This window comes from Emydura macquarii, unplaced genomic scaffold (genome assembly GCF_026122565.2).
Source record: "Emydura macquarii macquarii isolate MOO-44397 ecotype Brisbane River unplaced genomic scaffold, CSIRO-AGI_Emac_v2 contig_1119, whole genome shotgun sequence".
Classification (NCBI taxonomy): Eukaryota; Metazoa; Chordata; order Testudines; family Chelidae; genus Emydura; species Emydura macquarii.
Genome location: NW_027131256.1, coordinates 5,042,480 through 5,186,658, shown reverse-complemented (window position 1 = coordinate 5,186,658; position 144,179 = coordinate 5,042,480). Strand labels below are relative to the sequence as shown.

The following is a 144,179-nucleotide window of genomic DNA, read 5'->3' as shown; positions in this document are numbered from 1 at the left end:
TGCAGACTGATAACAGGAGAGAAGACTACAGCGGAGTTTCCCTATGAAGTGTTGTTAGCTACACAAAATGGTCTTTTCAGGTAAAGATCCCCTACACATGGATTCCGATTTTTTTAAGATGATAATGATTCTTATTAACATAATGATCCCGAGTGTGATCTGTGGCTGAGGAGTGCACAGCACAACTCTGTTAGAAGAGCCCAAAAGTAGCTTTGGCATTCTTCTAATTCTGGGCTGGGGGCGGGGGGGGCATGAGGACAGGCCCCAAGTGTAATTTACAAGCTGCCAACATGGCAGCTGCAGATCATGGAGCCTTGAGATGTTCTAGCCACTTACCCTTTTCCCCAACCATATCCCCCATGCTGAAGGCTAGAGGGACAAGTGTTGATAGGAGCAAGTTTTATACTACTGAAAGATCCACATACACAAGATGATCCTCCAATGGCTGGCTAGACCAGGTTGACACACTGCAGCACAGAATCTAGCCTTTATCTCTGGACTTAAACACTTGGTTCTAGAAACAGGACACAATGTTCAACTGTGCACAAGCACAGAGTCACATTCATAGCTAGTGTAAGTGAGTGGGACTCCATGGAAGTCAAAGAAGTTGCACCTGCTGAAACAGAGGCTGAAGGGGGCTTACAGTGTTTTCAGGAAGGTAATAGTGCTTTCAAGACTGTGTTTTAATCAGTGACACAAAACCAACTCTATTTCCTTTATTGTCACCACCACTGCCCAAATTGTTAATAGTTCTCCTAGCAGTCACACAAACAGCCAGACAAAAACAGAAGTGTTCTCATATGTATCTTAAATTCAGCACTGACATAAGTATGTGAACTTCTAGCGATGTCAATGGGATTATGCTCACCATCACCAAGGCTAATTTTGGCCCCTGTATCTGTGAGCCAGAACAATTTGTGAAATTGTGTGTTAATATTTCAAGGTAAGGAAAGTATGTTTTGTTGGAAAAAATTGTCCTAAATAATTAGCAACCAGTGTTCTGTAGGCACATTTTACTCACTACATCCTGCACCAATTACCAAAAAAAAAAAGATAGTATTATCTAAATACTAGCATAGGTGGAATAGCAAAAGCCCTGCTTCAAGAATCAATTTGATTCTTGTATTTGATTTGCTTTAGTCATGACGTCTTATTGATATTTGCAGGTATTCGGACAATCACAGGATAGATAATCATGAAAAAATTCTTAATTTTAGCATTCATAACTATTTGTCCAGAAAATTTACAAGCAGAAGTTATTTGTCATTTTCCTGTTTTAAAAGTTCTTGTCATGCAGTCAGAAAGCAGAAATTCCACTCAGGAGGCCAACCACACATCACAAACAACAAACACTAAGTAGCTGACACAGTTTGCAAACAATCTACTGGTATAGCCTGAAAATCGTCAAAACTGTTTAGTGCATTCTTACGAACAGATACATTCAAAGAAATCATGACTGGGTCACAAACAATTAATGAACAGAAAACGGGGCTAATTCACAATGAATAACATTCACATTGACTAATCCATACAGCTCTGCTATGTATTAATATTACCACAAGAAGCCGTAACCTGCCGTGGATAGAAGTATGACATATGTTGTTAAAGTGCTTGAGTCTTCTTTGCCGCCTTTGTCATAGTCTGTATTCTTAAATCACAAAGACAATGTCCCAGTGGATACCAAGCGGAAGTATGGCTGCTCTTCTTGTGGAAGCATTCTTCTCCTCTCCTTGTGGAAGCATTGACTGCTGAACTGTTTTACAACAGTCTACTTGGGACTCCAGTCCGTCCGAATGGGGGTCCTGGAGTAGACAAGATGTGATCAAGTAGGTACTTCACAGAGAAGTTTTCAGCAGAGTCTAGAGGCACTTATGGATCTTTATTTTTCTTCTGAGCATGGCATTGTCACCGTCACATGAGCCAGGGCTTTCATTCCATGGCATGCTTATTATGTTAATAACTCAATCTCAGTAAAGCCGCTGCGAATCAGAGAGCTGTTTGCAAACAGCTCATGGAATTCAAGACTGAGTTCAAATCTGAGCCTTTGCTTGCCCCAGTGCGGATGAACATGGCCACGCCAGGAGCCTGGCTTAATGAACCATTTTTTTTCATTTCAGAGACAAAATCTGCAAACTGAAAAATATGGTTTTGGAACTCTGCTGGACTACCAATGACTTCCTCTCTCACAGCTGAGTGGGACATAGAGGGGTTATTGATCTCTTTGCTGAATGTCCCCCAAATGTCCCCTTTTTACCATATTCTCCTGTTAGTCCGGTTAATTTTCTTCCCATCCCTCAGGAAGTGATTCTCCCCTCAGAGCACTGATTGCAAAAGCAGCATGTTCTGACATGGTCCCAAGTGTTAGGTCATCCTTCTGCAGTTGCTTTTGGAGACTCGTGAACATGTACTGTGTGTGTCTGGTGCAATATGCATTAGCTGAAGTTTAGAGACACAAGATTTCCATTTGACTGCTGCTCAGAGGAGGATTCAAAGTGTGTGACAAAAGCATGCCCTGAGAGGAGAACGCTGTTCAGAAGATCGAAAGAAAATTCCAACCACCACACTTCAATCATCTGGGGGAAGTGAAATGCAGCAGATTCCTGAGGTATGGAAGCAGCACACCAAGCTGATCAAGTCCTGAAATAGATGAGACAGCATTCTGCCATGGAACTGCTGACTGCGAAGGGAGCTGTGATCTATGTGCCACATACCAAAACCTGCTCTGTGCCTTCTTCAAGGTTGGTTGCATTCTTGGACATTGCTTCCTCTAGGGTTTGTTAAAGTTCCTTTGGTTGCCCCTGATGTGATTCACAGCACCCATCCACATTTACACCCCCCCGGCTGGTGTAACACGTAGCTGTTGTGACAGGGGTTGACTCACCAAGCAAGGGGAATTCACACAAACAAACAGTCTATAGGAAATAGAGGCGCACGATTCCCTCTAAAGGCATGTCAGAATCTGGCCCTCTCTTCCCTCAGGGAGGGGCCAGGAGGCAGTGGTGGCTTGGAACGCTCCGACCATCATTCAGCCCTTTTGTCAGGAGCTGAGGATTGAGGGTCTGTTCTCTCCCCTGCCCTGCCAACAAGAGAGCTGCGCTGCTCCCCTTTTAAAACTCCTCCTCCAGCCTGTGCGTGCCTTGCACACGTTGCAGATGGGAGCCGCCTGAGCCCAGAGAAGCTCCTCAACCCCTTGTTGTCCAGTGTGGGGTTTGTGTACCCCGCAACACTGTGTCACTTGAGAGATATTCTGTCTTCTGTGTGCTGTACCTTTAAATATAGACCTGTCTCCACGTCTACATGCAGGTGCTGTTGGAGGTTTGGGTTCCAGTCTGGTTGCAGAATGGCGGGTGTTGAATCATTGTGCGTGCTCCCTCTCATGTTATTTTGTTTGCTAGTCTCTTTAGTCTGAGATTAAAATAATCTAGATGGAATGGAGCATAGTTTGTTGCCCCCTGTACACGGGATGACATAACAGGTGCCTTTATATAATACAACATTCCATTTTCACAATATTCTTAAGGCTCAGGTGTTCCCAAGAAAAGCAACACCTGGCCACCTCGCTTCAGAATTAAAGTTGGCAGAAACACAGATCTTGGGTAAAGTTTCTACTAATGCCCATGTGCCATTTTCAGAGGTGATTTAGGCACTTAGGAGCCCAAGTCTCATTGAATGTCCATGCGATTTAGGCTCCTAAATGAATTTTGAAAATAGTAGCGAGGTGTAAGTAAAATTTTTACCCCTGGTCAATTTGTATGCAATCTGTTGGACCACCAGCTCATATAGGGATGGTGATAGGCTGACAGGTCCCTCTGGAAGGCAGCAACACTACCCCACCGGTGCCAGGGAGAGATGGGTGTCACAACTCATTTTCTAAGTGTTGATTTCATGTCTGATGTTGAATTGTGTCAGCAGCATTCACCCGTCCCCATGTGACATTATCAGCTTGGAGGTGACTGAGTTACTTTCCATAAATAATTAATACATTAGACACTGTTCTGTGGGCTAATTTCTCATGAGCTTTGCGAACGGTGAGGTCCACTGGTGAAGGCTTCTCATTTGGAACAGAAGGCTTTGATGTAAGCTGTTTTGGCATCAGTTTGATCACTCCAGGATCAGATAACTGTTCGTGCGACACAGAGCACATTCTGTAGCAGCAATTAGAAGAGACTTATTTTGATTTCAGTAGTGTTACACAGGATCAGGATAGTCATGCCCTTTGCAGCACACAAAATGGATGAGAGCAGCCCAAGCCCTCACTTGTGCTGCTGGTCATAACCATTTCTGTGACATTATTTGTGGGAATCATAGAAGCTGGGGTGGCTTCCTGTAAGCGAACTTCTTGAAGGCCAAAGAGTAATATGCTAGGCTTCTGCATCTCACATCCTCAGGTTAAGGTTGCTTTGTCTGGGGAGACAAGAAGAATCTTTATGCAACAGCTTATGGTTGCATTGTTCAATTCTTGGTAGTAAAGCCTCTGACAAAGCTAGATTTTCCTAGGGGAAAGGTATGTGTGCGGGGTGGAAATCAAGACGGTCTTCTCTTGCTATTTGACATTCAGATGCTGCAATACTAGAACTGGTCACCTATTCTCTGTCTTAATTCCAATTTATTCTGAACTGACAAATACACAGAGTGTTTGCTTGTTTTAAGTTTCTTTCCTCTATTCTTGCTTGTCAGCCATTCTAGGCCAGATTCTCAGTAGTGTAAATTGGTGTAACACCACTAAGGATCTGGAATTTTATTTTTAAAGAGGGTCCAAGCCCCAAATATTCCCGGTAAATAATATTAACACACACTCCGTATATCTGCCTCAAGAAATGTGCGGTCCGTTGCAAGATCGCACCTGCAATCACATGATTTATACAAAGACTGGCAGGTGAATGTCATGGAGATTATTTTTCTTTGCATGTTGTTGGAAAGTGGAAAAATATGCTACCATTATTTAATATCTATACGATAATTGCAACCAGAGGCCCCAGTCAGGATTGGAGCCCCATTGTGCTAAGCACTAACAACACAAGACTGGATCGGGGACGCAACACTGCACAGCCAACCGGTGAACGCCAGAGCCTGGTTCTGCATTCCTAATGCACCCAGTGGGAGTTTTGGGGGTGCAGGATTAGGTTCTTGGAATTCATACACTAAGAAAATCTTAAAACCTCAGTGGAAAGAGAGCTCCATCCCATTTTTGTATTGCAAAAATCCTTAATGCTCAGTTCTGATACTTGATTCAATTAACCCTGTTAGTCACAGCAGAATTATACCTGGTAACTTTGATGTTACCAATATCTCCCCTGTAATCTCCCCTGCATTGTCAAGGAGTTGCTTCTTATTTATGGACACCTCTTGGTTTCTACCCATGAAGGAAGCACTGTAAACAGCCCTTTCTTAAATGCACAATCACCTTTAAATAACATTTATAATAATCATTTTCTTTCTCCACTCATTAATCCCCACCCTGCCTCTACCCAAATATCAACAGGATTACAATCCCGGGAAGCAATACCAGTGCATGAGTCCCTTGAGCAAGTGCTGTGCTTTGGGATGCTGTTACCCCACTATTTCTCCCTAGTCACAAGACCTATGATGACAGTAGCATTACATTCATCTTATGCCAAGGGCTGAACAGCTGGAATTGCACCTGCCCATATGGAAGTGGATCGTGAATGGAGTTTCTTGGTGCTGCCTGTGACATTCCCTTGTCCCTCTCACATCTGTCACAGCCAGTTGTCAACTCCTTGACATAATGGAAGGCGCAAGGAATCACCAGACAGGGCCTGGGAAGTTCGCTACAGATGCCACACCAGCTGTGGTCAAGTTTATTTAATGGGGAAAAGGGGGGTGCAGAGGAACCACACAGAAAGAAAGATACGGGAGGAGAAAAAGGGTCATTCAGTCCTCTATGCTGTTGGGAGAGTCCAGAAATTAGAGATGGGGTCAAGTTGACAAATTTGGATTCAGATGTTTAATCACAGTTTTGACCCATTCCTAACAAAAATGGGCTTGACCTGGTCAAACAGTGCAGCTAGCAACCTCATCGACAGTGCACAGGTTTTTGAGCAAGGAGCCATCCATTACTACTGAAAAGTCTACGTTTTCTGAAGTCATAAGAGTGCAATACCTCTCTGAGGAGTTAAAAAAAGAGAGAACGAGGGCAACCCGGGCTCCTAGGCACTATGATAATACAAATAATAAATAATGAACAATAGTTATCTATTTGTGACGCCAACACCTACAGTATCTGAACCAAAAAGTTATCCCTTCACACGTCCACCCAATTTCTCTTGGGGGAACGAGCTGCTATTACCAACTCTAGTTTGAATCATTTGGCGTCTCCCTGAGCAGCTGTAAAATGAGTTCAAAGAAATGGAGTGGTGTTTAGCTCAGAAGCTCAGAGTAACTGTGGCTTCTCCCGGCTGTCCAACATGGCAGTTCTAAGACATCCAGCCTCTCTTGCTGCTCAGGTTCTTAGCAGCACACAGCAGGTTAGGATGGGCAGTGAAGAAGACAGCATCTGGCAGGTTGTCTGGTATGTTAGAGTTTGTCCTTTCATCTCATTACCATCTTCTCCCTCAGCCCTCAGGAGTCTCTGAAAAAAAAAAAACCCTGAAGTTTCTCCCTAGAATGACACCACAAGCAAATGTCATGTGGATTAGACTATACAAGAGATGTTTGCTCAGAAATGCAGGCAGAGGTGACAGTCAAACTCCAGGCCCACCCAACCCAACATAATGAGTATCCAGAACCTCAGCCATTGCCGCTGGAGTGCCACATGCAGAATAATTCTGAGTATCCTCCTTCTGCTTCCCCAGTCACCTTGTCCAGCCACTCTGAAGACAGTAGGTTAGTAGTCATGCATGCATTAGTGCTACAGCATACCCATGGAGACCCCCCCTCCTCGCCTGCACTGTGACTCTGCATTGCCCATCAATCCATTGAGCACCTGTGTGTAATCTCAGACCTGCAGAAAGTGAGGGGTCTAGTTTGCCGTTGCCAAGACTACAGAACTACGAAAGTGAAAGTGTTCCTCCTGATAAAGTGAGGAATGCTGACAAGTAACACCTCTTTAATTGGTGACAAATATGCTGCTTCTCCAACCTCCCCCCCCCTCCCCACTGCTCAGTCCATCTTTACCATAGCATAGGGCAGGTGACTATGGGACCAAGAGCATTTTTCAGAGGACATTCATCTTATCAGTAATATAAAACTGAACACATCAGATCAGACCATTGCTCCTTCCTCAACACCTGATACCTCAGAGGAAAGCAAGGGGAGAGGCGGGGGTGGGGGGGAATCATCCCATTATGCAATACTGTGCATATCTGAGTCCCAATGCTCACTTACAGTGGAGTTACTCTGGATTTATACTATTGTGATTTGAACCCTTGTAATAAAAGGGTCTGAAAGTGAAGAATGCTGCAATACTCAAACCTACAGACATAGCAGCCTAGCAGAGGTGAAATATCTGCTGGTTGGAAGTAGAATTTCAGTCCATCAAACTTTTCCGGCTTGGCACATTTGTTTTGTTTTCTTTCCAGATATAAGGCCATTTTCCTTAATATTTACTATTTTTGGCTCTTCCCTTCCAACCCACATACTACTGTTGTCTAGCCCCAACCTGCCCTCCTATTCCTACACCCACTCTTCTCCTAATTGGAGTCCTAGAAGACTAAACACTTGTCTACACCAGAAAGTTACACCAGCTCATAAAAGCTACGGTGTGGATTTAAACCATTCTAGTTATACCAATATAACTCCCTGCATGGACACTTTTATTCTGGTATGAGAGTGTCTTTTTCCAGTTGGAAAGTGATATAAACCAAAAGAATCCATGCCAAAATAATGTCCACACAGGGAGTCATACCATTATAACTATATCAGTATGGTAAAACTTTCCCATGTAAACAAGCCCTAAGAACAATCTGGCTCATTCAGAAAAGCTGGAGTGTAGGATGTGGGTGATCCAGGTTGATCCTGCACCCTCAATAATAACTTGTTTTTACCATTCTGAAAATAAATCAAGCTCGTCAGCATCCTTTGTCATTATTGCTTGCTTCTTCTTCATCGACACTAAGGTGTAACATTTTGCATGACAAAGCTTTGGTGTTTCTAGTTTTAGATATAACCAGTTTGGGGAGCAAAAGTTTTATGTGCACGCCAGTTACCCAAAGGAAATCTTTAGCCATGAGCATTTTTGACTTCTTGGGAAGTCGGATGTGACACTTGATCCATCTTCAATGTGCATGTGGCAGGATGATAGAGCCTCTAGATTTTTAAAGAGTGTGTATAAACTTTAAGGATGGTCCCGTCTTTCTGTACATTACCTTAACTGATATATTCTGTACCTTAATATTTATTTTTTATCAACCACAACATCTTTGCTATGAAGTTTTGGTAATGGGCTATAGGACCTAAGAATGTTCCTTCTCTAGAAAATAAGACTAGAGATAGGAACATAAGAACCGCCATTCTGGATCAGACCAGGAATCTAGCTAGTTGAATATCCCATCTGCAGTAATGACCAGTATCAGCTGCTTCAGAAGAAAGTATAAGAAATTGTAGAGGACACATATGGAACAATCGTCCTATGGGAGATGTTTCTTTTTAATGCCAATAAGTTAGTGTATGACTTATGGTCTCAAGCATGAGGGTTCAGCTCCCTTACAAGACATTATATTAACAAAATAATATACCATAATTTATGTGTTAACATGTAATAAACACCTATATCATAGCTAATGTAATTATACAGTTGTAGTCAGAGCCATGTCAGTCCCAGGATATTAGAGAGACAAAGCAGGTGAGGTAATATCTTTCATTGGACCAATTTCTGTGGGTCCAAAAGACTCTCTCACCAACAGAAGTTGATCCAATGCAAGCGATCATCTCACACACCGTCTCTCTATAGAGATCCTGTTAGCCATATAAATGTCTAATTTTTAAAAAATGTTAAGCTCTTGACCTCTGTGCTATATTGTGGCAATGAATTCTACAGTTTAACAGGGAGAGAAAAGCTTTTACTACTGTTCTTTCTCATAGAAGCAGAGAGAAACCCAAAAAAATTCAGTGGAAATGGGCTATTCCAAGGGCCACCAGCATCCAGAGATAATTTACCCACTCCTAATTTAATAACTAAAACTGATGTTTTGCAAGTGAATGCAGCCTCAGTTAGTTGATACAAGAACTCCTGTTACATGTTTTTAAAAGACTGAAGATTTTGCTTCCCTAATCTTTCCCTTTACCCTCCTTGACAGAATGCACACTTGTATTCACACCCTACATGCTATTGTAATAATCTTTGTACAAAGTATGCCTTGTAAAATATCATTTGAAAACTTATAATTTGCTGATCAGTATCATCCTGATAAAATACATGTGGCAACATTGTGTGTGAAGTTATGATTCCATTATATGGTGTTACTAATACATGTTCCAAACTGAGGTTGGCAAACAGGTCTGTCCTAAACAAAGGAATGTGTGCTCTGCTTAATTTGCATTTAAGCAATAAACAGAGTCATCAGGCAGGAAGGGAAGACAAAAGGACACTCAAATAGGTGAGAAAAAACAGCAGGGAACATCCTTCCCATAGCCTTTTTGTCTCCTGAATCTCAACTGGAAATGTTTTACAAGATGGGGACTGAAACTATTGAAAAAAAGGAACAAACATCCCAAAACACCCTTCTCTCTCTCCCTGCCCATAGCATTCGCTGCACCTGAAGCAACAATGGAAGCCTTTGTTGGACTCTGGAATAAGAGGTTCTGACCCAAGAAGTTTGGTGAGTAAGACTGTTGAAAGCACGTGATGAAAAAAACTTTGCTTTGAATTTAACATAGTTTGTTAAGTTAGGCACCAGTAGCATTTTATCTTTATTTTTCTTGTAACCATTTCTGACTTGCATGCCTCATTACTTGTACTCACTTCAAAGCTCTCTCTTTGTAGTTAATAAACTTGTTTTCTTGTTTTATCTATTCCACTGTATCTAAATTGAAGAGTCTGGGAAATTCCATGTGGGGTGGCAAGTTGTGTACATATTATTTCTATGAAAGAAATAACAGACTTAATATAGCTTGTATTATCCAGAAGAGGGCTAGGCAGTACAGGACATACATTTTTGGGTGGGAAATGTAAGACTGTGGGTTCTTGGGGTCACCCTGCAGTATAAGCCAGGCTGGTGAGAGCCAGCGTGTAACCCAACGGTGGCTTGCAGGCTGCAGTTACACACAGACACTCAGAGTGTGGCTTGCATGCTGGAACGCTGCTTGTGAGTGGCCCAGATGGGAGCTCCTTCAGCAAGGCATTGTAAGGCACCCAACACTGCAGGGCAGGGGTGACACAGCTGCTCATTAGTCTGGATTATACCCTGGTATGTGACACCCTCCCTCTCCAGTTTACCAATGACCCTAAAATCCCTCTGGAGGGCTAGCATAGGCAGTAGAATGACAGCTAATGCCTCATGGCAGAGGGCCACCGCTTCCCTGACATCTGATTTTTATGAAGCAAGTTTATTACCTGTACAGTAAATCCCAGAAGGCATTCCTGCATTAACCCTCCAGTTCTGCATCCATTCCCCCACCCAAAATTGGGACTATTACAACCAAATACAAAATTTGATTTGTAATACACATAACTCTTATGGTTAAGGTTATGATTTGGGCATGGAAATTTTTAGCAACTTCAACAGCAGAGGTGCCGGGGGAAAAGATAGGTCATAGAAAGGGCGGGGAAGGGTTGGAGAATGAGTCCACTCCACATTCACGCTGCAGTGGCAGCTCCAGTGCCCTGGGGTTGGACCCAGCTCCCCGCTCCAGGTGATGGAACCTGGTGACCAGGTCACAAAGCCCTTCAGAAGGTTGGCACATCCACCCCTCCATAGATAGAGACAGGCCAACCTGCAACCCTGTGTGCCAGGTCCCAATGCCACTTAGGTTGTGGGCTTAATCAAATGTGTTTTACAGCCATTTCTAATATTTCATGGACTTTATTTGAAATTAACAATTTCCATGATCTCCATGACAAAATCATAGTCTTAGCCCTGGTCTACACTACCAACTTAGGCCAGTATAACTACGTCACTCAGGGCCGTGGAAATTCCATACCCCTGAGTAACACAGTGATACCAACTGAACTCCCGATGTAGACAGTGCTATGTCTGTGGGAGGGCTTCTCCTATCAACATAGCTACCACCTCTCAGGGAGGTATCCACGCCAACCAGGAGAAGCTCTGCTGTCAGCATAGGTAGCATCTCACTACTGCTGTAGCGCTGTAAGTGCAGACAAACCCTTCATTATGGTAATTTGGGCTGTAGGTGTAACAAAGGTCTCCCGGTACAGGCCCAGCTTAGTAACAGTATAATTTAGGTAATTTGTGTAACCAGCATAAGTTACAGTTACATATATTAGTTAAAAGAGTGACAGGACAAGTAGTTGTTTGCATATTTAACTGTGACATTCACAGTTCAAACAACCTACAGACCAAGAATTAGTCATGGAGCACATCTGTGAATAATTTTGAACAAAATTGAGAATTTTACAAATTTGTTCATGGCCAGTTTGTACACAAGAATATTTCCTGGTAAGCCCAGATGAACTGACCATCACAGACATGAGGAAAGGAGGAGGAGAGAAGAAAAGAAGCCTGATAATGTAGTAGTTCTTACAACAAAAGGGTAAAACTATTTTAACAAAGTTTTACATCCATTTTACTTTTAGATCCAAATGCTATACATTCTGAATGCTCCATGTTTCTCATGGGCAAATACCGTCTTTTTTTTCTCTTTCAAGAACCCAAAGTTCAAATCTCCAAAGAAGGAAGGCCTCATCCAAACTCTCCTTGACTCAATACCTTCCTTTCCAAGGGTCTGTCCTGGTCTCCAGTGCTCCATTCTTCCCTGCTCCTGGGCTCCACGCTAGCCTTCCTGGGTTATTTGTCACTCTCCACACTCCCAACTTTCATCCGCCCTTCCCTGCAGGAGCACGCCTACGTCTTGAAATTGACTCTAATCCCAAAGCAAATTGGACCAAATTATATAGGCCCCTGACTCCTCCCATTCCCAGCAGCCTCTGCAAGTCTTATTTGTTTTTTAGGGTTAGATGACCCACACCCTAGTTCTAATTTCCTTCTTCTCAGAGGTTTTTTTTCCACTCTACCCATGTGACAGTCCATTCATTCATAAAGGGAAATGTGTTGAATAAACTACTTGCTGTGAATCATTCACATGGATGTTCCTGTGGCAATATTTTCCTTGTGGTTTACTATAAAGCTCATTGCTGGTTCTAACCTTCTATCTAATTAGGTACTCACGTGGTCTTCCGCTCAGCACCTCACAGTTATTAATGGATTTTATCCTTACCACCAAAGTAAGGAATTATTATCCCCATTTTACAGAGGGAACCTGGAAGACGAGGTAGATTAAATGACTTGGTCACACAGCAAGTGTGGCTGAACCAGGAATTCAACCTCTTTAGTTGGAGCCTAAGGTAGGGTCCTAGCAACAAACCTCATACATGGTCACTGAGCTTCTTCAAACCACAGCTCATGACAGCTATGGGAGAAAGAAAAATAACAGCCATCTCCACAACTCCTGCATAGCGACAATTCTTTCTGCCTTTCACTCCTTCCTTCCCTCCCTCCTCCTTTTCTGAGCAGCAGGATAACTTACCATTAAGAAAGCAAACCCATCTCATTTTGGAGAGACAAAGCCAGAGCAAGAAGGGCAGTGATGGAGGCTGAGACAATGTATTTTTAGTCATTTCAATAAATTATGGAGCCGTGAAGTTGATAATTTATTGAAGAAGGGAATCGGGGGATTCTATGTAAATGTTTTCAGATGAATAATTAATGTGGCTTTCTAACATCAGGGGGTCTTTAATTAAAGCCTCTGTTAAACAAGGCAAGGCATCAGACAGGCCCAGCCTGCAGCAGCTAATTGCATCTTTCCCATGTACAGCAGCAATTCAGAGATGAAGCATCATTTGCATCCTTAGAGGAGGACAGATCCCTCCTGGAGTGAGTGATGTGATACTTTGTAGGTTAGCCCGGTGGCCCTGGGGCTGATCTGTTGGAGATCATGTGTTAAATTAGGGTTGGCATATATGCCAGCTGCCAGGTGCTGGGTGGGGGCTACTGGTGCAGGGCTTCTAAGCAATGCAGAAAGCAAAATGTAACCTTAAAAGACAAGAGGTGTCGGGGCCTTCCCACTCTATATCTGTCTGTCCCCATGGGCCCCTCCCACTCTGTCTGCCTGGATCCATCCCACTCCATGTCTGCCTATCCCCCATGGACCCTGCCTGCTCTGTGTCTGCCTACCTTGAGATAGATCCTGGTAGGTGTGGAGCACAGGGATAAGGGAGTATTCCCAGCAGTGGGGTGGGAGGGTAGGTCAGGATTTGTCTTACCCTCCAGCTGCTGAAAACCCTTTCTTATCCCCCACACAGCGCCCCTAATGGCTCCCTCAAGGAGATTAAAGCCCACCCAAACTCCTTCTGGGCTCTTTGTTCTTCAGGGATTTCAAATTAGGTGCCTCTACCCATTTTTATTTTAATTCAAACACCAGCAACGACCGAGGATGAGTTTATGGGGGAGAGTCCACCAAAGACAACAAGGGAGAACCTAGTAAAGGCCCCCTCCTGTACCTTCTGTCGCTGTAACAAACGGACGGGAAGAGTTGTGCTGGTGACTGAGTAAATTGCCCCTTCACCACCCTCTCCATCTCACATGCATTTGGGTCTGTGGCAGTCTCATGAGGGGAAACATAAAAGCCTCGTTGCTTTGGTCTTTGAGAACAAGAGTGGAAAATATATGGCATGACAGCAGCTGCTCCATAGTTAAGGTTGCAGCTGAGTTTCCAGTAATAAAACCAGTTATGACTCCCCCTCTTAAAATCAGCAGTAAAAGTCAGATGGGCCGCAAAATTGGTAAGTTAAGTCTGAGGCCAAGGTTGAATTTTTCTAGAAAATTTGAACTGAATTAGGTCTGGGGCTCATTAGCTTTATCATCTTGGGTCGGAGGAGGGGAAGAAAGAGCTGTTAAAGTATTCTAATTCCCCACACACACACACACACACTTCATAGCAAAAACAAAAAAAAAACAAACCCAGAAAAAAAGAAGACAGGTGAAACCTACTTTTACTGGCCTCCTCTAGCCGAGATCTAGCACCAGGACCAACATTTACTCGATGAATTTCAAAACACGAAAGTTATTAACATTTTCTTTAGTAATGTTGCTAGGGAACATTGGCTCTGATTAGCTATCATGAGATCAACAGAATCTACACTCACAAGCACAGATCAGGGTATCGCAGGACTAAGGCAGAAGGGAGTCGAGGGACTGTAATGTAGGAATGATGCACGTATGTCACACAATACTGTGCCACAACAAAGACCTGTTTGTGTGGTGAGGAGATGCTCAAGAGTTGCTCAGGGGTGCAGAAGGAGAGGGCAAGGAGAACCATTAGGGCTTCCCTACCTTCTCCATTCAACAAAGTTGGTGGAATTGATTGGAAAACATTCCCAATGCTGTGGGCTGCAGGATGGAGGCACCCATTTTTGATACCCTACATGCACAGCAACTGGGAAACTGGCACTGCTACAAGATCAGAACTCAGGTAATTGGGGTGCCTCCTCTGCACATTCCTACACTTCAAAGATTGGGGTGTTTTTGTCCAGTTTAGGTCTGCATTTCCTGGCTTTTTAGCATGCGTTTCCTGCTTATTTGTTCACATCAATGTTCTTGAGAGGAACAATATGTGTTATGTGCTTGCAACCTTAGCGAAGATTTTTTTGTGGGGTAATTGCACTGTAAAAACTATGGAATACACTGGCAGACCCAACCCTGCAGTTCTGAGCCTCTGCTGCTCTCTTGTGGGAAGAGTTGGGATGGATACTGCAAGTGAACATTTTTCTACTTGATGGAAGAGTTGATTTTCTCCCCACACTCATTCCCAAGCCTCATTCGCCCTGCCAACGAATAAAGTCACACCAGTGTATGAAAACTTACAGTTCAGTGCAAGCCCCCCCCCCCAGCACAATACTGTTTTAACCATGTTCTTATCACGTTACAGCCTTTCAAACGCTCAAGGGTGCAGCATGCATTAGGAACATGGTTCAGAATCAGCCTACCAGGGGATCTCTCATGTGATAACATCCCCAATCTAAATCTTTCCTTCCTCTTTCCCTGGCTTCAGCACTTTCCTCCCTATTCTCTTCCCCCTTGAATCTCTTCCCTCTCTAACACTAGTGCAGGCTCTTTCTCCCTTCATGAGTTCAGCATTGGTATCTATCTATAGTATTTATATTGCTCTGTCACATAGCATCTAAGCACCTCAGTCTGTAACCTGTGTATACTCCCAACACCCCTGTGAGGTCAGGAAGTGCTATTCTCCCCATTGTACAGACAGAGAATTGAGGCACCGAGGAATTAAGGCCCAGATCCACAAAGGCATTTAGGCATTGAACTCCCATGGAGCTAGGTGCCCAAATGATATGTGCTTGCACCCTTGTAGTGTTTTGAGGGCGAAAGTACTACAAAGGGTACAGGAGAATACAGTGTCAGACCCAATCACACTAGTGGTCCAATGGGACATAGGCACCCAAGGACCTTTGAGAATCTGGGTCTAAGTCACACAAGAAGTCTGGGGTAGAGCAGGGACTTGAACAGAGATCTCCCAAAGCCGAAGTTAGTACTCTAATCATTGAACCATCCTTCCTTTCACTGTTCTCGCTGACCCTCTATAAACAGACTGCAAAGTCACTCATTTTTTACCAGTATGTGGGAAGGGGTGGGATCGGGGCTGGATGGGGTTTTTAATGCCATGGATTAAGAATGTTTTCAGGCTGGATCTGACTAAGATTGTATAGTACTGAAAGTGGGTATAAGTGATTTAATGTCATTTTTTAAAAATCAATATTATGAATTTTAAGTTTTGTAAAGGGTGTCTGGAGTTTGGGATGGACACGTCTGGTATTTATGTTCTATACATCGCACTAAGTCAACCAAATAGATAAGTGAACAATTTGTGAAAATTATTTGTTCAAACTCTTCAGTGAATACTTACAAGGTAAGAAATACTTTCAAAGCAACAAGGGAGTGGTTTGTTCATAATTTGCTAACCAGAAAGGGATTACATTGCTAACCAATATGATTATAATATATAGTTCAACCAACTCTTCTAAATAACAACTGTGTGATCACACAAGGACAAATGCTAGCTGTGACTTAGTACACAGATAGGACAAAACCAGCAACAGATCTATGGTGCAGCTGTTAAAGAAGTGTCCCCTGGAGACAGAGACTGAATCTATAATGGTTATCTGATTTCTTTGACAATCTATTTATGTTTCAACTTAACAGTGAGAATGATGGCCATGGCTACACCATGACTCCATAGGGACACAATAAAGGAGAGTGTTGCTGATCTGCAGCTGGTGTTTTCTTATTTATTTCAAAGTGTTTAAGTTCCAGACCTAGCATATGGCATGATATAAATAATAATATAATAATACAGATTTGCTTTCTGAGTGCCTGAGTAGAAAAGCCATATGATTTATGTAACATGACCACTGTATTTAAGACATTATTTTAGTTAGAATTTTAATGCATTTAAAATGCATCTTGTTTTCTGTAATCCGGTCTTTTGAAAGAATGAACAGAGCAGTGATGTATATTTAATGGAGTAATTTATCATGCTTCCTTGTACAAAATCCTAGCTTTCCAGATCCAGCAGCCAGATCTCTGCAGTAGACGTAATGTTGCAAACAGAGAGATATGTTATTTATCAGTGAGACAGAGTTGAAGAGACATGCTAAAAGTGTCACATGGGGCTCGGGATTTACCTGAGGCAGGGCTCTGCTTGAGGCCACCAACAGGTGGTAGTGGTCTGCTCAGGACTGTGTAACAGTGGCTGGAGGAGTCTGACATTGGAGTTGTATTTTGGAGGAAACAGTGCTGGTATACTCCACCCACAATTACCCAATCCACCCACAAATCCCATGTAGCTGCATATTTCAACTAAAACAGTAACAGTAGTAAGTGCCCTAGATACTACTGCATGACGCAGCTATTATGATCGTCAACTTTATTACAAAAATGATCATTGTCATAGAAATGGTTAACAATGAGGACATCTGTGAGTACATCTACCCCATAAAAAAAACCCTGCAGCAGTGACTGTCAGAGTCTAGGTCTACAGGGCTCAAGCTATGGTGCTATAATCAGACTGGAGCTCTGGCTTTGAAACCCACATCATTCAACAGGTATCAGAGCCTGAGCAGGCATGTCTACACTGCTATTTTCAGCACTGTAGTATGAGCCCCATGAGCCTGTAGACCTGGGCTCTGAGGGCTGGTCTACATCAGAAAGTTAGGTCGACCCAGCTATGTCTCTCATGAGTGTGGAAAAATTCAAACCTCTGAGAGATGTAGTTAAGCTGACCTAAGGTTGTGTAAACAGCACTAGGTCAACAGAAGAATTCTTCCACGGACCTGGCTACCACCTCTCAAAGAGGTGGATTTAATACAGCGACTGAAGAAGCCCTTTCATTGCTGTGGTGTCTGCACTGAAGCGCTGCAGCTTTCCTGCTGTAGCTTTTCTAGTGTAGACTTAATTTGTGAGTTGGGTCACGGTTTTGATTTTGATTTTTTTTTTAGTTTTTGGTTTTTTGGGGTTGTTGTTTTTTTTTTTTTGTTTGTTTGTTTGTTTTTTTTGTAGTACAGACATCGTCAGCTGCAGGTTTCAGGGTTAATGTCCTATAGCAACAAAGGAAACATTTCACATCTCTCACAACTTTATTGTTTCATACTCTTTCCTCCTCTGCAGACTGAAAATGTGGCAGCAAATTGCATGTCAGGTTTCCTTTGCAATCAAAAGGGTTAGAAACTTAGTGTTTTTAAAAAATAAAAACACAAAAGGATCTGTAACATCCACATAGAGCAAACTAGACCTTGGATTTTAAGATCTATCTACCTGTGTAAATTCTTATACAGTACCCTTCAGTATCTGAGGATGGGATTTTCAAAGGAGATTAAAGAAGTTAGGCACCCTAATTTAATACAAACTGGGCACCTAATTCCTTTGTCAATTCCAGCCAAAGTGTCTTACAAATGTATTAAAGCAAACTCAAGAAGCTTGTTCCCTGTCTCCTTCCCTCGTTCTGTAAGGACTTTGATTTGCTGGTTTTCTTTTTAAATAGGTGACGTTAGTGGGTTTATTGAGAGAAAGCTCGGCTGAAGAAATGGGGTTTGCTTTTGCTCTGAAAAAGTGTTTAGTTCATGCTCATCCTGATGTCTTCCAGGAGCGAGTTTCAGATTCATAGGCCAGCCATTGAAAACACTATCTCCTGGACACAGTGCCATTGTTTCAGCGGAACATGACTGTCATGATCACACAGCGTGAGAGTCCCTCGGGTAACCTAGACTATTGACATGAAGGGTTTTGGAGATGAGGACCAAAACCTGGAATTTTAACTAGTACCCCTCCCACCTGGAGCCAGGGCAGACAGTGGAGCTGCCTGGTGATAGACTCTCAGTGGTCCGCAGAGCTGAGCAGATAGACTGCAATGTTCTGAATCAATTGCAGTTTTTTTGTTTTGTTTTGTTTTGTTTTCCAAGTCCACATTATCATCTAAAAACACACACAAACAGAACTGCACAGAACTTAACTACTGTTTCTTAGTTAAACACGCTTTATAAGTTTGGGGTCTTTCCCTCTCTCCCAGCACCGACTACTTCAGCCTCTTGTATTCCAATCCTGGCTCTGTCACGCTGGAGTATGAACTGAACTACTTCAGAAGGCTGGTTACTGTGGTAACACAGCACAGCTTTTATCTCCATTCCTTTCATCTGTTCTTTGGGGGAAATTGGCAATCTGTTTATTTGTGCTGTCTGAGGAGGTTCATAGAGCAATGAGCCAACTGTCAGGACTTGTATAGAGGGGAGGAGATATATGACAGAGACTTTATTTTTCACATAAATGTGCACTATATTATACATACACCTATATATTTGTCATATTGCTTTTCATCCCTTACCCGCGCCACTCGTGATGTTAACTTCATTTGCCCTTCTCTTACAAACACCTTTGTGCTTTCTTCCACACTGCTCTACTCAGAGAACACTCCTCTATCTTGATCTGTAAGAGCCCCCACTTCTGCCCCTTCAACTCTCTCCTCAAGACCCACTGCCACTGTGAAACTTGCAACTAATGATGTTGATAGACAATTTGAAAAACACTTGCTTGTATGTTTTATACCTCTTGTTTCAGAGCAGGGACTGGGTCTGAAACAATGAAAACATCAACAATGGAGAAGGCTCATGAATGTGGGAGCTTGAACCTTCACAGAAGACTACCAAAGTTACTGCTAGATGAAATACGAAGTGTCACTAAAGTCAACACAGTCAGAGTGGAATTCAAAGCCCACCTCTTCACCCAAGCTCTTCCATAATGCATCCCGCAGTCACACCAACACACTAACTCTCCTTAGTCAAAAAGAATAATAAAAGCTAATAATGATAAAATAAAAGAATAAAGAAATCCATACTTCCTATTGCTGGCAAGGAAGAGGTGAAGAAAGAGATTGTCATGTTTTTTTTACTACCAAGTGGTGCTTAGATACTAAGATGAGGGGTGCTATTATAGGAACCTGGTTGGATGAATATATAGAGCCATCTTTTAGGATTAAATTCTACCATTTCCTTGAGGGTTGCCTAGTAAAGTATTTTGCTTTTGCCTTGCCCTCTGCTGTCCAAAACAACATTAAAAATATCTACAGAATTATTCACAGTGAAGACAGTGAGCCAAGTTGTGCTCTTGGATACAATGGTATGAATCTGGAGGCAGCAGAGTTGCTGTGGATTTATGCAGGTATATCTGATCCACTAAATCAAGGTCTTCTCCAGACAGTATTACCTTAGATGTGGCTCAGAGCAGGCCTTTCCTAGTTAATTATCCCACAGGATACAGACAGCTATCCTAACAGTTTTGCGTTATAATTATTTGGGAGGAAAATCAGTACTGAAACACTTATATGGCAGAGGTGAGAAGTCTAGATCCACCCAATTACTTGAAAGTAGTGGAGCTCCCAAAGATGTAGATAAGTTGTGCAAGCAAACAAAGGGTCATTCTGGCAGGAGCTAGGGTGACCATATGTCCCGTGTTGGCCGGCACAGTCCGCTTTGTGTGCTCTGGTCCAGACATCACGACTTTTTTTCCTGCAAAATTGGGCATTTGTCCCGTTTGCAAAAAGTGGTGATGTCGGTGATGTTAGTGGCCAGCAGGGAGGCCAGACAGCTGGAGCCCCAGGCAGCAGGGCTCAGGCCATGGGCCCCCCACGAGCAGAGAGTGGCGACACCAGGCGGCTCGGGCCAGCCCCAGTGTCTGGTTCTCACTTTGGGGAGATAGGGTCACCCTAGCAGGCACCCCCGGGCCACAATCGATATACACACAACAGCGCACACTGGTAGCTGCTCTCCCCAGGCCGGCGCCTCTCGCGCAGACAGCTGCCAGCAGCACAGGGTGCAGTACTCCTGCAGAAGCAGGGCGCCTCGGGGTTCACCGAGCAAACCACAGAGCAATTTACACCGCCACGCTCCAGTGCCTGAGCCCGCCAAGCCCTACGCCCTGCCCCAGTTCTCTCGCCAGCCCACCCACCTCCTGCGTGGACACCGGCAGGGGCAGCGGCCCCACAGCGCTGGCTCCACCGGTTTTGCATTGGGCAGGGGGCCCACGGCCAGGACCAGCCCCGCCTGAGCGCTCGCTCCAGTGGTCGGAGGCGGGAATTGCCTAGCGGCGCTGATTCCCACTCGCGAGCCCTCCGCGCGCCCCGCCACCCACTCCCCCCGTTGCATGCTGCCTGCATGCTGCTGCAGCCGGCAGCGCAGGGACTCCCCCCCCCCCGGGCCACGCGCCCCGCGACCCGCGGCGGCACGAGCTCCCTTCCTCTGCCAGCACGTAGCCGGCGCGCCCAGCCGTAGAACTCTCAGGCAGGCACCCTCCGCTTCCGCCCGATTCCAAGATGGCCGGCAGGAGGCCACCCATCAAGGCCAGGCAGCCTCGTGACCGCTCGGAGCTTCGGCCCCGCCCCAGCTCCCGGAGGACAAAGGGGGCGGCGCTTGAGGCTGCTGTTCCCATGGCGACCGCCGCTAGCGTCTCTCGCTCTCTCTCTCTGCCGCGCCCCCCCCCAATCCCCGCTTACGGAGCGCGCAGAGAGACAGAAAAGGCCGGGGAGGCTGGGCGATGAAACGCGCTTCTGCTCCGGGATGGAGGGGCCGGGGCAGGTGAGACCCGTAGAGGGGGCAGCGGGCTTTGCCTTCCCAGACCCCCCCCCGCACTATAACACCCTGCCCCAGCTCCCCATACCACCCCTGGCACTGCCCCCTCCCCCACAGAAACCCCCTGCCCCCTCCACATCCTGCCCCCAGGCCCTGTGCCCGGCTCACCCTGTGCCCCCCTGGCATTGCCCCCCAGCATTGCCCCCCAGCACCCCTCCACATGCTGCTGATCCCTCCACGTCTCATCTTCCCTCCTCACCCCCCCCCTGCACCTTCTACGCAGCCTGAGCTCGCACCCTGCACCTGGGCCGGATCAAAGGCACCTCCTTTCTCTCTGTCCATTCATGTCTCTCCCCTCCCTGCAAGGGGCAGAGGGATATTCACTGCTGGGCATAATGCCTCGCCCTTATCTGGTGCTTTTCATCCATAGGCAGCTCACCCGGCTGTGCCAGCGAGGGCAGGATCATTGCGCCCATTTTACCCGTAGGATAACTGAGGCACAGAACGGTCACGTGACTTGCCTGACGTCTCCCAGCAAACCAGAGTAGTGAGCAGAACCCAGCGCTCCTGGCTCCCACCCCAGGGCTCTGTCCACTGACGCACACTGCCATCAGAGGATGAAAAGCACTCTAGCGCTATCTCAGCTCTGTGGATGGTTCTGTTTGCTGTAGAGTTTTAAAACAGATGCCTCTTAGAGAAGGTAGAATTGCAGAGTCAGATGTTGTTTAAACCTCTTTCTCAGCTGGAAGAGAAAGGCTGAAATCCCAGCCCTATGGAAGTCAATGAGAGTTTTGTCATTGACCCTCATGGAGCTGGATCTCACCCAGAAAGTAGCAGCTCTTATATGAGGAAGAGAAAATTCATATGCCCCTTTTCAGTCAGTCTAGACAGGGAGAGATGAGGCCCAACCAGTGCCAGCCTCTCCCAGAGAGATGTGTTTTAGCAAACGGTGGAGGAGTCCTTTCTGTAGGAGCTGTAATTACAAAGGAACCCTTGTTCCCCCTTTCATATAAAAGGATGCAGTAGTGTAATATGTCTAGTGCACAATTCTATGCAATTAAAACATCTTTAAAAAACTTGTTAAATGTTTTAGCCAGAGCCTGAAGAAGCTAGAATGACGGAAGTGCAGGAGCCTGTCAAATCACCGGCACCAGTGGTTGAATCACCAGTGGACCAGTCACCTAGAGATGAATTGCCAACTGCTGTGGACCAGTCATCCATAGTTGAATTGCCAGCATCAGTGGACCAGTCAACTACAGATGAATTGCCAGAGTCTATGGCCAAATTACTCGTGGTTGAATTGCCAGAGTCTGAGGCTGAATCATCCATAACTGAACTGCCAACAACTGTGGACAGATCACCTGTGTATGAATTGTCAGCGTTTGTGGCTGATCCAGCAAAGACTGTGGTCGAATCACGTGTGCCTGAAGCAGCAGTGGTCGAATCACCCCAGGCTGATGAGCCTCTGGTGTATGAAGACCCCTTTGAAGTTTCCCTTAGGTACATGGAGAAACATAACATCCTGCACATATTTCAGGTGAACTTTCCCTTTCCTCTTCTTCTCCCAGTGACACACTCGAGAAATAGGGCCTAAAGTTAGCTTGCCAACCTTGCACTGAGTCAACTGTCTGTCCTCAGGTTCCCTCCACTCCTTGCCTCGTATTTTTTTCATGGCCAAACCATGGAAATTGGAAGGCTGATCATTTCCAGGGGTTAAAAGTAGATCTAAGTAAGGGAGGGAACTTGACCTGTCAGGTGGCTATCACCCCAGGTCATGATCCTATTTGGTGATGCAGCATTATATCATCTTGTGACAGCGTGCAGCAAGGAAAAGAGAATGGGGACAAAAGAAAAAAATGTATCTGGCAGGCATTCCCATCCCCAAGCAGTACGACCATAGCTATCCAAGCGAAGTGGTGGATAGAGGCAGGATGGAAAACAGATGCTGTGTGCAGTTAGTGGAGCTAGGGCAGCACATCCTTGGAGCTTTCCATTTCCATTCCTGCAAATGGAATGTATGCAATTGACCACAATGGAGACCCTGTATTGATGTGAAAACAGAGGTGGGAGCAAGGGAGGGTTCTGTTTCTCCCCCCTCCCTTCCCATTCCCCTCAAAATCCCTGCCCTGATGCCATTCCAAAGTACTTTTATGCAGAATCTATTGTTATTTATTACTCCAATAGGAGCTGGAGGGCCCACACAAGATCAGAACCTTATCCTGTGATTGTCTATCTAGATTTGGGGCAGGGACTGTGAAAGGGTGAGAGAAATGAAGTATTATTCAATCCATGTTACAAATGGGGAACTGAGGCACAGCAAGTCTGCATGCCATTCGCAGGGTCAGAGAGGAAGTCTAGGCCAGAAGCACAAATTGAATCCATGTCTCCTAAATCACAGTCCAGAGCCGTAGCTCCAAGTCCAGCCTTCCTTTCTTTGGTGTTCCCTTCCCCACCGCCACTCAGCCAGGAGGGAGCATCTCCTTATTTCCCCATCTCGTGGGAGGCAAGGCAAGGTAGTGAGTATTTGAGGGTGCTGGAAGGGGAGGGGGGCAGGTTCTTCATTTCCTTTCGTTACCTGCAGAGGAAGGGAAGCTGGAAGTATTTTTCTTGTCTTTATCAGCACAGGTGCTGCTTTATTGCTCATGGTCCTGTTATGCGCCAATATGTTTACAGCGAGAAAAATAGAACAAATATTAAAATCCAGGAACAGAAGTTAGACTTAGGAGATGGTAGCTGCCAGGATCATTTCTTTCCTTTTCAGCAGAGCAATACCATATTAGCTTTATTCCAGCCCTTGGTGCCTCCCCCATTTCCCTGGGTTCTGAATAATAAGAGACAGTAATTGAGTAAATGTAATATCTGATTCCCATGACATATTGCCCAGTCCATTTGTATTTGCTCACATTTTCCAAATGCTCCTGTACCTGTTTCTATTGATACCAGTATTTACAAGCTCCTCATTACTTGTTCACAACCTCTTTATTTTCCATACATATAGTATCACACCCCAAATACTCACTAATCTTATCCCAAAAGACAGGGCATTCCTGCCCTCAGCAGAACTTTCCGCATCCTTGAACCTAGTACCTGCCTTCAGCAGGTAAATTTAATAATGCTCGCTCTCTCTCTCTCAGGAGATCACTGAAAACCTGGTGTATGAGAAGCCCGATGACCCCTTGCAGTTCATGTTGCTGCAGGTATGGAGTCTTTGCGGAGTGGGAGAGGGAGGAAGAGGGAGACACAGCCTGTCTTAGGTCTACAGCATAATCCCATTGTGGCTGAGCAGGCCAGAGCCGCAGCAAAGCCATGAATATTCCTCTCACCCTGGGCCTTGGCACATGGAAGGAGGAGGATATGGCAAGGGACGAGTGCTTCAGATGCAGAGTCTGAGTATTTTAAAGGGGCAGGACATGACAGGTTGGAGAAACCAGCCTGGAGTGGTAGGGTCAGTGTGTGGAAGGGAAGGATATAGCAGGAGACAGTGGGGCAGATGGATTCGACGAGACAGTATCTGGACTTGTGAGGAGAAGATCATGGGCAGAGAATGATCTATGGGCAATGGAAGGGTTTTAAAATACAGAAAACTAAAAGCTTGTGGAATGAGAGGCAATCGGGATGGGGAGGGAATGTGGGGGCCACAACAGGAGATGGGATGGGATTACAGTAAAGACAGAAGAGAAGGAAGATCAGAGGGAGGATCCTTTTCATCATTCCCCTCCCCCAGGTAGACAGCCCCCACTGCTTTTACAGGGGACCCAAGCCTTGTCCTGTACTTCAGTTTCCAGGGCTGGCAGAAGGGGTTGTGGGGCTCTCTGGGCTCTGGTGTTATGTATTGGAAGGTCACTTGACCACTTTCTTCTCCTGCCCAGGTGCAGTCCATGATGAACAAGCAGCTGGAAATGGAGGAGGAGGAGGAAGAAGAGGAGCTGGGTGGTGACAGCTTCTACACAGCAGAGAAGTTTCCTGGTGGCCATCAGTGACCTTGGCAACATGATTGTTAGCACAGGGCTTCTGGCTAGCACTGCGCTCTCACGCTTGGTGGAAATGGTTTTGAACAGGTCTGATGGTAACTGTGCATCCTGGCTTCTCTTGTTCTGGATGCTGTGCTTCCAACTGCTTGTAAGTCATCATGGACACACACAAGATCCATATACAGCAACCCCCTGTGTGTTCCTGCCAAACCACCACACAACTATGCATGCAAACACAAGTGTACAAATCCCACAGCTTGTCCATACACAGGTTATATTTCTGTGTACAGAGACCCTACAGCTCAAATCCCACATATGTACAAACAGCACAAACCCACAGCAACCAGACTTGAAGACTTACATATATCTTTACCTTCTCTGTTCTGCTTTGGTGGGTGATCTGTCCCAAGCGGTCATATAACAATCCACTATATAACAGTTTGGGATTCCAGTGTCCACATAGGGAGAGGCTATCTCTGTACTTCTCCCCCTCACCCCAGAACCCTCTGTGCTCGAAGAGGCTGTCTCCTGCTCAGCCATCCCTGCTGAATTCAGATCACTTTCTCCTTTTGTATCATTCTCTCTGTCATGGCACGTACAATTCCTATACATACAACTAGAAGATGATGTTAAGGTTGCAGGCACATGAGTGGCTTCAGAGCATATTACCTCTCAAAAATGCTAGTTGCATAAAAAACGCAAACAAGTGCTAGAAACCCAGGACATTTAAAGTGAAGGGGCATTTCTCAAACAAGTAACTCAACTAACTCGTATTCCTCATCACCATAGTATCTGAGTGCCTATCTCCACCCCCTGACAAACAGCTGCCTACGCTGCATGCAAAAAAAGATGGTATTGAAAATGTGCACTGTATTTGTTTAATACATACCTGTCTCCAGTATTAGTGTGCTGTTTTGGCACCACACTGACCTTTGTAGGTAAGTGCTTTAATTTCATGATCTAAGTCTTTGAGATTTGTGTATGGTCACATGCTAGTTCTGTGTCTAATGATATTTGAATAGTTACCTAACGCCTGTCCTTTCCAGTCAAGGATCTCTAAGCACTCAGAAATATTAGTTAATCTACTGTATTCCATTTTAGAGGCAGGTGAGTATCTTGATCTCTCATTTACAGATAGAGCATGATCCAGCAAGGCATGGAATGCCAAATTTTTGAAGGTCTCTAGGTGCCTGAAGATGCAAATAAGCACTTAGTGGGTTTTTGAAATGTCCTTAGCAAGTTAGGTACATAAGCGATTCAATGGGAGTTAGGTGCTTTTGAAAATCTCACTAGGTGCCTCTCTGGCCCTCAGCACTTGAAAGGATTGGTCCCTTAATGAAATATGGAGAATGATTATTTGGTATTTGTCTAATCAAGAATTTGTAAGACCCTTTGATGCACACTGTAAGGAAGGCTGTAAAGCAGCAGCATTAATGTCTGATTAAGACTGAGACATTTCGCTTTTTGTGGCCACCTGTCAAAGGAAACTATTTGAAATGGGTAAGTTCGTGTAGGTTTCGGATTCTTTTTTCAGGACATTTCTGTGAAACAGAGTTAAGATGCCTTGGGTGCCTTGTTTAAAAAGTGCAACTTTAACTCTGAATTTACTGGGTCTCTAACATTTAAGCATTGTGTTTTGTTGTTTGTTTTTTCATTTCTAACGTTCCTCAAAGGCTGTATGCACTCAAACCACAGATGTGTGCCTGCAGCCTTAACTTCACATTACTGAAGGGTTTTTTTGTTTTTGTTTGTTTTTTGGGGGGGGAAGAGATGGGGAATTTCCTCAGTTTTTCTTTTAAATGGCCCTAAGGTCAGCTGGAGAAGAGCCCTGTTCCAACAAATCCTATGCGGTTTCCAAAAGAGGAAGCCCAAACTTTGGCAGGCCTTAGGAAGCCCAGAGGAAGGAATACCTCTTTAGTCTGGTGACCACATCATCGCCTGCTACTAGAGTCTCCACCCACCATTCTTGGAGGGGAGTCTTCCTATGGGTGCACATGAAGAGAGCTGAACTGCACATTTCTATAAGTCCGCTGGAACAAGACTCCTCTCCTGCAGGGATCAAGAGGTTAACAGGAATACAGGTCCATTCCTTTCAACTGCATAATGTTTGAAGGACTGGAGCTGGCTGCCCATGGCTGACAGGAGAGTTTGGAGTGGGGCAGTAGGACTAAGAAAAACCTCCCTCCTGCTCCTATGGAGCTCAGGAGGAGAAAGGACTGGACGAGAACAGGGCTTTGATGGGGGAAGCCCTTACCCCATTCCCCTCAACCTCCTGCGATCCACAGAAATGGAGAGACCCACCTGTGAACCTTCCAATGGAAAAAATTCTCTTTTCCCCCTTTGATGAGGCTCCCTAGTTGACCAGATTATACTTTTAGCTCTGTCTCTGCAAGGAAAAGGGCTGGAGGAGACAATGTAACTAAGGTGTCCAGCAATTATGTGATGTCCTGTATTCAAATTGTCAGAACTGATGTTCCTGGCAACATTATGGAATGAAGTTTAAGTAATTCTTAAAAATCAGACTTTTTGAAAACCTACATTTTGGACCCGGGTATCTCAGCTAGGGGTGTCCAATAAAGCAGATTTTATCTTTGTCCTTTCTATTAGAAGAATTATGTGGTACCCTGGACATCTGTTTAGGATGTCAGAAATCAGAACCCGCTTGTCTGATTTGCTTCAAAGTTAGAAAAACAAATAAAAATCTACCTCAGCCCCAAATATAACCAGACCATTTTGAGGGTGATATACCTTGGGGGAGGGGGAGGCAGCAGCAGGGGCGAAGTATGGATTCTGTCAAGGGGAAGAGGGAGCAAAACTGAGTTTAAAATGGAAATTCAGTTTTAGTCTTACCTTTTGGAATGACTGTCCATATTTCTCCTAAGCCATGGTTTCCTGTTGAAAAGTGGAAACAGAGGCACAACGGTCTCCAATAGCAACCAGCAAACGTCTTGTTGTTGTCAATGCTCTGAAGGAACTCACAGTTCACTGTGGGACATGGTACCATCCCTCAGACTATTCCACATAAAATCTGACTGTTCTATATAGTTTCTTAAAGTGTGCTCATCACTGTAGTAGGAGTGCTTTCCAGTGGTATGTTAAGCAACATGACTAACATCTGTCACATGTTAGTTCTCCCCTTGCGGAGAGGATGAGAGAAGTGTGTACAGTGGAGTGTCTTGTTTGGGAAGGTTTTTTTTGGTTTTGTTTTATTAACGTACACACTGCCCTGTAGTTGGAGCAGAAGGTGGTGAGGTTTGTGATGGACCTCAAATCCTGGGTGGTGTTCATGCCACTGTCTCGGACAAGCAGCTAAGAAAATGTCTATCAGCTACATAAGCTTTATCTTTGTTGCAGAGAGGTCCATTGACTGACATACACAAGCATGACACTCAACACTGGCATGATACTCGGACCCACTGGTGGGTCTCATGGTCAAAGGAGTGGCTGCTCCATAGATCCTTGCTAATGACAGAATTATGACCTCTTGGGCAGAACTTGTAGGGACTACCCACAAAGAAATTATATCAGCTTCCAAATTGATTGTTAGATCGGCGGCCAAGAACAGAGATTTCTGCAACATCTCTGCATGGAACTTAAAATGGGCCAGGCTCCCTAAACAACATGAAAGTGTTGCCCGAGTACAGCCTCTGATCATGTGTATAGAAGGGTTATATTGCCGTTGATTAAAGTTCTTTTGCAACAATCAGCCATGCCCTCTGCTGTGCTTTTTACATCAGGCTAAATAGATAGATGGGATATCTTCTCAGTGATCAGTGGCTTCTGGCATGGGGCATTACTGCTTAACAAAGACTCTTTGGGCCTGAATAACTACTGCATGACACTTTTTAAAGTGGTGTAACTCCATTGATCTCAAAGGAGTTACACAGGTATAAGACTTCAGTTAGGCAGTGATGAATCAGATCTCTAGGATTTTGGGGCCAAAGTTAGGGCCCTGTCCAGTACCCTTCCACACGTGAATAGTACTCTTGGGATCTTGTGACAGGGCACTCTACTCACCGCTGGTAGCGCCTCCTCCTGGCTGTTCTGGGGATTAGCTCTGCTAGGGCAACACTCCTTCCCACAGTCACACTCCCTCACGGTCTCTCTCTCTCTGCAACCCTTCTGTTTCCCCAGTAGCTGCAGCTTCTTTGTGACTCAGCCCTCCAGCCAGGTCACTATGTGGCTCCGCTTCCAGGGTGTCTTTAAACATCTCCACAGGCAACATCAAGCAGTCCTCACACCCACTGCACTATATCACTCCTGCAGTGAGTACAGCAGTCTTTCTAGTCACTACCCTTAGCAACACCACTCACCCTCAGCTCTGGGTTCCAGTCCAGGGCTCTGTGGCAAGCAATGAAAGGCCACAGCCACCTTACTTTTCTCATCTCCAGACTCCTTCCTAACATGCTTACCTCAGGGAGAAGGAGCATAGGCTTCTTCCACACAGCTGGTGGCCTCCAGGCTTTATAGAAGTTCCGCTTGTTCCCTCACAGGTGAGCTTTCTTCTAATTAGCTCCCTCCACACAACCTAAATCTCCCGTTTGCAGCTTAATTGGCTGATTGAGCCCATTTGGCCTGATTCAGCTCGTGCAGGGCAGGTGGGAAGGTACACCCCATCACAGGTCTGAGCGTAGGTATGAGCGGTAGGTTCAAGCCATTAAGCAGGAAAGTGTGTGTGTGTCCACAACAGTAACATAACGAAACGGTAATAGAGGTGTTTGGTAGGTTGTCATGTTCTAGGACCTTGCAGAGCCTCTTCTGTTGAGTCACCCTGATGTCAGATGCTAGAACCCTGGACACTGATTATTTATGCTGACTCTCAGGCCATGTCTACACTAGAGAGCTTACAGCAGCACAGCTACACCGATGCAGCCGGGCCGCTGTAGGATCACTCATGTAGCAGCTCTATGCCGATGGGAGAGAGCTCGCCTGTCAACATAATAAAACCACCTCCACAAGTGGCGGTAGCTATGTCGGTGGGAGAAGCTCCATCCACACCGGCACTTCTAGCACTGTAACTTAGCATGAAGTGTAGACATGGCCTAATTCTGTTGTCAGATCAGTAGAGTCCTATTCATGTCAATTCCGGAGTAGGAATGCATTTGAAACAGAAGAAACTAAAACAGGGACAGAGAAGTCTTGCAGGGAAAAACCGTGGTAACAGCCAAGACTAGGAGAATGCTTAAGCTGAGTTTTGTGTTACCTTGCTATTAAAGTTAATGTTAAAGTCAAATTCAAGTAGAGAGAGTAAGTTTGGTGTGTATTCTCTATTGGGAGTGGAGTCAGAGCGTGTTAGCTTACAATGAAAATATAGCAGGTCAAAGGGCCCATGTCCCATCCATAATGCTGCTGAGATTCTCTATGCACATTGTTGTCCCTTTTACACCTTCATTTTAACCTGGGTGCAAAGCAAGAATGGCCCTGTCTGGACCATTTTCAGAGCAAGGTGCAAGACCCATCTTTTCTCAAAAGCCTTCTGTCACAATTCAAGCCAATTGTACCTGTATTCCTCCCGTGTGGTGCAGCCAGGGCAGCCACTCTAGGCTCCTGGCCCCTCAGCCGTCATCTCTTTTGGGAAGAGACCTGCGTCTGTTTCCCTCCTAACCAGGGTTTTTCCAGGCTGCACAGTTCCCTGCCTACACTGTGAGATCCCCAGCAAGCCAGACCACCTAAGCAGGCCAGTGTCTGCCCTTTGCTTTTCTTTAGAGGCTGTAAACAGTGTAATTGCCCACAGTTAGAAGTTACCACACAACTCTTTCTAAAGTGAAAGCATTACAGAAAAAACTTATTAAAACAATAACTGAACCTACACACATGCTAATAAGTTTACCAGAGATAGCCCCAACTCCAGCAAGGACTCTGGTAAGTGAGGAGTCCTTCATTTCCCTAGAGGTTGTTCTGTAGTTAGAAGTTCATGGGAGCTGTTAGCTCAGAGCAAGCACCCCCATGATTCTGTGAGTCCCTCTTTTATATAGTTTGAGCTTTTGATCTTGGGACTCTAGAAACAGGTTATCAGCAGACAATCGACCTCTCCTGAGGCACAGCTTCAAAGGCTGGGTTTTTGCATAACTGGGGGTGGGGGGGCAGAGAAGAATTTGCATTCACCTCCCACTAGCTATTTCACAAAAAATCCACTTCACGTATATTTTCCCAAAAGTTCATTCTTGTCTGCCACATTGCTCAATATAGTCCTTTGACTATCCAGGCCCACAATAAGACATACCCTTTGCATTTAATACAATGGACTCCAAAGATACTTAAACTTAATTCAGTAAGATTTCCCCAAGATATTGCAGGAAGTTGCCATATCCATCACACATTCTCTCAGTAACGAAGGCTGAAGAACGGCTTGTGGACAGAGTAGGAGGAATAAGAAAGGGCAGCCTTTTATGAGCAGTTTCAGTGCATTCTTCATTTTGAATCTGAAACTGATTGCAGACTGTGCAATGATGGGTGCATTAGAAATATTTTAGATGGATAGATAGCTGCTCCCATCCATCCCACTAAGAACTGGTTGTGGCTATGTTCAGGGCACCTAGTACCCTGCTTCTCCAGCTGGAGGGAGCACCAGCGATGGCACTTATAGTCCTTCAGGAGCTAAGAAGGCTACCTCACTGGTACTTCCAGCCAGGGTCCAGGAGAGCCTAGGATAAGCTATGTGACTTGGCAATGAAGAACATAAAAGGGCAGAGTAATTACTGGTGTAATTTCATTAACCGCGGTGGAATGACACCAAGGAAGACTCAAACAACATTTTGTGGTTGCTTTTGCCCTGCACTACTTCTGGGGAGATGTGAATTAATTTCCTGCCCCTAGTCACTCATTCCTCAAGGCAGCAGGAGATGGGAGATGCAGAGTCAACACACTTAGTTTCTGCATCACTCTGTAGCAGCCCTTCTGGGCAATTAAAGAGTGGGGCTGAGACACTCCAAATTATTATGAATGTGTTACTGGTATTGCAGTAAGGCCCAGGGGGCCTGGTTAGGGATCAGGGCCCCATTGTGCTAGGTGCTGTACAAACACAGAACAAAAAAAAAAACTTCCCCAGAGAGCTTACAATCTAAGTATAAAACAAGCGACACAGGTGGATACCGACAGATAGGGGAGCACATGGGAATTTTTAGAACTGTTTTGGGGTGCTAGTAATGTCCACAGAGTGCTAGATGCTCTCCAGACTGTCACGGATAGTCCCAGCTCTGAGGAGGTCACAGTCTAAGGGCAGGCAGACAGAGGTTAGGGAAGAGGAATAATACAAAGGGATTTTTTAAATACAAACCAACGACGTTCCCTGGAGGCAGCACGGCAGCCAGGGTTTTTCAAAATGAGACTTAAGAGTGGAGAGGGTCTTCAATACAAAGGGAGTCCCAGACACTCTCGCTGGGTTAGACAAATGGTGTCTGCAATAGGAACAAGCAGCCTATTAGACCGATTCTACTGCTTAAGTGACACCTGTTTCTGACAATATCCTATGCTAAGTGATTCAGAGGCAGGTATAAACCGCGCCAAAGCATGAGTCATTGTGACATGCTAGCCTATTTAAAACTATTTCTTCCTGGCCCCCAGGAGATCAGTTTATGCCCTGGAGCACTGAGAATCAATAACCCATGTAATTTTAATCCTCGTTAGGGTGACTGGGTTACTTTACATGAGACAACTAGGCCAAGAGAACAGTTACACTGTGCTGATAATATATCGCTGGTGTGAATTTGGCACCATAAACCAGCGGGTTGTGATGGTGAAAGCTCAGCTTTTTCTTTACAGTGGGCTGCACTGTGTCTCAGCGGTTTTTTAAAACTGTCCGCAAATGACAACAGGTGGAACTTTAGCTTTTCCATATGTATCCACTAGGGGCCAGTATAAATTTCTGGAGATTTTTTCAGATTGTGAAAGCAAGCAGTGAGCCTGGCTGCGAACCAAGTTGCATAGTCGTGTGGTGAGCACGTTCCGGGCCTTGCGGGCTAAACTGCTGTTCCATATGCCATCCACCTGGAATCAGAACGATATCTTTGGCTCGCCTAAAACCTGGCCCCAGGCTCACTCCAAGGTTTACAGACCTCATGAAATTCCCAGGGAACCCGGCCTGAGTTTCAGATTGGTTATCAAACTCCTTAAATGAGGCAGTTTCACCTGCTCTGTTGTGTCATTAAACGTATTTTGGACTGCCCGCAAACCTCTGGCTAATGACAGTGTGGAGATGAGATTTCAACCACACCCTCACCAATGTGGAAGGAGTCACGGAGGGAACATTATAGACTTGTCCCAGTCAGACCCATTCTTCAGCTCTCAGTTTATCACAATGCTCAGAGCTCCGCTTTCTGCTCAAGCCAACGCAGGCCCCATTCATTCTCTGAGGATTCGCGTTCTGCAATTATCTGAGCTGCTCAGCTCTTGTGGGATGAGCGTGGTGTAGAGATACTGAGACAGATTAGACAGATGCTCCTTACACTTGGCTTCCAATAAGTGCATCCGAAATTGGATGGTGACAGGCAACCATATGTAGCTGGCAATGGGCCCCTTCCATTCTGGCCCGTCTTTCTGGAAAAAAAGTCAGCTAATGCTAAGAGAGGCAAACTGGAAGGGTCTGAGGGGACTTCAAATGTTTATTTGCACAGAGCTGGTCAAGTCAGTGTGCAGTAAGCCAGGGGTGTGAATTTAAAGCACACGAGCTATCTTCATTCACTCCCTGTATGGGTACTCTAACTGTGTACTAAGGATGCCATCGGGTGGTTTTAGCTTAATACACTTCCAAAGTGCATTAAGCTAATACGCACAAAGTCATTCCTAGTGTATAGCAAAAGTGTCCACACAGGAGTTAATGTGGAATAGCTAGCATGCACTGCCGTGTGCACACCAGTTACAGCAGGCTTTTTCCCCACGTAGACCACTTCTAAGATAAAAAGACTCGATTGTGATGATTCACATGAATAAGAAACCCCTTTGTTCCCTTCAGAGCCAGAGGCAGAGGTGACACAAAAAGAGTCCAGTTTTCAGTGTGATGGTTCTGGGCAACACACTAGTAATTTTTGTGAACAGATTTTTTTTTTTTTTTTTTTTGCGCTGTAGCGGGACCATCACTAGATCCAAATGTCACAGCTTGGACCTAATCTGTAACATAGATCTCAATTGGAGTATCAGAGCTGAAACACCCTCCAGCCCTGGGGACATTTGAGCTCTGGAATCGCACCCTGGCTAGCTGTCTTCATCAAGGCATCTGCAATCCTTTCAGACCCTGCAGGTCAGCAGGCCAGAGTTTCGCAGTAACTTGTAATAAAGACCATCTGTGTCAGGAGATACCTTTTAGCAGCTCTACTGTATCCACTGCCACCCTTTGACATTGACTGTCTAAGGCATGGACACAAGACTTCTGTTCCCCTATCACCTATTTTCCATGCTCTGTGGTTTTCATCATATCTGGTAATGCTTTGCCGCATCCAGATGTATGTTTGGACAGGAGAAATTCTTAATCAAAGGCATGTTAGTTATCTTTACAGGAAAACAAACATGGTGGCATGGTTGAGTTCTAACCGTGCTGTGTATAACTGAGGCACGCTTAGCCACCATCTGGCTATCCATTAACATTCCCTTTGGTCTGGCTCCCATTCACAGGAAACTAACTTGTTTCCCAGAGGATCTTCTCCTGGCCAGTCTTCTGACAAGCATGTTCTCTTAGATGCTTTGGAGAACGATGACTTGTCAAGGCTTCCATAAGGTCTTTCTTGGACTTAGAAATTGTCTGAGACCCTCTGGGGTCTTGGTCCATGTTTATCAAGGAACAATCCTTTTCTCTGTTATGCCTTTTGGAGACACCCTCATCCAGGCTCACCAGTGCACTCCTTACTGCATTCTTTCTTAGGGATACCAGAACCCTGTGAACACACGTCAGACTCACATGTATTCTGCATCCAATTCACAACACAGACCATCTCAGCTTGTCCATCCAGATCATCCCATGGCATCACACACAGAGGGAGATCAACCACTGTGTTTATCCCTGGTACCTCTTGGCTGTCTATCTGAATTACAACGGCGCCAAGGGAACCTGCACTAACAGATCCTGTCTGCCCCGTTCAATAGAGGAGAAGCGATTACTCTGGTTTCATCCAGTTGCTGTGCTCCATGGATCTCCCAGCACTTTTGAGCCATAGTCCTTGGAAGCTAATTTCTGTTAATATGCACCAGTTTTAGTCTTATAGAGTGGGTTATGAGCACTGATTAATATTAGTGCAGCTCATCCCAAATCACATTGAGATCAAAAATGAAAGTACTGTTAACTGATATTGCTCCCTTCTGCTCAAGGCACTGCAAGAGGAGAACATTGGAAACTGACATGACTCTGTAGTCCATTCAAATAATAAAATACACTTCTATTTTAATACAGTCTCCTTCATCCAGAGCAGTGATCATTAGCTACACAAAAAGGTGAGATTTAAATAGAGGAAAGTGTATTCCATTTATTTCTTCTCTTCATTTTTATCCTCTGTATGGCAGATTTGGATACTAAGTTAATAATAATACAGGAATTAGGGCTTGATCCTGCTCCTATTCAAGTCAAAGGAAAATACCCCATTGGTTTTACTGGAGCAGGATCAAGCCCTTAATTTTAATGTCTGCTGCTGAGGTGTCCCTATCAATGGTTTTTTGGTCTTTTCCCCATTTTTTAATGACACCTGAGATTCTTGTGTAGTAACATGACTCCAGGAGCTGAAGTTTTCACAAGAACACCAAATATTGTGAGAGTTGGCAACCCTGAACCCATCATATTTATGAGCACAGCTGCATTGTCCATCTGTGAAACCAAGTTCATAAAATAAGGTTTTTAATTTTTTGAGAAAAAAACAAAACCTTGCAAGTCTCCATTATTCAGCTCTGCTGAGGAATGAAGATGCAGTGCCACATCCAGGAGATATTTTGTATCTCCAAGTCCAAAATATGTGGAATCATAAAGGTGTATCTATCTAGGCTTCATAAGCCCTCCTCCCCAGGGTATCTGAGGTCTTGGAACTAATTAATTGCATTCCATATTATTCTAAATATATACATACAGTTCTGCTTTTCAGAATATATTTTTGCAAACTTAAATAGATCCAGTAGGTTATTCCAGTTCAGTATAATTAGCCTCATAGTTATTGCTAATGGTATGCCATTTGTCTCTCTGCACTCAGTTGTGTTTGGTAAACATTTTAGTGATGGAGTCATGTTCCCCTGGTCTCCCTGGGTGGTGTTCATTCATATATCATCCATGCACTCTGGTTATTTCTCTGTCTCCAGTGCTAGAAGGTACAGAAGTGGTGATCTTTCCAAAAATAGGGGCAGCTCAAGTGAAGGTGTGACTCTGCCCACTATGGATATGAGCTCAGAGGATGTCCTGGAGCCAGGCCAGGGAGAGCTTGAACTCTATTTGGTTCAGTTAGCATCTGTCTCAGAAAAATCCACATCCTCACCTTCAACACTCAGATGCAATGAGAGAGGCAAAGACAGCTGTAAGAAATTCCTCTCTTCTCTGGAAAGAACTGGCACACAGCCATGATGCTTGGCTGGCATTAGCAGGACAGGCATGAGATGTAGCCTCGAAGTAAAATTGCGTTAGAGGAGAACAAGCGAGCACTGGGCTGAAAGCAGCTGTCCTCAATCCTCCTGGGAATGTGAGCACAGAGCTAGAGCCATTTGGGGAAAAGGAATTTGAGTCTGGAGGGGTCCCTTGTAATGCTACCTTTTGAGGAAAATGATTGAAATACTTAAGACAATGTTAACTCTGCTGGTGAAGTCTGCAGCTCCCAGATCTTTCAGAACATGATTAGGTTAGATGGAGACACAAACAATTGGTCTTATTCCAGATATGCTGAAGTCCTTCACCCTGCTGGAGCGTTGTAGGAGAGCCTTACTCTAAGATGATGAGAAGGCTCAATAGAGAGAACACAGCTCAGTTCATAACCTTCCCCAGTGAAATTTAGTTGGAGCATCATGTGATCCTAACAGGTGATTTCTGTTCAGTGCCCCAGAGGAGAGGAAAGCAAAACAAGCACATACACCCAGGAAAACTCAACCCTGGTGCCCAGTTTGACCTGTGTAAATGATCAATTATCACTGCAGTTACACACCTAGGAACATAGGATTTCCTTTACCCTATCAGATCGTTTGTCCATCAAGCCTGCCTTCTGAAGCCTGCCTTCTGAATCAGCCAGTACCTAAGGCTTCAGTATTTGGAGAAAAACCTATAATGTACCGGGCCAGGTGTGTGTGGGTTTGAGGCATAGGAGGTGCTCTCTGATCCCACATGTGACCAGCTGATGCTCTAAAGCACGAGATCTGATCATCCAAGCAGAGCTGCACATGTGATCAACACTACGAAGGTGAGCTGGTGGTACATCTTCTCTTCTTAACATGGAAACGAGGCAGTCACTGAAATGACTCATGACCTCTTGTTAGTTTGGCCAGTGGCCTCCATTCTCCTGATGTAAGGTCACTTTCTCAGGATGTTAAGCCACTACATGGCATGGAAGCAAAGGCGGCAGGAGGATGGATGAGAAGGGGTCCATCTGTCCACAGCTCAGTAGAAAGGCAGACTCATTGATCTTATCCATGAGCTCTAATAGGGTTTGTTTTTAATCTTCATTCCGCTGTAGATCATCATCATCATGACAAATCCCAAAGGGACATAGTCTCCTTGCAGATCGAGTGCCATCTGGGATGTTCTCTAGCAAGATTATAAAATAGTCTGGCTGGATATTCAGTTTATGACATCCTGTGATATCCCCTCCCAGCAAATTTTAGAAAACAAGGAAATACCAAGTTATTGGCCACCTCTTAGTCGTATCCTACAAACTTCACTTTCACAAGGAACTTCCTTCTGCTTCCACCTAATAAAGAAGCATGTTATGTGCACAGCACATTAATGTCCCATACACAAAACCTTAGGTAATAGAGCTGATTGAAGTTTTTTGTACAAAAAGATTGGGGGGGGGGGGCTGTTTTGTTTGATAAATAGCTTTTTTTAATTACTTTTTTGTGAAAAATGTTTGATATTTTTAACCTTTTAATTTTTTTAGATGAAAATCAGAAATGAAAACATTTAGACTATTAGTTGTCTTTTCAGTTTTTTAGATATTTTAGTTTTTCATTTTTCCCATTGTATTTTCTCTTTTCTTGTTTTAACTTTTCCCTTCTTTTCCTTTTTTCATTTTTTTCCTTCAATTTTCCTTTCAAAAATGACTGAACTCCTATTTTCTTTTCCTGTCTTTTTTTGAAAATTTTCAAAAATGGGGGGAAATATTGGAAAAAAGAAGAAAAGAAAAGAAAAGAAAAAAAAATTGGTCCATTTCAAACCTTACAAAATGAAAACAATTTCAAAATATTTCACAATTTTTTTTCCATTTTCAACAAGCACTGTTCATTCCAACCTCATGCTTCCCCCCCATGCAACACACCCTGCACCTAATCTGTATGCATATGCCAATCTTCACAATTTGCTAATATTACTGGCATCAGAAGAAAGTTATTTTCTGGTCAATTTTCAGCTTTTTGTCCTACCCATGTGAGCACTGAGAGCGGGGTTGTTGTTGTGGGTTTTTTTTTTTTTGAAAGGTTAAAGAAGAACTTTTTTGTAGTGAGAAAAGTGTATTTTTTTTCCTCTCTCTTTTCACTCAAAACGAGTTGAACTGTTTTGTGCAAACTTTCCACAAAACAAGTCAGCTTTGGATAGAGATTGGATGTTTTTCCTAAAGAAAATGCTGTAGGAATTACTTTGGGGGAAGTTCTATTGCCTGTGTTATGCAGGCGGTCAAGACTAGATGATTACAATATCCCTTCTGGCTTTGTAATCTGTGAACCTGGAAAATTTCATCCCAAAAGATGAGCAACTGAAAACAGGGTCTTAGAATGAGAACCCTCAAGCAGCCTTAACAAGCAAGGTCACATCCGGCTCTGCCTACAATCAATGGATTTTCAAACAAAGTGTTTAGAAATACCTGTCACTGCTTCACCTTTTTCAGTATTAGATGTAAATAAAATTTGCAGTTTTACTGACATTTCCCGCTGGGAGCGTTAATCTATGGACCTCATCAGGCAAAAGACCAAGCGTAGAAGCTAAGCACCTCACAGAAGATCAGCTGCTGGGGGAGGGGAAGTGGACAGTCAGCCAAAAAAAAAAAAAAAAACATTTTAAAGGGCAAAAAAATATGATAAAAAAGAAACAGTAAAAATATGGAGAAGAAAAACAAGACGAATGTAAAAAACAGACCAAAAAAAGGAGTGTGTCAGGACATGGTGCAAGGACACAAAGCATAGGGGCCTTTCCATCAGTCCATCCCATGTACAGAAGTGGGGGGCATGTCCCACAACAAAGAATTGTAGACCACTGCTTTATATACCACCACCGTTCATCATTTCACTGCTCACCTGTATCCGGCGTGCATGCTCGTCCAGTGCGTGTGATGCCTGCCATGGGCTGACCAACCACGCACAGCTGTGGGTTTCAAGCAGGAGCAGCTGAGGCAGCGAGGTATCAAATGGACTTCAAGAATCCACCCCGCTGATAGACTGACGGGTGGCTGACAACACAGCTGGCATTACGCAGGCCTCGCAGTGGCCATCTCGGATTCAACCCCGCAGCCACTTTTGAAGCTTTAAGGGTTGCATTTGACTTTTCAGATGCTTCACCGAATGTTTCCAATGACAGAGCAGTGAAACAAAATAGTATCCGGTAGGTGTGGGAGCAGGGCAGAAAAACTGGGACACTGAGGCAGACAATAATGGCAAAGTGGCCTAACAAGAAGAGATGGTTAAAGTGGCCCCAAGGGACTGAATGGGGACATTGAGAAATCTGGGGCTCAGTCACTGGCAGCTTTTCCAGTTTTAAAGTCAGTAAGTTTCCATGCCTATGAACACACCAGTGTGTGTATCACATGGGTGACCACGGCCATTTTAGCCAGCACACCAGAGATTCAACTAGGGATCTCCCACACTGAAAACACCAGTAACACCAGCTTGAGCTAAAGACCCATTTCTACGTACCTAGCCCTGTAACAGACTCATATCCTGTGTGTGCGAGGCACCGTGGGACATATGCAACACATTCACCTGTGGGTCACACAGGTATTAGTCCATGCAGCTGTACATGTCTGTGTGTGCACCTACCTCTGTGTGTGCATGCGCATGTATGGATCTGTATCGGTGCGTGTATGCTGTGTGTGTGTGTGTGTGTGTGCAGTTGCACATGTGTGGATGCATGGATCTGAGCAGGTGTGTGGGTCTGCCTGTGTGTATGGACAAGCATGCATTTCTATGTGTACTCACCTGTCTGTATGGGTTTGTATGTGCATGCCTGTGTCCGTGCATGTGCGCACACACAAACTGAGCTTTGCTTTAAAAAAGTGTTCTGTTTATTCTGTTACTCCTCTTTCGGACACCGAAATTCTGTCTTGATCTGATCTCAAAATTGTGTCTTGATCTGATCCAACAATCTCCCTCTCAGCCTGCTAAGCCAGTTTGGCAGCAAGCTGTCACTAGACAAACAACAGTGACAGCAAAGAAGTGAATTCCATCTGCCCCCCCTTCCAATTCAAGGAAGGATTAATGTTAAAGCCTGTCTGCAACCACTTGACTGGGGATTATATCAAGGAACAAACACTCAACGACACTTTTTTGACAGCTTCTCTTCATGTTTGTGACTGGCTGGCTTCACTCAGCACAATGCTGACCTCTCCTCCTTTTTTCCTAGGCAAGCGCTTTCCTTACCTGGTTTCCAAAGCCAGACATTCTACGCTCACTGCCTCATTCTGGAAAGAGATAAGGCTTCCGTTTCCCTTCTATCCTCACCATTGTCCCTCCTGCATTCCCTCCTGGGCTGTAGCAAACTGTATTACCACTGCAATCAAAGGATGGACACCTATGTTTAGCTGCTACTGCACATATAGGCTGGCTGGGGGCTCTATGAAGCCAAGTGGCATGCCTGTCACCCAGGGATCTTTAATGTCCAATAGAACAGGGGCAGACCCAATAAACTGCACACCATTCATTTTCTCTCTAGTACTTCAGAAGAACGAGGGGATGCATCAATCCTCCTGGGCTTGGAACCTGTGCTTCCAAGGAGTGCAAATACTTTAAATCTTGCAATGAATTGTTTGGTGACAGCACAAACCCCACTGCCACTTAAAGTGTCCTCTAATCAGGGAAACTTTCTCTGATGAAATGCAGACTTTGCCTCGTTCCTCTAGGGGACTGTTATCCTAACCGAAAACTCCCATCTTCTCACACTTTCATCACCTTAACAAGCCAAATGACAGACACTCCTGCCTAACACCTTCTTTTCCCCAGCTCCCCCTTGTCCTAATCTACCCCATGTGTCACAAGAACAGTGGTTGCATGGAACAACTAGTTCCTTCTTCACTTGTCCCTGTGACCATCTAATGTGGTCCTCCTGGCAGCAGTAGGTGGGCATCCACAGAGCCCAGGTTAAACTACCAAAGCCCTGTCCAGCATGCAGGGGGGTCTGTGAAATGCCTGGCCTACATTCTTCAGGAGCTGGGCTTTTCTTTGGTCATTTACAGATCCTGCTTAGATTCCTGGAGGGGAGGCCCCCAAACTGTTAGACTACTCCTTAAGGCACTTTAAAGGTGACTTACCGAGGATTTTTTTAAATTGAGTTTGTGCCCATTTATGCTCTTTTTTGATGTATAAATTGGTCCTGAAAGAATGGGACCCCGTCCACCCCTATCCCCAAGTTTGTTTGGTTTTTTTCCTGCTTGTTTGTTTAACATAAAATATGAAGAAGGTCAATTATAGTCTTATAGGATCTCAGAAATGTGAATCGTGCATTTTTCACAGACCGTAACTGAGTAGGATGGAAGGGGGTGATGAATCTTAAATAAAGACATCCTTTGTCTCAAGTGTTCCTTAGCTCTCCCCTCTCCGTGAACCAGCTTTCACTCCCTCACTGATCCTACAAAGACTTCCACACGTATTTAACTTTATGCGCAAAGTTAAGCATGTGCAAGATCAGTGCCCGAAGTGTGATATCATAATCCTACTAGTTCTCTAGTAATCCGTGGAGTATTCTAGGGTAGGTAAAACCTGAATTTCTAATGTAAAAAAAAAAAACAAAAATCAAAGAACAAAGTGGTAAAAAAAATCTAACAACCCCTCCCCAAACACACCTACCTTTCATGCCTTCTTTATGGAACATAAAGAAACAGAGCAGGGTGCAAGCCCCATTTGGTGTTTTTTTTCCTTTCAGGACAGTGAAGGCATTTGTTAAAAAAACCCTTCTCTCTTTTCCAGGCAGACCATTTGTGTGGGGATACTGACCAGTCATTAAAATAACAGTTCATCAGTCAGTCACATTCAATTTACGTACTTCTTATTTACCCATCCTTTTTAAAGTTCAGAGAGCTCACATGAATGAGTCATTTCTCCACCCCAATAGAGTACAATGATCAAAACACTTTGGTATATGTTTTCAGTACAACATTCCAGTATAATCAGAAAATCAAAGAGACACCTTCTGCTCCCATCCCAACCAAAGAACAGGTTTGGTTAGAAACAGGTTCCTCTCATGTGTTGAGCACCCCACCAATCAAAACCATCTTTCTCAAGCACTCAGGGCCCTTTAAAGACAGGTGGGGGGGGGGGAGAGGGGGGGTTGCTCTGCTTTACAGGTGGGGTAGTGTTTCTGTGGGATAGTAGTACAGTAAAGGTGAGTAAATGGCTGTATTCCTTTTAATGAGGTATTCAAACTACTACTGTGTGATACAAAGAATAAGGAGGCTTTCAGCGTTAATGGTTTATTTAAGTACTCTAGCATTATAAGTGAGTGGGTGTTTGGTAACTGGGTGGAATTAACTGCAGGTGCTTATTAAGTATCTTTCTTTAGTTTGCTGCATGAAGGGATATTAAGATTTGGAGGAAAAGAGTTATGTATTGCCAACATATCTGAGGGGCAGGCAGTAAGGGTTACAGATAAAAATGTGACCTCTACACTTGCTCCTCTTGTGAAAGAAGAAAAGGTGGGGAGGAAAAAACCCTATTCTGGTTTGGCTCAATAAAACTAATGACGGAAGGAGGGAGGAAAACAATTGTTCCTTACAATTTTATTTCCTAGGTGATTATTCCTGATAATTTAACTATCACTCCAGTGTTCTCATACACATCCTTGCATAGCAAACAATTTCTCTTTAAAGGAGACTTAATTAGTAAGGCACTTGGTTAGTGAAGCTGTTTTTATTACAGTGATCTGAAATAACTGGTTGGGGATTGTATCCTTCCTTTGCTAAACTATCTAGTGCCTGAATGCTGTTAAACAAGCTGTTCCATCTCAGAGGTGATAACATTTCAGTGGTGAATGATGTTTTTAGAAGAGTTTGTTGTAGTTTTTTGTTCAAAGAAAGCAAAGTTACTAATGGTGAATTAACACTTGTAAAATGTTCAGTTCCTATAGCATCTTTCATTCACAAAGTCCAAAGTATTCTATATGGTGGCTAAACTTATCCATAAGATCGCACATCTCTCCCTTTGTCTTTAGTCTCCAAAATTTAAGATACTAACTAACTTTCAAGTTCCTTGAAGTGTTAATTTTCCACTAACTGTCATTTTATCTAATGAAAACCTGTCTCTGCTACTGTTAGGACTCAGTTACCCTTATGGTTAAGATTTACAAGCTGTTAAGAGTGGGAACTTAAAGAGACAAGTTGGGAGAGATAATATTTCTTATTGAATTAACTTCTGTTGGTGAGAGAGACAAGCTTACATAGAGTTCTTCTTGACCTGAAGAAGAGCTCTTGTAAGTTCAGAAGCTTGTCTCTCTCACCAACAGAAGTTGGTCTAGTAAAAGATATTATCTCACCCACCTTGTCTCACTAATATCCTGGGACCCATGTAGCTACAACAAAGCTGGATACAAGAATGGGAACTTCTGTTTTGAATGTGTGAGGGAGGCAGTATGCAGTAACCCTCCATGGTTAAGCTGAGGAACGGCTTTAAGAGACACACCTTGGTATTTGGCTGTCAGTGCTCATTATCTGAACATGAGTAAAAACATTTTTCTAAGGTTACAAGAGACATACTCAGTAATCTGGGCTGGGTTACTTAGAGAAATGGAAGGTGTGGTCCTTGCACTTCTAAAATAAATCAGGTTAAAGGCAGGTTAGTGCTGAGTGGATAAACCCAACCTTTCTGCCGCTGCAGGGTTTGGTTTTAATTCTGCATGAACGGCTCTAAATGTGACTGATGACGCATTTGGAATCAACACCTTGGATTGAATGATGGGTAAACCCTACATTAGGCTGCCCAGTAAAACTACTGGGTCCCTTGTCTCTGGCTTCTTATTGCCCTCATTAAGAATGTGATGTACGAATCCCTCCATGAAACTGGGAGGGAGGGGATGTGAGGCGAGAACCTGGTAGTGTGCATTAGCGTGGTGGCTGTTCTGAGGGGAGCACTCATGCGCTGGCCAAGTTGGGGGAGGGAGGAGAAGAGAAAATATGTGCACTCCCCTCCCACACACCCACTTAAATGGTCTTCATTATACTTGTCTTGAGCTGGAATCTCCGGAGCTGCTGCTGGGTGGGAGATGTGGTTGCTCAGTTCCTCTAAAAAATCTACCTTCGGTTGGGCACCCAAAACTCTAAAGGGCTTAGTTCTCAGTGCATCTTTTCCACTTCCCCCTCTCCCTCCACTTGCATTTCGGGTCTATCACAGCCAGTTGCCCTTTGTGTGGGGAAGGGAGTATAGGCCAAACCGGTTCCTGGTGGAGCTCGTGGGGACATGAAAAGCACAGACCTGCCCATAGTTTACTGAAGAGCAGTGATGCTGCAACTCTTGAATTTGGACTAATTTATCTAATCCCACATGCTTTAGTGAGAGAGAGGAACTGGGTTGTGGCTGGATTTTGGGAGGGGTGGGGTGGAACAGCTGAGGGAAAACAGTCTACAGTGGGTCAGGTGGAAGCAGCAAAGAGGTTTCCATTGCCACTCAGTAAGGGTTTGAAGTGGTAGCTGTACTGAACAGTTATACCTCTGCAGGTGCCTTACTGGAGCAAGTGCTATGCTAGTTGCTCTCACTTGTAATACATTCCCCCTCTGAAGTGCTTGGAATGGGCTGATGTGGGACATGTGAACTCCTAAGGCATTCATAGTTCATCTCTTTGGGAGGAGAGGTTCTCTGGTCACCCAGGAGATCCAGTCACTGTCATGGCACCTGACATGGTTTTCAGTCTCTCCTCTAGGCCCAAGCAACTCAATCACTCCTGCAGCAGTATGAAGTTCTGGTTATGTCTTTGCCAGGAGACGGTGGCAGAGCTGGGCATACAACTCAGGGCTTTTTGACTCCTATTGGTGCTTGAGGCTTATGTTGTCGCATGTTACTGTACCTTCGGCCTTCTAGTGTACGCCTATCTCATTCTACTCAGCCCTTACCCGCCTTGTAACTGCATGTTCCCTCGGCTAAGGACTCTGTCGTGTTACTAGGAATCTGTCACTAGCCCAGCTCGCACATGGATGCTGGTGTATTGGATGACTGTATCCACCTGCGCTATCCCTCCTGTCAAAAGCAAGTATTTTGAAAGCTGACCCTTCCTTCCTTTCTGTGGAAGTCCTTGCCTTTCTCTCTCGGGATTGCATGCACGCAGTAGTAGCAGACTTGGGGCAGGCAAGATCTGGCCGGTAAAGGAGGCTCTGAGAACATGCAGCGTATCCAAAGTTTGCAGAAGGAATTTCATTCATAGAGGGTCAGGGTGTGGCTGAGAGGCGACATCCTAAGCAAGATTCTTCAAATAACTGGCTGGTCTGCAGTAACCTGGGGCTAGATCCAAAAGAGGACTTAAGCACGTAAGACCCACATTTAGGCACCACTGAAATCCTCAATCCCTTTGCTCTGCTGCTGCCTAACCCTGTTGGGACTTGAGGCACCCAAGTGCCTGAATTTTCATTGATAAAGTCTCCAGGTTGCCTACGTTTCTGCTAGGGAGTGTGCAGAGAGCCACCTCAATCTAGGTGCCTGTCTCACACCTAAGCCACAGCTGGATCCCCAAAGTAATCTCTCCCCTGGAGGCCTGATGCAGTAGGTGTTCTCAGAGCACCCTTAAATTCTCACCGTGGCTGACGGGAGAAGAGGTGGCTTTGCTTATAACCTTTAGCCGAGGGTTAGAGCACTCACTGGGGTTGTGGGAGACAAATGTTTAATGGCCCCTCCCCCCCCGCCTAATGTGGAGCAGGGAATTGAACATGGGTTTCCCACCTCTCAGGGCAAGGGCAACTGCACTCCCTATCTCTATAGAGTTATTCTGACTCCCTCTCTGGCCCAATACTTATTTCATACCCAGTGCAACAGTTTCAACAGGAGAGATGGAGGCAGCCCCTACATCAGAGTATCCCATAGCTCCAGGGTTGCAGCACACACCTGAGAGGTGGAAGACCCCAGTGTGAATGCCTTCTCCTCAGGCAGGTGGGGCACTTGAACCTGTGTGTCTCCCACATCTGGGGTGAGTTCAGGTTCTAGCAGGGCTGATTTCCCTACCTTGCATGGCATCTCCTGACCGGCAGCTGGCTAAGGAGATGCTGTGTGAGGCTTTTCTCAAACTACACTGTCCTCTGAGTTTGAAGCTCCCTAACGACATCTCTTCCTCTTACCATACCCAAATGCATACACCAGACAGTGGCTGAACAACCCTAGGAACCATATCCAATTAATGCCTGGGTGTCTACACTAGCCTATACATTATGGTAGGACTACAAGTGGAGTGTCCATAGACGACACGATGGTAAAAATGCCTGAGGTTTCTCTGCATGAGCAACTCAATCACTCCTGCAGCAGTATGAAGTTCTGGTTATGTCTTTGCCACTAGTACAGGCATGGCCTTAGAACAGTTGTTAGAGAAGGAGGGAACAGAAGCTCAGGTAACTCTTCTTTCCACTGGTGTTTCCATGCTTTGTTGGCCAGTGAACCTCCAGTAGCTTGCTGGTTGTCCCACTGCAGTTTAGAGTACCTAAGGAAGTCCCCAGGATGGGGGACCGGGGCTTAGTGGGGACGAAGAGCTCATAAGATGCTCCTTTCTTCTCTGCCCACCTTTCCTGTGTGGGGTAATGTTACATCTCTTTGATATTTGACAGTATGGCTTTGTCTATACTAAGTTCACTAAAATTTCCCCCTGGGGCTAGCAACAGTAGGGAAACTTGAAAGGGAAATTGCTAGTCTAGACATTCCAGGGGTGGAGGTGTTGCCTTATCAGCTCTTAAACTTTCACCTGTCCCCTTGGTATAGAAGCTGGTACAGATGAGGCCTAGGTTAGGCTCCTGTTGACAGCTTGGGTCTTCTGCAGCTCCCCACAATCACAGCTGTTTTTTTTCAACTCTGTCCCCTTTGAAGGAGGGGTCATCATCAACTTCCCAGCAGCTCCAGAATCTAGCCTTCTCTTTTTTTGAGAGTTCTTGAGCCTGTGGAGGATACCTGTATGCAGCTCACTGGAGGAGATTGAATCCCACATGGCGTGCCTGGGACTAGAACGCAGGGTAGAGAGTTTTCAAGAATGTCGCTGGAATGCTACTCAGCTAGTATCCCATGTTCTAGCGGCTCAGCTTCCTCCCGCAGACCTCCTCTGTAACAAGTGCTTTAGGGTACCTTCAGTTCCCAACCTGGGTGTGTCTCTCACTAGGAAGACACTGAGTCAGATTTTGCTGCAGGTTATCTACTGTGAAACCAAAGGAAATAGCACTGCTTCAAAGACAGAAGCCATAGCCTGAGGTACACAGTTGGAGAAGGAGCCCATGATCTCACAGGTAGGGATGAGTTGGGAAGAAAGAAATCACCAGGATGTATATACTAGCTATAGACCAAAGCCACAGAGTAGACAGCTGTGATTTGCTGGTATGAAAATGGGCCAGATATCTCTGACCTGGACACCAACTTCTGTAGGAAGGTGGGCATGGTGGGTGTTTATGACAGAGCAGAACTGGCCACCACAAAATTGTGGCTGACATAGTGCAATTGGTGGGAGTGGAGGGGGAGAGGGAGAGAACTAGGTTACAGAGTGAATAGCTGTCTGGGCTGGAGAAGATGTCTTCAGTGAAAAAGTGTGTAGGGTACATTCAACTCTTTAACTTTTATGCCTGGTCTATCATGGTATACACAGGGACTCTCGCCACGATGTAGCTGCATCAGTATAAATAGCACTCATGTTAGAGGCTCACATTGGTGGTGACTAAAATTCCCAGTGTAGGCAAGGGCCAAACCACCTGCCGCAGCCCACACAAATATTGCTGATCTCCTTGCCCCTAGGATGACTGGAGGAGCTCAGACTGCTAACAGGATACCTTTCACCAGCACTGACTTTTCCCTTCTAAAACTGGAAGCCTGCAGAGAAGAGCACATGTGGGGGCTTGTGGAGTTCTGTTTGGTTTTCCTCAGGGAAAACTTACAAGTCATACAGCTTTGTTCTAGAAATGGATGTCCTGAAAACCCTTTTCCCCTCCTCCCCCCAGGTAGTATTAAGAGCTGAAGATGGCGAAAGGTGATGATAATGGAGTGCGCTGTTTCCAAGGCCTGCTAATTCTTGGCAATGTGATTATTGGGGTAAGTCATCTGAGGCTGTGAGGGACAGGGATGGAGTGATAGTTTCTTCAGGGGCTCTTCACTCCTCATCAGATGCCTTCTTATAAAAGGCAAGTCCCAGCAATGGGGTCATTCTTTGTGTTACCACTACAACTAAATAAAATAAATACAATGCTAGGTGAGAGGTCAGGGTCCAGGCTGACTGATGCAAGCAAATGAATTCAGTAAGGGATTAGATGGGTGAGGGGCCGTGGCCTGGTGGGTCGTAGGGGCAGCGATATTATATCTAGAAGAACAAGCGTTGTGCCATGGGTTCTGGATGGAACAGCCCCTGTTCTTGAACTCCTCTTTCCAGCCAGGCTTCTTCCCACAGTGATGGAAAAGGTTATGTTAATGCCATTCTTAAAGGAATGCTCCAAATCTTGTTTGAAGACACACCCAGTGGGTATGTGCTATGCTGGCCTGGGGGAGAGAAGGCCCAAGCTCAGTGAGTTTTATGTCTCCAATTCCTGTTTGAGGACAGAACACAGTGAATTGTGGGCTTGTGGAGAGGGGGTGGTCTCTCTGGCCAATTCCTGCCTTGTGTGGGGGGCAGAAGGAGGAATGTGATTTAATAGACGCTCTCCTTGGACATAGCTGTGGTACTGCTTTGGGCTGACCTTATGGGAGTCTGACTTCTGGTTCTCAGATGTGCGGCATTGCACTGACCGCAGAGTGCATCTTCTTCGTGTCGGATCAGCAGACTCTGTATCCTCTGCTGGAAGCCACTAATAACGATGACATCTACGGTGCTGCCTGGATTGGCATCTTCGTTGGCTTTGCTCTCTTTAATCTGTCTGTCCTCGGCATCATTGGGGTCATTAAGTCAAACAGGACGATGCTGCTGGTGGTAAGTGTAGTGATATTAGTCCACAGGTCGTTAAGAGACTGAGAGCATGTCATCCTAGTATTCTGCTCACTAGCTGTTGAACGCAGCTAACTTCAAGATTTTGGTTGTAATTTTCTAGACCTTCAATGGCAGTAGGGCCCAATGAGACCTAAAGAGGCACCCTCCTCCCCTTTGACATCTAGGACAGCCCCATTGCCCAGGAACAAAGGAAGTCTAGACCAGGAAATAGGACGAGTGTGGGAGACTAGTTCCTTGGTAACTGATCCACAACTCGAACCCATGACCACAGGTGACTAGAATGACTGATTGAACCTTGTCCCCTTCAGAACAAGTTGGCACCTGCTACTTCAGCTTCACTTCCCCCCACTGAAACAACCTACCAATGGGGAAAGGGAAGGAAATTGGCTCCTTGTTAATGGAACTGAGCCCAGTAGAGGGTTCATATCATAACAGGCTTCCCTTCTCCCATTAGCTGGGTTGGTTTGAGAGAGAGCCTGGGGGACTAGGAATCAAAATGGTGGTCGTGTAGTGGGTTGTGCTGCCTGTCCTCTGGTCTAGAGGCGGCAAATACTGCAGTGCAAGGGCTGTAGCTGTATTATAGTTGTCTGGGTTTTTAGACAATATAGTCACACATCACTCCTTGGGATACCTTAATATGGCACCATATGGATACAGGTGTGGTACAAATGCCTTGATTGGTCTCTGAGTCTCCAGCAGAATCCTGAACAACATATTTGACATGGTCATACAGTGTAAATTCCTACTGAACACTCAAGCTTGTGTCCTCATTATTCACTGGTAGGTGGCATAAAATATTGATACCTCTACATAGGCTTCTGAAATTCATCAAAGTAAGACTGAATCCCTGCTGTGAGGAAACTTTGCCTTCCATAATATCTATGTGGTTGGAAAGTGTCTTGGAGTTGTTGGACTAGCCATAGACCATGCTAAAATGATGTACAGATGCTTGGTCAATAGATCATTGTGCAGCTTCTTATCTAATTCTTCAGAAGCTCTAATAACGAAGGAGAGTGGAGAAGTCTGATCTGTGTCTATACCATAAAAAGCAAAAATTCCATGAAACAAATTTTAAGACTGATAACTTTCTATAGCATGTAATAAACCTCAGACTCTCACTCTCAAGATACCATTGGGGCAAAGAACGTAGCTGCTTCCTAAGAAGGATAAAACCGTGATATTGATAATGAAAGCAGCCACAGTTCCATCAGGCAGAATACAAATAAAATGAGAATATGAACCCTTATGATTTAGGGAATAAAACAACCACCTCACTAATGACAGGGCTTCCCTTTAAATCCAGATTATGGAATATATCTGTTAATGACAGGGTAGAACTTGGATGAATGGGACTCTCAAGGTGGAGGGGGAAGAAACTTGATTCTGAGTCTCAAGGTTGTTCAGGTAGGGTACAGGTGGAGGCTAGGGCTCACAGGGTGGTGGTGGGGGGAAGGAACCCTGCTCCAAAATACCTTGAATCTGATGTTGAGAATAGATCCAGATCTGAGAGCTAACTCTGCCTTCTGCTCCGATTCGTTCCCAGTATATCATTCTGATGTTGATCACCTATGGATTTGAAGTGGCCTCATGCATCACAGCAGCAACGCACCGAGATTTTGTGAGTAGCGGTTTCCCATGCACGTTCTTTCAAGAGTAGGATGGAGGTGGAGTGTTTGAACCTGTTCACAAAATGCCAGAGCTCTATGCATACACTGCATCTAGGGCAGAGTGGAAAACTGAGGAGAGGGCTGGCTTAGAGTCTGGACAGTAATGGATACAGCCGAATCACTGAAGAGAAGGTTTAGCCTCCTAGAGGCATACGTAATTCCATAATCTCGGGTCAAGGAAAGAAGAATTTCTTCACGCAAACAGTCTGTCCATTAACTGAGGCTACTGGACCTTGGCATGTTTTTCAGCTGCAGATTGACAGTGCCATTGTAGGTGTTAGTGATGGAAGATCACTAGTAATGCTCAAATGGTAGGACTTGAGAAGGGGAGAGGCCATGTAGGTTCTTACAGCTGTTGGAAAAAGTTGTATGTTCAGTGCTCTAGCTCCAAACAAGCCTCCAGATGCTAACAAATAGCTTCTTTCCTTGCCTCCACACAGGCAAACCCGATCCGAGGACATGTTCAGCTGTCAGACTCTGGAATCTGTAGGTTTTCTGATGCTCTCAGAGTCTGGTTCTCTAATTCCTGGCATCTCAGGTTGAAGGAGAAAGACTTCCAAACTAATTTGTTTGCACAAAACTCTTTGCTGGTTCCCTACTCCTAATGGAGCAGAAAACATGCTCGATTCAGAAAGGCATCTAGTAACATGGTAAACTGGGCACAAGCAAACAATATGTGTTTTTAATATACTAAATGTATACATCTAAGAACAAAATATGTAGGCATACTTACAGCATGGAGGCCTCTAGCCTGAGAAGCAGGGACTTTGACAAAAATTTGGAGGTAATGGTGGAAATAGCTAGACATGAACTCCAGGTGTGATTCTACGGCTAAAAAGGCTAATGCAATTCTTGGATGCATAAAGAGGGAATGGTGAGTAGGAGTAGAGAGGTTATTTTACCTTTGTATTTGGCATTGTTGTGACCACTGGAACTGTGTGCCGTTCTGGTGTCTACTATTCAAGAAAAATGTGGATGACTTGGAGGGGGTTCAGAGACGAGCCAGGAGAATGATTAAAGGATTAGAACACATTCATTTATAGTGATAGCGTAACAAAGAAAAGGTTAAAGGGTGACTTGATTACATTCTATAAATATATACATGGAGAACAAATATTTAATGGTCTCTTCAATCTAGCAGAGAAAGGTTTAACATGAGCCAATGGTGGGAAGTTGAAGGTAGACAAATTCAGACTGGAAATAAGGCATAATTTTTGAACAAGTGGAACAATTTAGCAAGGGTCATGGTGGATTCTCCATCGCTAACAATTTTAAAATCAAGATTGGATTTTTCTTCTAAAAGATCTGTTCTAGGAATTCTTTTGGGGGCAGTTCTATGGCCTGTGTTATACAGGTGGTCAGATTAGATGATCACAGTGGTTACTTCTGACCTGGGAATCGATTCATCTTGTAACATCACGTGTGCTCTCTCTATCTCATTTGTCTTGTAGTTCACACCTAATCTCTTCCTGAAGCAAATGCTGGAAAAGTATCAGAACCCAGAACCAGCCAGCAATGATGATAAGTGGATGAGTGAAGGTGTCACCAGGACATGGGACCGCCTCATGCTGCAGGTGATCATGCTCTTTTAACTAAAGATAGCATCTAAACATTGCACAGCTCTGGAATTTCTCACACCCTGGAATCTTTCAGTAATAAAAGAAGGCTAGAATCTGGCTTAGAATCTTCAGCTGAGGCCTAGCCCAACCTCCAGCATCCCACTCCTGCTGGTGTATCGAATGATACTTCAGGCCCTTCAAATATCAGTCAATATGTTATGTTCCCCATACATCTGTTTATACCTGGTGTGATGCAAGCTAGTCACATGTGTGCATGGGCATGCACCTCCAAACTGGATGTCAGATCCTGTATAATGTTTGTACGTGGAATCTCAATTCTCTCTCTCCCAAATCCAGAACCAGTGCTGTGGTGTGAATGGCCCATCTGACTGGCAGAACTACATGTCTGTGTTCAGGAGCAGGAACAGTGATTCAGAGTTCCCTTGGCCACGCCAGTGCTGTGTCATGGATGTCCAAGGAATTCCAATCAACTTAGATGGCTGCAAACTGGGTGTCTCTGGCTACTATAATAATAAGGCAAGAATCTCTCTGCTTTTACTTTTTGACTTTACATTTATGAGTGGGATTATCTCATGGGGGTGGGGGAGAAGCATGGGGATTGGAAGCTTATGACATACTAGGGGTACAGGAGAGATCTGCTAGTTCCCAATGGCTTTCTGAGGAGGAGAAACTTCTGTAGCTTCCTGTCCACATCACTGGCCTAGGATAGAGTAAGATAGGAGCATTCCTGATGTTTGGGACACAGGACACAATAGAGGGGTGCTGTTCCAGTGGAACTGGTACAAGATGCCAGCCCAGGACAGTACCGCCCAAAGAACTTGCATTCTGAGGGTGGCTGACTTCATAACCGAGAGGGTTGGCATAGTTGACCGTGTTGGCTGAGCACCAGCCATTTGAATGGTGACTGATACTACATACATAGGGACTAAATTATCTTAACCTACCCAAAGGACCCAGTTCTAGAGATGGGAAGGGACAAAGCCATGTTGATAAGGCACCATGTGGGAAGCTTTTGCTGACTTCTGTGGCATAGAAGGGACTGTTGGTTTTCTGGTACCTTTCCCAAACACTAGTAACCTGCCGTAGTGCAGTGCCTGGTAAACTGTATGTTGCTGAGTTTTTTGGGAGCAGGGCGGGCAGCCTGAACGGCAGAATCCATTCAGTGAAGCATCCTGTTCACAGGGACAAACTACTGGTTGCATCGAAGGTGCATGTTTGGAGGTGGGGGCTGTGGGGGAATTCATATGACCAGTAGCTTCTAGCAATTTAGCAGAGGGCTGTCTTCTTCAGCTATATTCCCACTGGCAAAACAGAAAAGTCATGTTCTCCAGGCGATTTGATGCAAAAAGGCATAATTAATACAGTAACTTGGCCTGAAATATTTGAGGAGGATCTGTTTCCAGAGGGAATATAAAGCCCTAATCGGGATCTATTTCTTCCTCTTGTATCGGCGCATTGGCAGAGCCGTGGGGTGGGATTCCAACTATAAGCTATCTTCTGAGACCAAGCTGAACATTCGGACAGCAATGGTTGCAGTCCAACCACCACATGTTCTAGCTTACTTGTTAATGTAGTGCAAACTAGCTAGTTGTGCGCTTGTGCTTCCTGGAGAATGAGAACGCCACCTCTCTCCAAGAGAGATCTGAGCTTGTAACGCAGTTGGTAAAAGCTCAAACTCTGTTCTTGATTTGCTGCTTGTTGGCTCTGCTCCCACAGGGTTGCTATGACATTATCTCTGGTCCGATGAACAGACATGCATGGGGTGTTGCCTGGTTTGGCTTTGCCATTCTCTGCTGGACTGTGAGTATTTAATATCTGGGTATTTTTTCCCCTCTCTACTCAACATGAGTGAAATGGGGATTGGCACCAGTGAAAGGACTGATGCCTGGAGAACTAGTAGCTCCACATCCAACCGTAGGGCCATTCTGAGTTGGAAACACATTTGGGAGGTTAAGGGAGGTGGGCTGTCTTGAAGGACTGTCTCCAGATTAAGCTGTGTGAGCTCTGTTCCATTAAGTCAGGCTGTGTTCTGAAGATCACCAGTGCTGGTCTGACCTCTACATGCTCAGACATTAATGGCAACTGCGCTCAATTCCCATAAGTGCACCCTGCTGACATTCCAAAAAAAACCCTCTGTACTGTATAGCTAACTCGCTTTCTTTTGACCCTGCAAATCAGAAGCCTCTGCCAGTGGACTGATCCCAGGGCCCATAAAGTCAAACTAGTTATGTGAGCTAACCAATATGAACTCTCCCGCCTCAGCCCAGTGCAGTGATTCTCAGCCTATTTACCATTGTGGGCAACATCCACACAAAATATATATATATATATACTACCTGTATGCCCCTGAGGATGTCACATGTCAATTACCCTTGCTAATAGACTTTTGCTGGAAATGCTTATGTGGCCACTTCAAAGCTCTTTGGGCTTGAGTCTTCAAATGAAAAAAATACACCAGGACTTAAAGTATTTGCTATTCATGATGAGCAACTGATCACCTACGAAACAGTCATGGCAAAAAGTTCAAGGGCAACCTCTAGACTGAAATCAATACATAAGCACCTACAGCACTGGTTCTACAGCCTAACTGCAGATAACTCCCAAAGGCGCTAAACTCAGGCAAATTGAGCCGGAGCCGGGCAAGCCATTTGCAGTGAACAACTCTTGTATTGAAGAGTTGGCTCCTGTGTAAAGCTGCAACCGCCTGCAGCTACCTGGGGTGGATTCAGTGATGGAAATCCCTGACTTGATCCACTGAAAGGTTGAAATATCTGGGATTGTCATTCTTTTAAAAATTGACTTTCTTCACTAACAGCCTCTTTTCCTCTTTTTTCAGTTCTGTGTTCTTATCTGCACCATGTTCTACTGGAGCAGAATTGAATATTGAAGATCCAATATCCAATATCCTCCCAACAACCCCTCCTGATCTCTTGGTGCATGAAATTGCATTTGTTCATCTGTACTATTCCTCTTGTGCGCTGGAGGATTTGAGGCTCTCCCAGTCCCCCCATTACCATTCCTCCCCACATCTCCCTGAAAACCTGACAGACTGATACACTGAGCTGATCCTTCCAGGAAAGAACATTGTTTCCCTTAACCTTACTGGAGTTCTTTAGCTTTTATGCCTATTAACTGACCCAAATCCTTCACTGTTCTGAAGACGTCTTGAGTATGAGATAGATGCTCTAATCCTTCTGGAAATGGCATTGGAATGGGAAATGGCACGTAAATGTACTTACTCCAAAAAACAATTTCTTTAACCTAGGGTTAATATAAAGGATATGAGAACAAATCTGATGCATGAAGCTTTTGGTATATAGTACGTGTGAGAGATGCTGTCACGACATTACAGAGCCGCTGCTGGCATTCCTCTCTGCAAGGAAGGGGAAACTTAGACATGTAACTGCAGGAATCACCAAGTTTATTTACCATTCAGATTTAGTTCTGGCCTCTATTCAAGACATCTGTCTCCTATAAGAAGGAGGCAGACTCTTTGGGAAGTTAGGCATAGCAGAAGGTAGAAAACAGTCTTAAAGGATAAATGTAGGTTACTAGTCAACCCGAGTCAAAGGATAATTCACTACATCATAATATGCTTCCTTTGTTCAAGACTGCCTCTGGTTTTTGTCACTGGTAAGCTATAAGACACCCACCTCTCTGAAATGGTACCAATGCATGCAATATTTTGCCTCCTAAGACTGTGACCTAACAGTTTCCACAGCTCCTTGGATATCCTGAAAAAATACAATCTTGTACTCAAATGTGTTAACAGGACAAAATATTCCTCCTTTCCCACCCCCACCAGCCTACTCCACTTTCCACCTCTGGCTAACTCAGTGCATGTGACTGAGCCCTCTTGAACAAGTAGGGTAACTTGCTATCAAGGGCAACTATTAATTCTTACTCATATGTTCTTCTATAACCTCACTGAACCCAGTTGTGTCCTAGCATAAGCAGTTAAAACTCCCACTTAGGTCAATAGTAGTTGTCTGCTTAAGAGAGGCTCAAACTGGTTCACTCTGATCTGGTGTAACTCCTAACAAATGTTTTCTCAGTTACATGCATTGTGTGACATGTGTTCCTTGTACAGAATGTTTTATCAGAAACCTGTTTAAGTGTAGTGGGTCAGCTTCTAAGAACCTGCCAGTGGCCATGATTGTTAGTGTTTCTGTATATTCTGCAAATCTTTAATAATAAAAAAAAAAAGCTGAGTTAAGTTCTTACGGTCATGGGTCTTGAGTAAATCGAGGCTCCACCGCCTGCATCCAGACACCTGAATGTTGGGCTGTGTGGATCTGGGTTCAAAAAGTGCGTGGCTCCACACCTACCCCAGGTACTGAGTTGCCACTGTCTGTGCACCTAGAACGTTGTGCTGTAAGAAAAGTCTGGAGCTGACCAGCCTTGTCAGTCGAATCATGAAGGATGGATGGCTAGAACTCTTGAATTAGAGTTGGGTCACTGACACATGGTGGCTTTTGGAGCGGGGGTGGAAGGGAATCTGTTTTGGAGGGGGGTGGACACCAGAAGGCAGGCTGCCTTGGTGATATGATGGCTGCCTCCTTCAAGAGGATGGACTCTAAAACATCACCACAAGCAGTGTTTTAGTACCAAATCCTCCCCCAGGATTGGCTTGAGCAGACAGTTAGACCTCTCGTGAAGCTACACATTTAGTTTTAGCTACTATGGTTCCCACGTGCCTTAGTGACTTGTAAGGCAGAGTAGCAATAGCAAAGAGCTGCAGCTTTTATGTCACTTTTGAGGCCAAACACCTCTGGGGAGGAGGAAGAGCAGAAGTCAGTGCATCATTTTTACATGAGCATGCACACACATGCAGCTTCTCCTCGCTCGCCAAACACACGCCTATTGTGCTGGGGTGACAGCCAGCCCATCCCCCATGTGTCATGACAACACCTGCTTCTGTCTGGCTGCCCGATAGACACATACCCACTTTCAGCATGAAATCTTGAGCTCTTACTTGGTCTTAGGCGGCACTCAGGAGTTCTGCAGAGCCCCAAGCTTTGAATGATAGTCCGCACCGCCCTGTTGACACCTCCTCTGTACTGATGTGTCTGAAGAAGTGGCTTGCAAAAATGAAAATATCAAAACCACAGGGTTAGATGGCTGGGCTGACAGAAGATTATCTCCTTCTGGGATCTTCTGCTTTACTAGCTGTGGGTGAGAGGAGGCCATCTGGAGGGAAGAATAAAACTCTGAAATTAATCTGCCTTAGGCCAGTTAGTGAAATAGAGTGAATGAAGATGCCATCTCTCTTTGATAGGCAAATGGGGAATGAGAGCGTGCGAGAAAGTGTTGTCTTGATACTGCTGCCGCCGAGCACTGAAATCATGATTGATTTCAAGGATTATTTAAAAATCTCAAGTTGGGGTGGGTTGTTTTTTTTTGTGTTTTGCCTTTTGGTTCCTGAGCCTCTGGCTCCCTTGCTGGTCGTGGTTTTTAACTCTCTACAAGCATGAGGAATAGAAACATCCTTTCATTCTTTTCAAATGAGCTTGTGAAGTAACCACTTGACTCCAGGAGCTATGGCTTTAGGAGAAACATCATATAGCAGGAGAGCTGGCAGTGCTGTTGTCTGGAGTGGCCGTTTTGAGCATCTCCACTCAGGGGGCAAGAGCAGAATGGACGCAGGGTAGAATGCTGTCAAGCAGGCTCAGAGGAATCCTGCACCGCTCTTTCTGGTTTGCCTGCGTTGAGGGTCTTCATTCCAATCGCTGCAGCTCCCCACTGGGGTTGTCAGATTCCAAGGGTGGGTGGGGAAGTTCAGAGCAGTAGAGGTAAGGTAGCACAAGAGAGAAGGAATGGAAGCAAACAGGTTCATGTGCTAATGAATAGCTGTATAGGGACCCTCCTAGTTTTCCACATTCTGGACCACTGCTTCATGGAGGGCTATACCTTATCTCTGACGTGCCCATAGTGCTGGTCTAGGTGAATAAATAATGCATAACTCAGATAAGCTGACAATAAAACTCTTGAAAGTGCATTGAATGTCTTTCCCTCCACGCACGTACTTTGTAGCTGTGCTGTGTGATCTCCCTGGCTGAAGGGCTCTGAGGCTCAAGTCTTCGTACATGCCTTTGTAACGTTCATGTCTAGCTGTGAATTGTATATGCAGATCATGCCACCGCGTGTCACTTTTATCATAAAGCTCGAGCTGTGCGAAGGTCCTAATTCCATATTGCTAATAAAGTTCCATATGCTAAGTTCCTCTGTCACGTTACTGTTTAGTGCTGCCGTCCTCTTTCCGCTACCTGCCACAGCCCCTCAGCTTGACCCACCTGCCCCCTCACATGTGCGCACTGTCAAGCTCCCGTACCCTTCCTCAGAAAAGTACCTTCACTCTCACACATGTTCTTGTCTCCTGGTGCAGGCACTTGCCAGCAGGCTCTCGGGCACTCTCCTCTGCCAGAAGCTGGGCATGGGCGACGGGATGCATCACTTGCTGATTACCGGTTCTGTTCAGTCCCGCTGAAGCAGAAAAGACTTCCTGCTAACACATGAAGGGGTCATTGCCTTGGAAGCCCCTGGCATTGGCCAGTCAGAAGACAGACTACGGGGCTAGATGGTCGGCCCCAGTATGGCCATTCTTATGTTCTTCAGCCTGTTATTGACTAGTGTGTGGCAATGACGTCAGACAATGCTTGCACACCATGACAGGGTAGCAGCAAACGCCGTCCTGCTGCTGCAGCCAGCCGCCACCTAGCACTGTGGTGCCCGGTTACCCATGCCTCTGTACAAACCAACACACTGTGCCCATACAACCAGTGTCCAACATGCCTGCCACAGAAGCCCTGACCCACACCCCCCCCGGAAGCCTACTATTATCCTGAGCCATCCTGCATCAACAGCAGGTCTGGCAAGAGAAAACTGTGAGCTAAAATGTGCCAGCCAGCTGGTACCTGAATTCCTCGCACCCATAGCAGCGAGCGAGCAAAGCCTCTGAAATGCATGGGATGCTGCTCACAGAGGCAGCGTCCCAGGGGAACTCCCCCCTGCAATCGCAGGCCTCGCCTCCAGTTAGGGAAGAGGCTTTAGTGATCAAGGAGCCGGGACAGAATGCTGAGGCCTAGTTTTCACTAGGTTTTTACCACCTATTAGCGACCAGCTGAGGTGAATGAGGTGATATGGCCAGTGCAGGTTGTAATTCTCACAGGGTAGCTAGTTGAGGTGAACACTAGGGGGCAGCCTAGTGTTCCGCTATAAGGTGTCTTGTCTACACTCGGATGTTACTACGCACTTGTTTCCCTTGTGTGGGTGTACCTTCGTTAGGGTGTTGTGGCCAGTGGAGAGCATGCAGAGGTGGTGGCAGCAGCTCCCAACAGAGTCTCTGCCACTTGCAATGCTACAGTGAATGCAAAAAGGCCTCTAGCATCCCATTCCTGCTCCCAGCAAGGGCTACGCTTTCCCCGGCGTTTGGTTCATAACGTAAACCGTTTCATGGTAGAAAAATGAACAATCCTGGTTGCTGTGCATGACTATTAGCTGATTGCAAGACCCCTTTGTTGAAGGGTTTGGTGTATTTCAGGCTGCATCTATCAGGTTTAGGTTTTTTCCCTTCTCGTTGGACCGTGCCTGGCTGGAACCTTCCTTCATCAGATGCCTTATTTCCCCCATCCCCAGCTCTGGCCACACTTGTGCTGAATCCTTGTGGCTCATTCTTAAGCAGCAACTGAACGGTCATCGCCATAGTAAAGCCTCCTCCTCTTATTAGGTTTAAATATTTCCAGGTCCTTTAAGATGAAGGATTTAAACACCAGATATATATAGACACTGCCACAGATGTTCTGTGAATAAAAAACAGCTCACTTGTAAAGACAGGTCTGGACTAAGAGCCCGGATCTGAACGTCCATGGGCTTCGTAGGTGCTCAAAATCCAAACCTGGCTCCTGAACCACGTTTGGCAAAGAACATGCAGAACGTTAGTTCCTGTTTTTTATAATGGGCTGAACCAAAAGTCCTCATTTTAACACACGTGCTCTAGCTACTTCTGGGAGCCTGAACGCCAGCCCCAGAGCTGAATGTTGCAGCTCGAGTCCGTCTGTAATCCCCTGTGCCCTGAAACATTTCATCTTTAACCCCACAGAGAACTTCAGAGGAGTTAGCCTAGTGTGTCCTGTATTTGCGGACTGGCTCCTGCCCTGGCTAAGGATGGACTCAAAGATCTAACAGCCCTTTTCCATCTCTAGCTATTATCATCCTTGTTTTCATTTTTTTCTTTCACACTCCAACCACGTCTCCTCTCCCGCTTTCGTAGCCTGCCTGTCTCTCCTTTGCTACCAGTGTGCCTCCAGTTCTATGCTGGTTGCTAGCCAGAAAGTCAGGTCAAGAACTGGCAGCAGAGGTATGAATTGTTGACAGCACTAGGCTGCTGAGCTGGGTTGTGGAGACAGGGCAGGTTTCTACAGGAGCCTTCTTTGGTGCGAGGTTTAACACCCTGGCTCCTGGACAGAAATGGACAACAGCCACTTTGGAAACATGCTGAAACATGAAGCCATCATTGTTGTAAGACAAGGGCAGGAATCGGTCATGTTGTAACCAGTTCCTCCAGCACAGACACTGCTGGTTCACTCTGTGCTGTAATTTGCATTGAGTCAGCCTTTCAAACCCACAGTGATCTGCAGTCAGGCAAAAACGACAGGATGGAAAGTGTGTCTGAGCATTTCCATGTGTTTACAGATGGTGGCTGCTGGCACAGTTTAACTGTAGTAGGGCTTCCGTGTATAATTTGCTTGAGTTCTTTAATCATGGAAATCTTGGTAGTCGGTTGAGCGGTTCCTTGGGTGTTATGGACAGGTAATAAAATACTCTTGGTGGCAAGCAAAGAATAAGATGGGTATAACGAGAGAACCCTGTGAGCAATATTAGTCATCGGCTCTTGGTGACAAGTCGAGACAGAGTGTATGATGTTTAATGGCTATGTGAATGGTGTGCTGGTTATATGCTAGTTGCCAGAGAAATTTACAGGAAGCATATTTGAGTAATTTTCCTAAAGGGAAAGCAAAGTCAAGTAAGGCTGTCAGAGTGGAGGCTTTATTTGGAGTGGAAATAAAGTCCTATGCAAAGCTGGCCAGAAATAATTTTCCCATCCCCCAAGAATTTAAAGATTTTAACAAATTTTCCCATCCCAAATTGGGACAAAAAGTCAAATCTCAAATATTTGTGAACTGAACAAAAAAAAATTAGCTTTGGGTCACTCAAAAAGATTTGTTTGGATAATTTCAAAATGTTTTGCTTTTTGATCTTCTCCCTTTTTATATTGCACTATTTTAAAAAAGCATACATTAATTTAAATTTTGAAACTCAAAGTTGTTTCAAAACAAAACATGCAACTTTTTTGTTCTGAAAATGTCAAAACGAGGCATTTTGAAAGTTTAAAAAAAAATTTTTTTTAAATGGCACATTAGTTTAAACTAACCCTTTCCCATTAATAGTCTCAATTTTGATGAATTGGCATTTTCCACCAAAAAATGTTTAGTTGAAAAATTCCCAACCAATTCTAAGTCCCAGGCTCAGCTGGTGTGTGTGGACAGTTGTTACTTTTAGGAAGCAAACAGCAGGTCAGATTGCAGGGTTGGCTGCAGAGTTTACAAAGTAAAGTCACTTAATGCACTAATGGCAGGTCTCAGATGCTATGCCAGTAAGGATGGTATACCAGAGAAACCCAGTGTATGATTTTAGTTAGGTTCATAGTTTTCCTTTATAATTCATAATTATATGCAAGAAACAAACTAACATGAAGTTCTGGTTCTCTCAGTAATTTCTTGTGTTTTTTCTAGATGGTTTAGTTTTTCCTTTACTAGTGTTAGGTTGTCAATACATTTCTATTTTTTTATTGCTCCTGTTATTTTAAACAAAGCAGATGCCAGAATGTAATATACTAAATGAGGGAACACACAGTAACATCATGGAAATATCAGATATTCAATATTACAACAGGCTTCCAGGAATATGACCTTAAATACTTATAATAAGAGTAACTTTGTGAGAGCCAAAAACCTCTGGCCTGACTTTCAGAGTTGCTGACCGTGCACAACTCTCATTGACCTCAGGAGGGGTTGTGAGTGCTCGGCACCACTGAACATCAGGCCACTAACTTATTTTGCTCCCTTAATTGGGAGAAAAGCCCCAAACAAACCCAATTCCATGGTGCTTCTAGCTGGCAAATTAGGGATTAGAGGTAATAAGAGAGGGAGAGAGAAGCATTCATTCATCACATTCACCAAGATCATACGGGAGATTAAAAATAAAAGTTTCAAAACACCACCAGGGCACAGGTCTGTTTTATAAAGACTCCAGTTTAATCTCATGGCTGAGACCTGGCAAAACTTAATTTCTTAAAGCAATAAAAGGCACAAAGGCAGGCATTCCACCCGGGCAATAATGCTTAACAAAGATATGATCCATCGGGACTAGCAGAAGAAATAATCAATAGCCTGTAAACCACCTGACATCTCATTTCCAACCCTCCCCCGACTTGCATCAAGTCAGTATTTTGAAGGGGACCAACGGATGCAGGAGTGAGCTGCAAGCTTTCTGGGGTGCCTGCACTTACCACTGGGCCCTAAACAGGACTTGGCTATTGCTTGTCTTCTCCTTCCAGGCCCAGTCCAGCTCCCATTGAAGCCAATGGCAAGCTTTCCATTCACTACACTAGTCGTTGTGTGTTAGTCAGGAACAGGTTAAGATTAAACAGGGTCGGGATCAACCATAGGCTCTCACCCATCCATGTATATTTACTTTTGGGAGGGAAGACGGCAGAGAGGCAAAAATCAGGGACCCCCAGGGAAAATGTGGAGTTGAAACTCCACTGGGTATTTAAGGGAGAAATCGGTCATGGTATTTTGGGGCTTAGTGATCTATTCAGTCCTCTTCTAGGACCCAGGCCCACTCCCACTGATTTCAGGGGGAGTTTTACCATTGACTTCAATGGTGGTAGGATTTACCGTCGATCCACGACTGACAATAACCAGATCTATTTAGCTTCACCTTCCTGTGCTGGTTATAACCTGTTCCGGCTCACACTCTCAGCGCTAGAGAAATGTTAACGGCAAACAGTATCTGTACATCAGCCTGAGTTTCCCAGACATGATGCACCTGTGTAGACAATTCCTTTGCTTTTAATTACCCTTTTTAATATATTTCTATATAATGTTCTTTTATATATATAAATTTAACACAGTATTAATCAGTACAGGCGTTTTACAACTAAAGAAAGAAAGGCCTAAAAGATTTTGATTGCACTTTTTGGACTCTGGCTGGTGGAAAAAGTCGCAGGCTTTGCTGCTGGTGTCTGTTGCCGACCTAACCTCCCCCCCAGCTCGGATGTGTTGAAGTTCTGCAGCAAGGAAGTGCTTCAGCCTTTGTAAAATGATCGAATGGGACGGACAGTCTAGTTTACAATGTAAGGTTTAGTCCTAGCGCCTGCTTATCCCCAAGGACATGACTGCACCAGCCAGTCCCACACTCATCAACACCCCTGCCATGAAGCCAAGTAAACCCTCGCACTTCCAGCCACCAATGCCCATCCCCTTCAGCCAGGTGTCCCCCTACACCCATCTCCCCTTGATCCACACGACCACCACCATCCAACACCACTCCCATCCAGTCAGGTGACCCCCACGTCCACCAACAACCTGCAATTAATGGGAGCAACATGCATTCCTTCCCTCCTTGCACTCTATAGAATGGGAAGTGACCCCTCTGGGTCTGTTTTGTCCCCTCTTCTAGACCTCATAAACCAACAGAGGTGTGATGTACAACGTCAGGATTGCTCCTTAGGTCATAAGAGGCCATCTGCAAACCCCAGAAGAGAGGCCCTCACACTCTTCACAGGATGGTGGGAACTATAGCCCAGCAATCTAACTAGGAAAAGCATTTCCATGCTAATAAGAACAGGCAATAGGTATCTGCCCCTCACATAGGAAGACCCCAAATTCTGGGATACACCCGTCTTCCATAAATCTATTCTGCCCCTCACAGATACCTTGCAGAAACTCCCACCATCCAATGCTTTGAGGAGCTGTGCTGGAAACCATGGGTTAGGTACCCACAATGCAATGCTGCTTCAATGGGTGCAGGGTATGCTGCACATGGACACAGGGCAGAAGTACACCCAGAAATGGGATGGCTAATGTGAATGTGCTACGCCATTTCAACTTACCCCGATTCAGTTGCACTGGTGCAAGTTGCAGTGGTGCAGTTCTCTAGTGTAGACACGGTTCCACCAACGGCACCATGACCCTACAGCATGGCCTAGTCTAGTAGCAACAGGGCTGAAACCAATTTCCAGTTCCAAGCCCCATGAGCTCTGGGGAAGTTTGTCTCCAGAGGTGGACTTGGTGACTGAGGCCCAGCTCGACAATCAGCTGATGAGAAACACTGAATCTTAAATCTTCCCAACTGCAGAACTTTGAATTCCTGATCCAAACTTTGTGACGTAGGGGCCATCTTTGATTATAAGCACAGAAGTGTTTCTGCTAGACTTTCCCTAGGTTGCCACAAGAGATGTCACTCCCTGGGGCCTACCGTGGTACTTTCTGCACCAACGGAAGCCAGTTAGGTTTCAAGTAGAGATGGTCTCAAGCTGCAAAATTTGGATCAGACACCACTGGATTTGGGGGTGTTCAGGTCCAAGGTTTTACCCAGATCTGGGTGTGGGCTCAAATTTTGAAGACCCTCAAAGACCGTGGTGTTTGGATCCAGGATTCAGTAGTGTTTAGTCGCAAGATTAAAATTCTATATGTCTATATGGTGGCTTTGCCTCTGTTTTAGTAACAGGTTTGATTATATGACAAATGAAAGAATTTAAGGAGTCAGATTTTCATCTTTCTTCTTTTTTGTTTGTTTGTTTGTTTGTTTTTGACGGTTCACTTTATGAAAGTAACCTGGTCTATTTCTACTTTCACCTTTCCATTCTCAGTCACTAGCACAATGCCACAATGGTTGGGTTTCTAGCAGATCGGGGGGAGAAGATGTAAATCACCACACAAAATAATTGATTTCCCTGACATTGAAAAACCTGGGAAGAGAACCCTTTCTATTCACATTACATTTTGCAGCATTGTGTAATAAACCCAGGAATATTGCAGCTAACACAAGGAGGAGCTACACAAGGGTACTTGGCATATGTGGAACTCTAGTTCCATGCTGTATCATATTCAGCAAAAGCTGGAGGACTAGCTATGCTCCTAGTTTAGTGGGGGGCTGCGGAGGGTTTTCAGTAGGCAGGGGGCAGGAAGAGATCGCTGCTATGGGGCCGCCTGTTCAGGCCCAGCTCCCACACTCCTTACTCAAGTAAAACCCCTGCTGAAGTCTATGGGAAAGCCTGCATCGGGGTGAGGATACTAGGTTCTCTCCAGACTACTAGCCCCTCTGACTGAACGAACCCTCATGGGTTTCATTCTCCACTGCCTTGCCCTGTGTGTGGGCTTTTCTGTCCAGGCAAAGCAGGGGTCAAATGCTACAGGTGGTATAAAAGGGCACAGCATTCCGATTCGGTCATTTGTCCTCGCTTTGCACAGAGCTAACTGACGAAATCGGACGCCAGGCAGTGGGGAATCATCCCTGTGGTCTTGGAGCCTACACACCTCTAGTCCCGACCAGCCCCATGACACGGCAGTTTACTCTTCATCCGGACCAAGCAGCCCATTGGTTGGGTTTGCAAACCAGCAGCCCCTCCACCTGAGACGCCGAGAGTGCAGATGCCTTCAAATAAAGAGCTAAACACAGACAATTAACATGTTAATGGATTCATAACTTTGAAGGGGAGCGTCTCCTGATTGTCACTGGCTGTGGGAGCCATTGCTATTCAAACCACAGCCCATGCCAGCTGGCAGAGGAACTAGGACTAAGACTGGCTAATAATGACCCTGATGGACACCGTTACTAGGACTTTAGCAGTACTGGTGTCTCTCTCTGCTGCAGGGGCCCTAGTGACATTTTAACTGTAGAAGGCCATGCAATTGCCTTTAGTAACACACCTGGTAACAGACGAGCCTGCAGTTAACTCTAAGTTACAGACTTTGTAGCGGAAGCCTAAATCCCATTCATAGGGCAGCTGTCCCTGTTTGGCCACATATTGGCAGTAATAATAACAACCCCTCAGGATACAGTTTAATTCCAACCGAATTCCCTCTCGGGATATCAGGCATGTTGTTCCTCCATTCTGTGCACCAACAAAGCACTTTCTCTACAATGTTCCTAATCAATCGGAAGGCACCAACGGACAGGGAGGTGAAAGTCAGCCAGGTGCTCAGTGAGTTGGCCTCAACTCTCAGGAACATGAAGTGCAAAAGCAACCAAAGGCCAGTGGCTGGGAAGGTGCAAAGCAGGAGGGGAGGGCGTGCTGAGCTGAGGATGTGCTGACTTCAGGGTTCTCGTGATCTTGTCTAGCTGCTGGGACCCCAGGTGCGGAGATTGACTGGAGGATGCTGTGGACAGGTAACTAGCCTCTAAGTGATGGTGAAAACTGTTGATCTAAGTCTTTTGTTTGGACAGAACCTCCCTTTCACTAAAATAAACCAGGGTGACTACTAGCACCCTGGAATCAGGTACAAGCCATCCCCCAACAAACGAGGGACTGCAAGACAGCCAGGCAAGTGGGAATCACTAAGTTGAAAGAGAAACTGGGCTTAGGTTTTTCAGCCACCTTCATTCCAGCTATTGCACATTCTGGGGCAGCACGTCTGTGTTGCAAGAGAACAGCTATAGGCAAGGGTAGTGCCTTCAAGACAGAGCATTTGCCATTGGAAGCTGTTTAGGTTAACACCATCCCGTGTGATCTTTACAGGTCAGCTTCACCTTCTCACCTTCAGCTATCACGATCAGCTGGACAGTTGGTCCCGCGTCATCGCTTGGGGAGGGAAAGGAGAAGAATGTACCCGGCTGGTCTTATCTCCTTCACGTACATTGTACCCATGTCCATTAGACCAGGGCAGTTTTTTTCAGCCAGAGGGTGAGACTTTCACAGGGTGTGTTAGGAATCAAAACTGAAGAAAACAAACTTCCTTGGAATTTTTTTTTCAAAGAGCAGATAATTTGGGGTTGCAAAGAAAGGAGAGAGGGAATGAGAACCTCAGTAGCAAAATGCTTTGCAGGAGGAAATAAAGGATTTGTGTCCTTCTTGCATAGAATATTTATAATCATAATAATAAAATAATAATAACAACAACAACAACAACAGCACAGTTGGTCTCAAGGTGGGCACTCCCATCTCATCCACCAGGGAAGAGGGGTGAGGTGAGCTGGCGTTATTCTATCTGCCTCCCGCTTCTCCCATCCAGAATCACTGACCTCCTCTGGGGCTGGTAAAAGCAGCTGGTGGAGGTCTCCAATCTCTGGCCATTTTTGGGGATGGTCATTTTGTTCCGCAGAGTGACCCCCTCGGGCGTTGTCCGCGGGTTCCCAGACAGATCGCCACAAATGGGGTTATGAGAGTTGGTCTGAGAGGGGCTTCTTATGGGTGATAACAACACCCTAGAGTCGGCTGAGGAAGACGGATGGTCCATGATGGGGAAGGGTGGGCTGAAGAGAATAAGGCTCTGGGGCCTTCCTGGTCTGGATCTGTAGGAAGGCTTGGAAAACCCTGATGGCCTCTCCATTTTTGAGGATTGTGGGTTGTCTCCGGCGGTCTCCCCCTCTGAAATGCGCTTTCGGCGCAGCACTGGCGCCTCCTGGGTGGAATGACGACTGGAGAGGGAGAGATCGGGCAGGGGGATGAGGCTGCCATGCCTAGAAGATGTTGAATCCATGAGAGTTGGGTCACTGTTTTCTTTCTCCTCTTTGGCTTTCTTCTCGACCCGAGGGCTCTTTGGGAGCTCCAGCTGTCCCCAAGCTGTTCGGTGGGCCTGCCTGCTGGCTGAGTGGGCTTCCGCTTCCTTCCAGCCTGGCGACGCAGGGAGGTCGCAGTCAGCGTTCTGAGTCTGTAGCGGCTGTGGGACCTGTGTGTACTGGATCTTGGGTGCTATCACCGGCACAGCTCTGGCCTGGCACATCTTAATCATGAAGGAGGTCCTCACCGCCGACACGCTCACCGGGGCAGAGTTACGCCGGCCGGTGGCAGCGTGGGCCATTGCCATGTAATCCAGGTCTAACTCCTGGGGATCGAAGCGAGATGCCCAGGGGTCGCCTTTGTTCCTGGCAGGGCAGGCAGCGGGCAGCGATGGGACGGAATCGCTGCTCTTCCTTTCTTTCTGCACACAGAGGAGGTTTCCAGGTGAAATGGGCACCGCCAGGCTTTCAAACTTGAAGAAATCGGGGGCTGGGAGGAGTGAATCCAGGTTGAGAGACGACGGCCTGGTTCTCACTTTACGGGGTGCGTCTTCACCTTTGTCGTTACTCGGCTGTGGCTCGTTGGCGGAACACAGCCCCGTGGCGACAGCCACTCCGATGGTGGCAGCGTCTTGAGGCCTGGATGGATCCTCATCTCTTTTCTTTGCCTGTAAGAAACCATCTGGGGTGTTACCGTGTGGGAAAGGCAGCGCAGGTGTCAATTCCTGAGGGTTTTCTTTGCTGCCCTCCACTTCCTTCTCCTCCGGCTCTGAAAGAGAGGCAGCGTGCAGTGCCTCACGCCTGGCTGGCAGACCTCCTCCTGCATCGCTCAATCCCTCAGGCTCAAGAGAGCATTCTTGAGGACTCAGACAGGTCTCGGCTCGCTTGACGTGGCTCGGCCTGGGTGGTGAGGTTGGACGTGTTTCTAACAGCTCCCTGGGCCCCACGCCAAGGCTGCCCCGTGGGAGCTCTTCGGCTGCACCCGTGAAAGGTGGTTGGAGAGTCCACACACTCAGCACTATGTCTTTACTATCCAGGGAAAGGCTGCGGCTGAACCGTGGCCTGGCGGAAAGGCCCCTCTCCACTCCATAACTCGGCGGCTGAAAGTCGTGCATTGCCTTTTCCAGGGCGTTCTTGAAGGTGGGGGAATGGAGTGGGCTGGTGACCCACTGGTGATCCTCCCATGGCTCTACCAGCTCAAAGCCCTGGACATTGTCTGTCCACGCGTCCTCCTCTTCATGGTCCAAAGAGTCCCGGGCTCCATTAGACATGCCCCTCTCTTTGGGCTGCTGGGCTCCAGCACCACTTGCCCTCTTTGAGGAGAGTAGGCCATCTCCATGGGGAGTCACTCTCTCAGGCTCCTCCCTCCGGATCAGGGCTCCATCTTGGCCTACAAGGCCATCCTTTTCCTTCTGCAGCAGGCCCGGGTGGCCTTTCTCCTGGGCTTGATCTGAACACATCCCTTTGGGATCTGAGACCTCTTCTTTTAAACGAATCTCAGTGAGCGGCTGCTCATCGTAAAGCTTCCGGTCTTGGTGGGGAGGCGGAAGATCATTGCTGGCGTCCTCCGCCACTAGATGGTTCTGTGGAGCAGCTGCCCCAGGCAGGATGGTGTCCAGTTCAGGTGTGGTAGGAGAACAATCCCGATGTGCTACCAGTTCAGGTTTACAACTCTGGAGGCTGCCAGACTCCTTTGATCCTTCTTTGGAGGTGGCACTAAATAAAGGCAGCAGAGATGTGACCTGTGGGGTTCCGGCCGGAGTTTCCTGTTCAGCCAGGGTCAGGGCAAGCCCAGAACCGGAAGAGAAGCTGTCTGTTTGCTGTGAAGCAGGGAACTCAGGAGTTAGTGCTGCGTGCATTATTTGCTGGTGTGGGTCTGTCTCAGGGACAGCTGCAGGCAAGAATGAGAGCTCCTCTTCCGATTCAATAATTTTGAGTTCCTGTTGAATCTCCGGCCACAGTGGTTGCAGCAGGGCATTGGCAGTGTCATCTTCAGCCTGAAAAACACCAGAAATGTCAAAACCTGGCATCGAGCTCTCCCATCTCCACATGTCCATCTGCCTTCCGCCCACAATGCTGCCCATAGCAGCCCTCCAGGAATACAGTGGAAACCTACGCACTCATACACTTGCCACCAGAAATCTGTTCAAATAAAATAATAACAATACCGTGCTCTTATATAGCATTTTTCTATCAGTAGATGTCAAAGCACTTGACAAAGAAGGTCAGTGTCACTACCCCCAGTTTACAGATAGGGAAACTGAGGCATAGGATGGTGACGTGACTTGCCCATGGTTACCTAGCAGGCCATTGGCAGAACCAGGGATAGAATCAGATCTCCTGAGTTCCAGTCCAGTGTTCTATCCACTAGGTCACACTGCCTCCCTCGCATATGCCCGTAAACAAATGGGTTTACAGGGAAGATCATCAGAGGTGGGACGAGGACTCCGGTCTGGTGGCAAGTGCCCAAAGTGAGTTAGCAGAGAAACAATAGCTACAATTCCTCAGGCTCCATCCCAAACTGCCCCATTAAATAGAGTAGGGTGACCAGATGTCCCAATTTTATAGGGACAGTCCTGATATTCAGGGTTTTTTCTTATATAGGCCCCTATTACGTCCCCCTTCCCCCATCCTGATTTTTCACACTAGCTATCTGGTCACCCTAAAAGCGACTCCCCTGCCCCAGTAGAGGGGCGCTACACACCCCATTAAAGAAATGTTGCCAAATGCAAGGGCAGGCACGTTGGAAGGAATAACTGGAACTACTCATACACGTTGCTGGCTGTGACGCTGGCTGGTTTAGGGGGACCATTTATGATATTTAACATCAATATTTCAAAGTGACAATAATTTGCATGGGATAGGCCATGTCAGGTACCGCTAGAAAGGTTATCATTTGCTAAGTATGATGATATTGTTTGTGTGCCATATTTGCATTAGAAGTTATGGATATGTTTGATGTATCTGTATTTCACCTTGTGCTGTGTTTCTGGGTGACTCCCCAGACAGGATGGCAGCAACAATAAGCTGCTTAATCGCCCATTAAGAAAAGTCACAGGCACACAGGCCTAGGGAGAGAAGCCTGGGCTACACCTGATAAGTCACCAGGACTTGCCCATGTGACCCTGGACTCCATCTTATTTCTGTAAATTTCCACAAGCAACATGGCAAAGGCCAAGGGACATAAAAGGCAGCTGCACCACATCCATATTTCTTCAGTCAGTCTTTAGTCTTCACTCTTCAGCCTTCACCTACTTCTGGATCAACTCATCTACCACTGAAGCTGTGAAACAAAGGACTGAGACCCGATCCAGGTACTGGATGTACACCAGAGGGACTCTACAAGCCTGCAAACGCCATAATTCTAGTGAACACCTGATATATATGGACTTTCAAATCATTTGTATGTATCTGATTGCTTTAATCATTTAACATTTCTCTTATGGTTTGTTTCTTTCCTTTTATAATAAACCTTTAGTTTTATTTACTAAAGGATTGGCTGGCAGCGTGGTATTTTGGGTAAGATCCAAACTTATATTGATCTGGTACTGTGGCTGACCCTTTGGGGTCAGGAGAACTTTTTTGGTAGAGAACATACAGTTTTAAATAACTTATCTCTTTACTGGACCTAGTGGGTGTTTGGGAGACAGAGACTGAAATACAGTAAAGGGGGCTGTGTATATTTCGTTTTAGCTTCTTGATAACCAGTGTGGGGAATCAGAAGCACTGTTTGTGGCTGGTTGGGAAGTCTGACTTCAGTGTCACCCACCAGTGCTGGGAGAATCTGCTCTCCTTTTACAGCCTGCCCTGACTTTGGCATTTTCAGGTGATCTACCCTAGGCCCAGATGGGTCACACTGGATTCCAACTCATCTGTAAATACTCAGAGGAAAGCTCTGGGGTGGCTGTGAGTGACAAAGAAAAGCTCTGCTCAGTGTGCAGCAGTGGCCCAACAAAATGTTTGGATGGGTCAGGAAGAGAATAGAAAACAAGACTGAGAATATCAGTCCTGATAAGGGATATGGCAGAAATAGAAGGAGGGGGTCAGAGACGGCTGGTCAAAACATTTAGACATATGGAGAGACTTTCGGATGAAGAGAGAGAGAAACAACAGGAGGGTATAGTTAAGAGAATAAGAGGGGACATGACAGCTGTGTGCTGAATAGAGAAGGGCAACCAACACCTGGCCACGCCTGTATCACATGTCAAGGTCACAGCTTGAGGTTGCTGGGATGTAGACACACATGCTACCATCTCCCTCAGGTCCTTTGAGACAATGGGTATTGTTTCCTCCTTACCGGCTCACTCAGAAACAAAGCCTCCTCTGCTTTCACTGTTGGCGTCTCCGGCTGCTCCTGGCTGGCTGTCTCTGAGGGGTTTTCCTGCATCCTGAGCTGGCCTTGTTCGACCTCACCTGCCGAGTGCAGGCCTGCCGGGCCCTCTGGTGTTGGTGTCCGTTTCAAGCCGGGGTTCTGCTCTGGGGCTTGTCTGTCACTGGGGCTGCTGCCCCCGCCTAATATCTCCTGGTTTTCTGTCACTGGCTTTGGGGTTTCCGAGGACTCTGGCTTTAGCTCCTTGGCTGCCATCAGTTCCTCAGTGGCAGAACCTGGATTAGAAACACGGATCAGCAACATAAACCACTCACCACACAGGGCGTGCAGCTGGCCCAGGGCACCGAGAGAAAGGACGTGTGTAGGTCCCACTCATCCTAACTGATAAAAAACAACGTCCTTTATACACTGCTTAGGAGTCCCCTCTGGCATGGAAGCTCACACGATTTGAGTCCCATGTCCCCGTGGAGCAACCTCACTTCTCTGCATCAACCCAGTGCATCTCACCTCAATGCCCACCCGCCCCCCAAGCACACATGGGGGCCTCTAAGCTTCTCCCTGCCCCCAGGGTGCCACTGGGGGCCCCTATTCTCTCCACTGCCTTGCTGACTGCACTGGATGGAGTAGCCAGTGGAGCTGGGTCCCTACCAGGGGTGGTTCCTGTGCCCTGCTTTGGCCCGGCATTGCTCATTGCCGGGGCAGGGCTCTGCCCACTTCTACTAGTTTTACCTGCTGCAGCCTCAGTCCTGGGCTGCTTCTCCTCCCTGTCTGGGGCCTGCTCAGGCCTGGGCTGGCCATCCCCTTCCGGTGCCGCGGGAGCAGCGCTGTCTGGCCCAAGAGCAGACGATTCCTCCAGGCTGGAGAGGCCAGCTTTGTCCTTGGCCGGCACGCGGCACGGAGTGCTGTTGGTGCTGATGACGGCAGACACCCGAAGGGGCACAGAAACGGCAAAGGGCTCGGAGATGTTCAGGGCTTTGCGCTGGTGCCGGGGGGAGGCTTCCAGAGGGAAGAGGCTGCTGGGGAAGCCCGACTTGGCGGCAGCGTCAGAGGTGTAGAACATGCGGCACGTCTTTGGGGAGGTCTGCTCGTTCTCCGGGTCCTCCATGGCTCGGAACACCTTCAACTGCTCGGGGGGCGGCCTCGCCAGCGGGGCCCTGGGGACAGCTCGATCCCCGATGAGCTCTGAGCCTCCCTCGGCCCCCGCTGCGGCCCCCTCACAGTCCCACTCACCCTCCTTTCTGAGGTCACCTGAGCTGCCTGTGCCTCCCGTCTGCGTTTTCATCACCGGGATGAAAAACCCTCCAACAGCGACTGTGCGTTTGAACCGGCCTTTCTCCTCCTCCCCTGGGGAGAGGGGACAAACAGAGAATTGGCAAAGGGAAGCCTCCCTCCATACACCCAGGAGACAGGGCGGGTCCCACGGCACACCCCCAGCCCTTCAGAGTCTCTGATACAGGGCAGGGGACAGGACCCACTAAACTCCTCTGAGGCTCCTCCGCCAGGAGATGGCAGCTCTCACAGGTAGCTGGAGCTAGACAGGATCCCCTCCGCTGGAAACTGCCCAGGATTCTCACTGGCTCCGGGCATCCCCCCCATGCCCGTGCCAATCGCCCGTGTCTGGACTTTGCCGGCTGGTCACAGGCGCCAGGCACTGCCTCATCCTCCTCCCAGGCAGCCTTCCCACAAACAGGGACCTCATGCCCCCTGGAATAACGCAGAGCTGAATCAAGCCAATTGTACTGACGACAGAAATTCACACAGGCACATATATACCTGCCCAGAGGCACATGCCAACATACAAGTACATGGACAAGGGGAGAGGAGTGCATACACACAGGTATGGTCGTGCATGGACACATCTAAACATCCTGTGAACTGTGGAAGCACACAAGAACGTGCAACGTACAGAGAGAAGTAAACACAGACACATGTGGGTAAGCATGCATCGAAACAAGAACACCTGCCAACACATATGCGCACACACGAGAGCCAAGAGCTCACAGGCCTGTCCCGTAGCTCGGCGGCCTTAGGTACAGACTGTCATGTCTCACCTTCTACAGGCAGGGAACACAGTGAGTCCATGCTTTTAGCTGGTCGAATAGTTGCTTTTTCTGTGGAAAATTAAGTTTAGAAACCTACTTCAGATCCTGGCACCTCTCAGTCTACATCCCAACTGGAGAACATAGCGTAATGAAAGCCAGTGCAATGATCAGAGGGTGGGTTAATGCAGTGAAAAGGCATTTACAGTCCCATTATTAACAGGAAACAGCCTGACTTCACTCAGTGCACTATTTAGCATACAGCTGGGCCCAGAAAGGACCCCAGGCTCCAACACCGTCACATTTTGGGAAAGGCCAGGTCTGCAAACGAGTGCTGCAGCTCAGGTCCGTGACTGATGTGGGATGGTAGCATGCTGAAAGTATTCCTTATCAGAGAGGTAGGATGGTCTTGTGGTTAAAAGCGAGGGCTATTCTAAGAGCTGTGTGACCTCGGACTGCATATGCAAATCACACAGGATGGGTGTGATTGCAGGTGCGCAAGTACATTATCAGAGATGGGCCAGAGCCATAAAGTTTGAATCAGGATCTGAACTCCCACAAAATTCAATGGGGTTTGGCTCCAGGATTCTGATCCAAGCTCACCTCTAATTATTATACAGAACCAACCATACAAGTGATATGTAATGTTGCAACCTCTAGTGATTTTATTGATACTTTTGTGGTTTAAGGTTTTTTTTTAAAGCCCCAGCTCCTGGATTCATGAGATTATGCAAGAATCAATCCTACCTTTTTTTAAAAAGAAAGAAACAAAAAGTAAGTTTCTAGCCCTCATGATTGCAGAGAAAAGCATGAACATATGAACCCTAATGGCTCCAACACCAGGCAGCTAATTAAAAGAACCCCAAATGTATTTTTTGTTTAAATCTCCTTATTTTTAAGACAAACCCATGATTTTGCAGGACCTGACTCATGAATTTTGAACCCCTGGGCTTGGCAATGGTGGATGTGCGCCAAGGAAACAGAGCAATTGTTAGATTTCAACAAAGGAAAATCTAGAGTTTGGGATGCTGGCCATTAGGAAAAACCACTTTTTACCTTTGAACTCTGCAAACGTGATCCTTTTTTATCAAAGTACCCAGAGACAATAAACACGGGAATGCAGGGTACCAGCGTATACAAAGACACTTTGGTTCTTTAACACCCTGTGAGCGTAGAACAGCCTCTCGCTTAATACCACCCTAGAGTGTGTTGGGAAATGGCACACAGCCAGGTTATGAGCGATAATACTTTCAGGAGTGCAGCTCCCCCTAACCCCACTCTGGGGTGTTAAAACGTATCCAGGTTATCAGATACTTAAGGCCCAAATCCTCCATGGTATTTAGGCTCCTAGGCCCAGGCCAGGGTGCTGGGCAATATTCATCCCAACACCACGGTGGAGTGTTCTGGGTTGACGTTCCCTGGTTCTGACTGCCTGTCAGTGCCGTCCGTGCTGAAGTGAAAAGCCCATGATGCAATGGGCCAACTATGTGACCTCTCCACCCTTCCCCCCCACTCTAGAAGCCGAATCGGACTTTCACCCTGGATCTGAATTCTTGCAGCACTAGCATTAATGGGCTACACGCTGCACCATTTGCCATAGGAGAAAGGAGTGATTAGGGGAAGCTCGCTGGAGAGGGGATTAACTGCCACACTGCTTCTTACCAGAGAGTTTCTGCCCTCTCACAAACACGCTCCCATTTCGGCTCAGTTTTGACTTTGAATCTGATCCAGACCGGCCCAGGTTAAAGATGGACTTCCATTTCTTAGATTTGGTGGACAATTTTCTCCTGGAAGAGAAAATGCACAAGAGATTAGTGCCAGGTACCTGGGGCTGGACACGAGAGATCTTTGCCTTCTCGGTGTGTCACAGAAACCGCTGTCTCCCCCATCCACCCTCAACCTCCGCTCCTCTTGTAGTCTCGCTTTTTAATTCTGGGTCTGGCAAGGCAAACATTATAATAACCTTAAGGCAGAGGTTTTTAAAGGGTCCCAGAGGAGTTAGGCCCACAAATCCCTGTGCTTTTCAAGGGAGTTGGGCACTAACTGCCTTGGGCCCCTTTGAAAAGCTCAGTGTAAAACTGCAGGAGAAGCCCCACATCTCACGCATGTTCTCCCTTTACATGCATTATTGTGTGGATCTTTGTCTTCACCTCCTTGCCTCTCTCTGTTCTCTAGCATCAGCCTAGTTTTCTCTCCTCCCACACGCTCACGTCTCTTAGTGCAAGAACCTTCCCTGCAGCTCCTGCTGTTCGAAACAGGCTCCTGGCACCTCTGCCTCAACAACCCTGCTTGTCGATCAGTTTGGTACAGAGAAGAGCAGTGGTGCCCCGACTTTTCCTCTTGCACCCGCCTCACCAGTGATGGAATCTGTCCACCCCCGCCCCCACCGATCCCCCCCATTACTGCACAGTTGGCTACGCAGAGGAGCTGGGGGCAGCACTGGGGATAGGGGAGGAGCTAGGGCTAAAGGCAGAATTGGCCTGGGGGTGGAGAGAGAATGAGGGCAGAGCTGGGCAGGGGCTCGGCTCAGGCCAGGAGCAGGGCTGGAGCCAGGAGACGGGGTCAGGAACCAGGGCTGGGACTGGGAGTGAAGCCACAGCCAGGAGCAGAGCCAGAGCCATGGCCGGGGGCTCTACGGGGCCAGCAGGGGCTGGAGCTGTGGCTGTGGGCAGGCTTGGGCCAGAAAGGAGCTGCAGGTAGGGGTGGCACTCCCTCCCCGCCCCCCGTGGGGGCTGGCCCAGGCCCTGCCGTGCCCCCCTGAATGTTCCTCTGTACCCCCCCAGGGGGACGTGGCCAATTGTTTGGGGACCGCTGTGTTAGCAGTACAGAGTCCCCTCCCCTCGTGTTACGGAAGGATCAGGGGGTTTAGAGGTAGGCCCATTCTCCTGAAAGTGTGAGGAAAGGGACACTCCAGGGGGTGTGAGGTATCCTATTCGAGGAGTGGGCGTCCTCTCTACCTCCTCCTTCTGTTGGACTGTCCTTTGCTGTTACTATGTGAAATGGGTAGATACATCATTGAGGTTCCTTATGGGTCACTAGATTAACTAAATGTCCAGCTGTAGGGGGTCTTATGTCTGAGCCAGGGCAACGCAGTGCCCATAGACTACTTGAACAGATTCGATAATGCTATCCATCTATATCTGTCTAGCTGACAACTGCAGCAAACTCAGATGATTTCAGACTCTTCTTTTGAGAACGGGTGCCCTCTTCTAAATATATCTTAGGCTGTACCTACGCAGCAGCCGATTGGCAGAGCTGGTGCGCAGGGTACATATAGATACATGCTGCAGTGGAACGTAGGCTGTGATGCGTAGCTACACACGTCAGTGAAAGGCTCTGTCAGGGGAGAGGCAATGGGGAAAGGCTCCAGCAGCTCCCCACTGTCTCCCCCCGTCAGAGCCTTTCCCTGCCTCACCATCTGCACCGCTATTTATACCCGCCCTATACACGCCGCCCTAAGGAGTATGCAGTGTAATGACACAGCAGGAGTGATATTTGCCCCAGTGGCTCTGCTCTTTGCATGAAGGAACACCGCCAATTATAAAACAAGGCCAGTGAGTTTCAACCTTTTCTCGTTTGTGGACCCCTAAACAATGTCGACTGGAGGTGCGGACCCCCTTTGGAAACCTGAGACATAGTCTGCAGGGTCCACGACCACAGGTTGAAAACCACTGAGCTAGGCCGATGGATGCCTCACGCAGCAGTTCAGGCCAGCCACCAGCAGGTGGAGCTCTGAGAACACACGATTTCAAGATCGGTTTGAGGTTCAACCAGGTTGGCCAGATTCTTAGTTAGACCAGGGAAGCAAAGAGAGCTGCCTTCCTGCGTGGGAGCCTGCCGGGTTCTGTGCGGATGAAGGGTGGAAGGAAACACAAGAACACAGAGAGCTGAGGAAGCTCTGCAATCACATTTGCAATGCTTGCAAGGAGAGACTGATCTCTTCTCCTTGCAGACGGGCATACCGTACCCCGATGGTGGTGGTGCGTTCACGGATGGGTGGAGAAGGGGATCACGCCATCTCCCTGCTGAGCTCTGTCACGCTGTGGGGGATTCTGTCTCTCTTACACATAACATTTCAAATGGCTAAAGTGGAACGCAGCTGGTCACCCCCAATCCCTGGGAAGCCACCCCAGATGCAGGTGCTGGCCCCAGCGCTCGCCCGCTGAGTGTGGCCTGCCTTCCCGCCCAGCCCACCTGTAAGCAACATCAATCCCCATCCCCGTGCTCCCCTGCAGCCACTGAGCACGCCCACGGGGGCTGAGCATGCCCTGGTGTAGCTGAAGGCTCTGCTCTCCCTAGCTCTGCCCCCAGCCAATGGTGCGCACAGCGGCAGGCACCTCTGCATGCGGGAAACGTTCCACTTCAAACAAGACAGAAGGTTTAGAGGGAGAGGGGGGAATGTAAGCAGGACAGTCCCACCAAACCCATGGCTGTGGGGAGGTATGCGTCCATCGGTTTGTACTGCAGCTTTCTTTGGGCACGTACTTGCTGTCGGGCAGATCAACAACAGTGTGGAAGAGGGATCCGGTGACCGGGACAATTTCAGGCAAGCTGTTCTCTCGCCTCTCCTTCCGGGCAGGGTGGGAGGCTGACAGACTCCGGGCCTGAGCTTCTTCCAGGCTCACCAGTTTCATAGGCAGGGAGGCAGAGGGCAGGCTCAGACTCTTCACAAAGGACATATTCTCTGAAAAGGAAACAGAAGATTCCAGCCCTGAAGGGGGGGACTTAAGAAGGATTCTCATGCGTTTCCTCCACAGAATCACCTCTTGCAGGGGAAAAAGCATTTGTCCAATGAGTCCTCTGTCTCCACAGCAGGCTTTTTCATCGGACGGCAGTGCCTCCCAGCACGGCGCCGCTCACTAGCCAAGTTCTGTTTTGCGCTGGCTTGTTTCTTCTGCTGCTGAAGCCTGAGCATGAAAGATGTATCCCTACAAACCACCTGAATCCCAATTCCCTTGAACTTTTGGCACGTTCAGATCCAGATCCCAACTTTGTGGCTGGCCTTTGCCTCTAAACTCTATATCTTTCTCCCTGTTTGTTAAAAGGGGTTGGTCTTAAAAGTGACATTATTTTTGACTCCATAATGAATTTTAGTGCCGGCGAAGGGACAACCCTGGAGAATGAAGGCCTCTGTTTTACGTGAGCAGGGGCAAGATTAGCTTCTCACACACTGCCTCACCAACGGCCAACCTCCTCTAGGAGGGGGAGGGGAGCTCAGCCTCTGCGGTCTAGTCCATTCTTGGCCTTTCTGCTGAACAAGGGGACCAATTAGTGCCGGTGCTGGTGGGTTCTGTGATATGGGAACTTCCCCACTAAGAACTGGACTGAGCCTCTCTGTTTATTCCTCCCAGGACCCCACACAGCTGTTAGAAGGCAACAGTCACTACCCAAACAGGCTAGATTGGAACTGGTGACCAGAAGATCAAAGGCTCTGCAACACATCACCAACCCTTTAGGTTGACAAGACCTCCATCCTGACATTTGTACCAGTTTGAAACAATCCTAGTGCAGAACTCTTCACTCTGTGGCCTCCAACCTCCTTCATGGAAGAACAGAAGGCCACAGGAATTGCATTAGCGTGGGAAGAGCAGAGGTGTCTACAGGTCAGGGATGGAGCTCTGAGCAGGTGGTTTCTAGCAGTGGACTTGAAGGGGGCATTGCAGATCAGGACTGGTGTGTACTGGCAGAGCTGGGTGCCGGAAGGTAACATGCTCACTGCCCACACTCCATCTTTAGGCAACATGATTAAGTCCCTCACTTCCTTAAGTGCTAAAAATTCCCCCAAAGTTGAAATAAAAGGTGAAAAGAATTAAAAATATCACAGGGGGGTGCACATTTTCGAGGTTATGTGAGCCTACTCAGGACAAAGTGCCCCTATTAAAAGCAGTTTTATTACAAGCCTGTCTCTAAGTAACAAGAACAACCGTTCCCAGGACACATTCTCAGTTTATGAAATGCACCTGGCTATAAAGCATCAAATCATTAAGCATCTGATCGGAATGTCATGCAAAGCATAAGGTGTAGTTTTGGCCGCATTTTTTGATGGCAGGAAGGGCTGGGGTTCGAAAAGACAGTGAGAAGGGTGAGAAAGCCAGCGACAGAGGTAGGGAGATTGGTGTGAAAAGTGGCCATTGGAGAAGGAAGATTTAGACTGGGTCGGGCTGTCGGTGGGAAGGTTTAGGGTTCTAAATGTGAGTGAGAAGGATTAAGCTGGGCGTTCGTGGGAAAGGTTAGGGAGGGTTGGAATACTGCGGGTCTATTGGAAAGGTTAGCGTTGAGACTGGGAGTACTGTCACGCTGGGGAGCAGGGGGTTGCTGAGAAGTGTCAGGATTAGTGTGGGGTTGGACCCGGGTGAGAAGGCGCAGGGTGGGTTTGCGTTTCGGTGGGGACGATCAGGGATACTGATGAGAGGGATTTGGGGCATTGGCGAGAAGTGTCAGGCTCAGTGAGGGGTTGGGGCACTGGCCAAAAGACTTGGAAGTGTCTCGGAGAAGGGACAGGTTGAGATTGGGCTGTTGGTGGGACATGTGGCTCAGGTTAGAGCTGCCGGCAGTTAGCGTACGTGGCAAGGGAGGTAGTTACCATCATTCTCCATGGAGCTGGTCTTTATGTTGTTGTTGAAGATCTGATCCACGTGGTTCAAGATAAACTCAATCACCAGCTGCTGGACTCGCACTTCCAGGAAAGCTGCATCCCCATTACAGCCAACAGCCTCGATCTCCTTCGACCTGTACCACAGGAGGGAGCGGCCATAAACACAAGAAAACACTGCATCCCGAGATATAGTATGTGAGGGAGAGGATTGCTTTGACATCCCCCAGTGAGTCGTGTAGGAAACCTTTCCTTGGTTCAGCAGGGATGTCCTGGAAGAGGAATTTTTTGCCCACTGTTGCTCTGCGTCTCGCTCTTTTTCCTCTTCCAGTCATTTATTCTCTCTTTACTTTTCCATTCTTTCTTAATTCCTTTCCCATTTCCTCTCTCGCCTCTCCTTTTTCCTTCTGCGTTGCTTTCTCCATTTCCTCTCTCCCCTTTTTATTTTCATTGGCTTTATTCCTCAGAAACTCCCCCCACATTTCCACCATTCTATTTCCATTCTCGCCTTCTCTCTGTCCTCTTTCTCTATTCCTTTTAGAGACAGGCCTAAACCAGAACACTGGCCCAGCATCTCCTCAGACTCTGGATCCAGATCCAAACTTTGTGGTTTGAGTGTATCCCTGTAAGGTGAACTTGAACCCAAACCACCGGAACTGAATCCCATCAAATCTGAGGTAAGAGCAGGTCTGAATTTCATGACTCGGGTTCTTCTTTTCCCTGCTATTTTTTTGATGACTCTCTCTATGTCCCTGTCTCTTCCCTCACTCCCCCCAGCACTCTTGCATTCTCGCTCTCTCAGCAAAGAAACCTTCTTAATCTTGACATACCAAAGTGTTACTGAAGAAATTATCTCTGGGCAATGGATCATTTGTAAAGTTAATGAGTGGTTTGTTAGATAACGGTTTGGAGTACTGCCAAGGGGATAACCATCTAAGGAGACTGCAGTTGCATCTCCTGCCTCTTTCTTGTCCTCCTTGGGACATTCCTTAAAATTAACTGCAAAAGGAAACAGACTTCAGGTCATTTGACAGGAAGGACACAAATTGTAATGGAAATGTCTGGGCAGTAAATGTGCACTTTGAAATGTCCAATAGTTTCAACATTTGATCCGATCACAGGATTGGCTCTCAGCAGAAATTTTCAGGTATGGTAAATTATGAAAAACTACTTGGTGATTTTGTGATACTAGCAAATGTCCACTAGCAACTATCTTAAGACCCTCAAACTCATTTCACTTGTGACTGAAATGGATTTGAACTCAAGTCTTCTATAACAGACACCACCGTCTTACCTTCCCTAGTCACTCATTGCTCTGTTCCATCAAACTTAACCACTAATATTCTGAAAACAGTTGCTTCAACCCCATAGGGATGAGCAAACGCCTCGTTTTTAAATGGAATGTCAGAAAGAACACAGTTTTTAGAAATACATAGATTTCCTTCCCTGGATATTATTAGTAGAACCTCAGGTTATCCAACAGGGAGAATTTTTTAATCATATTTACTTTGCACTATTATTTATGCTGTTTATTTCTTTGCATTTTTCTCAGCGGGATCAGTCCGTGACTAATTCAGTTTCACTCTCAGGAGCACACTCAGCAGTGCTGCCCTCTGTGAAAAGAGGTCTTTACTGTACCTGAGGAGATTAGGTGCCCACACCAGGGCGAGGTTCCTGGTATGCATGTTGGTCATGTTGCTGAAGGAGGCAAGGTGAGTCAGGTGCTTGATCAGGTATTCCAGCGTCCTGCAAGCGTTTGGTTTGGATAAAGAAAAAGGCTTCAGCTCCCGTACATGCGATCAGGTCTCCTTTTAGTTGCTTGCCCGAGAGGCTATAGCAGTCTGCCATGTAAGATCTGCTAACAAAATTCTCTCCACAGGCAGAGGCCTGAGTTTTGGTACTGATGCTTCTGGTTTCAGTCTCCCCCAGTGACTGTAGTGTCTGTAGATATGAGATTGGCAAGAGGGGCACCGGAGCTCAAAGCCAGAGCAGCCATTTGTGAGGTCGGGGTTTCTGAGCAATGGCACCGAACGCTGTGGATGTTGTTACTGGGGATGGCTTCACGCGGCACAACCCAAATGAATTTGAGGAGGATGGATGGTAAGAAGCAGGAAGAAGGGGGCTACTGATGCATATGGTGGCTGTGGACGCTAAGATCACATTGTGTGCTCAAATTCATGTGCTCAATTGCCTTCTCCCCCCCACTCGGACAGCACTGCACGTTATGGCAGCGGGGAGGGACAGTCGGGTTGACGGAAGCTAGGCAGGGCTGGTTGCTCTCTCAGACAAGCAAAGCAATGACCTGTTTGATTTTATTTAAAGGACAGGTGAATTGCTCTTGAATTTGGTGGCAACGAATGAACCTACCTCGCAACTCCTCCCTGAAGCTGTTTCAGGGAATATTTCCCACGGCTAAGAGCCACCACACAGATCCCCACAGCCTCAATGGCTGAGTTCTTACCTGTAATGAGATGGCGGAAGCTCCTGGATGACATTTTGAATTCGGGCCAATTGCTCTTCCTCCGGGCAGTGAGATACTGCCTCCTGTGGAAAGACAGGAAATATTCCATCGAGGTGATGGATTTAGAGGGAGTGGGAGAGTGCCAGACAAAGACACGTACAGAGGGCTGGCAGGTGTCAGAGGGAGCATTGTCTCATTACATTACCGAGCTATGAGTAGGAAGTCCTGCCACTGACTTTCTGTGGGACCTTGGGCAAGTCACTTCACCTCCCTGTAAGGATAACCATACTTACCCACCTTGCTGTGGGGCGTAGAGGCCTAGTCTTGTTGAGCTGAAGGGCTGAAAGTCTGGTTCTTAATTCATTAAACACTTTGAGATCTTTAGCTGGGACATGTGTTTCCTTTTTCTTCTTTTTGATTCTTTCCCTGCCCCCCACTCATTTTTGAAAATTGGGTTAATTTTCCCCCTGTTGTTATTTTTTCATCTCTATAAGCCTCCGCTTCAGAGAGAGTCCCAAATAAAAAGACACTTCTGACAACTCTGACCTGGGGAAATCCACATCTGAACTTTGTGCCTGAACCCGTCTCTGCTACGGGCTGAGCTGAAAACTTCTGAATTGGGGGAAGTTTTGCACCAGATCTAAATCTTGTAACTCAGACCCATTTCTGCTGATTATTTTTTGTTTCAATCCACCAGTGGAAGTCCTGAAATATAAAAAAGCCTGTCTCCACCATTCTAGAGACAAGAAGCACAATAAATCCTACGCTTTTTGTGTGAGATTTCCCAGCTATTGAGTCTAACCAAAGATGAATCAAGAGAAGCATCCAAACATATAGGTGAAAATCTGAAACATTAGGCATCAGCTGGGTTGCATGGCTGTAAATCAGTGCAGATTTTGGCTCACACATTTCATTTCTAGATTCTAGAAAAGGAAGCTGAAACAGACAGCAAGCAAATGCTGATTAATGTGAGGTCATGACCGACTCAGACCCAACAGCCATACCTCTGAGTCAACGGAGCTAGAAACCTTGTATGGTTTACAAAACCAGAGACCATCTTCAAACTGTGGGATTATAGACTCAGAACATCAAGAAGGGATATAGAATCCCAGGAAAAGCCAACTGCTTGTATTTGATGTATTGTTTTTAAATATAGCATGAATTGCCTTCACCTTGTGAATGGGAAGAGAAAAATTGGAGTGAGATAGGGAGTTTCAGATGCACAATAAAGGACATCTATGATCTTTTGCCCTTCTGCTCCACTGACTGCACTGGGTGTGCTCAGCTGGTACCTTGTTCATCCCAGCCTCTGGCTAACAAGTGGAGTAAAACTGTTGTTGATCTGGTTTGATGGAGCAATCAGTCCCTTTAGACCAGGGTTAGAACGAGTCTGCCAGAGTCACCAACTCGATCAGAATAATCGTCCATCACTGGATTACAAGGCCCAGAGCAGGTGGGAGTATCACACTGCAAAGATAAATATCCAGCAATGCCATGGCTGGGTCATCAGGTATACAAACTTGAGACAGCTGAAGCCGAAAAGCTAATCCCTCGCTAGTCATTAAGAATTTGCCTATCCTAAGACACTAATGTCTGAACCACTGTGGTGACTCAAAACTGTGCCTGTCCCTCCTCAGACACAGTGGTGAGTGAGGCAGACAGGAAGGGATTAGCACACATCCCTGACTCCCCCCCCGCACCCTCTTGTGTAGGCTCAGCGGCACTCATCTTCTGTTCAACCAGACTCCCCAGCTGGAGGTTTTCACTAGACTTTGGGGGATTGTTTTTTCTGACTTCTGTTAGTATTTCTAGCCAAATGGGTTAAGCAGCAATGCTGATAGTTCAGGCTGCTCAACAGTTCCCATTATAAGAACTAGAGCTGTACAAATCATGGATTTTTCCGTGTGCTTGCAATTCTGACTTTTTTTTTTTTTTTTTCCAATTGGTATGGGTCAACCTGAAGCCAACGTTTTGCAAAATGTCCAGCAAATCAAAATGTTGGGGGGGAAAATTGTTTGGGGTCAAACAAAATATTTCATTTGACCCAAAACAAAATGTTTAGTTTTGATTTAGAGTGTTTTTCCAGATTTTATTATATTTTTTTAATAAACGTGAAGAAAACGTCCAAACAAAAAGTCATTTAGAGCTGAAAAAATGAAACATTACATTTAAAAAAATGAAACATTTTCACTTTTTGGGAATTTAAAAAAAATTATTTTACACAAACTATTTGGCAAAACCAACACAAATTCACAAAAGGCTTTGGTGTCACCCAATCCTACATTTTTTGCCAAAAACGTTGTGGCTGAACAACTTCACACAGCTGTAAGAAGAACCTGTTTTCAGTAACTTTTAACTTTGCCAAATCTCAATCATCCCAGTCCCCTGTGTTCTCCACTCGTTATCCCAGTCTCCTCTCTCACTACTCCCTGCTCCTCGCTCTTCTACATTCCCATCAGCCTTTTCCTCCTCCTTGTCCTCCTGCCTGGGCCAGTAGTGAAACCACAAGAGAGACCATCTCCCTGCTCTCAGTTCCTGTCTCTGGCACCACAGTTGTCCCAGGGCAGCCAAGAGCAGTAATTGCAGGGAAAGTCCTCTTCAGCCCCTGTAGCCCTTAGTTGGAGCATGCTCAGTACAGATGGTATCTCTGTAGAATTTAGCTGCCAAACTTTGACGAGTCTCTAGTGAGCAAGTGCAAACTGAGATTGTTCAAAGACTTGGCCAAGTTGCACGTATTTTCAGGGGGAAAACAAAAGGCTGTTCTATATAAATTCATATACCACGCTCATCGCCATAGTATCAGACACTCCTGACACCAGGGTGATCCCCCTGCCAAATTTCTAGTCCCTCCTCCAAAGTTTGAGGGCCTGGGGGAGGAGGCACCAGAGTTTCCCAACGAAACAATTGTAAGAATTTTTGAACATGGGCAACACAACATATTGTTTCCTAATATCGTTCTGAGAAATGGCTGAACCGTTTTATCTGAAACTTTTCAAAAATGTTCAACCTAAGTCAGACAGCCAGCGTGGAAAATTTCAGCCCAAATGGTTAAAGTTTGGCAAAGTTATAAGCAAATGAATACAGGGTTTTATAGTGGACAGTGTCAGGCAACCTTAACTATGGGTGTCGCTATCTGCACTGCCAATAATAAAATATTATCGGTCATCAAATTGTCCAGCCTTTTTAGAAATCCAGCTGTGATCCCCTACACAGACTTAGGAAGGCTCAGCAGCAGGGGTCATGGCCTATTTTTCTGCCCCCAGCAGTCTGCTCTCAGGCGCCTGCTTGTAGCCACACAATCTATATTCGCTTTGCAGAATGGAGTCATTACACTTAGAATTACAATCACTTTGAATGAGATTACAGATCTGTGCTTGAACAGTTGCCACTTCGCCTGCTCTTTGCGTTCACGACATGATCATTGTGGGCCTGATTTCCCATGGCCCTCTACCTAGTGTCATCATTTACATCAGTGCAAACGGAGTGAAAAACACTATCACATCCGCAAAATGTAGTGGTTTACACCCACTGTGAATAGGTGTAAATGACCGCACAGTGCATCAGAGGATCAGGCCCTGTGATTATAATAGTTATTCACACGTTGTTATAAAAATTGCACGCAAAGGACAGCAATGGGAGGAAAGACACAGAATTAAGGCGGGAGGGAGGAAAGGGGCAATGAGACAAAGAGAAAAAGGAAAGAAAAGTGAAGAAGAGAAAGAAGGCAGGGGAAAAACAGAATGAGAGAGGGCGATATGGAAGAGAAGGAGACAGTGCAACGCAAAGAGAGGGGGAAGGGAACAGCAAAGAGAGTGAAACAATGAATGAGAAACCAAGGAAGGGATAGAAGGAAACAGAGCAAGTGAGAAAAAGCGAGACAGCAGCAGGCAGAATGAAAAGAGAGTGCGAGTGAATGGGAAACATTGAGGGATGATCCCCCCCCTCCATACGCACACACACGCCTGACGCAGGGTCGCCAGAGTGAAACTAAAACACGGCCAACTCCCTGCGCCAAAACCCATCTGCATGGCCTGGCTGTGAAGGAGAAGGAAAGGCTCACCGTGAATTTCTTGTAGAGCTCATAAGTGAGGAGGGGGTTAGGCAGCTCCCTGAAGTACAGCTTGCAGAGTGACCCCACGCAGTGAATGTCCTGGAGGTAAACTTCTCTTGTCAGGTCTGGGCATTGATCAGAGCCAAACTCCTGCCTGAAACAACACAGACAGAGACATGACAGCCTGGAAGAACAGGAGCCGGAAACAGGCCATGCCTGGTTGTCTGTCACAGGTAGAGGGGACAGAGAAATACGTTCTAGGCTGGAGAGCAGAGAGCTGCCTCTTTTACCTGCCACCTGGCCAGATCCTCTCCGGAGCTCAGGCTCCAGGATCATTGGTCTCCGGTTACCCTCACACAGCTCCACTGATCATAGGTGCTGGAACGAGGGGTGCTGGGGCTGCTGCCGCCCCCTGGCTTGAAGCGGTTTCCATTCTACACAGGGTTTACAGTTGGGTTCAATGCTCTCAGCAACCCCACTGTACACATCGTGGGGGATGCTTTTTGGGGGACACAAGTTAGTCTCCATAAAGTGGTGTGTTTGGTCTTTACCGGACTTAGGAACTATGTGTGTCTCTAAACCTGGTTTCCTCCATACCAGGACTGGGCCCTGCTGCCCTCTCTACGCCACTGAGGGACCAGATTCAACACATCTATGCCTGGATTAGTCCCATACAATGGTACCAAGCAATGCCCCTGAATCCCCTTTGCCGTCAGAGGCCTGCCCTTACCTCAGCTTCTGTATGTTGGACGTCACTCCAGAAAGCCGGTAGATTCCATCCACAATGCCATGAGTCTCAATGAACTCAGCGCAGGACCTCAGCACGTAAGGGACTAATAAAGGAAAGGAAGACGAGGTCAGCAGTTTATTAGGCAGAGGGAAGATTTTTCATGAGGGACCCCCGAGGAAACAGTCCCATTAGGGTTGCCACCCATCCGGTTTTCACCTGGACAGTCCGGGTTTCGGCTCGTATGGACAAGCCCTGATGTCCAGTTTTTTTGAAGGTGGCAATAGCTGCTCGCTGCCGATTTAAATTTAACCCGCTGAGAGACGCTTAATCAGCAAACACTTGCCACCCTTGTGAGGAGTGGGTCAGGGACCAGCCCATCACAGCCCACTACCCTCTTCGCCCTGCCCGCTCCCGACTGCCCAACTGGGGAAAGAATCTCAGCTTGGAGTTTGGTGGGATGTGAGAACTGGCGGCTGTGCAACAAATGGGGGAGCACCTGTTTCTCTTCCTTCTGCACTCTCTTTGTGTGTGCGCAAGGGGGCGAGACCTTCTTCTCTTTTAGGTACAAGTGCAAATAAGGAGAGTCTCTTCCCCAATCTGGGCATCCGTATAAATGTAGGGGGGAGTCTCTCCTTTCATCCCAGCTGTACGTGCAAAAGGGGGAGCTTCCTTCCCCTGCTCCCCAGAACGGGTGTGCTAATGAAGCAAATCTTCGTGTGTGTCTGTGTGTGTGTAAATGGAGCAGTTCAAATGAGTGTCTATAAATGAAAATCCCCGTGTGTGCAAATCGTGCTTATTACCCCTAGAATGTGTGGGCAGATGTTACTGGCCCATGTGATATTGTTTTGTAAAACAGCACGTCTTTTCTCCTTGACTGATCGTGCTCCATAGTCTCCCGCCCTTCTTACTTTCAGAAGAATAGCATTTAAGGGAGGAGGGTAGAGTTGCCACCTGGCCAGGTTTTCCCAGGATTGGCCCTTTGTAGGGGTAGCTGTTCAGGAAATCTGTACGGGTGCTCAGTGTGCACCGCCAGCTGGACATTTTATAGTTCAGGATCAGCCTGGGATTTTTGTACTTTTGTGCTGGGTTTTTGTACTTCAGAGGGGGCACCCCTAGATCCAGCAAGCCACAGGGGGTGGGGAGGAGAGAAGTGAATGATGGGGGAGAGCGGTGGAGCAGGGGCAGGGACTTGGGGGAAGAGGCGGGGCAGGGAGCAGGGCCTCGGAGGAAGAGATGAAGCAGGGGCAGGGCCCTGGAGCGGGGTGGGGGGAAGAGGTGGAGCAGTGGGCAGGGTCTTGGAGGTCCATTTACCAGCAGTTAGAAAGATCGCAACCCATTAAGCAGTGGCAGAGCCTCTCTGCAGTGACCGGGAAAGGTATCATAAAGGGAGAGAGAAAGAATAGCAAAATAAAATGCTTGAAGTGGCCACAAATTGATTTCCAGAGCTAGACAGTAGGTTGCATGACAGCTTTGCAGTAGCCGTGATCATCATCTGCTGTGACAACAACTGCCTGAAGTCACAAAGGCTGCTCTAGCCAGACCTTGAAATGGAAAAAAAGGCTTTTTCCAGAGGGGAAAGTGATTCCATCCTAAGTGGGAGCATGATGTATCAGGAATCCTCCAGCCGAGCTGTGCTCTTGAGATCTCCAGCCTGGCTATGTTGTGCCCACTGGTCTGATTAGTCTGGTTGAAAATCAGAGAAGCATCTACTCTTCCGTGTGAACCTAGTGCCCAGCGACTAGATCTTATAAATACCTAGAGAGATTGGATTAGATGGAAATATAGGCCAGTTCCACCAAATCGACATCCCTCCATGGGCTTCAGAAGAGCTCCATCAATTGATACCAGCTAAGGATGTGGCCATGAGAAAAGAGCCCAAGCCACTAAATTGATATCTAGATCTGGAGTTCAAGAGTGTTTGAATCTGGGGTTTTGCTTTTTCCCATTACACAAGTATAGGAGCCAGTCATCCTTTTGGTTCAGCTCCATCCCTGCAGTCCCTAGTGCACTCAGCTGGCAGAGTCCTTCCCTATTAAATGCAAATAACTACTTTAATGCAGCACTAAGGCTGTACCATTATAATCACAAGACAGTCAGGAAATGCAGACGTTCATGTTCCTCACAGCAGCATTAACTCAGCCGCATTGTGCATCCTGTATGCTGTGCAGGACAAACACTAATAGATTAAGCTAGACATTTAATCAGAAAAAACAGGCATAGCAAATGACTGCAGTGCCACGTAGCTACGCTGCTGGCTGAGCCTTATAATAAGGACACACCAGCTCTGATTTGACATTTAGGTTCCCAGATCCAGCAGTCCAAGGAGGCTCCGAATGGAGCAGAACTGGTGCAGTGGAGAAGGTGTGCAGGAGCCTTTCCAGGGGGGGGCTGCACCTTGTATGTGCTAGAGCACAGCTCCACAGATGCCCTAACACAGAGCAGTATATTGAACAGAGATGTGACGGGGCTATTGGATCCATTTCCTACACCAATCCACCAGTGTCATTTTTTCTTGTCCCCTGGAGGATTTTGCTACTTAATGTAGCGTGACACTTACACGCCTCATGTCCACTCACAGCAGTAGCAGCAGTGGGACCCTGCTTGGGTCAGGCAGAGAGAATGTGTGGGTAGGTCACAAAGGGAGTGGACATCTTTGCATGCCACTAAAAGTCTTAGCAGATGCCATGAGGTCACTCAGAAGTGATTTTTCAACCTTTTATAACATTTTCATGCTTGCCCCTGCATGCCAAGCCAAGGCACCTGTCCTTAGTGAGGTCTCTGCCCATGCCATGCCAAACTTCAGCCACTGTCATTGTGCTCCCATTCAGAACACAGTGGGCCAGATGTGTATTGGAGACAACTTTTTGTTTCAGAACGTGGAGCACGTAAGCAGGGAGACAGCCATTTTAGGCTTGATTCTGACCAACGGGGAGGAATTGCTAGAAAATCCAAAGGTGGAAGACAATTTGGGTGAAAGTGAGCATGAAATGATAGATGTCATGATTCCAAGAAAAGGAAGCAGAATAAGGACCATGGACTTCAAAAAGCACACCTTAACAAACTCAGAGAACTGGTAGGTAGGGGACCCATACGAAGAAAATCTGAGGGAAAAAGGAATTCAGGGAGAGCTGGCAGTTTCTCAACTGGTCAATTTTAAAGGTGCAACAGCAAACGATCCCAGTGCAAAGGAAAGAGAGGAAGAATAGTGAGAAGCTAATACGACTCCCTCAGGAGCTCTTTAATGACCTGAAAATCGAAAAGGAAGCCTACAAGAAATGGAAACATGGACAAATTGCTAAGGATGAGAACCAAAAAATAGCTGAAGCATATAGGGACAACAGCAGAAAGGCTAAGGCACAAAATGAGTTATACATAGCAAGGGAGATCAAAGGCAAAAAGAAGCAGTTCTTTAAATAATTAGGAGCAAGAAAAAGATGAAGGAAAGTATAGATACTCTCCTTAGCAGGGAAGAAGAACTAATAACCGATATCAAGAAGGCTGAGGTGTTTAATGCCTATTTTACTTCAGTCTTCACTAAAAAGGTTCAAGGTGACCAGATACTCAACGTAATTAATATTAACAACAAGCAAGAAGGAATGCAACCAAGATAGGAAAAGAACAGGTTAAAGAATATTTAAATAATGTAGATCTATTTAAGTCAGCAAGGCCTGATGAAATGCACCCTAGAGTGTCTAAGGAGTTAGCTGAAACAATCTCACAATCAATAGTGATTATCTCTGAGAACTTATGGAGGACAGGTGAGGTCCCACAAGACTGGAGAAGGGCAAACATAGTACCTGTGTTTAAAAAGAGGAAAAAAGACAACCTGGGGAATTATAAACCAGTCAACCTAATTTCAATATCTGGAAAGATACTGGAACAAATTATTAAACAATCAAATTCGTAAACTTCTAGAGGACAATAATGCTATAAGTAATAGCCAACATGGATTTTTCAAGAACAGATCATGGCAACCCAACTTAATTTCCTTCTTTGACAGGGTTACTGGCTTAGTGGATGGGGGGGAAGCTGTAGATGTGAAATATCTTGATTTTAGTAAGGCTTCTGACACAGTCCCACGTGACATTCTCATAAGCAAACTAGGGAAATGTGGTCTAGATGAAATTACTATAAAGTGAATAGAAAACTGTTTTAAAGACTATATTCAAAGAGCAGTTATATCAATGGCTCACTGTCAAACTGGGGGGATATATCTACTGAGGTACTGCCGGGGTTTGTCCTGGATCCGGGACTATTCAATATTTTCATTAATGACTTGCATAATAGACTGGAAAGTATGCTTATGAAATTCACAGATGACACCAAGCTAGGTGGGGTTTCAAGCACTTTGGAGGACCAAATTATAATTCAATAAAGAGAAGCACAAATTCAATAAAGACAAGCAAAAAGTACTACACTTAGGAAGAAAAAATCAAATGCACAGCTACAAAATGGGAACTAACTGGTTAGGCAATAGTGCTGCTGAAAAGGATTTGGAGGTTATGGTGGATCACAAATTGAGTATGAGTCAACAATATGAGGCAGTTGCTAAAAGAGCTAATATTCTGGGGTGTATTAACAGGAATGTTGTACGTAAGACCCAGGAGGTAATTGTCCCCATTCTACTTGGCATTGCTGAGGCTTCAGCTGGAGGACCGTGTCCAGTTCTAGGCATCACACGTTAGGAAAGATGTGCACAAATTGGAGAGAGTCCAGAGGAGAGCAACAGAAATGATACAAGGTTTAGAAAACCTGATATATGAGGAAAGGTTTAAAAAAAAAACAGGGCATATTTAATCTTGAGAAAAGAAAACTGAGAGCGGGCCCAATACCAGTCTTCAAGTACATATAGGGCTGTTATACAGAGGACAGTGATCAAAGCAGGGCAAGAAGTCATTGGCATTATCTGCAGCAAGGGAGATTTAGGTTACACGTACGGAAAATCTTTCTAAACTGTAAAGATAGTTAAGCACTGGAACAGACTACCAAGGGAGGCTATGGAATCCCCACCATTGGAGGTTTTTAAAAACAGATCGGACAAACACCTGTCAAGGATGGTCTAAGTTTACTTTCAGCCCAAATGTTGAGTGTTCTGAAAGATTGCGAACATGCTGGAATAGAAATATCCCAGGAAATATATGTACTGGGTGCTCAAGGGCATCTCCTTTCATACGAGTTCATGTGGCTGTGTAAAAATGGCACCCAGCCTTCCAGTAGCACACAACCAAGTCGTGCACATTAAACCAATAAGACAGTGTGACCACTCGTTGCCCCTCCTACTGCCACATTTCACAAATCCCATCCTTCCTTAGCCTATTTACCGGTCTCCCTAAGTACTCCCTTGTCAAAAGACGGGGTACAGAACAGATTTGCAGCATGCCCTGATAGTCAACAGGTTTAGGCCATGTCAGAATTGTCTCTATTCTACTCAGCTGGGAAGTCCTCCCTATAGAATTATTTCTAGGCGTCGTTTCACCCTGGATGATTGCATCGATGACCTCTAATGATGACTCAGTCATTTTGGGAATTCTTGACCTTTAGTCTCCCTTGCCTTAGCTTAGGAAGACCCCCTTTGCACATCCCCACTGCTCTCTGCTTGCTTCCACACAAACCCACAGAGCCACAGCAGCTCGTAAATTTCACACATCTGCCAGAAATTACTCGGAAAGTCACATGATCCAAACAGAGTAATTCTCCTCTCTGGGATTTCAAGGGAGTTGCCCCAGGGTAACGGAGAGGAAAATTTGTCCTGTGTTTTTAGCGCACAGAGCTCACTATACCAGCTCACTACCTAATACTAGATCAAACTCAAAGACCTTGTGCTGATTTTCAAGACCCTCAAGAGAAGGGGTCAGAAATAACCCAGGAATGTGACCTCTGTCTCTGTGACCTCCACCTGCCATAACAGCTGTGTTCATTCGAAACCATGAAACTGTCTACGAAATCGGTAGGATGTATGGCAGCAAGAGATCGAGCTTTCTCAGCAGCAGCCCCTTGGCTACGGAACTTCACCCTGAAGGACTAGTTCCAACAGGAATTATTTCACAGAAGTTCTGTGACCTGTGCCATGCAGGAAGTCACACTAGATGGTCAGAGGGGTCCCTGCTGGCCTTCAAAACTATGAATCTATGGTTCTTCCATGATCTCACTGCCTTCAAGACGAAATGTGAGACTCATTCTTTCATAGTAACAGCACCCTCCTCCTGCAACGGCAACTACACTAATAAATTGTGGAAGGAGATGGATAGGGAGAGAGGAAAGAAGAAAACTTCTCCCACCCCTACCCCGAAAAGCCAAATGTTCCTTTAGGACATGCCCAGGAACAGGAGATAGAAACATTTCCATCCCTGAGTACAACCGATAGCTGCTTATCTGTAAGTTGCTTAAGCGCTCGGATACTGTGATGAGGAGCATGATATGAATGATCAGCTGGAAAGACAAACTAAACAGAACTCTCCCCTCTCCACACCCTGTGTCTGTTTAGATTGTAAGCTCTTTGTGGCAGGAACTGAGTGTCAACAGTGCCTAATGCAATGAGGCCTCAATCTTGGTTGAGACCTCTAGGAGCATTTCTGATATAAAATATAAATAATACTAACAAAGGTAGACAGATCCATGTTTATTTCAAGTTTATTTTGGTGGGAGGGTGAGTTGAATCACTGTTTCATCTTTTTCCTCTTTCCCACACCAGCAGGTGCATAATGAAGAAGTCAAACAGCACCTACTCTGGGCTCATTTTTCCAGGTCTTTTATATTCAGATGTTTTAATGCCACTTCCTCCACATTGTGCTACAGAGACCCAGCCTCTCCATCTCTTACAATGGGGTTGCCAAAGAAATGCTTGTTTAGGCAGCCGCTTATCGGACATTCTTAAAAGATGTCCCAAACATGTCCATCTCTTCTTTCATACTGCTTGTATTGTTGTAGGTAGTTGTGCCCATTCTAGGACCCCTTCATTACTTATTCTATCAGTCCATTTTACTTTGAGAATTCTATGCGGATACCTGCATTGACAGAAGTTTAGTTGGCATTGGATGGATGGATGCATTTTTCAAGGACTCTGCTCCATGCAGAAGGACACTTACGACATTGATTCTAAAGATCTTGAGTTTGGTGGTTTTGCTAATCACATTAGAATTCCATACGGTTACATTTTTTAAATACAGCACTGGAGTTCCACGTGGTTAAGTTTTTAAAATACAGCGCCTGCTTTACCTGTTCTGGACTTCATAACATGCAATCATCAGTATTATGAATGATGCTACCCAGATAAGTACATTCAGTGAGGATTTTCAAGGCTTCACCTTCCCAGTAGATAAAATCATCAGTAGGTAAATTCAGTTTCCTGATTTCCATCTTTGATTTATTGATAAGGCCTATTTGCTTGGCAGGATTTGCAAGGCCATCTGTCTTTCACTGCACATCTTCCACTGAATTATTTATAGGACAGATGCAATCTGCAAAGTCATAGTCTCCAAGCTCGCAATCTATCCATGCAATGCCAGTTTCCATACTGACAGCCTGTCGCATAACAAAGTCCATAATGATTGACACCAGTGTTGGCACTAAACTAGTCCGTGAGCGCCTGGTTTATCTTTGCTGCACATTTAGAGTTTTTATACACATTTTTAATAATCTGAAGGATTTTCTTGGGGACTCCATAGATTCATACTGTCTGCCACAGTGACTCAGTCGACTCTGTCAAATGCTTTTTGGAAATCCACAAAATTCAGAACTAGTGTTTGGCACGAGGAAAAAGACTAATCAATGAGACACATTTTATTTGAGTACACCGTAAAGAATGTTAAACACACACACACACACACACACACACACACACAAAACCCAGTTACTTGCATCTAGATGACTCAGTAATAAGGTCTGTGCTTTAAAACACCGTAGTTAGACAGTGTCAAGAACAAACATATATAAGAAAAAAAATAAAATTCCAGAGTCATTTACAGGTGACTAATCTGACCTCATGAAAAACAAAACTTGTTATAAAAAGCTCTCTTCATCTGCTGAGCCTGGGAGTAAATCAGGGCAAGAAGCCTCAGGCAGATGAGTGAACCTCTGACACATCAACTGAGGGAGGCTAGCCCAATTCACAGGCAAGCAACAGAAAGGACCTGAGGGAATACAGGTCAGCAGTAAACCGTCTCTATACTTTTACTGAGTTTAAACATTTGTCTGAATTTAGCAGTTATGAAAATGAGGGGCTGACAACTATGGAGACAGCCTAACATAGCATAAATAGGCAATACACAAACAGAGCCCCAGCTATTCCAGCGCTGGGCTCCACACACAGCTCTGCCAGTGCCCCTCAATCATCATGCACCATGATTTCCTTCTATTCCAGTCCTTAGACTCTTCTGAATAGAAACACCCAGTTGTGCCAAGTTGTGTGGTGGTTTTTGTGATGTCAAAAAAATTCAACAGGGGACTCATTTCACTTGTGACCAGAAATTACAGACTTGACCTCAGCTCTCTGGAGGTGAAAGGACTGCATCAATTTCCTGCAAAGCGAGCCTCTAAATGCAGCACTTGTATGAAACTGGAGCACAATAAATGTTCTGTTTCCGCAGAACCTGCTGCACTGAAATCCCTCAGCAGCTCTGATCTCTTCAAGAGCTGATTTATTAAGGCATTAGAAGGAGGGACGGGGAGAATGGTAGTGGGCAGATGACCCCTATTCCGTGCCACTCTGAGATAATTTCATTCTAGTTTGACTGTTTTTTTCTATTTCAGAGATGAGTCAAAAGCAAAACAATGGGTCTAATCATCCCTGAGCTTGGGGCAAGTTCAGGTCCACATGTGAACTTTACAACAGGATTCTAGGTCTGTAATGAGCCACGCAGAAATCTTGGATCGGAACATTCGGGGGTTCTGAGGCAGTTCAGATTTGCATCTGAATTTAACACCAATGTACGTGTGTGCGCGTGCATGCACACGCGCGTGCGTGCATGAGAGAGAGAAAGAGAGAGATGGGGGTGGATGTCCCAATCCTCATGAGTTTCTATAATTAAAAGCATGCTGGAGGGTTGGAAGAGGCAGCTGGTGTCATACAAACCCCCGCTTGTTCTGCCAGACAGCCCAACTATCTTCATTTGAAACTACAATAGAAACCAGATGGAGAAGAAGAGGAAAGTGTGGAACCAGGCATCAGTCAGAAGGGAAATTGAGTTATAAACATAACACAGAGAGAAAATGATGCTTCTCTTCCGCTTAGACAAAAATAAAACTAAAGACCAGTTGCAGTGATTAACACCACTCTCACTGAATGCCGACGGTGGGGCCCTATGATATGGCACGATGTACCTTTATCATAGCTTCATTCCATGAACGTGTGTCATGTCACATTCCTGTCCAAGTCACACTCCTCATACAGCAATCATATATCTATCTCCCTTCTATTCTGATCAATATCCCTCTGATGAAGGCCATGCATTCTTGCAGTTTTCCCTCCCGGCTATTTCAGGAACCTGGTGGGAATGATTTTCCATCCATGAACATTTCTAGATAGAGAACAATATTCCCATTCCAAATCAGCACAAAAAAATGAGATTTCAACTTTTGTCAACAAAATCTGGGGGAGGAAAATCAATTTGGGTCAATCAAAATGTTGTATTTTAATTTGACCTTTTTTTTTTTTTTAATTTAAAAAGGCACTATATCCCTTCTGAATTGTATAATCCTAGCTAATGTGGCTGTGGATGCTCAGATTATCCATGTCTAATCCTTCTTTGAATCCTACTAAACTCTTGGCTTCCGTGATATCTTGTGGCAGTGAGTTCTGCAGGTTATCTATACAACGTGTAAATTAATTATTCCCTTTGTCAGTTTTTGCTTGTTTTTCTATTTCATTTCACATCTCTTTGTCCTTATATTAGAAGAGATATTATTTTATACATTACACAGGTAGGGTACACATTTTACCACATAAACAGTAATATATTAATCTGCCTTCACAACCACAAAAAAAGAATAGCCATTACTACATATTGCAACACAACTGAGTTAATGTCACTGCTGGAACTTTTATTTTTGCATTTCCTTACGTTTAGTGACTTTAATTCTCCAATCTTAACACTGCATTAGCATTATTTTAGGTAAATAGAGAGCATGAGAAAAGAAAGATCAGCAGAATAATATTAGCACTGAAATATTATATATATAATATTAATACATCAATTCAATCAGTGATCCTTCACATTTACAGAACTGTTTTCAACTGAGGATTTCAAAGCACATGGCAACCGTGGGATTATTATTCCTGATTTACAGATGAGGAAACTGAGATCCAGAGGGGAAGTGACCCTCTCAGGTCACATAGCAAATCAGTGGCAAAGCAGGGAACAGAATCCACGTCCTGGTCTACACTCAGGTTTTTTTTTTTTACCAGTACACCTATTTCTGGAAGTAGTGTGATTCTTTACTGACATAGTTATACCATTAAAAGACCTATTGTGGATGCAGTTGTACCAGTATAAAGGTTGTACCAAAAAAGCTTCTTCCCCGGCCCCGCAAGAACAGCTATACCAGTATGAGCACGTTTATACCAGTTTAACTGCATTCACATGAGGGGAGTTGTATCACTTTAACTAGTACAGCTAAAGTGTTACAATGTTTGTGTGTAGACATAGCTACACGGACACAGCCAACATACTATGCCAGCAAAACCTCCAGTGTAGACACCACTATACTGACAGAAGAGTGCTTTTGTCAACATAGCTAATGTTCAGGGAGTTGGCGTAGCTATGACCGCAGAAAAATGCCATCTGTCAGCTTACTCTGCATCTCCACTAGGGGGCTCTGCTGGCACAGCTCTATTGGGCAATACTCAGTAGTGTAGACAAGACTGATTCTCCATTGCACTGCCTGGTGTGTAGTCATTTACACCTCTGCAAAGGGGTACACAGTGCTACCAAGCCAGATTGGTAGTGGTGTGCACTCACTTTGCGTTAGGGTGCAATGACAATGTCCCACTGACCCTCTCTGCTTTCCACTTGGCATGTGCTGAAATCTGGATTCCACGGAAGCTCTCTGCCCTCTCATTAAACTCAATTGTTAATGTTCCAACTTGCCTCCAGATTCTTAATTGCAGTTTGTGACTGCTGCAAACACAACCTGCATTCCCCCGCAAAAATCTCATCATACTGGCACTGAATGCACCCTCCTCCTCCCCCAGGAGGGCAGCCTCAGCAAAGAAGCCAAGGACTGAAAGGAGTTCAGCCATGATCCAGTCTCACCCCCAGAGAAATCCCTCCATCTCAAGGATGAGGCCCATTGGTGGAGCAGCATGGGAGAAAGCCTGCATAGGTATGGGGATAAACAGAGAGCTTCAGTCTCCAAGGCTGTCAATGCAACACCCTTTCACCAGCACTAGATTCACTTTACAGAAGAAGAAAAAATAAAACGGGCTTGCCATCAAATTCCACTGTTGATTTTAGCTGGGAGGGCTGCACTACCGGAACCCCCACACACCTGTGTTTAAATAGTAGGAGACAACTATACAGCGTCAAACAGGTTTAAAAATGAATCGTTTTATTGGAGCCCTCCTTCCCTCTTCCCCCTCAGCTGCCATCAAGTCAGTTAAAAAGATGAATCGTTGGCACGGCTCTGATCCTGTCTATGCAGGAGCCAGAGCAACTAAATCGTCAAACAACCCACACACTTTCTTTTTTTTTTTTTTTTTTTTTTTCCATTTGTGGGAATCGTTGCTGCACCGTCACTAGGGCTTCCACAAAAACGCCCTTAGCAATATATCCCAGGGATTAAAGCACAGTCCTGCGTTATAATTTTGACTGGCAAGACATACACAGAACGAACCTGATCCTGCAAGGTTCTGAGCATTCTCAGCTCTCACAGACTATGTTGGTTCTCGCAATCTAGCCCTTTGATTCTAAGCTGGTGCAATTCAACAAAGCATTGAATACGTTGGGCCAAATTAAGGTTCCATAAAAGTCAAAAGCAAAACACATTGAACTTCAAAAAGACCAGGATTTTGCTCCTTGATACTGCACACATCTTCTGTTCAGTACACTCTCTGAGGGAGCTAAAATGAGGCTTAGCAATTCGCCAGACTAGATCTGATCCATTAAATTCGGTAAGCATCCTGTCTCCTGTAATGGCCAATGATTGGCGCTCCAGCGAGTGATGAAGAGCCCCCTGCAGTGCACCTAACCAATTGGGCAACACTCTAGGGCATGGAAAGATCCTTTCTGATCAACTCACATCATCATCTTATGCCCTGAAGCCCAAGGTAAGTGTAAGAAGCTGACAGCATTCTTGCAGACTCTCAGGCCCTGCCCACAATGGTGAGTAACCATGTTTGAAACACCCCTTTGGAACATGATTATTGCCTAGAGATGGTCAAAAAACACCAACACGTGGGACTTTAAAAAAAAGAGATTAGACTAAACGCTAGAAAATGTCCTTTTGGAATAATCCTGCATTGGCCCCTGGGAAATGGACTGGCTAATCTAATAGGACCTCCTCCGTCTATAACTTTTATCAGTCTGTGTTATAGCCACATTGAGAAACTGGGGCTTGAGCGCTGTGGGACAGGGCACTGCCTCAAACGTGGTTTCAGCTAACAAGTTTGTTCATAAAGCCTGGTCCCCATAGGCCATCAAAGGTCCACAACAGAGTCATGTGAGCTACAACCATTTTTGGAGAAAGTTGCCAAGCATGGGTCTGCTTCCCACCGCACGGCCACACTTGACAATTCAATTTCAGGAAGGCTGTAGCTAGCACAGTTGATGCTCCTTGCCGGTAGGACTCAAACGTGAGCAAATGAGATACTTCTACGTGAACTTTCTGGGTAGACTTGAAATACCGTGCAATGTAATGATCTCCCTGGTAGTCAAGGCGTAGGTATAGGAGAATGAGTAGGGCTGGGATCCCGCCGTTGCAGCAGTTTCACCGCTAACCTTGCTTCTGATGACACCCGGTGAAAAGGCTGCCTAGTGTAAGTGCTGTATCGGAAGCTGATTGAATACAGAAGTGAGCAGATGCCACACACACGTGGGACACTCGAGGGAGCTGAGGGAAGGAGTCAGCAAGAGAATAACAAAAGTGCAAAGCTGTCATTGGAGAGTTTGCCATTGAGGATCAGCTAATGCCTCCCGAATGCTCACTGACCTCAGTCAAAACCAATAGACAGGTCCACAGCCTGTGGGTGTGACACTAGCTCTGGTTCTCTCTCTCTCTCTGCCCCGTCATCCTCTCAGTTACCTTCTCTTTCTCTGTTCTCTCCCTCTGCCACAAAGAATGGACAAGGACATAAGCAACGTCAGCTCATCTTCAGGTCATTAGGCAAGGAGGAAAATATACAGGTTTTGTGTATTTCTCACTCTCTCTCGGCGTGAGAATTACAACCCAAAGGGCAGCAGCAGCAGTTACATGGCGAACAGCAACGCTTCCATTTGCTGTCTCTACCCTCCTGCTGAAATAGATTTGCCCGGTCCCTTACAATCAGTCCTCCTGAGGTGCCAGCAGAGCCCTCTCAGCCATTACTTTCAGAGACTGTGAGAAACAGCATCTACCATAAAGAACGGGAACAGCTGCGAAGGATTCCTAGAATCATAGAATCCAGGAGTGGAGAAAAAGACATCGTGGTCCTTTCTAGTCCATCTCCCTGGTGACCAGAGCAGAGCTGTTCCTTGTTGTAGTGTTTTGTTCAGTCGAGTTTTAAATGTGTCAAGCAATAGGGCCTCTTCCATCAATTTCCTTGTAAGAAAGACTCATAGGTCTCACTGTTAGGAAATTACTCTAGGTGCAGAAGTTTTGGCGTACACCAGACCAGAAGCTAGCACAAGTTAGGCAGTTTTAGAACCCCAGTGGTATTCAAATTCAGACACATCTAGATCCAGGCCAAACTTTGGACCAGAACCAGCCGGGCATCCTGGAGGGAGCACGCTGGACCCTCCAGGTGTATAACAGCAGGTGTGCGCCCCCCCCCCCCCCCCATACACCAAAAGGCTCCCTGGAGCAGAGTCCCGCTTGGAGCATCCCTGGAGTGGTGCATCTCTACTCTGCCCCCAGTACCAATCAGGCACAATTGCGCCCTCTGCCCGGCCCATGACTGTCACAGGCCAAACCAAAACCTCAGACCTAAACATCCACAGACTCTGAGGAAAGTTAGAACTGGATCCGGATCTCAACTTTACAGCTCAGGCGCATCTTTAGGGAAGAATCATTTGGTCTCTCAAGCAGGCAGCAACTCCCTCGCACAGGCAGGGGAATTTTTTCACTATAAATGTTTTTCCAGTAGTCAAACAGATTGGTAGTCTGGAAAGCAGAGAGCTGAATCCTGGAAGGGACAGGTCTGATTCCCCACCGCGTGGCACCTGGCATCATTATTTACATCTGCACTAAGGGGGCATGAAAGGATTTGGAAGAATTTTACACCCACTTAGTGCAGATGTAAAGGACAAGATGGTGCAAGGCAGTGGAGAATCAGACCTGGTATCCCTGCTTCCCAGTGGACAGGGGACCCTCTGGCTGTACCCCAGGAAGTACATCTTGGGCTCTAGGTCATGGTATTCTTTTAAATGTTGCCCTTGGTCACGCGGATGCTGGGCTGATGCAAACTGATACTTTCACTCAGGCTTTTCACTGACCTGATGATAACGAGCGGGCAAAGCAATTTCCAAAGGTTACTCCAGTGGGCTAGTTTAAAGGTAGCCCATGATTCGGGGCAAACAGCTACAGGAGTTTTTAACAAGCACTATGCGCCATGGAAAGACAGCGGAAGAGCTCAAACTGCACCTCCTTAAAGGCTGCCAATGAGAACTGAAAAGTGAATGCAAATAGCAGCCAGGAGGAAAAAGGAAATAAGGGTTTAAGATGTCAAATCGGTAAGAGAAAATATGTGCAAGAGGCTTAGAAACAATAAATAATGAAACTTAAAACAAGTTCAGATCAGGTCAGTCTTTGCTTACTCACCAAGGCATGTATTTAAGGTCGGTATTACCCTTACAAGAATTGCTTATGCCAGGCCTGTTCCAGGAGACTTCACACATGCACGTTTCCCACCGACTTCAGCAGCTCTTTGTACACTAGGAAAATAACCCATTGGTGCCAATTCTCTGCTGCCTTACACTCTGTCATTTACAGCTGTGCAAAGTGAGTGTAAAACACTACCCAGTTCAGTACTCCGTCTGAGGGAAGAATTTACACTCATTCTCCACAGGTGTAATTGAAGACACAAGGTGCAAGGCAGAGTGGAGAGTCAGACTTATTGCTCACATTGGGGGTCTGCCACGAGTTCCTTCCAGCCTCATTCAGGTGAGGCTGAAAAGAGTTTAGCTACTACTATAAGAAGGCCAAGCCATTTTAACTCAGAAAGCCAATGCTTCCCTGGTGGAATGAGGTGCTAGCCCCTTGATGGAACATGCTCGTGTTAGACCAAAGTGGTAGACTTCTGGTGAAATTCCTGGTGCAACAAAGTAGTGCATTTCTGGTGCAACAAGTTGCTAGACCCCTGGGAGAAAACCTGTAGAAGCAACTTTCAGCCACATCCACGGTGGAAGCCCTTGTAGATCCAGGAGTTAGACATACTGTGGAAGCTCAGGCGGAACAAGTTGTCTAGTGACCAAAACATTTTCAACCTCAGTGGAGAAAAAGACCCCTGGGGTGCGTGGTTGCCACGTATTGTGAACAGATCATTTTCCTAATGTAGGCACATCCAATAGGCGTTACATACATGTAAGGGTTAAAAGATGGGGCCAGTCACAAGGATGCAAATCACCTGCACTAACATGGGAGGAGCTATCAGCACAGATCACGTATAGTTGTTTTTATCCTGAGGGTGTCCAACCCTGAGCAAGAACCTGTCCAGCTGAGAACATGGGATCTGTCTCTGGGCAGCACAGAGAAACCATTGCCAGTAAAAGCAGGGCAAATATCTCAAGCTTCAGATAAGTTCATAACTGAACTCAGCTTCACTCAATGACCTAGACTACAGCTGCAGTCTTTAGCTCATGGACACTTGGTCATCTCAGACATGTCTTTTAATCCACAGGGCTGCAGTCTTCTTGGGTGCACCAGCCCTGACCTCAGGGCTATCTTTAATGTTCTCTTTCCTCCCTATTAAATGGAAAGGATGGGGGCGGGGCATGTTCTATAAGATTCCTAACTGGCCGGGCTCCAACATCTGGATGCACGCCACGTACCCAGCGTCTCTTTCAAAATCAGCAGCACATACTGTTGTATGTCCATCGGCTGTCCTTGTCAGATCAATGCTCAGCACATGCTCAAAGAGACAGTTGTTTTCCACAGCACTCTGCAAGGGTCAGAGGGGACAGACAGGAAGGCACAAGTGCATTTGCAGTTAGCATTGTGCAGGAATACTGCTGGCAGCCACTGCTACAGCACAACCTCCAAGCATGTTCATCGCCTCCTTTCCTAAGGGGAGAATACGTGAGCTTTGCTGTACATGATGTTCTGAGCCTGCTCAACCAGAGGGCTCTCAAGATGGGACATTAAATTACTTCAGTGTAAAAGAGGAACTGGAAAGGGCAAAACATGGGTCCATTTTTAAGAGTTTAGAAACATATTGTTATGGCAATTGGCACTAGGTGTTATTTTAACACCGATTTCGAGGTCTTTGACTTGGTGTGTAAGCAAACATTCAGTCTTGGGAAAACATGCTCTGTGGTGTCAGGGGTTTTGTTATGCAATGTTCTGAGTATAGGGAGCCATGTAAGCAGCAGGAGAGTTTGCATCCTCCCTTAGTCTATTATTAGTGTCAATTCTTGGACAGAGTTGCTATCTGGGAACTGGACATTGGTACTGAGCTGAGATTCCAGGAAGAAGAGATTGCCTATGTGCTGTTCGTGACCACCTCTGTTCCAGGACTGGTGCATATGTATAAACAGAGCAGCGTATGCTTAAAATATACCCAGACTGCACATCACTGATTTCTCCTCCACTGGGAAGCTGACCTACCAGGCTCCAGCCATCTGCAACTGTTGGGTGGAGGATCAACACTGGTGTCAGAAGAGAAAACTGATGTTGGAAGAAGGTGAAAGGGAAACAATATAACAAGGCATAACATGTGGTCACCTTCAGAGTCAGTCATAAAGGGGTAGCCACTCTGAACTAGAACAGAGCTGAGCTGAACACAGCAGAATAACTCTGTTCCCTCATCCACTAAAAGAAACAACCTGTAAAGGAGGTATTACAGTCAGTATTTCTCTTAAGTTCCAGAGTTTCTTTTCCTCATCAGCAGCAGGGGTATCTATATTTCTGTACCCTCATTCCTCTTATCCCATGGTCTCTTCTGCCCCACACTAGGAGGAGCTGTCTCTGTGTCACTCCCTCCTCCCCACTCTCCTAGAGGCCCTTTCTTCCACCCACACCGGGAAGGAGGAGTTTTCATATCCCTTCAGTCTCTCAATAGATATGCATGTGCGGTCAAGTGCAGGGGCATCTTCAATGCTAGCACTGGGAAGAAGGCAGCACCCAACTGTTCCTGGAGTAGTAAATATCACTTCTTCCCAGTTGTAGCCCCTGGCTTCCATCCTCCCCAATGCATTTCTGATATATTCCATATTTTGTTTTCCATTTGGCAAGTGACCGGCTCAGAACGAACGTGAAGGAAAACAACCCTTTCCCCCCCGTGCTATCTCTCTTCCAAGTCAGACCAGGTAGCGCTTATCGTTTCCTCTCTACCACACACACCAGCATGCATTCATTTCCTGCCAGCTAGTCCTCAACTACAGGGCCGACATTGTTTTCGAGGCCTCTCGCACTTGGAAGCAGCAGTAGCTATGCTGCACAGGGCTTCCTGTTGATGTCAGGCCCCACTTCCTCCTAAAGTCAATGGACTTCCCGTCAGCATATGTAACCTTTTCCATGAGGACTGGTTGGAACCATTTTCCTATACAGGAGCTGAAAAAAAAAAATGGGGTTGAGAATAATGGAGAGGCTGCCAGGATTGTTTTTTTCTTGCATTTGTGTGTTCTGTCAGGATAAATCTAGAGCCCTTAATCACTAACAATAAGAAAGAAAGATGATAAGGGGCCAAGACAATAGAATGATATCTCAGTGACGCCAGTGTTTGTGAATACCAAAGAAATAATTTATTGCAGAGAACATCAGAGACTGATGAGGCTCCCAGATTTCCCACTGAGGAATTTAGTCTCAGCAAAGGCAAGCTACAGCAATAGCCACCGTGGCCTCCTACACAGCGAGTGAGTGCCAGCAAGCCAGGGTGTGAATCTACAGTACGCTAGGCTGCTGCCCAGTAGCTCACCCCACGTGGACATTGCTACCATGCAGCAAGAGTCCCACAGTGCAGCTTAGCGAACTGACCAAAGAAGTCAATAAAGTTGCTCTAGATTTACACAAATGTAACTAAAGGCAGATTTGGCCCCCATGTCTCCTCACTGTCAGCCCTGCAGAGTTAGCACTGGCGTGTGTGGATGAACTGGATTCTATTCTATGTAATGCTTCATCATCAGAATTGTCAGCTAAGGTGAAATTGCAAAATCTTTATCTTTGGTGAGGACATCGGGGCAGAAAGGGTTCAGCTTCAGCCTCACATGTGGGATAGCGGGAGGGGCCCTTGTGAAGTCTGCAGCACTGACGGTTAGAAAATCATTTGCCAACCAAAAAAAAACCTCAGCATATTGGATCTGAAATCACTGAGGGCCCAATCCTGCACAATTCAAGTCACACTTTAAATAATGAGCACTTTCTACCCGAAATGCATTAGAAATTCCACAGAAAGTCACATTTTCCTTTTGCACCCGCACTCTCTCTTTTAGGAGTTTTTTGTTCATGAATGAATTACTTCAATCCCTCTTAAGCAATGCACTGACCAGGAAAAGGGTGTGGGGATTATTAATGGAAAAATCCTTGAATCCTTTAGCCTAGCGCATGGCTGTAGTTACAAGTAAAAAGCAAACAGGATACCACCCTGCATACACAGAGGGAGAGAGAATAGAAACTCAAATGATCTACAGCAACTGACTTGAGGGAAGAACAAAATACCTATGGTAAATAGGCATAGCTGGACCAAATTATGATGAATGGGGAAATGGGCACATGATGAGCATCTGCAGAAGAGTGTAAACATGAAAAAGGGAAAGGGATTGTTTAGAGTGATCAAGGGGTGTAACTAGCAGTTATCAAATGAAATTATGAATTTAGACTGAACAGTAGGAAAAAAAGTCCTAACAGTGAAACATAGGATTACACTGTGGAAAAGTCTGCTCAAGGGAAGTGGTGGGAATGCCATCGCTTGGGATATTTAAAACTGGGCTGGAGAATAGACAATAACAAACAATCCCGCATTGGCCTCTGGGAGATGGACTCAATACTCCTGCTGGTCTTTTCTGTCTCTACTATCTATTATCTGGTGAGGCTTTCACACAAAAGCTTTGGCAAGTCCACATGGAGAGCAATAATAAATGAAAGCATATACAGCAAGTACTCCAGACAATAGAGTACAACCAAAGTCAGCTTGATTTTAAACTAGAGCCTGAGCTACAGGGGAAGCAGAGATGGTTGAAAGTTTTCTGACGGAAGTTTTCTTTTGGAAAATGGTGATTCAACTACATTAAAAATGTTACATGGGAAGATATGGATTTTACTGAATTTTTCAATGGAAAAATATTGAAACATTGTTTTGAAAATTTCCACCTTTTGTTCCAATTTGGGATGAAATTCCAAGTTTTGACCAGCTCTGGGGGGAAGCTGGTGAAGTTGCCTGAGCATGGGGATAATGCACTTATTTCTGCACATGTGAGAAGAGGAGCGGGAATGTTCTGCATGGGCGGGAGTCTAGACAACTGGGATACGATGTGTGTTTCTATTCTCTCTACGGGAACTAAGGATGTAACTGCCCTGGGGCTTGTATCTCACCCCACAGAATACATGTAACTCTCACTAAAGTCAATGAATTACTCAAATCCCACAGTGAGAGGGTCAGACTCCAGAGTCTTACAAAAATATGTTTCACTTCCATCCGAGGCACTCAGAGCTCTTGACAAACAATAGTGAATTCAGCCTCACAACATCCTGTAGGAAGGGCAACTATCTTCATTTCATAGATGGGGAAAGTTACTTTGTCCAAGGTTACATGGTAAAGTAGAGCTGGGCCTAGAACCCAGATCTCATGGCGTTCACGCCCTGACTCAAACCACAAGACCAGCCATCCTCCATAGCCAGGAGCTGAGCTCTGAAAGTTCAGAAAGCTGGTGACATACCCAGGCATTTAGATAAGCTTACTGGAATCGTTGGGTCTAGAACTCAGGCAGGAAATCTCACAAGGACAGGCTTTTCTGTGAGATATCCTGTACTTGCAAGGAAGAAATACCTTTCTTACCCCAGATTTCCATTTCTAGCTATAACCTAGGCACAAAAGAGGGATAGGAAATTTAAATAAATAAATAAAATGGAACCTCCTGAAAGGTTTTGGCCAGGATCAGCAGGTTCAAGTTTGGGGAAAAATTCTAGGCTGGTTCTTATGAGAGATGGACTTGAACCAAAACCTCAGACCAAAACACTCCCTTGGGAATGTTCACCATGGGATTCAAACTTTATTGCTTGTTCCCACTTCTAGTCCTTATTTTTTCCAGACTGGTTCTCCCATGACTAAATATCCACACAGTAATGGCAAGAACCTACCCAGAGACCCTCTAGTGAGAAGCTACATTTCTAATTTTCTCAGGAAATGCTAAAAGAAATGGGGGTTAAGTTTTCATTGGAAAAGAAGAACTTTCTGCCTGCTTCCCTGGCCACTCATGTCAGTCCCCAGGCATTCACCAAGGCGGCCACACCCATGTCTTTCTCTCGTCTGATCTCTTCCACCTCTTTTCCTTTTTCGTTTCCTCTTCTTCTTTTCACAGGGCACTCGGTTTCTTATATTTTTTTCTTCGCCCTCTAGGCCACGCAAAGCTAAACTATGGGAATTGTCCCAAGCCTCACTTTTTTTTTTTTTAAATCTGAATTCACATTTAAAATACATCAAAACTTAGGGGTGTTTGGATCTGGGGTTTTGGTTCAGGCCCACCTTTTCTGACTGGCACTCTAAATTGCACTGAAGACAACCCAGCCTTTGTTCAGCTCTCTCTCTTCCCTTGAAATGTCAGCAAACAGGATGGTTTTGCTGATGCCATCATCCGGGTGGTCTGAACATCTCCCACACTGCATGCTATGACGGGGTGGGTGTTCAACAGTCAGCAAGCCATAGGGATAGTGGCTTTAGGACGTTGTTCTTTTCACCCAGGCCGCAGCCTGAAGCGGCAACAGCGCCATGAAGTCAACCCAGACAAATCCACCTCCAGCTACCCCGGCTAGCAAGGGACACACACACACACACACTGTTTGGTTTTGAACCACTAGCTGATTGCGGTTTCCTGTGCTCCCAGCAGCACAATGGAATTCAGGACTCTCCTAGGACATTGGGATGGGTGGACAGACGATCGCTTCCCTTAACACATGCCCTTTTATCTACGTAGCCTGCTTCTGCGGGGAGAACGGGACGCTTCTCTGCTGTGCTCCATAGCTGTGAGGCAGTCAGAGCTCCTCACTGCTGCACTAGCACCACACTGCCCGGGTGCCCGTTCATCTGTTTTAATCTGTCTAGGGTGGGTACTTGGGGCGAGCTGGAGTGAGGTGTGCACCAGCCACGCCCCCCTTCCCAGCTGTCCCAAGACACCCCTCCAGCAGGGGCTGTGCGGAGGGAAGCCCAACCTAGCCCACAGCAAGGGAATCCCCAGCAGGGGACCTGTGAGTCCCTCCTTGTGAGTGGACTATCTGCGCTGCCTGAGAATCTGGCCCCGAGTATTGATTGTGACCTTGCTAAAATAATAGGTTGGGCCCTCCGTCGGAAAAGGCTGGGCCCCCCTGCTTTGTCATATGCCTAAGCTGTTCATCACGGTCATGCACGAGCACCACTGCCAGGACTCAAGAGTCACAGGAGGTTTCTCCTTCATCTCTGCTCTGCACCTCTCTCAAGTCCTGTAGGTTTGGCTACACTGCAGCGTTTTGTTCCGCGCTGGTCTGGTTCCTTGTCTCCCGTTATTGTGGGGTGGGTTTGGCCAAATGGGGAGGTTTGTTTCATGCACTGATCGATCTTATCCCCTCCTTTAGGACATTCCCCCGTCAACTGCTCTCAGCGGACAATGCCTGGTCTCTGACTTTACACAGCCTGGGCATTGTCAGCTCCAGTGTCACTCCGACACAGCCATATCCCAACTCACTGCGGGCTCTGAAGAAGTTTAAGACCAGGGGCTTGGGTTGTCTCCAGCAGTGGAAGGTACAGAGGATAGGTGTGATGTGTTCTCAGCTGTTTGTCCTGCTACGTAGATGTGCTGGTGCACGAGTTCTGCACATGCTACAGGTTGTGTTGCCTCCGTATGCAGTAATTCCTCATGAGTCGATTTGCACCCGTGTAACAGAGATCAGAGTCTTGACAAATGCCACACAGCCCATGCATTTAGAGTAACGTGGTGGTAAAAAGCTGCCTGTGAGAACACTCACATGCTGATACCAAAACCAGTGCTGCCTTTCATTGCACGCTCTCCTCTGTGGAAAAGAGCGAGGCATCACAGTGACACATGGTGCAAGGAAAGCCGTAAGCTTTGCAGAGCCAAGCACGGTAGCATGCTGAAGAGGCCTTTTCCCCACCAGCACTACAGACTGGGCTTGAAAGCAAACTGCAGTTCCAGTGCCTGATCCAGTATTCCTTGCACCGCCAAATCTCCTATCCGTTTCTGGGGCAGTCTTGGGTGTGCAAAGAATGCCGGATCAAGCACAAAGTTGGGGAGACTGGGGAATGAGTAATTCATTGTGGACTTAGGAGAGCGTGGGGTACAGTGCACCAGGGAACAGATGCCAGAGCAGCCATACTGACAAGGTGTTTGGCAAGCCCTGCCCAGACGGCATGGCAGAACGGTGCTACCAGTGCAAAAATATCCCACACCAGTGTGAAACAGGAAGAAGAATCAAGGGAAATCTTGTGAAAGATGATAAAATTCCAGAGGAAATCCAAGGAATTTATGAATCTGGCTCGCCTGCCAGTGACCTGAAACTACTTTATAAATCACCTCAGAGAGCCAGCACTGGTTGGTGGAACACAACAGCTAATCATAAATCCAAAAAACGTCCATTATGTACTCAGCAGGTGACATTTAAAGCCTGTAAACGTTTGCATCTGCTTTGCACATACACCATGTGCTCCTGGCCTGTGATTCCCCCCACAGCAAAGAGAACACTGGGCTCTGAACAAGAGATGGAGTCAGATGAAAACAATGGCCGTGAGCACCCCAAACGTTGGGGATATTCTGATCCAGAATTTCCTTCTCTGGCTCAACTCTCTTCAGAACCATTTGAAAAGAACGGACCTGGAATCATTAGGCAATCTTTCTCACACGCTACCTTAGCCTGATAAACAGCAAGGAGTTCTGTGCTGGGATTCCCAGAGATACAGCCCAAGTGGGTTTCAAGGATGGGAATCTGTATATATTCCCTCCCACTAGGTTAGGACCTGAAATAGCCCAGGACCTAGATAAAAACTTGTGAAACTGGCTTGAGTTGTAAGGCAAGACGGCACCATCCCTTGGTCTTTTTTCCTGCCCTTGGCTTCTCACTCGGATATCACAGCATTGAAGCCAGCGTTTTGGAGGTGAAGTTTTGTTTCTGAGTTTACTCTGAAATTCATGGAACCATAGAGTTAGAAGGAACGGAAAAGGGTCATCTAGTCCAGTGGTTCTCAAAGTGGGGGGTGGACCCCCTAAGGGGGCATGAGATGGATCGTGGGGGGCCCCCATGGGTGGAGTTTTGGGGGGAAGAGGGCAATGCCCCCAAAACTTATGATGACGGCGCCATCTCCCCCAATGGGTGAGGGGCGCTGGGCTGAGAGTGGGGCCAGGCGGCAGTGGGGACCCCAGCACCTCACACAGGCAGCCCCGGGCAGGTGTTGGGTGTGGGGAACCCTTAGGAGGGGAGCAGAGGTAGGGGGAGGCTGCAGCAGGCCCGGCCCTGCTGGCAGAGCTGGGGACAGAGCCGGTCCAGCTCCAAGCTCCGCACTCCACGCAGCTGCTTCCATCTCCAGTCGGACCACTGCTCCCGGCCTGCCTCCCACAGCGGCAGCAGCCCTCCTGCCACTGCCGCTCTGCAGGCTCCTGGAGGCAGCGGCTGCGTCTGCACTGCTGCCCGAGGATAATCCCGACGACGCGGTGTGATTCCCCGCCGCCATTTTCTCTGGCGGGTCACATCGGGCTCTGGAACTGCTGCTACCCATTGCCCCCCCCTAAATTAAGCAGTCAAACTCCACCTATGATATATAGGCCCTGGTTTTTTTCTGAAAATGGGGGAGGGTTCAGGGGAAGAGGGGGCGCAATTGTTACACAAAAGTCCACGGGGGGAGGGCTCCATTTAAAAGGTTTGAGAACGGCTGATCTAGTCTAACCCCCTGCCAAGAGGAAGGATTTGTTGTGTCTAAACCATCCAAGACAGATGTCTATCCAGCCTCCTTTTGAAAACCACCCGTGAAGGAGCTGCCACAACCTCTTGAGGCAGTCTGTTCCATTGTCCTACTCTTCTTCCAGTGAGGAAGTTTTTCCTGAGATTTAATCTAAACCTGTTGGCTGTCGTTTCAACCCTTTGCCTCTTGTCCTGCCCTCTGTGTCAAAAGAGAACGACTTTTCTCCATCTTTTTTATGGCAGCCTTTCCAGTATTTGAGGACCACTATCAGATCCCCTTTAAATCTCCTCTTTTCCAAATTAAACATACCCAATTCCTTCAGCCTTTGCCCCTATGGCTTGCATTGCATCCCTTTGATCATCTTCATTGCTCGCCTCTGGATTATTATTATACCTGTGTCTCTTATATTAAAGAGGAGCAGGGGAAAGCACCAATGCACCAGCTTTTCTGACATTAGCAGGCTGGTCCCAGCATCACTGGTCTGACCCCAGTGCCCTCTGAGCCTGGCTTACAGAACATTTAAACAGTTCTAGATTTATGTCCAATTTCAAGACAGCACACAGCAAGGTCAGGATGTCAAATGTTGCAATACTGTATGTGGTACAGTGTCAGACTGTGGCAATCCAGTGGCTGCAGTCTCATGATGCAGTGTCAAGCCGTGATGATGCGATTATATAGTGTTCCACGGGACAAATATATTCAGGTGGCCACTGTGACTGGGAAAGACATAGTGGTTTGGGGTCACAGGAAGCTTTTATTTCCAGTTCTTCTTCACACACCCACAACCTGACAGCAAAATTCAGCCAAGATTCCCAAGTCTCACCTGGTTTCCACTCATATGGCCCAGATTAAACCCAAAATGCCACCAAGGTTTGCCTCAAAACATACTCTAGATTTGACCAAAAGGTTTGCAAACTGAGCCCTGGGTTCAGTTTCTAACAAAACCTAAGTCCAGGCAGATTTCCCCTACTTCCAGACTTTGTTATGGAAATTTTACATTTTGACTGGCCACCTTAGTAGAACTTGTGCAACCTAACTCCCCTTTCACACTAAACAGCATGGGCACTCCTGATGGCAATCTTTCTATATGGCTTTAAAATGGAGGGTTGGGAAACAAGAACTCAGGGAACAGTACATTCATGACCCTAATACTCTGAGGGCAACAGTCACCCCAAACCCCTCTGCACCTGCATTGAAACTTGGAAGCAGCAACAGCAAAATCCTGTGAAGGAAAGCAGCAGTGATTTTCATTATTGCCTTAGAGGACTTCAGAAAAATTCAGTCAGTCAGAAAGTTAAACAAGGAAATTACAAAGTTGTATTTAAAAATACGTGAAAATGTTTCAAAATCTCCTTTGAGATGAATTGGGCATCTGTGTAATCCCGCGGGGATTGCCAAATCCATCAGGAAACACAGACTGATGGCATGTATCAAGACAGGAAGATTCAGGGCTGCAGTCGGAGAGACAGGGAACAGCAGGAGATTCCTACAGTTCCTTTCTGGTAAGAAGCATTAGTGCTATATGGATGTGGACACTAAAAACAAAACAAAACAAAACACAGAACTAAAAAGACCTCTTGGAATCTCCTGCTGGTGTCTGTGTCTCTTTCTTTGCTCTTATCTCCCCATCTTGATTCATGTAGCCAGGCTGACAATATGGCTGCTTCCTGCTTTAAGTCATATTTATATGCCTTTTCTATATAAAAATATTAAAAGGAGATAACTAATAGTGACTTGGCTGCATTGGATCAAGGGATTGGAAACTATTTTATTCCCCACTGCAATTTTTCTTTAAGAGATGGGTTGGCCACTTTCCTAAACACTTCCCAGGACCGGACTGTTCACAACTGGCATGAAAAGGGCAACCCAGCACTGGACCTAAATAAAGAGGCTCTCACATGGGCACCCTGGTTACTTGGGGTCACTAAAGGCAACGTGTTCCCAGCAGAGTTTTATTTCAGAGAAACTGCGGCTACATGAAAACGCCCGGGGTGCAGCAGATCTGTGTTCATTCCACAACAATCTGTGAAAGAAGCAACTGTTCTGTGCTCTGAATTCGGAGAAGCCCCTGGCCAAGTGTCCGCTGCAAGCACCCTGATTAAAGCCCCATTGTTACGCCATCTCCAGGGGTGCTACTAAATCTGTCCCGATGAAGACATCTGCCCAGTGGCTGGGGGAGGGAGAAGGGGAGAGAACTGGGTAGCTGCTGGGAATGAAGAGGAGCGAGGGAAGGAAGGAACAAGGAAGGAGAGAGAAGAAAGTGAAAGAGAGCACAAAGAACAAAGCAATATCCCCAGGTAGCCTAGAACACTGCAGTTCTCAACATCCCAATGCCAGAGGCTTGTTTTTCTGGGCCCTGTTCCCTTTGCCTGCGTGTCTTCTAGAGAGATCCCCAAATGCTTTGTCCTGAAAGTAGAGTTTGTTGTGCCCTTGGCTTCAAGATGTTAATTATGCAGCAGAAATCACAAGTTGCAATATAAGGTGGGTTGTTGCAGGAAAAGGGTGTTGAGTTCAAGCTGACTCAAACTTCCTGACATTCTGACGGCTTTAAGCATGGCTTGCTACATGGTCAATCAATTATCCCTCTCATTTCTAGGAGTCTATGACGTCTGAGCACTTCCAGATCATTGCACCATCGCGCATGCTTCCAGAGTTAAGGACGCTGATGCACGCTCAGAAGGCAAACTTTTAAATGTCCATAACTTTACTTCAAAGCCAAATTTCTTCAGGTGAGGCACAGTCACTGGTGATCACGGAGGACTGCATGGACACATCAAATTTGGTGCTGTACAGAGAATGAAGCTCATTTTTTGAATTATCCAGGCACTAAAAGAAGAGTAGGAAAATTTCTTGAACTGGTGAAAAGCTTGATTGCTCATGTTCCAGTCACACGGAAAACAGCTGAGAATGGCAATTTCTCAAATTTTCCAAAACCAAATTTGTTTCTTGGACTGAAAACAACCAGAAGCAGTTTCACCGCAAAGGTCAATGTTTTTAAGTGTCTGAAAACAGGGGATTAGGATAATAGTAAGAATTCTTTGCACTTCTATAGTATCTTCCTTCTCTCTCTGTTGCGCATTACACCTGTCATATATAAACAGGAGAGTCTTTCCAATGGCTCTATCTCTAGCATTAAATCTGCCATGACTAAGTCTTGTTCAGAAAGTTTTACACTTGCCCTTATTCTCCTGCCTATGGTAAATCAGTCCTTTCCCTTCTCCCACTGCTTCTCACTCTTCAGTTCTCCCTCCATGCCCTCCCCACGGCTATACACTCTCACTCAGCACCACTGAGTTTGCCTTGAAGATTCCCAATTTTTTCCCCAATCTTTTGTCTTCTTTCCAGTACAAACACACTGGAATTTCCTCACACGGTTTCTCTCTGTCACCTTCACCTCTTCCCTTTCCCTGTTCTTTTCCTCCATTCGGCTCCACAAGCGGGTTTTTTCATCTCTCACTCACACTCTGCCCCTTCCAGCCATTTCTTCTGCCAGCTGCTTTACTGGCTGTGATATCAGCTGCCACAAATTAATTGGGGCTGGACCTGGCCAGTTCTTGGATAGGAGACCTCCAGGATAAACCTAGGAATTGGTGGTGGTGGCACTCTAGCTATGAATCAATACTGCACCAACGCCCCAGCACGGGCTCAGAAAAGGCTGTGCTGCTGAAGATGCGGTCTTAGATGAGCTATAAAATGGAGATTCTGGTCTCTAATGCTCTCTGAACATCCTTGGCCAGAGTAGCATGGTTAAAGTCTGAGTCCTGGCCAAATCACTGTTCAGGTAATCCCGTCTGCTCTTTCATTTAGACACCAATGTTATTTATTTCCTGTCCTAAGGTCTTGGGCAGTGTTGCTGGGCGTATTAAATAGCTGCCATGTTCTCTTCAAGATATAAAGCCTCATGCTTCAGGACATAAGCTAGCCACTAACCCACGAGGGGGGGCAAGGCACACTTTACAGGCATATTATCTCAGAAGTGTCCACTGGGGCATTCCCTGCAGCTCCCTCTGGAGCAGCTGGTGCTGGCCACTCTCAGAGAGAGGATACGGTACCAGGCGAATCACTGGTCTGGTCCAGAAGGGCAGTTCCGATGTTCCCTCAGGTGACTGCACTTCAATAATGGGTGAAGTAATTCATAGAATCTGAGCGCCTTCAAACCGTAGAACAGTAACAATGAGCACAGGCAGAGCACTTTTCACCCCTGTCTTCACAAAGATGGGTATCATTGCTTCCATTTTACAAATGAGGAAACTCGGGGACAGAGCAGGCAAGTGACTTGCTCAAGATCACTCACTAAGGCAGCAGCAGCTCTGGATTAGAAGCCAGACCCTCTATTGCAGTGTCCTATTTATAGGACTATACTCCAGCATCTTCCTGTACTTTAGCTAGATCAATAGATTGAGAGATGGATGAAGCATTTTCAGATGAAAGGCGCTATAGGAAGCTAAGGTGGCGTTATTATTTTGCTATATCCGCACCAAGATACTTAATTGCTCACAGAACAAGAAAACAACTTGAGACTCCAAAGACTCGTTTCACATATGAATTTTGATGCCACTGAGCGTTTAAGTCATCAGTGGCTTCTTCCATTCTGTGCATTCCTCACTGGGCTGGTGGTGGGAGCGAAGACATTCCTAGTATGTCAGACAGCTACGTTGCTGGCCGTTGAAAAGTGCTCGGCTGAAACTGCTGACATGTCTCAAATTCCCTACGCGGTGTGACCGGCCCTAGCCAAGTGAGTTCAAGGAGCCATCTGGCTAGGGTTGTGACGTCCACGTGCCAGCAACCAGCCCCTCGCTCTCCGAGCTGGGATAATTGGACATTGTTCAGTCACTGAATCGCAGCTCTGTAGGGCTGCACGTTTGTCTTGTACAGATGAGCTAATGAACATGAAAACTGCCTGAGGATGGAGGGAGTCGCTCAGTGATGGCCCTTACCCCTTCCCTTCCCAGATAATAAACAGAAGGTTTGTCTGTAACCAGGACACTTAATGACACTGGGGAAGAGGAGGAGCCCCCTTCTTAATGTTTCTTATTTGAGCCCTACATGTAACAAACAACCTTCGGTTTGAGTGTGGGATTCTTCTGCGACCTTCTTCCCCTGTGAAAGTAAGGTTTCTGAACTCCCAAGTAAGGCCTCAAGCAGCCTGGAACACAACAGCATATGCTGCTGCACTTCCCACTTGATTTCTGGGGTTTGCTGTAGGATATAAATAACCCTTTGCCTTCTCCACACCCCCACCCCCGAGAACTCAAAGGGCTTAGCAAACAGGAATGAATTAATCTTCACAAGCTCCACATGCCCCCTTCTGCGAAGAACAGTCAGTCAGTATTATCAGCTGCCTCTTTTAACAGGTGGGGAAACTGAGGCACAAAGCGGCTAAAGTGATTTTTTTAAGGCACTGTGAAGGGAGTCAAGGGCACTATTAGTCTCCCCTAGGTTGCGAGTGAGTGATGTTCTTTTTATGTTCTACAGAGAGATGCTGGCAGCAGGCAAGGGCCCCCATGAATAAGAGGTTCACCTCAGGTTTTCCCCATTTCTGGCACAGATGTGTAGTGGAAAGATTATAACCAAGGGAGGACTAGGGGACAGGATGCTTTTGTGGAGATGCAAGGACCATTATTATTTGCAGAGATGGCCATGATCTACAAAGTAGTGGGATATCTGGAGCTAGGTTTCAGTTCAGGACCATGCCAGATTTTCCAAAGGCAAAAGGCAATAATTTTGAGATTGTTCTATCATCCCAAAATGCTTTAGAAACTACATAAAGAGGACTCATCCCACCCGCTTCTAGGCTGGCATGCGGCCACTCTTTAACACGGTACGGCAACACGGATCCAACTGAAACCGTTTGTAGAAAGGGAATTGAGGGATACAGAAAGTATACATGCAGATGAGAATTTGACCTGATAATCACCATACATTTCTCTACTCCTGGGAAAAAGAGAAAAACAGCATTTCCTAAGACGCTCAAGCAGTCAGGCCCTTTTTTTGTTTTACACCCTCACACCATGCTGGTGCATTCACTCTGCTGACTGAGAAGGAAGGCTGTGTCATCTACTGAATCACCAACACCACTTCCTGCAGCAGATTTCCTTGGAAGACTCCAATCCTGCTTCGGTTACATGAAAGTGCTGCGAGCACAGTTTAAGGCTGCAGGCTTATGTCTGCCATGTTTAGAAATCTAACATCCACTTAATCTTCTGCCCTATTGCAGCAGAATGACAGATGGGTATTTAACAAGGATACAATTGAGGGCTAATTGGAACTCGTCACCCTTCTCTGGGCTGATTAGATGCTTCCTCCTCTCCCTTTGAAGCAGGTTAATTAACAGTGCCAGAAACTAGGTCTCCACTAGAAACCTATCCTCACTGTGGGTATGTATAGTGCCCCAGAACGGAGCGTTACTCCAACAGTTCTAGTGACTGGGCTGGATCAGAGCTTCCCTGCTTACTCGTATTCCTGCAAGCCTAAACTGGGACCCAACATCCAAGCCATCATGAGCCCCCACGATCTTAGCTTCACAGCTCAGACCTCTCTTTCCTATGCACAGCAAAGCTCAAAGTAACAATACCGGGCAGGCTGCCACCACCAAGTCAGAAAGGAACAATGACAGACATCATATATCAAACACAGCTCTCCCGTTACTACTGTTAAACCTGCTCTGGGCACAGACACTTAATGTATTGACTTTGGCAACATGTGCATACCTTGCCGTGCCAATAGAGTTACTGAAATGGAAACAGAAGCAGCTAGGGATGGGTGAATGAACCAGTTCAGATAAAATCAGAATCCCTTGTCCCGTCCCCAAAGTCCCAAACCTTTGCCTCCAACCAAACCCCAAACCTTTCCTGAGGTTCCAAACCATTTGGTTTAACTTTTCTTTGTTTCATTCCTCTGCCCTGTTATACTTCTGGGGTCCAGCTGGGATTGAAAGGAAAAGTACTATCATATACAAGGGTGTTGCTCTGTATTTCTGGCCTGGTGAGAAGCAGGAGGTACAAGAAATTTCATGAGCGAGCCTGTTTTCATGTGCTCCCTAGCCCAGTTGGGAAGGAAGGTGTAGTTAAAGCTACTGAACACAGGAGTGAGAAGATAAAATACCCACTTGAGAGCACTAAGAGAGAGAATATAGGCAAAAGAAGAGTAATTTGGTGCAAAGTTGTTATCATCTGTGATTTTGCTTGTCCAAAGAAACCAATTTGATCCTGCTGGTTGTTTGTTTATTTCCTTCAAATTACAACACAGACCCAAGAGGTTTGGATACAAATCCAGAACCAACGATCATCCTCCCTGATCAAACCTCTGAAACTTTTGAGGTTTAACCATCATTACTACAAAGCAACCCAAAAAGGAGGAGGTTCAAAAAGGAAACCAGTGGAGGCGTCACACGAGAATCAGAGTCTCCCACATCTTAACAAACTTGCTCTGCCAGACTCTTGTGGTGCAAGCCAACAAGAAGATACTTAAACTTAATAGCACTCACTGCCAGAGACAGCACATGTGAACCATTATTGTTCTGAAACACAGATAGGCTCAAGCTGCCCAATTCAGATCCAGATTTCCAAACACCCACCGTCTAACGTTTTAGGGGTGCTCAGAACAGTGGTTTTGGTTAAGCCCGTTAGAAAGACAGGAATGCTGATCTGGATCTCAGGTCAGGTTTTGAAGACCTCCTTATTTAAAAAAAAAATAGCACTACGGTATCAATCCCAAACAATATACAGTATTGATATGGCAGCGTTTGGGGCAATCACTGTGGTATTTTTTTAAACAAGGATTGGATCCGAGAGTTTGGTTGGGGCTTATGTCTAATGGCCTGCTTTTACCAAAATCAGAAACAAGTCAGGGGACCCAATTACAATATGACTGTCCCCTATCCATTTGGACCATCCAGGTTTCTAACCCAGTTTCAGGGACCCATGGCATGCCATCATTTAGCTGTATCACAAATCATGTCCCAAAACCGTTATTATTGGGAGAATGTAGATTAGGGCCTAAAATGTAGCGTTTGGGAGGGTTTTTTTTTTAACTGTTCTGTATTTGTAGAAACAAACGGACTCCTGTTCCTAATGATAAATCTTTGAGCTGTTCCTGGACTTGGGGAGCAGATGGGAGAACAGCAACCCTGATCAGCTGCTCGGGCAGAATTCCAAGCACCACATTCCAGAATTCAAGCAGAATTCCAGCTGAGAATCCAGCAGGAGCAGGACGTGCACGCCCCAGCCTCCTGCCCATTCCTCACTCCAGAGAGGGGAGTGTAACAAAGCCTTTGTGAAAGAGTCTGGGTATGAGTCTCATGTCAGGTGCTGGTACACATGGGATTGTTTTACAGCAAGGCACACGGACCAAGAATCATAAGTGGGGAGAGGAGGGGCGGCTTCGCGGGCACCATGCATTGCCGCCCCAGAATTGTATTTGTAAGCTTTTATTTAGGCAAAGATCCTGCCCGGATTTCATAACAGGTCACATGTCTGTGAGTTAAGAAAGCACCCATTTGTTTTTTGTTCCAGATTGGCAGCAGTGGGACTGCAGAACTCACTGTGACACAGAGGCGCTAACTGCAGCGCCATCGGACTCTCAGCACTGGTGTGGTCTGAAGCTCTCGTTAACCAAACACCGAATCCCCCTGCTTTCCTGTTTAGTTACAAACTCAGAGTCCGACCCTAGGTTTGCAAACCTGGCCTGAATTTCGAGCAAACCTGGGGCCAATTTACAATAGGAATTGTCTCACACATACACTTAGTAATAATAATACACTAAGCTACTTCTGACAGTGTCTGCACACTGCCTATAAGTGTTCCTGAATTAGGGCACTGTTTGGAGCTTGTGCTATGGAGCTGAGACACAAAGCATTAACTGCTGGTGGCAGGGGGAAGATACAGGTTGGACACCTACTAAAGACAAGGGTGTTTTCTCCAAATAAAGTTTCATTTTTTCTCCTCACCCAGTGACTATTATTGAGGCATGGGTTCCCTTCTCCCCTCTGCAATCAGTACAGTAGCCTCTGTGTTATTTGACACTACATTCAATTTTTGCTACAATGTCCTCTGACTAGGTCAGTCTTTGATGGCTGTAGATTTGTGTGTTGACAATGTATAACTGGACTGCAGAAGTTGTCAAGGGAGAAGTTGAAGGTTTGGCAGCAGGATGGAGGACAGTTGGGGCTTTTGGTATGGGGAAGGCCTGTTTGGGATTGTAGAACAGATATGTTAGCTAGACATTTCTCCCCAATGATCAGCAGTGAACCAATTAGCAATGTTTACATTTATGTTATCTTTAGGTTTCAGAGTTAACACCCCAAATAAGATGAATCAAGCAGCTCACTCCTCTGTTAAAGATATTGTTTCAGGCAAGCTGCTGACTCAGCTAGACATCACTGCATCACTCACCCTCAACTCATATTTTCAAGATGTACTTCACAATTAAAGGGATTACAATTTTTTTTTAAATGAGAACTGAGATACTGAAGCAAAAATCCATGGCATAGTGTATACTCTCCAGCAAATATGGTGGCTGTAGAATTGCAAAATATACATAAGGCCCTACTTACAGATTAACCTTTCAGGTATTGTGTCTGAATCATGACAGCTCCAGACTAGAGCTGGGCCTGAACCAAAACCTGGGATCCAAAAACTCCTGAAATCTGGGAAAAGTCAAATCTACGTAAGAGCACTGCAGCATCTCTACTTCAGCTGTTGCCTTTGTATCATGCTAGCATCTCACCCTGTAAAGATATCTCCCTGTGCCTTTTAGAGCTGTGAAATCCTGTATATTGCAGCCCCCACCAATTTGTGACCAAGTCTAGATAAAATGTGCTGTTACCAATAAAGAGAAAATGTTTGCTCATTCAGAATGTGTCTTCTGTAAAATCTAGTTCAGATTACGCAGCCAGAACATGTGATTCATGCTATTTGCAAGGGAAATGCAGGATCAAAGCAGAGTGAGGCATGCAAACTACATGAGTTCCTCATGCAGTGTTTGCTAAGGTAAATGTAAAGCAGGATGCAGCCTGGATCCAGAATATGTGAGTCACGCAAGAGTTAGTCAGGGAAATGTAGATACAAAGCAAAGAAGGCTATGATTGCAACACACATGTTCAACTGCAGTTACACCAAGCCACAGGGATATGAAAACCCAGCTCCTAGAAATCAACAAACAGACTGAGGAAGTAATACAAACAACACGCAAAACAAGGAAGAACAGCAAAGTAACAAAAGCAAACAGACAGCTTCTGTTCCCATTGTTTCCAATGTTAACACCCAGCTCAGATTCACCATTCTTGTTGCTTTCACGCCGCTGCCATAAAGGTTGATGTCAGGGACCCATGATATGATGCACTGCTAGTGCAAGTGGGTGCAGGCAAAGCAACCTGGGGATTATTACAAATTCACACACACTATCCATTGTGGATGCACACATCTATGTAGGAGTCCACAGAAGCGCCCCTTGCACCGTGCAGAGTCAAGTGCTCCATGATACCATCCCTATTCTCCCTCCATACACCAGTATGTTCCCTGTAGTTCATATATTCATAAAAACGGCCATACTGGGTCAGACCAATGGTCCATCTAGCCCAGTATCCTGTCTTCCGACAGTGACCAATGCCAGGTGCTTCAGAGGGAGTGAATAGAACAGGTCATCATTAAGCGATCCATCCCATCCCACTCCCAACTTCTGGCAAACAGCAATCCCTGCCCATTGGGCTAAAAGCCATTGATGGACCTATCCTCCATGAACTTCTCTAGTTCTTTTTTGAACTAGTTTTGTCCTTCACAACATCCTCTGGCAAGGAGTTCCACAGGTTGACTGTGCGTTGTGTGAAGAAATACTTCCCTTTGTTCATTTTAAACCTGCTGCCTACTAATTTCATTTCATGACCCCTAGTTCTTGTGTTGTGAGAAGGAATAAATAACACTTCCTTATTTACTTTCTCCGTATCAGTCATGATTTTATAAATCTCTATCAGGTCCCCCCTTATCCCATATCAACCTTTGACTCCCTATGCAGCAATTATCATCTTTCAAAAAACATCCCCCCCGTTTGCCCTTTGGTCCCACTCTCACCAGGAAGGGTTCAAGTTACTAATCCATTCCTCAAACAGTCAAATCACAGCACCTTGCAACTGACTCCAGTTCTCGGAGTCTGCAGTCTCCGCCCACCACAAGACCATGGATACACACACCTGAGGAGATACTGCATACATACATACACCTACATACACACTGAGACAACAGCCTGCAACATGTTCCACACAGCACAATGAATGAATTTGCTTTCGTATTCTGGCGACGTGCATTTTAATATGTTCTCCAGCTGGTACCCAGCAAAGGAGATAGCTTAAAAGCCTGAACCTCAAGGTTGAAATTCTTGGCACTGCACGTTCAAATCACAGCGGGGTGAATCTACTCTTTCATCCTTCTGCAGTAGAGAAGATGTGCATTGGGCCTTTCCCATGAGTCCTTAAGATGTTTCCTCTTATCTCCTTTGCATGGGCATTAATGATTCTCAGTACTTTTCATAAAAGTGAAAGTTTGTGCATGCATTCTTACACACAAACATAGGCCTGTGAGTTCATACTCATAAAGGCAAACAAACACCCATGTACACACAATCGTTTGCAGATAAACATGCCTAAAAAGACACAGACCCCAGTGCACAAAAATATATCTTCGTGAACATACAAACACAAACTAGCTGACACAGACCTACTGGATATAATCACACCCATATGCCCCTGTGCACCGATACTCCCACGTGAGCATGCAAATACATTTGCACACACAGAACAATGCATTACAACATACCTCTCAAACAAGTGAACATACACATGTGCAAAGATACACACAACATATGCATGCATGCACACACACACGTTCATCCACGTTAGCAAGGCACACAGACATATAAATATATGCAGCCGCACACATAAGCGTGCACAAGCAAAGCCACGTCGCCTGGAGAAGTCAGCTTCACATCTGCCTGGCAGGTTTCAGACTTGGCTCCAACTGGAGCATCTCCTTAGAGCAAATCACATGCTGCCTACGAAGTAGGTCTCCTGGCTCATCAGCACAAAGGGCAGCAGTGTGACTGTAAAATAAATGGCATACAATTCATGTTTCCCTAGCACATGGTCCTGATGGCTGATCTGGTGACAAAATTCTGTTCCAGAATCAGGCGTCAGTGACTGGAGAACTGGATAGGGCTTTGTGCTTTCTTTCTTTTGTGCAAAGTATTTAGTATTTAATTATTATTACTTTACCTCCTTTCAAAAATACTGATGGTATCCTACAGTAATGCTTTGAAACATTACAATTCACAATAGCACAACTGCAGTGCTTTGGGACAGCTATTACTGTCCAAAATCGCAGTATTTTTTATTAGGGCCCTACCACTAAATGGGCCCTATTTAAATGCTCACTCAATGCAGTCATCCGAAGGCTTCTTCTATAGGCACAGTGAGTGTGAAAAGATGGGTGCTGAGGGAGGAATGTTGGAAGGGTGTGACTGGTTTTGGCAGAGAGGGTACGGGAGATGATGGGGACTGGGAATGGAAAGATGGTGGGTACTGGAGGATGGATACTGGAGACCTTGTGATTGGAGGAGGATTTATATTGGTAGAGCAATGACAGGCATTGGGGAGAGATTTTTAGGGTTGTATGATGGGATTGGGGAGAGCAATGAGGGATGAGTAATGGGGACAGGACTACTGGCTATGGCGAAAGCAGGTGATGCGTACTGGGAGACTGGAAAGGAGATCCATATTGAGGAAGTGGGTATTGGAAAGGGCAGGGGAGGGATATTAAGGAAGGGTGTTGGTGGGGTGATAAATACTGAGGACATAGGGAATGGCATTGCAGAGCCATCCCCACTCCCATGTCCTGGTGGGATAAGCATCCTCATCCGGTGCTTAATTTGTGCCAGGGCTGAGCCCTGGCACCTCTAGGCTTGGCAGTTCATAGCCCCAGCACCTCTGGGCTTGGCACGTCAGTTCTGAAAGTAAAACAATTGCTCGAGCCCCAGCACCTCTTTCATTACAAATTAAGCACCGTCCTCATCCTTTATTTGCATCCTTTCCATGCCTAGTTCGAGTTCTTAGATTCATAGATTCCAAGGCCAGAAGAGACCCTTGTGATCATCAAGGATAAGATTATGTCACGGAGATCACGGATTCCAGGACTTCCAGAGACCTCCGGGACATTTTCTGCTTCAGCCTTGGGGTTGTGGGGCCAAAGCTGTCAGCCACTTGGGGGTCCTGGAGTTCCGAGCCGCCATGGGCAGCGGGCGGCACCTGCAGCTCTCAGCCACTGCAGTCGGCGGGGAAGCCTACAGCTCCCAGCCGCTGGCCCCACAGCTCCGCACCACCACGGGCAGCAGGTCCTGGACATCCCTCCCCACAGCAGGACTCAGGCTCTCATCTCCCCCATCAGCCTCATTTTGTCAGAGTTATTTTTAGTAAAAGTCAGGGAAGGTCACGGGCTTCTGTGAATTTTTGTTTATTGCCCCTGACCTGTCTCTGACTTTTACTAAAAATAACCGTGACTTTCTTAACCTTAGTGATCATCTGGTCTGACCTCCTCTACAACACAGCCCATAGAACTTTCCCAAAATAACTCCTAGAGCGGATCTTTTAGAGAAACATCCAATCTTGATTTCAAAATGGTCAGTGATGGAGAATGCACAATGACCCCTGGTAAATTGTTCCAATGATTAATTACCCTCACTGTCACAAATACACAGCTTATTTCCAGTCTGAATTTATCTAACTTCAGCTTCAAGCCATTGGTTCGCGTTATAGCTTTCTCTGCTATATTGAAGAGCCCATTATCAAATATTTGTTCCCCATGCAGATACTCACAGACTGTAATCAAGTCACCCCTTTATCTTCTTTTTGTTTAACTAAATGGATTGAGTTCCTTGAGTCTATCACTGTAAGGCAGGTTTTCTAATCCTTTAATCATTCTTATGACTCTTCTCTGAATCCTCTCCAATTTATCATCATCCCTCTTGAATTGTGGGCACCAGAACTAGACACATTATTCCAGCAGTGGTCACACTAGTGGCAAATGCATACCTCTCTACTACTAAAATAACCTCTCTACTCCTACTAGTGTTTCCTCTGTTTATGCATCCCTGGTTTCTCATTAGCTCTTTTTGTCACAGTGTTCATCTAGCGCCCAGCAGTTGATTATCCACCATGACCCCCAAATCCTCTTCCGAGTCACAGCTTCCCAGGATAGGGACTCTATCCCGTAAGTATGGCCTACATTCTTTGCTCCAAAATGCCTACATTTACATTTAGCCGTACTAAATCACATATTGTTTGCTTGCGCCCAGTTTACCAAGTGACCCAGATCACTCTCAGACAGTGACCTCTTCATTATTTACCAGTCCCCCCCAATCTTTGTGTCATCTGCAAACTTTATCAAACATTTCATGTTTTAGATCATTAATAAAAATGTTAAATCATGTAAGGCCAAGAACCCTTCCCTGCAGGACTCCATTGGAAACAGACCCACATGATGATGATTTCCCATTTACAGTTACATTTTGAGGCCTATAAGTTAGCCATCTTTTAATACATATAATGTATGAAATGTTAACTTTACATCATTCTAGTTTTTTTAATCAAAACGTTGTGTGATACCAAGGTAAGCGCCTTACAAAAGTCTAAATATGTTACATTAACACTATTACCCTTATCAGCCAACCTTATATTTTCATTTAAAAAAAGGTATCAAGCTAGTTTGACAGATTAATTTTCCATAAACCCATGTTGATTTACATTAATTACATTACCCTCCTTTAATTCTTGATTAATCAAGTCCTGTATCAGCCACTCCATTATCTTGCCCAGGATCGATGTCAGACTCATAGGCCTATAGTTACCCGGGTCATCCCTTTTACCTGTTTTTAAATTGGCACAACATTAGCTTTCTCATAGTCTTCTGGAAGCACTGTTCAGTGCCCCAAGACTTATTGAAAATCAACATTATCAGTCCAGCAAGCTCCTCAGCCAACTCTTTTAAAACTCTTACACATAAGCTATCTGGACCTGCTGTTTTAAAAACAGCAAACTTCAGTAGCTTCTGTTTAACATCCTCGAGAGATGCTAGTGAAATGGAAAGAGTGTTTTTATAAACATATGATGAGGCTACATCCTTGTTTTTTCCACAAATATAGAACAGAAATATGTATTGAACACGTCTGCCTTTTCTGCATTATTGATAATTCCACCATTTCCATCTAGTAATGAACCAATATCATTCTCAGCATTCTTTTTCTTCCTATTATATTTTAAAAACTCCTTCTGATTGTCCTTAACTCTATTGGTCATAGATTTCTCCTTGTATCCCTTTGCTGCCCTCACGAATTTTCTACAAATTCCTAACTTCTGATGTATATGCATTACTATTAACTTCCCCTTTCTTCCACTTGTTATATATTATTTTTTAATTTTTGTATAGATACCTTCACTTCCCCTTTAAATCAACTCAGTTTTTTAACCCAGCATGGCCTTCTTCCTCAACTGTGGGATTGTGGCTTTTTGGGCAACTAGTAAAGTCCTCTTAAATGATTCCCATTTATCATTCACACTTGTCTGATTAAATTCTTCCTCCCAGCGGATTTGGCTCATAATTGTTTTCAGCTTTATGAAATTGGCCCTATAAAAGCACCAAGTATAGATAATATTGGTCTGGACCTTATTCTGCTTACAAATTATAAATGTGATCAATTCCTGATCACTTGTACATAAGCTGCCATTAATTCTTAGTTCTGTTTTCAGTTCCTCTTTACCCGTTAGGACAAGATCTAATATAGGATTTCCCCATGTTGGTGCAACACTTTTTGAGTTAAGAAATTGTCATCTATAAAGTTTAGAAATTCCAGGGAAGTTTTAGTACTGGCAGTACTAATCATAGGACTGGAAGGGACCTCGAGAGGTCTTCTAGTCCAGTCCCCTGCACTCAAGACAGGACCAAGCATTATCTAGACCATCCTTGACCAATGTCTGCTCAACCTGCTCTTAAAAATCTCCAATGATGGAGATTCCACCACTTCCTTAGGCAATGTATTCCAGTGCTTAACCACCCTGACAGCTAGGAAGTTTTTCCTAACATCCAACCTAAACCGCCATAACTGCAATTTAAGCCCATTTTCTCTCGTCCTATCCTCAGAGATTAAGAACAACTTTTCTCCCTCCTCCTTGTAACAACTTTTATGTACTTGAAAACTACTATCATGTTGCCCCCCCCCCCCCCCCCCCCCAGTCTTCTCTTCTTCAGACTAAACAAACTCAGTTTTTTCAATTTTCTCTCACAGGTCATGTTTTCTAGACCTTTAATCATTGTTGTTACTCTTCTCTGGACTTTCTCCAAGTTGTCCACAACTTTCCTGAAATGTGGCACCCAGAACTGGACACAATACTCCAGCTGACACCTTATCAGCAGGGAGGAGAGGAGAAGAATGACTTCTCCTGTCTTGCTTACAACACTCCTAACTAATACATCCCAGAATGACGTTTGCTTTTCTTGCAACAGTGTTACACTGTTGACCCCTAGATCCCTTTCCGCAGTACTCCTTCCTGGTCATTTCCCCTTTTGTATGTGTGCAGCTGATTGTTCCTTCCTAAGTGGAGGACTTTGCATTTGTCTTTATTGAATTTCATCCTATTTTCTTCAGACCATTTCGAATTTTAATCTGGTCCTCCGAAACACTTGCAACTCTTCCCACAAACTTGATAAGTGTGCTCTCTGTGCCATTATCTAAATCACTGATGAAGCATAAGACCTCCAGCATATGTCATTCAAAATGAAGTCTCCATGATCATCCAGGGTTTTTTTCCTAACACACTGGGTTGAATTAGGACACAGGCATTTTATATGTGTCTGGTGTCCCGTAGCAGAGTCAGGTGATTATGTCAGAATCACAGATTTCATTTTATTTCAAGTAAATCTTCAGCCCTCACGGTTATATAGAAAAGACTGAAAATGTGATCTGAGTGTGACCACTGCAGCAACATCTGCCTGAGTCTGCAGACAGCCTGAGACAATAGCTGTGGGAGGTGCAAACAGCCCCATTAAACTCAGTGGGGAGTTAGTGCCCAGACCCACAGCTCTAGGAGGCTGTGTGTAGCAGGATAAGGGGCAGTGGGCTTCACACACCCAAGCAGATACATCTGGCTGTGAGGGTATATCCCAGGGAGCCCTCTTCTGCCATCCTTGTCTCTCCAAGAGAAGAAACCCATGTTGCTGCCTCTGCTGCTCTTCCAAGGGGAGGGGACACCCTACTGCTACTCTCGGGGAGGGAGGACCCCATGCCACTGCCCTTCTCTCTCTGGGAAAGGAGGATACTCCCCTGCCACTGTCACGTCAGGGGAGGGCTGTGCCACAGTGAAGAAGAGGGGCTTCTGGGGCAGAACTACAAAGGGCACCATGTCATAGTGTGCTTAGGGCACTGGACTGCCCTACTCCAACCCTGCTCTGGCCCATCTCCCGCTCACCCTGCCCGCTCTGGACAGCCCCCTCTGGGGCAGGCCCTGCTCACCTTGGCCCACGCCCAACACCCACCACGACTAAACTCGATAGTTGTCTCCCCGCAGTTCCGTTCTCACCAGAATACTATTCCTGGGCGTGCGAGAGGGTGAGCAGAGTGTCACTTCTGCAGCACTCACAGAAACACTGACCCTTTTTTCCTTTCCAGAGGACACCGCCATCAGGCCCCTCCTGGAGAGAAGGAGCCTCAACTGCTAAGCACAAGAGGCTGTTTGTTTCAAAGGCCGTTAACAAAGCAGCTCCACTTTTTCAGCCCGAGAACAAAGCCAATAACTGGAGTCAAACAAAGGCATTTAAAGAGCTGTGGGTGCTACAGGCAAAGGACTTCAGCCATTGAGGGAACTGCAGAGAGTGGGTGGGGGGCGGTAGGGGGGAAAAGTTGAGGTCACTGCATCCCAATCAGACAGCATCATGCAGGAAACAGATGTGCAACAAACCACAGAAGGGTACAGCGGCAGTAGACAAGCTGGGACACAGAGCTGCTGCTGCAGTCTAGGAACAAGGGGTTTATCTGGGCTTTTCTGTTTGTTTTTTTTTAAAAGAGAGAGTTTCTGCTTCTCCCACTTGTAGAGAAAAGCTTGACAACGTGAACTGAGTGCATCCCAAAGGCTCAGAAACCAGGAGGCAAAGAAAAACAAAAAACATGTTTGTTATTTTAGAAAATCTCATGAATTTTAAACCAATCTGGTGATTTTGGGGGGGCCTGACTCATTATTATTGAATGCTTGGGACTGGCCAAACTGAGTTACCCCCACAAAAGGTACAACCCCCTTTCTCCTGCCCTCCATTCAACTAACACGCTTCAGTTCTGCTCCAGAGGGATCACCTCTAAGGGTAAGAGGCAAGTTCAGATTTCCAACAAGGAAGCCAGTGAGGGTCAGTTGCGGTGATGACAGGAACTGGATTGAGACCCGGCAAAGGCATTTCACACAAGCCACTAACCAGCCATCAGACAAGCAACAACTTTCAGCCTCTGCTAACCCAGGGTGGATTTGAAAAATCATCCAAGAAGTGAAAGGTTATGTGTCCCATTATCAATGCCCTGGGCCATCCATTGTACCTGCTAACATATTTTGACTATCCACCCCTATTTAATAATGACACGTTGTACTTCTACACTAACTTTCATCCTATGATCTTAAAGCACTTTACAAGAATTTGTTAATTAAGCCTTAGGTACAGTAGGTAAGGAATGAAGAAGAATCTTTTCACCCACCCGTAAAATACAGCCATCTCTGGGGTGGAACGTGGTAACTGTTTAACAGTTAAAGACAAAAAAACTACAGAAGTAGAAAAGTTAATACCTTAGGCAGAATATAATTCTCTCCACTGGAATTTGGCAAGCAAACCAGGACTAAAGCCTTTATAAAAAAAAACACCACAAGTTCTGAAATGAATTGACCACAAGCATTCAGGAGCTCAGCTTTATATCTCAACTGAAAAGAAGCACCCCAGGATTTGAGGACTTCAGTAACTCAGTCAGAGGTTAGGGGTCTATTACAGGAGGGGGTGGGCAAGGGTCTGTGGCCTGTAATGTAATGATCAGACTAGATGATCCCAACGGTCCCTTCTGTCGTTAAAGTCTATGAGCACAGCACCCCCAAACAGCATGCTGAGTTCATGATTACGTACTGACTCAGAGGGAAGAAAGCCGTAAAGAAACGCCAGCACTACATCCTGCAGCACCCAGCTGTTCCTCAGATATCTCCCTCCCAAGCACAGAGCGGGTCTGACACTCACTAGTTTATGAGAACTTGTGGAACCACCGCACAAGGCAGCTTTGGAAGCTGGGATAAAGCCGCTCTGTGCATGAAGGAGAACCAGTTTGACTTGGCTCCAGTCCCTTCTACACCCTTGCAGGCTATTCCAGTTAATCCTTCTGAGTGCATTTGAAAATCTGCTTTCACAAGTTCCACATGAGAAAATCTTTTCTGGACATTAAAGTGCTCGATCCCCATGTCATGACTACCAGCCGCTCTGAACCGGTACCTCAGGCTGATATTGCTTCTGAATAGGCAATAGCTAGAGCCAGCATCAATCCCCCACAAACTCATTCACACCCCCAAGGATCCTGCCTGCTCAGGAGAGAAAGTTATCTCCTATTACCTCTACAAAGCCCTTGCCTGCAGGGATATTGGCTTGTCCCTGCAGCCAGTTGATTTTTGGATAAATTGTCCCACTGACAATCATCTTCCATGCCTTAGCCGCCCTTTGAATTTCATCTCATAGCTCCAATTAGAGGAGAGCTGCAGGCTTGTAAACACATCAATGCCATTTGGCCCCTTCATTGCCCTCACAGTCCCTCTGATAGATCTGGTTTCATGATTATTGATCCTCAATGCACTTCTAACAGAGGAATCAATGCTCCCACTTCACTTCCATCCTCCCCATCCCTCTGATTTAACTTCTATCTTATGATCTAACTCATACCCTCCTAAATGAATATATAACAACTGAGTCTTTCATTTCTCGATCATACTGCACTGGGGAATGTGACGCGCTATTCAGCCATAACACAGTATTATATACGGGAAAGGAACATCACATTTTCCCACATTGCTCCTCAAGACAGACCGTGTACGTAGGTAGAATTGTGAACCATCCTACAAATGAGACCTAAGACAAGATCCTCACCACTCATTGTCTTTAAAAAAATCCACTGCTAGTCCTGCTGTCCTCGCCTAATATCAACTGGGATAAGTCTGTTCTTCCCCTCTAAATTGCCTCAGCAGTTTCAACTGGACATGTGATTTTGTTCCTTCCTATCCTAAACCATTGTGCAGAGTTGCTGTGAACTGCTAGAAAAGCTCCTCACCAGAGGTGGCTGCTGTGGTGATGGGTGGAATTCAGTGGCAAATGTAATTCATGCATCAGTGGGTTATGTTTGCAAAATGATGTCAGTGTGTTACATTTGTTTTAAAATGTGTTTTATCTGTTTGCTGCTTGGATCTTTGGGGATTAAGGCACTGTATACATGGAAGATATTGTAAGTACTTAATATTACTGCTGATTTACACTGTAAAGTGTGTCTTTTGCAGTAACCAGAGAGATGCACATGTGTATATGAATATCGGACACTTATATATACGTGCATCTTACCTGTGTGATGGAAAAGACATTAGATAATCTAGTCCAGTGGTTCTCAACCAGGGGTACGAGTACCCCTGGGGACACACAGAGTTCTTCCAAGGGGGAACATCAACTCATCTAGATCAGTGTTTCTTAACGGGGGAGGAGGGGACTGGTGTGGGGTGGGTTGCAAGTACAGGGCTGGTGTTAGAGGTTAACAAGCAGGGCTGTTGCCCTGGGCCCCACAACACAAGGGGCCATCTGAAGTTAAGTTACATGCTTCAGCCCTGGGCAGAGGGGCTCAGGTTTCAGACTCCGGAAAGGGGTACAGGAGTCTGGAAAGGTTGAGAACCACTGATCTAGCTCGTCTCTCTGCCAAGGCTGGGCTTGTTCCCTACAGCACAGCCTTAATCATCCTCAGCATCATCCTCCTCCAGTGAAAGGCCACGGAGCTTTGTCACTCCGCGTCCCTGCCTCTGGGGAGAGTAACTCGGCGCAGAGCAGGACGTTCACTCAGACGGGGGGTGGAGGCAGAGGCACATTGACTCTTTCCCCACCTACTCCGCGAGCAGGAACGCTGCCAGTGGGTGTCTCAGCTGCTTCTCCCCTCCCCTCTTGTAAGGAATCTGCTCTTTTCCGCTCCTCGTCCCCACCCAGCCGTTTCAAACACCAAAGCCCTCTGACCTCGCCGCGGCCGCCTCCAGTCTGCACCCCCCGATCCGCTGCTCGGGCAGCCCGGGAGGGGGGGCGGCGAGAGGCGGAGCAGGCAAAGGATGTGGAGACAGTCACTCCGCCGTCTCTTCTCCCCCCCCCCCCCAACATCCGCACACGTCCCTCCTCCGTCCCCCCCGCCCCGGCCCGGCCCGGCCCAGCGACCGGAGGAGGGGATGGGGGGGGGGAGCCGTGCGGGACCACAAGGGAGCGGCAGAGGCGGCATTCCCGGGGCGGGGTGCTCCGGACAGACGGCGCCGAGTCAGTCCGTGCGCCTCCATCCCCCCGCGGGCTGGGGAGATCGATCGGGCGCCGGGCAGGAGCGCAGACACACCCCGGCTCCCCGCCCGGCTCCCGGCCCATTCATTGCGAGCGGCGCAGCCCTGGCCCTGGCCCGGGACCCCTCCCCCGCTTACCATCCTGCCCGCAGCTCTCCAGGTGCTCGGCCAGGTCGCAGCCGAAGGCGCCCGCCGCGGCTCCCTTCCTCTTCGGCTTCGGCTTCGCTGCCTTGTTCTTCATGAGTTAGGCATGGGGGGGTCGGGGGGGGGGGAGGAGGAGGCTCTCTCCAGCCGCAGCGATCAGCCGGCACGGGCCCCCCCCCGGCAGCGGCGGCGGCGGCTCAGGGCGAGAGGCGGCTCCCGCGCATAGCCCGGGCCCGGCGCGGGTCTCATCAGCCGGGCGCCGGCGGAGCTCGGACGGACGGACGGACGGACTCGGGAGTTCGTGTCCCGGGGCCACTCCGCCAGCGAAACAAAAAACAAAAAAAAAAAACTCCCCCCGCTGGCCCCGCCGCCTGGTTGCTCTGCGCCGGCCGGGGGAAGACGGAGCCGCACCCCGGGCACAGGCCGAGCCAGCCCCGCTCTGCAGCGCGCACGGAGCCCGCTTCCTGCCCTGGCTCCGGCTGCCGCCTTCTTTCCCCCTCCCCGCTCGCTCCGCCGAGGCGGGGACGCCCCCCGCCCCGGCCAGGAAAGGCTGGCTGGAAGGAAGGAAGTTGGCCCGGGAGGGGGCGGCAGGGCTGCGGCAGGGGGGGTGGGGGGGTGTGTGCTGGAGAGAGCAGCCTGCCGGATAACGGGCCGGCCGGACGCAGGAGCCGCTCCCAGGCCAGGCGCTGCCTGCCGGGCCAGGCGAGCGCTCCGCTCCCGGCAGGAGGCGAGAGCAGAAATGGCTCCGGTTGATCCCTCCGGCCGGGGACATCTCCAGGCCGGGACGCTTCCCCTCTGCCCGCCTCTCCCCGCGTCGCTAAGAGCCAGCCGCTCCAGCTCCCTCCCAGAGAGCAGAAACATTTGCTGTTGGGTTCCTAAAGCCCCTGCCTGTCCGAGTCCATTGCCTGGGAAGAGGCTCCCTCTCGGGCTTCCCCGGTGAAGGGGGTGGGGGGCAAGACGCCGACATCTCCCCCGTGGCCGAGGAGCAGACAGCGAGGGGCCTGGATGGAGTTCAGCTCAGACTGCCCCCCAGCCCAGCCTCGGTCGGAGGGGGACACACGCTGTCTCTCTCGCCAACAGAAGTTGGGCCACTAAAAAATAGGACCTCAGCCACCGTGTCTCTCCCTCCACAAACACTCCTAGCGATTAGCTGCACCGCTGTTGCACTTTTCAACCCAGGATCTCAGAGGGTTTGACGCTGGAGTCGGCACACTGTTGCTTATGTCGGCTGTACACCCAGCGGCCCCACGCACCCACAGTCTGGGCAGAACCCTTTTGAGTTGGAGGAAAACTGTTGGAGAAAAAAACCCAATTTTTACCAAAATCAACAGGGCGTGAGCGGCTCAGCTGGAGTGAGACCTGGTGGGAGCTGGGGAATGGAGGGATTCAGCTGAGTGGGGTGAGGGGTTCACCTTCCGTAACCTAATGCTCACCCCAGTATTCAGTGTAACCCTGTTGTCCTCCCACAGGCTTCTGTGGATATGCCTACACTGAAATAAAACACTCAGGGCTGGCCCATGTCAGCTGATTTGGCCTCACAGCACTCAGGCAGGCTACCGGGCTATAAAATTGCAGTCTAGATGCAGGCTTGGGCTGGAGCCTAGGCTCTTGGAGTCTGAGGGGGGGAAAGGACCCAGAACCCAGGTTCCAACCTGACCCCCAAATGTCTATACTGCAGTTTTATAGCCCAATAGCCTCCCACAAGCCTGAATCAGCTGACACATGACAGCCAGGAGTATTTTATTTCAGTGTAGACATAGCCTGTAAGGCCACTGCCTCATATCTTATCCTGAGTGACCAACTGCTGATTTTAGTGGCAATCAGACTTTTCTGGTTTTCTCACTGTCACCAAAATCAATAGGGTTCTGCCCATTGATGCCTAGAATATTCTCTGAAATTTTAGAACTGATCAGGTTCAGCTTTCAAAAGTTATCCTGTTACTTACGGTTAGACAGAAACACCATCAAGTTGAACATAGAACCTCACTTTGCTCACCCAATTATTCTCATCCCCATTTCACAGATAGAGAAACTGAGGCACAAAGTGGAGACGTGACTGCTCCACAGTCACACAGGGAGTCAGTTTCAGAGCTGACAATGGTACTCAAATCTCTGGACTCCCAGTCCCCTGCTCTCACCATGAGATCACACTCTGCTTCCAAAGCCAGAATCTGGAACTCCTGACTTTCCACTTCCTGCTCTCACTACTAGTCTCCTCTCTGATCCCAGGGATCCTTAGTGCTAGCTTGACTTGCAGAACATTTAAAACATCCTGAATTTATTTTGGGCTTCTTGCAACACCCTGATGTTGAGTCAATACATGAGGATCTGCTCTATAACATAATGCCGCACACTCATCACATGCCACAGCAACATCTCGCTGCAAAAACTCATATGCTGTGAACGACGAAGGGCAAACTTCAAAAGGGTCCAATGGCTGGTTCAGACAAAAAGACACTAAAATACAGATGTTTATCTGAATCTCATTCAAACCAGCTGCTGGCTGGCTTCTATAGGAAGAGAAAACTCATGTGGGTGGCTTCAAAGGAAGCATTTCCTTCCACACAAAACAGCTTCTTCTTGACGGGCTGAGGAGCCCCGACACTGTTCCAGAAAGCTGAATTTACGCACATGTTTCACTTGTTTGTATCTTACACCAAAGTCCATTGATCCAGTTATGACAGGTATCACCACCTGCCTTCATTCAAGACCTTTGCTAGTCTCTTCTGCCAGTGTTAGAGGATGTCCAAATCAGGACATCTTCAAAATTAGATTGATGACCTTCATCTAATATCAACCCCCATATCTTAGACATATCTTATTCCCTCCTACCAGCTAATCTGTCACCCAGAAGATGGCTACGTCCCCTACGCAAACAGAGGGAAGAATTCTTGGGCTTCCTTACAGAGGGCCAGATCCTGAAGGTCTGAATTGTTACTGAGTTCTTATTCTGGCTCAAATCTCAGTGGACACATTAGGGGTTCAAGCTGAGTAATCACTGAGTAAAAACTAAGTAAGGTCACCAGAATTTGGACCAGAGGGAGGAGCTCCTCTGAGCACTCAGATTTTGATACCTTTGCTCTTATTCAGTTATTCTTGAATAGTACCTTACTCCACACCCTAGCCCCAGTGAAGTCAAAGTACTACTCAGTGTCAGCAAGGTTATCATACTTTGGTACTCATTGATTATGGTAACCAGCAGAAACCCCCTCCCCAATAGAAACATCTCTATTTTAAGCAAGAAGTGGGGGAAGAGGGGCAGGGAGGCCTGTAGTGGCCAGGAAAGGAGTCCAGGTTACTTGCTATTTTTAGTAGTTTCAAGATACTGCTGATTTCTCTCTCCCCTACACACAAAGCAGTCACAGTGCATGTTCTGCATTCATAGAGCTTGCAGAATTGAGTCCTCCATCTATCATTCTGATTCTCTCCGTCTATCTTTCTATTCTCTAATGTACTTTCCTTCTTTCCATTATGTAAGGGCTTCCTGGAGCTTCTTCCCCTTGTTCCTAAGTAGCCCTGCTGCTCTTTCCCCTACTAGAATCCAATACAACACAACTGTAGTTTTAACAAAACAAAGAAAGGAGTAGAGAAGGAGAGGAATGAAGAGGTATAACATGCAAGGAGGAAAGTCCTGTTTTCAGATGAGACTTGGTAAGTGGTGGAGCACTGAGCGGAGCAAAGCAGATCACTGATTTTTCAGTTTGCTGACCAAAACAAAACCTGAAATTTTAAAAAAATTATCATTTTAGGTCAAATAAGACTTGAATTTTTCCGCGAACCGAAAAAGTTAAAAAAAAATTGTTTGGGGTCAAATAAAACATTTTCTTTGACCTGAAATTAAATGTTGCATTTTGCATTTGAGTTTTTTAAACTTTTTTAAAAAAAATAAAATTGAAGTAAAATTCTAAACAAATATTGAAACATTTCATTTAAAAAATGTCCAAACAAAATGTTGTGACTTCAGGGGGGGATTTGTTTTCAGTTGGTGGGTGGGTATGATTTTCTTCTTGAATCTGGTGAATTCAACACAAATTTCCTCCATGTTTCAGTCAACCTGGATCTGCAAGTTTCTATGAAAAACTTTTGTACAAAACATTTTTCCTGTCGAGGAGACAGATTGACACAGGATGGCTCTGCCAGGCAGCAGGAGCTTCACAGGAGAAGGCTTTCACACCATCAATGACAAGGTTCTGTGAAAGGACAGAAGGAGGCCATTGCTGGATCACCCGAAGCACTGGGGGGTGGGGGGAAAGGGAAGTATATAGAGACAGTCAAAGTCAGTGAGATAGACTAGAGCAGAGCAATAGAGACTGTTCAAAACTCAGACAATTTTGTATTGGAACCTGAAATAGCTATTGAGCCAGTGGAGCCCATTTCTTTGTATGTCTTAGTATGTCACTCTAATCTAAGCAGTGACACTGAGCAGTGTCCGTCTGCACATTTGCAGTCTGGAGGGGCTACAGATACGTGCTGGAATCTAGGATACCTGCTGGACTCAGGAGAGCACACAGAGAAAAGAGCTGCCATAGTTAAGCTTAGAGCAGGTGAAGGCAGGGATAAGGATTTCAAAAAGAGGTAGAGTCAAGCAAGTGTCATTCATGGAAGAGTTTGTGCAGATGAGGATGGGCGAAGTGGGAGGAAACAACGAGTTCCGGCTGTGACGCTGCCTGGATTAGGGGGATCATTTATGATATTATTTAACATCAACATTTCAAAATTACAATAATTCATATGAGATAGGCCATGTCAGGTACCATTAGAAAGATAATAATTTGCTAAGTATGGTGATATTGTTTATGTGCATGTGTCATATTTGCATTAGAAGTTATGGATATGTTTGATGTATCTGTATTTCACCTTGTGCTGTGTTTCTGGGTGACTCCCCAGACAGGATGGCTGCAGCACTAACTGCTTGATGGCCAATTAAGGGAACTCAAAGGTACAATAAGACCAGGGAAAGAACCCAGGGGCTACACCTTATGAGTCACCAGGATTTACTCATGTGACCTTGAACTCCATCTTATTTCTGTAAATTTCCACAAGCAGCACGGCAATGACAAAGGGACATAAAAAGCAGCTGCACCACCACAATCCACATCCATTTTGTCTTCAGTCAGTCTTCAACCTTCACCTTCCTGTCTGGATCCACTCATCTGCAACTGAAGCTGTGAAACAAAGAACTGTGTGAGACCCATCTAGGTACTGGATGTGCACCAGAGGGACTGTACAAGCGTGTAAACTCCACAATTTTACTGGAAACCTGATATATATGGACTTTGAAATCATTTGTATGTATCTGATTGCTTTAATCATTTAACATTTCTCTTATAGTTTGTTTCTTTCCTTTTTAAACCTTTAGTTTTATTTACTAAAGGATTGGCTGGCAGCATGGTATTTTGGGTAAGATCCAAACTTATATTGATCTGGTACTGTGGCTGACCCTTTGGGGTCAGTAGAACCTTTTTGGTAAAGAGTCCAGAGTTTTAAATAACTTATCTCTTTACTGGACCTAGTAGTTAATTGGGAGCCAGAGACTGAAATGCAGTAAAAGGGGCTGTGCATATTTTGTTTTAGCTTTTTGATAACCAGTGTGGGGAATCAGAAGCACTGTTTGTAGCTGGTTGGGAAGCCTGACTTCAGTGTTACCCACCAGTGCTAGGAGAATCTGCTTCCTTTTGCAGCCTGCCCTGCCCTTGGCATTTTCAGGTGGTCTACCCCAGGTACGGACAGGTCACACCGGCCAAAAGTACAGACACTGGAAGCAAGACAGAGTTCAAAGTTGAAGCTGGAGATGGAAGCTGAAGGAGGAAGAAAAAATCATCGCTCCTGAAAATGTGACTGCAGAATAAAAGCAGCTCAAAATCAGGCTGGCAACCTCACAGGAACAAGCTTTCTCAGGTGACTCCCATTGTTTCCTGGTCTTAGCTCGCATGGAAACACCATGAAAACAGCCTGTTCCTCGGAATTTCAGCCCAACCCAGGATGGAAGTCAAAGCCGGAACATTTATTTTAAAACCTTCACTTTTTACCTATAAAATGAGTCTGGATTTGGAGCTAGTGGAGATTTGGTTGGGTCAGTACGTTATGTAACCAGTTTGCCCGTGCGTGACTCTTTGTGCCGGACAATAGGCGGTTATGTTACAGTACATGTTGCAGGCTGTAATAGTAGAGTATTAGCCTGATGTACAATACGTGACAGAGGCTGGCCACAGCACAAGCTCATGCTGTCACAAGAGCTCCATTGTTAAAAGGGGCTGGCCCACTAGTACATGCCGTGAGGTGGGCTTCCTGACAGAAGGTTGGCCCAACACATCCAGCTTCTCCAGGGATTTAAGGTGCCTCACACGTTCGATGCTGCAGGCATGTTTGTGTGACTGAATATGGGGCAGTTAATGACCGTAATTTTTGCACAGATGGGACAGAGAAAGGACCTGGGGAAAAGCTTTGGCCACAATGCCTAGGTATGACGCCCTCCCCTTCTGAGACCCAGGGACTGTGGGGGAGGCGCTACTCTGGGGCTATTTCTGGGAGCTTGTCCCTGTCCACCCTGTTGTGTTTCCGTCATTGTATTGAACTCTTTCCCACCCGTGGCTTTTAAATCTCCAGCAATCTGCCAGGCGCTGTTCTGCACAAAAGGGAGAGTGAAGACAAGGGGGAGGGGAAGAGCTGAGGAAAAAAAACGAACCCCTAAAAATAGCCCTGCCAAGTAAGATTGTTTTCCTGACACAGACGGTTCATTGTTAGGGCCTGACACGTCAGTCCAACCTCCCTCCCCATCCTCGCTTTCTTCTCCCACCCCTCTCTAGCCCAGCTTCCTGTCTACTCCCATCTCAGAGTGGCCCAGGGCTGAAGCATATTGTGGAGTTGCATGGCTGTCTGGAGGTCTTTGTTTGTGTGGGTACACGATAGAATCAGGCCTTGGGGACAACTCTCATCCTGCCATGCGTCTCCCACCAGATCTGTCCCCTAGCTCCCCCCTCCACCAGAAGACCCCTCCCACTCTCATCTTCCTTGCTTTCTTCTGCCCACCATTCCCACCAACTCCTCTGCTATGGGACGCCCACCACCCTCACCTCCTTCCCCCCTCCCGCTATGGGACACCCACCTCCCACCACGGCAATCTCACCAGTCTTATCTTTTCCACCTTCTGCCTGTTAAAAAAATAAATAAAATCTCTACTTTATGGCACAGCTCAGAGCCCCAGTGCTTCAGACCCATAAGGGCACCACGGGCGAAGGGGACACCTCACGCTTACCCCTGCTGTTGGACAGCCCTGCTGATGGTCCCGTGCTAGGGACAGATTAAGCACTAGACACAACAGGCCCATGCCTAGAGCCCTGGCTGTGAGCTCATGTAATGACGTCACTGCTGTCATTGCGTGCTGCCGGAAGAGAGCCAGTGGAGCAGACTGCATGCCACATGAGATCCCCAGGCTATACCCCTTTCCCGATATGTGGATGGGGGGCGGGCAGGTCTGAGATGGTGCTGCCATTTCTCCTCTTTGAACAGCTGAGCAGGGGTGCAGCCTGGGCCTTCGCTGATGGTGATGGGTTTGTCTATGCTGCAGTTAGACATCCATGGCTAGCCCATGCCAGTTGACTTGGGCTCGCGGGGCTTGGACTAAGGGGCTGTTTAATTGTAGTGTAAGCATTCGGGCTCGGGCTACAGTCTGGGCTCTGGGACCAGAGCCACAGGAGAGTGACAGTATATTCTAATACAAGAAACCCAAAGGCAGGGAGCGGCATTCTGGGGAAGAGGCTGGCCCCAACCCACCTGACTGGGGAGCAATGGGCAGGAGTCCCCCTGCGCCCTCGCTGTATGTCAGGGAGAAGGGAGGCTAGGGACAGGTCCGGCTGAAATGACAGCAGAGGATTCTCCAACAATTGAGGGGGGCAGGGAAGCTAGGACCATATGGGAGTGTGGTCATCACATCGGGGAGAAGAAACAGTGGGGACCACTGTAGACTCCTCAGTTGCCTTGATCCAGCCCAGCCCAGCTCTGCACACCACCTCACTTCCATTTATGCCAACATTTTCCAACACACTTGCTTACAGTCAGGCACCACCATGTGAAAAGAGGCACATAACTTTAGGCAACTGAGTTAGAAGAATTTGGCTTCGGGCCAGCCTCCAACCCTGCCATCTGAGTAGTCCTGTCAATAGCAATGGGTCTGTACAAGTGCCGGCTCAGTCTCATGTCTTGATATCGACATACTTCTATGTCCCAAAGAGCTCACAAACGTACGTATAAGATAAGAGACAAGAGATGGGTACAGACAAAGGAGTACAAGAAGACAAATGGACAGTATTGGTCAGCACGATAGGCAGTGGTCTCAGCACAGCAGCAGCCTAACTGTTGTCAAGTTTTTTTATGGGCATCGTGGCAAAGGAGAGTTTTAAAGAGAGATTTGAAGGTGAATAATGAGGTAGCGTTGCAGATGTTTACAGGGAGCTCCTCCCAAGCATGAAGTTGCAACTTATTGGACGGAGTCTGAGAGGTTTGGGGTGCATCAGAGGATGGGGATAGATCGTGCCCTGTTACACAGCTGCAAGGATCATGTCCCTGGCTCATCATTTTGCCTCCCTCACACCCCTATTTGCCTCCCTCCACTGGCTCCCCATTCTCTGCCAAATCAAACACAAACTCCTGGTCTTCACTGTTAAGGCCCTTCACGACCTAGCCTCACCTTAACTAGCATTTCCTGTAGGCTACAATGTCATTGCCCCCACCTCTACTCCGCCAATGATGCCAGCCTTCGTTGCCCACCTGTGACATCTTTCAACAAGCGCCTTCACACTGTCTCCTTTATACATGGACGGAGTTCCCCATAAAAAGTTGCAAAGATACCTCTTGTCCTCCTTCAAACCCCTCTTAAAACTTACCTCTGCTGTGATGCCAACAAAGCACTCTACAATGGTGCAGCAGCTGGTGTGCTGCAACCACCGCTTATCACATTGTCCATAGTCATCTTGCTGACACTTTGTCCTCCCCCCGTATATTTGTGGTATGCCCCTCTTGTCTCATCTTATACTTGGCGTGTAAGCTCTTTTGAGTAAGGATCATCTTTTTTGTA

The 144,179-nt window shown here is 46.3% G+C and overlaps 2 protein-coding genes and 1 long non-coding RNA gene across 5 annotated transcripts; 2 read left to right on the top strand and 1 right to left on the bottom strand.

The window, feature by feature from the left end:
- The first annotated feature begins 22,670 nt into the window (after window positions 1-22,670).
- On the top strand, window positions 22,671-29,027 carry LOC137151866 (uncharacterized). Its single transcript, XR_010919383.1, has 3 exons — window positions 22,671-22,799; window positions 24,397-24,459; window positions 25,132-29,027. It is a non-coding gene; the product is annotated as an uncharacterized lncRNA (long non-coding RNA).
- Window positions 29,028-42,868: 13,841 nt separating this feature from the next.
- Window positions 42,869-57,360, top strand: UPK1B (uroplakin 1B). Of its 2 annotated transcripts, none has more exons than XM_067546049.1 (8): window positions 42,869-42,922; window positions 48,699-48,789; window positions 49,457-49,657; window positions 51,219-51,293; window positions 52,794-52,916; window positions 53,259-53,438; window positions 54,639-54,722; window positions 55,759-57,360. In XM_067546049.1, the coding sequence occupies exons 2-8, from the start codon at window positions 48,718-48,720 to the stop codon at window positions 55,807-55,809; spliced, it is 786 nt and encodes a 261-aa protein (XP_067402150.1). In that variant the 5' UTR covers window positions 42,869-42,922; window positions 48,699-48,717; the 3' UTR covers window positions 55,810-57,360. The 2 variants fall into 2 exon arrangements, with proteins under 2 accessions (XP_067402150.1, XP_067402151.1); XM_067546050.1 differs by lacking the exon at window positions 42,869-42,922 and adding an exon at window positions 45,647-45,771.
- A 10,694-nt stretch (window positions 57,361-68,054) lies between these two features.
- On the bottom strand, window positions 68,055-135,737 carry ARHGAP31 (Rho GTPase activating protein 31). 2 transcript variants are annotated; one of them, XM_067546046.1, is made up of 12 exons: window positions 135,102-135,737; window positions 88,909-89,011; window positions 88,188-88,332; window positions 84,128-84,210; window positions 83,305-83,412; window positions 81,658-81,803; window positions 79,560-79,758; window positions 76,737-76,861; window positions 75,087-75,146; window positions 73,765-74,379; window positions 73,003-73,310; window positions 68,055-70,702 (listed from the first exon to the last, which is right to left on the bottom strand). In XM_067546046.1, exons 1-12 carry the CDS (start codon window positions 135,202-135,204, stop codon window positions 68,186-68,188), a joined length of 4,512 nt encoding a protein of 1,503 aa, XP_067402147.1. In that variant the 5' UTR covers window positions 135,205-135,737; the 3' UTR covers window positions 68,055-68,185. The 2 variants fall into 2 exon arrangements, with proteins under 2 accessions (XP_067402147.1, XP_067402149.1); XM_067546048.1 differs by lacking the exon at window positions 75,087-75,146.
- Between the last annotated feature and the right edge of the window lie 8,442 nt (window positions 135,738-144,179).

Coding starts and splice junctions, on each gene's coding strand:
- UPK1B (XM_067546049.1), top strand. CDS start 48,718: ATGGCGAAAGGTGATGATAATGGAGTGCGCTGTTTCCAAGGCCTGCTA. Junction 51,294..52,793: donor CAGCAACGCACCGAGATTTT/GTGAGTAGCGGT, acceptor TTTGTCTTGTAG/TTCACACCTAATCTCTTCCT. Junction 52,917..53,258: donor GGGACCGCCTCATGCTGCAG/GTGATCATGCTC, acceptor TCCCAAATCCAG/AACCAGTGCTGTGGTGTGAA.
- ARHGAP31 (XM_067546046.1), bottom strand. CDS start 135,204: ATGAAGAACAAGGCAGCGAAGCCGAAGCCGAAGAGGAAGGGAGCCGCG. Junction 81,804..83,304: donor TGGGCACCTAATCTCCTCAG/GTACAGTAAAGA, acceptor CCTGTGGTACAG/GTCGAAGGAGATCGAGGCTG. Junction 74,380..75,086: donor GTGTTCCCTGCCTGTAGAAG/GTGAGACATGAC, acceptor CCCTCTCCCCAG/GGGAGGAGGAGAAAGGCCGG.